Source organism: Motacilla alba, chromosome 12 (assembly GCF_015832195.1).
Source record: "Motacilla alba alba isolate MOTALB_02 chromosome 12, Motacilla_alba_V1.0_pri, whole genome shotgun sequence".
Classification (NCBI taxonomy): Eukaryota; Metazoa; Chordata; class Aves; order Passeriformes; family Motacillidae; genus Motacilla; species Motacilla alba.
In genome coordinates this window covers 10294136-10437026 of record NC_052027.1, presented here as the reverse complement: position 1 = coordinate 10437026, position 142891 = coordinate 10294136, and the positions used below count along the sequence as shown (strand labels likewise).

The 142891-nt window shown below is 46.8% G+C and overlaps 2 protein-coding genes and 1 long non-coding RNA gene across 7 annotated transcripts; 1 reads left to right on the top strand and 2 right to left on the bottom strand.

The window, feature by feature from the left end:
* Nucleotides 1–29576: 29576 nt before the first annotated feature.
* On the top strand, nt 29577–59937 carry CHST13 (carbohydrate sulfotransferase 13). Of its 2 annotated transcripts, XM_038149474.1 has the most exons (4): nt 29577–30069; nt 54368–54444; nt 57559–57600; nt 57743–59937. In XM_038149474.1, exons 1-4 carry the CDS (start codon nt 29976–29978, stop codon nt 58586–58588), a joined length of 1059 nt encoding a protein of 352 aa, XP_038005402.1. In that variant the 5' UTR covers nt 29577–29975; the 3' UTR covers nt 58589–59937. The 2 variants fall into 2 exon arrangements, with proteins under 2 accessions (XP_038005402.1, XP_038005401.1); XM_038149473.1 differs by lacking the exon at nt 57559–57600 and having other exon boundaries at nt 29896–30069.
* Nucleotides 59938–66217: 6280 nt separating this feature from the next.
* SLC41A3 (solute carrier family 41 member 3) lies at nt 66218–93203 on the bottom strand. 4 transcript variants are annotated; one of them, XM_038149297.1, is made up of 11 exons: nt 93030–93203; nt 90826–91142; nt 80434–80541; nt 79555–79626; nt 78608–78752; nt 76390–76536; nt 73636–73780; nt 72661–72740; nt 70537–70671; nt 69610–69758; nt 66218–67116 (listed from the first exon to the last, which is right to left on the bottom strand). In XM_038149297.1, exons 2-11 carry the CDS (start codon nt 91114–91116, stop codon nt 66931–66933), a joined length of 1458 nt encoding a protein of 485 aa, XP_038005225.1. In that variant the 5' UTR covers nt 91117–91142; nt 93030–93203; the 3' UTR covers nt 66218–66930. The 4 variants fall into 4 exon arrangements, with proteins under 4 accessions (XP_038005225.1, XP_038005224.1, XP_038005226.1 ...); XM_038149296.1 differs by lacking the exon at nt 93030–93203 and adding an exon at nt 92190–92319; XM_038149298.1 differs by lacking the exons at nt 90826–91142; nt 93030–93203 and adding exons at nt 86093–86535; nt 86896–88657.
* A 3678-nt stretch (nt 93204–96881) lies between these two features.
* LOC119706224 lies at nt 96882–110549 on the bottom strand. The gene is made up of 4 exons (XR_005258448.1): nt 110501–110549; nt 98747–98869; nt 97715–97771; nt 96882–96978 (listed from the first exon to the last, which is right to left on the bottom strand). It is a non-coding gene; the product is annotated as an uncharacterized LOC119706224 (long non-coding RNA).
* Between the last annotated feature and the right edge of the window lie 32342 nt (nt 110550–142891).

Sequence of the window (142891 nt, the reverse complement as noted above, 5' to 3'; positions counted from 1 at the left end):
TGGGTTTGAATATAATGCAAAACTTGTTCATTTACATTGAGGTAAATTTAGATCAAACCCACAGAAGTCCTCTAGCAGGGTTGTTAGGAGTTTATTCTGCTGTAATTGTGAGCAGAGACATCTCCAGTCTCTGGACAAGCTGTGAGAAACTCAGCCTGAGCTTCATCACATCCAGGAGTCACAGCAGTACTTGGCAGCTTGCAGGAGCTTTCAGTTCTAGGTTGATAAGCACATAATTGTGATTCAATTAAACTCAGAACAACACTGCATTGATACCCACAAAGAAATTTTTTCCTTCCCTAAGCTGCTTCCAGGTTTGGAGCAGTCAGTGCACATCCCTGTTTAGGAGCACACAGTCAAAGGTGCATTCAGATGTTTAGAAAATTCCATAACTGCCCAGAAACAGCTACTCTGAGACAGCATGGCTATTAATTTATCAAGCATATTTATCCACTCTGAATGGATGAAAGTGCTCATCTTGTAGTTTATAGACTTGCATCCTCTGGATGTGCTCCTCAAACCACTCTGCAGGTAAAGGTGTGTGTTAGCACATGTTGTTAAGTACCATGTTCTACATAACAATGGACTTGGGCTCTTCCCCAGAGGAAGAACTTGACCCTCACCTGGCTACAACCTCCTCCCAGGGACTTGTAGGAGCCATACCATCCCCTTTGAGCCTCCTTTTCTCCAGGCTAAACACCCCCAGCTAGTCCCAAGGAGACTTGTGCTCCAGCCCCTTCCCCAGCTCCCTTGCCCCTCTCTGGACATGCTCCAGCACCTCAATGTCTTTGTGTAGTGAGGGCCCCAAAACTGAGCCCAGGATTTGAGCTGTGGCCTCAGCAGTGCCCAGTACAGGGGGACAAGCACTGCCCTGCTCCTGCTGGCCACACTATTGCTGACACAGCCAGGATGCCACCGGCCTTCTTGGCCACCTGGACACACCGGGCTCATGTTCAGCTACTGCCACCCAGCACCCCCAGGTCCTTTGCCACCAGGCAGCTTTCCAGCCACTCTCTCCCAAGACTGTAGTGCTGCATGGGGTTAATACATAAATATATTGCTGGTTACAACTCATAACCTGCTGATAATTTACACAACACTTTTGCTTGCCATAATTAGGTCCTATTAAAAATTACTCATGCCATAGAAACTGTATTTTCCTTCACTCCTCCCATTTTTCTAGTGAAGAAGAGAATGAACATCCCACGTGCAGTTTTCTGTGCCATGACACTAGTCCTGATTTTGCTGCTGGTGCTATCAAAGCAGGTCAGTCTCCCTCAGCTTTGAGAGCCTAATCTTTGGGAAGACTGAGTAAAAGCACTCCTCTAAGTCAGGTACGGTCCTTCCTTCTCAGTGCACTGATAATTATAATTGCTACCATCTTCCTTCTTTGTGAGGACTGTGAATCCAGTTGGGATCTGGAGAGCCATCTCTGACAATATCAGATGTTCTCAGAACTCTTAATCGAAGGCAGCCCATGAAAGCACCCTGGGGAGTGCTTTATTCTCTGTGTTTAAAAGGACATGAAAGTACAATAGTTCTCTTTATATGGGTACAAAGCAGCCAATTGATCTTGTCAGTTTAATAAATAATACAATTGCTTCCATCAGACACTGTTAATAGACTCCTGTCTGGACTAATGTTGTACAGAATTGTACAAGTACGGAAATGTTATCTTCCTCGGTCTGCCTTGGATTAACCATCTCCCCTTTTGTCACCTAGAGGCAAAGCTTCCAGCAGTAGCTCCTGGAGGGCATCAGATCCCCTGATCTTCATCTCTTACTTCATTTTAATGTGTGTTCTTGGAAGAGATGAGCTGATTTCCTGATGCATCTGTTGTCTGACTTCTTCCTAACATTTGTATGGATTCAAAGAGACTTGAAAATGTAATATATGCAGCAGGTTTAAGGGGCTTCTTTTTGTTTATTTTTAAGCCATTCACTGTCTATGGGGTCCCAAGATGCAAAATTTGGATCCTGCTCTTCAAACACTGCAAAGGTGCAGGGAAGCTGGGGTGCAGCTTCACACGTGCGGCATTATGAACACAAGGACCAGGCATCAGCAGAATTGATACAAGGCTTTGGTTCACGAAGCTCACAGCTCAGGGCTTTGGGATGCTTCTTCTTCAGTGTCAGCATAACCAGCTCATGCCCTTCTATAGACGCCCCACTCAGCATTTTAAGCAGGCCCTGAGTTTTGCATTATCAGCACTGCTTTTTAGGTGAGCTTTAGGTGGAACACACACACCAGTGTTCACCAAGAAAGTGCTGGTAGCATTAGCAAAGGTAGCTTTGAAACTTCTCATTGACTTTAAACTTTTTACTGACTTATTTATTTTTCCTCTGCCATGACAGAAAGTGGTTCTGGATTTTGCAGCTCAGGGATGTGCTGAACAGGGGAAAAAGGGAAAGTATTTGTCAGAGAGAATAGGTTTTCAGGGGGTTCAGGATGTTTTGCTTTGAAGATAGTTAATTTTACAGCAGTTATGGATGTTACATTTTTACATCTTTCTGCCAATTACGTACCTAAATATATGCTTATAGATGCATAGAAGGTTTGCAAATATAAAACTATAAAAATATAGGTATGGTTTATATAAATATGTACATGTGTATATGCATGAATTTAGTGTTTGCCTGTCAGAGCCCCCACAGGTGTTTTCCCCAGATGATGATGACAGTGTTTTCTCCTCATGCCTCCCATAGAGTATCAAAAGAGATATTGTAGTGAGTAAAACAATGGCTGATCCCCTTCTGTGTGTTTGCAAGGAAAATAGTTCTGGTTTTAATGCTGGAATCAGTTGTTCAGTTGTTAATAACATTTTGTTTCTCTATAATAACCTCAGCGAATAATGCAGTGACCAATGAGTAAAAACCCCTGCTGCTGACCAGGTGTTTAGAGTCCCTCTGCCTTGGTTTTCCCTGCTGTAAAATGTAGAGCAGCAGTGCCAGAGCTCAAAGGGGCATTAGGAGGATAAATACATGATTTACATTGAGCTGTGCACATATTTCAGGTGCTGGGACAATATATGAAGGCAAGGGATTTGTAGCTAAGCAGAAAGATATTCAGGATGAGCAATGAGGTCCTACAGCATGAGGAGAAGTCAACACACCTGGAATTCTTATGGATCAGTGGGAAAAGTAATTTCTGGGAATTGAATGCTTCATCCCAAAAGTCTTTTCCTCTGGATCCCTGTGGGATCAAGTCTGTGCTTCCATCAGTATTGCTTTTGAATTGTTGCACTGCTTGCAGAGAAAACACATTGCTGCCCTCCTATGTAAAGATGGATTCAAATGTTTTTTACTTTAAATTCAAAACCTATACAAAATTTAGATTCCTTGGCAAATTTTAGATATAAATTCAGAAAAAAAAAAAGAAAACTAGTTCCTCAAATAATAAAATACTCATGTTGAAAATCAGGTTTTTATACCCACATCCATTTTGAACTGAGGTTACTGTGTTTGAAGGGTGAGACCAAATTATGCTTCTAAAGTCACAATTGGTATTTGAAAGGCAGCTCTGTACCCTCCTTTGAGTGCTATTGATGCTTTCAGCTGGGGCATGAAAGACCTAGAACTCTGATCTCTGGTTTTGGCAAGTCAAGTCATTCAATTCAATTTCAGAGCTGTGCAGCTGTGAAGCTTTACAGTTTTTGATGTTTAAAAAGGTAGGGATTATTTCTGTTCTCTGTGATTTCTGAGAACTGCTGCTTCTGTTAGCAAAGCCAGGAAGAAACCTGTCTGTCTGATGTGCATGGACTGTAAACTGATACCTGGCAAACACCTGAGCAGATATTACACATCTGGCTGGCATCTCTGAGATCAAAGCGCTCCCTGATGCTCTGCTGCCCTTTGAACAGCACTTAATTGGCCATGAGACCACATTATAGGACCTGGGACTGAGCTTTGCCTCCTCGGGTCACCGGATGAATCCAGTTTAGGTCTGCAGGACAGTGGTTGGTGTTCCCAGCCTCCTTTCTAGCAGGGACAGGGCCGAGTGCCCTGGCTCCCTCACCTGCAGGCCCTGCTCTCCCTTGTGGGGCTCTGCGCTTCAGCTGAGACACGTCAGCACGGACTGCTGGCTGGGGACACCCCTGGTGCCCTCTGCAGAGATTTCAGGCAGGCTTGGCTGGCCTTCCCGAGCTTACAAGGCCTGTCCCAAACGCCTCAGAGCCCCATGCCCTGGGGAGCAGAGAGGAGCTCACAGAGAGGAGCAGATGCAGCAGGGCCGAGGTCGAACCACGAGTCTGTGGCAGAGAGGCAGCACTTGGTGATGGCTCCTGCTGCTCACCCTGCTCATGCCCTTTTAATGCATGGTCTCACCCCCTGATGGGGACCCCCAAACTCAGTTGTCAGAGCCCCAGGACCCTGGTGTGGGCCTGAGGGAGGCCAGCGCTTCCCCCTCTGCCCACCATGACCCCTTGGCCCAACCCCACAGCCCCTGCTGAAGCCAGCAGCCCCCACTGACCCAGACAGTGATAATGGATGGGTGGCTGTTTCCCCAGTCACAATCAACTTGTTCTGCCCCTCAGGGCCCCTCAGCCAGCCCCAGCTGTGGGGAATGGCCTCTGGTCCCATCCCGTGCCATGTAGGAGGTCCCAGGGACTTGTGCTTGGCTGTGTCAGCAGTTGTGGCTCTCTGTCTGGGATGCTCTAAAGAGTTAAAACCTGCTTTTGTGCAGAAACTTTATTTTGCGCAATCCATCTCTTTCCTCTTTGGTTTTTGGGGAGGCAGGGAAGGGCAGTGGGAAATGCCTTTCCTCTGGGATTGAGCAGAGCATTGGCCCTGTTGTTTCCACTCTCCTAGAGAAAAAGGATCTGGCACTGTAGAGAGGGGCACACCAGGTGTCCTGAGTGGGCCAAAGAGGGTGTCTGCACTCCAACCCCACATGATGGACTTATCAGCTAACTCGAGTGTGGTGTGTGGTGTGTGCACTATGAGTGAGCAGCTGCCTGTGGCTTGTGACAAGGACACTGAGCACAGTGACTATATGGCTCAAAAAGGGTCCTTCAGAGACAAATCTGGGATCCAGGTCTCTCCCATGACGATTTCCCAGGCAGGACAGATCTGCATGGGTGCAGGGCAGGGAGGTAAGGACGGTCAGAGCAGCCTGAGCTGGTGGCGGGTGTCAGGATGCTGACAGCACCTCCTCACTCCGGGGGGGAGTGTGGGACACAGGCAGATGTGCACTGGGGAAAGGAGACATCAAAGTCATGCTGCAGGATGTTCCCTCTGAGCAGGGGACTCTACCAGGGCTCGATTCAGCTGTGTGCAGCACTCCTGCTGTCTGCAGCCAAGTCCAAAGGCACTGAGGATACCAGTACCTTGCAAGATTAAGCTCTTTCATTCCAATCTCTTCAGCTACAAAGCATGTTGTTTTATCTAATGCTTGTCCCTGTCTGTTTTAGGCTGTGGTGCCTGCTGAGAAAAGGTATGCATAATGAAATGATTAAATCATGCGTTTTCAAATAATCAAAGTCATGCTGTTTCAGCTATGCAGAAATCCTGTTCCTCTTATGAGACATCTAGCCAGATTCAGAATTTGTTTTGGATTTTACATTTCTTAGAAGGACTCAGAATGAAAAAGAGCATCTGTTTAAGGCCAGTTCTTCATTCCTGTATGCCCAGGGCCAGAGATGATGACATTCATATTCTTCTTGTGTCGCTGCAGAAAGAAAATAACTTTGCAGTCTGATTTTATGCTCTAAAGAAAATCATTCACACTGTGACAGCACTTCAAAATATTTCAATCCTTATTCTGTATATGCTGCTGGCTATGACTGCAGTGCAGAATAAGAACGCTTCACTGAATCAGTACTTATGGGAAGGAGTAAAGTTTCCAAATCACTCCTTTCCATCTTAATTTTGTAACTAATCCCTCATCCCTGCTGTATCTCCAGTTTGAGAGGTCTCCCCTGTAACTCTGCACAGCTCCCAGCTCTGGCATCCCTGACACAGTTGGTTGCTCAACACTGCTTGAATATTGTGCAGGGTAAGGGCAGAAGGTGCGGTGTGGGCTGCTGCATATGGAAGCACCTCCTGCCTGTGGGGAATCTCCCAGGGAAATGTGCCCTGGGGTGGGTGGTGAAGGAAGTGACTCAGAAAGACACTTATGGTGCAAGTACAGTGCATCCTACCCATCCACCAAGGTAAGGTTTCTTCTAAAAGGGATGCTGTTCAGGCTTTTTTTACCCAAAATAAAACTTTGTGTGCTTGTTTGATTGGTGATCATCTGTGTTCCCATGTTGTACTGTTCAGGTCACTTAGAGGAGTACATGAGAAAGCAGCTGAAAACAAACAGGAAAGTTGTTATCAAGGAGGACATTGACTTGCCGAGGCCATGAAAGTGACTGAACTGATGGACATTATTATAATTGTTTAAATGAGAAAAAAATATTTACAGATGAGAGGGCACAGCACATATAAAGCAGCTGCATTATAAGACTCGCTTATAGGTTAATTTTTGCAGGTCCTAAATAGAGTCTCAGGGAAAAGAGAAGTGAACAAGCCCCTCCCTACCCCAGTGTGCCACATTTATGAAATTGAGTAACAACAGCAGTCTCCCTAAGAAAGCAAAGATATTTAATCAAAAAGCAAAATATCAGATGTACACTTCTAACAGAGAAATAGTGGTTTTTTTAGGCCAAGGAGAAGAGTTTAATTTTGACAAAATAATTGTTAAGAAATCATCTGCTTTACCATAATGAAAACTGCCGCCACCTGTCTTGATTTTATTACAGAAGTGTTGTTCCCAAAGATGCTAGATCCACATGTGCAATTCTCCATCTAAAAATCACAGACCAAATTACTCCTGCAGTTTCAGAGAGCCCCAATGAAAGAGCCAATGGTTTTATGGCTGCACTACTGGGATGCCACCCTTGCTCTGCAGCTCACATGATGGGGACAACATGGTGATAAGACAGAAGGCATTACTCCAGCAGAAAGTGTTAATTGGGGACAACGGAAATGCCAGAGTAGCTATATGCAGACAGCAGATGGAGATGGAAAAAAAAGGAAATAATCAAATTGTGCATTAAGACAGATCTTGCTTAGATGCCTGTTTACATTTGCACTCATCTTGTGAGATGAATTTGCTATTTTCCTCTAGATATAGATTTCATCAGATGACAAAATTTTAGAACTCCCAGCTTAGCAGCAGTGCAGAACAAACTCAGAATTTGAAAAGGGCAATTTCTTATCCCTGAAAGAACAAAGCTGGATGGTTATGGTTCCCTTCAGCTTTAAAATGCTGCTGCAGAGCAGAGCCTGGCACTATTCTCTTTTGCTCTGTGGTGCTCTCTGGGACAGGACACGATGCTGCCATGGAGAAACCCACCTGGACAGAAGAGTCTGGCATATTCAGATATTCACAGACCTTCATGTGGAGCTCAAAGCTTTTCCCACCTGGGAGCTAATGTCAACAGTGTCCATATTCAGCCTTTCCTCTGCAGAGTTCTGCCTCATCCTCTGGGCTGTTTTACATCCTACTTGAACATAAAACTCCAACCAGCAGCCAAGAGAAGAGCTGTGTGTGGGTTTTAGAGTCTTCAGTGACTTCTATTTGAAAAATGTCTGTTACTAAATGGTGTAAAGCCTTTAGAAGTCAAGAGTAGAACAACTTTTTGTCAAAAACAAATTATACCAGTCCATATTGATTTTTCTTGTCAGAGCAATTCCCAGATCAAATGTGCTCTTTCTACAAGTCAAAGGGTGATATTTCTAACTGCAGTCACTCCAAACTCTGAAGAGCTAAACCCCAAGTTTTTCTTTCTGTGCTCCATCATTGCTGTAAATAAAAACTTTACAGTGAAGACTCACCTTACCATTTTGTTGCTGATCCATAAAGCTTACTTTCAAAACAAGGGAAAAGCTTCCCAGCTCCATAAACTGGGCATGGCTGTGAAGAGCAATTGCACATAAAAGACCCAGTTGTGTGCAGCTTTTATGCTCTCGAGCACCCCAAATGCTCTGATGCATCCTGCCCCTGCTCCCACTGTGTGACCTGCATGCTCAGCTTCCAGAGGACAGGAGTGCCTGGAGTCTGTGTTCTTCTCACCAAGCTCCCTCTGCTTGAGTCTGACACAACAGGGACAAGAAAGAGCAGAGTGGAGCAAGACGTGAAAATGCCCAAGCTCCTGGCATCAGATGAGATTGGTACCTCCATTCCTTGTGTTTAGATTTAACTCTCCTCCTCCTCCTTCTCCTTGAGGTTTGCCAAGGAGATTCTGCTTCTGCCAAGTGATCAGTGATGCTGATGTTTGACATCTGCTGGCAGAGCTGACAGCAGCAATATCTTCAGTTCTCCACAGAGGTGCTGGTTGAGAGCAGGGACCCCCACACAAAACTGCAGTTGTGTCGCCCCAAGTAAGATTACACAGCCAAGATGATGGATTTTAGGATATTAATAAATCAACATTTATTCATGAGTGAACTCTGGGAGGATCCTTAAAATCTATTTCACTAACAACAATAAAATTGGAATTTCAAAAAACAAAATATGTCAAATACCAAAGGGACATCCTATTGAAGGAGAGGAAATCAAGTTGATTTGACTCCAGAGACAAAACCTGAATACTTTGAATATTTCTCTCTGTACAACTGATACAATGACTTTTGTTTTTCCAAACAAAAACTACACTTCCATCTTGTTTTCTTTTTTAAAAGTAAGTATCAGTCCAATATATTTGTCATGAAAGTGGAGTGAATGGTGCTGGCTTTCATTCTTGGACTCTCCTGAGGAAACAAACTTATCAACAAAGAGGTGACGGTGATCAGATCCAGACCAACACAGCTCTCATAACTTATAACAAACATTGTTTGAACCTGTGTCAGAGCCCAGCCCATTTTTCTGTCTGACCTTCTGTCCAGCCCTGTCCCAAAGTGCTGGCACAGAGCTCTGAGGTCCCCAGGCTGCCATCAACAGCAGGGTTGTTGATCAACCTCAAGTGTCCAGGCCTCAGAATAGAATCATCCTGAAGCCCTTCACGGGCAATGAAAGCCCTTTTGAGCAATCCCTCTGTAAAAAGTACACTTAGCTGCTCTGTGGGCTTTTTTGGTGCATGGCACAGGCCTTTTTTGTCACCCCAAGGATCCCTCCTTCAGTCTTCTCCTGTTCCAGACATCCCAGCCTTTCTGCACCTACACTTCTCCTTTGGTCTTCTTCCTTCCCTGCCAGAACTGGCAGGGCTTGCATCCTTTTTTTCATTATTATTATTATCAACCTGAGAGATGTCCTAAATTCAGGGTTAAAGCTGAATACCAGACATTTTACATCTGCAGGAGAAAGGGCACTGCACGGTTATTTCCCATCTCCATTAAGTCTGTGGTGCCCTTTCCATTCAAACACAGCTCTCAATCTTTCTCAAACAATTTATCTCTCATTCTTTTCTCCTATAACCTCCCACAGCAAGGTCCCCAAAGTTATCTAATAAACATAGATGTTATGGCATCCTCCCACAATAATTCTAAATATCATGCAGGAAACATTGCCTAATAAATGATATAATTACTGCGAAGAAGGAAACCAGCACTCCTGAAAATTCACTGTGAGTTGTTTTTTATCTCGTTGTAGAAATTGTTTCCATTTCTTTTCTGGAGTGTGCTTTTTTGTCCTGCTTTGCTTTTCAAGCTCTTCTTTTGCCTCAATGCTTGTGATCACGTGCAAGAAATGTATATCTCCAGGCACAGAAATAAAAAGTGCAGTCATTCTGAACTGGCACGGGAATGCAGGTCCACCCAGTTAATTTTTTTCCATTGTACTGGGTGGAGTGGCTCTGCAGAACCACTCATATACACACCCTTTCTTTTTTGGTATTGTTAATTATTTTAAACTGCTGTTCAGGTTGGTAGCATAGCTTATTACTGTAGAAAATGGGCAGTTTCTCTCCTTCTGCGGTGAGTTATGAAAAGCTTTTTAGCTTGATTTATTCTGAATTCTGCCATGTCTTGCTGATTTATCTATTATGCTCTAAAATAAGGCCAATTAAGCCCAGCAGTTAAGCCAGACAAAGACATGCATTTCCCTACCCAAAAGGTACTTCTGAAACAAAAAGACACTGCTTTAAGCCAGTAAATGGTATCTTTTGCTTTGAACTAAGGACAGCACCATAGGATTATCACTGACTCTGTTGTCATGGGCACCTCACATTATTACTCCACTTTGCTTTGTTACCACATTCAGTCAAAGCAGCGACACACAAAGGAGAAGGCAGTGCTGTCAAGTGCTCCTAGGATGGGATTGCTGAACGCTGTATTTTAATAATCTGACTTGTTCACAGAGCCGAGCCAGCCCCAGCCAATGCAGGAGCTGTTGTTGGCCAACCAAAACACAGCTGTTGTAGCTCATTTTGAAGTCTACCAGCCTTTCTGCTGTCCCCTTTCAGAAATTAAGCTTAATCTTCTGTATGTGAGGCTTATGCCACCTTATTCAGGAAGGGTTTCACTGACACCCTTGGCGTTTCTTTCCTCTTCACCTCATCCTTTGTGGTTCTGGCAGGGAAGAAGATTTAACAGAAACATACCCAGGCAAAAAGCAAAACAGTGTGAATACTGTGTGGTTCTGCCTCACAGCCAGCCCGTGGCTGTGCAAGGGCCCAGGGAAACACAAGGTTTTGGGAAAAGTCTTTTGGAATGTTCTCCATACTGGGGGAAGCCAACCCTCTGGTATGACTTAAACCAGTGGGCACATGTCCAAAACAGAAGCTGTGTTTTAAGCTGAGTTTTTTAGGGGTTTTTTTTTTAGCTTTCCCTGAAACCCGAGTGAAATTAAAGTGTGGGAGGGGAGGCAGTTGTCAAATCTGTGTGGATCAAAATTTCATAAAATCTTAAGTGATTATCAGCAAAACAAAACAGCTGAGCCTCCCCAGCCGGCCGGCATCTCCCCATGGCCTCACTGTGCTGTGCAAAACCAAATCAGAGCTATAAGTAACTCTGCTCCACTGCCAAGGGCTCATCACATTGGTTTATCCAGAAGGGCTTGCACCAAAGATAGCCTCAGGCATGTGGGTTACATTTCAGGTCTACTTTTAGAAGAGGGAAGCTGATTGTTGGTCTTCAGGCCTATGATTGTTGTAAAAGCCTAGATTTGAGCTTTTTTTACTGCCTGGTGTCACAGTGCTCCTCTAATGACCACTGGTTGTTGCCACAGTTGAATAAGTTTCCCAGATTAACCGGCAAAAAGGGAAACCCTCCACCCTTGGTTCTTTTTTTCATTTTATAATTATCTGCTGTTTCTCCACACTTGCTCTTTTATCCTTTTGCTTTGCTCCTTCCTGGATGTGCCCAGTGCCTTGCAATTAAAACGAAGCTGCTCTGTGGAGTTCACAATCTAAGATCACATGCTGCCAACCCCTGCTCATTAGAGCAATCCCACTGGAGAGAATAAGGCTGTTTCACACCAGGCCTGCTTGCTCGGTGTAGTTAAGTTCTGACCCTGAGTTACATGTTTTAAAACATCAGCAAAACGTTCTCTGACTCACTGTTAATAGTATAGCTGTTAATAGGGTGAATCTCTAAAAAATATATCCAAATATTTTTATATAATAATCAGAAAACTTTCATTCCCAAAGGGAAGGAACAGTTGCACTTTCAACATCACTTGTGTTTTGGCCTGGAGGTGTCCTACATGCTGTGCCAAAAAGTAATAATTAAAGGGACACAGTCAACATAAAACTAAGTTTATTGAAATTCCTAACCTGTGCTCCTTGGCAATGCAGTAGACTGTTCAGACTGAAGAGTTTTTTAATATAAGTTTGTTTTGCACCACTCAGGCTCTTTGTTCTTTCTGCAGTGCTCAGTTTTAAGTATAAAATCTGTTTTTTCTGGTTTCGCTTCTAGTTTGTGTTCGATCACTCAGTGTTTCTGTGCTGTATGTGTTCTGAATTTAAAAGACATCTGCTTCACTTCAGCTGGATCCCCTACTGTCAGTCTTTGCTTCCTCCTGTTATGTGCATGTTAAAATATCACTGGCATGAATATGCAAGGAAACTAAATGCAAAGCCAGCACCACAAATAATTGCTGATCCTTTTAAAGTGTCCAAGCCTCTCATGAGGTCTTTGATGCGGAGGCTGTTAAGCAAGACAAAAATTTTGACTGCTCTCTTTGCAAGCAACAAGAGTGAGCATCTGCAATTACTTTGTGAAAGCAACCACTGGTGAGAATTACAAATCAATACAATGCAATGTGCTGGGTGTGTTTTATTTTAATGAAACCCTGCTTTGACACCGTGTTTGGAGCTTCTCAGCTGCCCTGTTCTTCCCTGGCATCCAAGCAGGGTGATAAAGGAGTGAGCCACCTCCTCCCCAGCTGGGGTCATGTGGCAGATGCTACAAGAGACCCCACAAATTTTGCTGATTTCTTTTTTTGGTGGGGTTTTGGATGGTGTTGCAAGTAACTCACTGTAAATCACAATTCACTCGGTTCCCAAGGGTTTGCAAGTAAAATTGCAAGAGAATCAAATTAAAAGAAAAGAAAGAAGTATAAAAATGCCTAGCTCTGTGTCCGCAGGCGGGCGTGAGGCTGCTGCCTGTGTCAGAAGCAGCTGTGCCAAGCAGACAAACCCCAGCCAGATGTTGGCACCCTGCCCTGCCCAGGGAGTCTTGGATGGACAGTGGGGAGTCAATTCCCACCCCTGGGTTTGAGTGTAGGATCTCTGTCCCCCGTGCCAGGCTCAGGGCATTGCTCATGCAGCCCCATGGCTCCTGGCCAGGAGCCACCTGCATCTGGCCAGCAAAAAAACGAGCCAGAGGAATTTCTGTCCATCTGCACCCACGGCCTGCTCCTGCTCAGGGTGCAGTTGGAGGTTAAAGATAAACCAGTCTTGCTTCTAGGAACACTGCCCTGAGCAAGGGCCTGAGCAAGCCTGTCTGGTCCAGAAGATTTGGTGTTCTCAAGATGAAAAAAGCAAAAAAAAACAACCCCAAAAGAACAAGCACCTTTACGTCAAAGCTGTGTCATTATTCCCCCACTTACAGGGCTCAGAACAAAAGGGTCTGCTGGTCTTACAGGGACAGTGACAGCCCAAAGGCTGTGCAACAGCCTGCTCTGCCAGTGACTTTTTCTAACATGTCCAGAGAAGGGGAAAAAGCTGAAGACAAAAATTCTATCAGAAGGTGCAAGGGATAGGTTTGAGAAATCCATCGGCTGCCCACCAGATTGCTCAGGCTGGAAGGGAGGATCTGGATACCATATTAATCTCTGCCAAGGAGAGCCAGCCCTTCCTCTGCAGCAGCAGCAGCACTGAGGAGATGGCCCAAACAAGAGACTCTGCACATTTCCAAAGATCCAAGAGAGCACTGGGAAATAAAGACTATAAATATTTAGGTTGTGTGAATGCTCAGACAGGTCAAAAAGCCAAGGGGAAGACGAGAGGGGCTCCTGGCAGAGCAGCACTGCTGAGGAGAATCCCTCTTCCTCCCAGGGACTGGGGGCTTTGCTCTAGCTGTGCTGCTTCTCTTTGGAATTTCATTTCATTCAAATCTCTTTCAGTCTTGATTTGTAATTCTTCATGAAAACCGGTTGTTGTTTTTACTTCAAGGGCTCAGTGGCCACTTGGCTTCTCTCCAGCAGATGCTCCCCATGCACAGCCAGGGCTGTGTGCTCCTCTGTATTGCAGCTTTTATTTCTGTATTCCCTGCCCTGAATGCAATGAAGAGAGGTTTGTGTTCACAGCCCCGTGGTGGGGTGACAGGGGGAGCCTGCAGAGCCCCCAGGGTTCAAGGGTGAATTCAGACAGAATCAGAGCCACGTGCAGGGGCTGCTCCCGCAGCAGTGGGGCCTCTGTGGGTGTGAGCAGCCTTGGCAGTGCCACGGGCACAGCTGCTGGGGCTCAGCCCCTCCGCAGGCACAAGGCACTCCCTGGGACAGGCTCCTGCTGCTCCTGGGGCTGGGCACTGCAGAGCACACTCTGCTCTTGGCTGCTCTTGGAAGAGCAGCAAAACCTTCTGCAGAGAGAGGTTGCCTTTGCACTGGTAGTGACATTATTCCTTCTGTCCTTCTGCAGCATCCTGAGCAGGTTTGGGTATAAACACCCAGGCTGAAGAGCCTGGCCTTGATCTGCACCCAGCCTGGCCCCCTGCTGCAGTGGGCATCCTGGAGAAAGGGTGTCTTTTGGGCTTAAAGTGCTCCCAGGATGGGGAGAAAGCTCAGTGCAGCCTTCAAAATGCTCCAGCTCTCCTGGTGAAGGTGTGGCCCCCAGGGAGAAATGCCTCATCTGCTGAAATCCAGCCAATTTCTCAGCCACATTGCATTAGGGATGCCCAAATCCTATCCACAGAGGCTGGCCGGTGTGCTGCAGTGGGGAACTAAGTCCCTGTGAGAGCTTGTTTGGACTGAACTGTGCATGTGCCCAAGGGAGAACCTGCTGAAAGGATAAAAACCCAGGCTATGTCTCTGTGCTGGTGTTTGGCTGCACTGATAATATAATAACTCCTGGGGCAAGCTGGAGCAAAGTGACAGCTTTACCCCTTACTATGGAAGTGAACTGAAAGTGAACTTATACTCTGACTGTGAAAGTAAAAGAACTTGAAAGGAACAAAGAAAACATTGGAATAGTTGTTAAAGGTGTCTTGCAGGAGATAAATTGGCAGGAGTGAAGCTGACTTAACATTAACACCCAGAACGAATAGGAGGCTGTAAGTTAACCTTGAGGGATCATTAACTTCCATCTCCTTTCAACCTATGGAAAATTATTTTCCTCCCATTCTCTTATTTTTTGGCCCCTTTGAAGGTGATCAAATGCAACTCTACTTTTCAGTTCAGCAAAACCTTTTAATCCTGCCTGTGCATGAAACACTTCATACCGTAGTGTGGCACTTGACAGTAAATTAAATAAACTCTTCTTTATACTCCTGAACTGTGAGAGACCCTCAATAAATAAAACAAATCTGCAAATAAAGAGAATTTAGTAGAAGGTTGAATGTTTTCCATTCCCCTCAGAGACGTGGAGATCAGCATTACCCTTACGTGCCTGTGTACCTGTGTAAGTTCAGTCAGACACCTGATTTCTGTGTGCCTCTTTCTCTTCTTTTGCTTCAGAGTAACACCTGCTGTCTTCTCAAAACAACCAGGGACAACAAGAGCAGCCTGCTTGGCTGCTCCAGGCAGTCTTGCAGCCCTTCCCATACTTGCTTTGTGCTGCAGGACGACTCCTCACCCTCTCCAGGCTCTTTTGCAGGTCAGCAGAAGAGCAAGAAAACCCCTTCATGTCCATGATACGCACAGGGGATGGGAATCAGAATCAGCCAAGAGCCACCAGTTTCTGTGTAAGGCCTGGTGAATAACAGATATTCCTGAGAAATCCATGGGCTGCCCCTGAGTATTGCCCAAGCTGGAAGAGTATCTGGATGCCATGGTGGCCACTGCCAGGGGAGCCAGCCTTTCCTCTGCAGTGGCAGCAGCAAGGAGATTACCCAAACAGGCACAGTGGACACTTTCAAATACCCAAGAGAGCTTTGGGAAATAAATACCAAGACTTTATGTGGTGTGAATGCTCGGCCAGGTCAAAAGCCAAGGGGAAGTGCCCTGCAAGAGCCAGGCTGGCCTGCCCAATGTGGCTGACAGCCCCAGGCTCTGTACCCCAGGGATTGATGAGCTCCAGGGAACAATCCCCGTGGATGATTTTTGCTGCTGGCTGGTTTCAGCTGTACATCCTTGGATGTGGCTCCTCTGAGCTGGCTGGCATTGAGCCTGGCCCAAGGCACTGGGACATTGATGGTTGCTCATGAGGCTGGGAGAGGCTCCTGGCAGAGCAGCACTGCTGGGGAGAAGAGAGCTTGTTTGGACTGAACTGTGCATGTGCCCAAGGGAGAACCTGCTGAAATGATAAAAACCCAGGCTATGTCTCTGTGCTGGTGTTTGGCTGCACTGATAATAAACAATTCCTGGGGCAAGCTGGAGCAAAGTGACAGCTTTACCCCTTACTATGGAAGTGAACTGAAAGTGAACTTATACTCTGACTGTGAAAGTAAAAGAACTTGAACAAAGAAAACATTGGATTAATACTGAAAGGTCAGCAAAACAGCCAGAAAACCCCTCCAGATCCCTGATACTCACATGATGTGGGTGTTCAGTACAAGCCAAGAGCCCTTTCCTTTTTATGGCAGCATTCCAGCTTGTGGCATGGGGATTTCCCCATGGTTCCATTTTGGGGGGGATCCTCTGTCACAACATGGGCTGTTTTTGTACCATGTGTTTGAAACCTTTTGTCTTCCTGCAGCAGTTGGCCACCGGTGCCCTGGCAGTGCAGGACAGGCAAGTATCACCTGACAACACTTAACTGTCTCAAGAAGTGTTACCTGCTCTTCCTCAGACACCTTCAGCACTGAGCACATGGCTTGCTGCACCACCAGCCTTCACAGAGGCTGGAGAGGGAGGGTGGTGTGTAACAAACCTGGATGTCCCTCAGAGAAACTCCTTTAGATGTACATTAGGAAGGATTAACTTTTTTTGGGGTAAACTACTATGAAATCAAGTCACCTCAGTTCTGTTTTGCTCTGCCATTGACTTGTTCTTCCATCACAGGCAAGTCACTTCATCTTGATACAAGGATTGTGGGAACATATATCCAGGGGAAGTCTGTCCCATGCTCTTCTGGTAATGGCTGTGTTCATTTTCTATTTTGTCCATGTTCAGTTGATCTGGAGATACACCTTTAAAGTGTAGAAGAGGGTAGTGTGGATTAGAAGTCCTTGCTAAAGATCCAAACATGCAATAGATAGTTTAAAATTGTAGTGAAGGTGTAATTGGTTAAAGAGTGAGTTAAATGGAAAGGAACCTGGCTGGTAGGGCAATAGAGCTCCATGTTGTCCCCCCATCAACCCACAGAAACGATTATGGGGCTCCTACAATGATTTCAAGATTCACTCTCTTGGCTGCCCACTTTTTGCCACAAAGAGCTATAAATGTGTCATGTTCCCCATGGCATTAACTTGTCTGGCAACACAGCCTCTTTGAGCCAAGTATTTCTATAGTGGCACCACACAAACAGTGCTGCAGCTTGTTGTGAATCATTGAGCATCCCCTCTCCAGAGCAGAAATGTGGGGGGGAAACTGCTGACACCCCTGGGCCTGTGGACTTTCCTTCTGCCTGTGCCAGCTGTGGGAAGTTCTGCAGAGGGTGTGAGCAGAGCTCTGCATTCCCCAGCTGCTTCCCATTGCTTTTACACAGGACACATGCAGGGTGGTAAACTGGGAACAGGGCTTGTCTTTGGGTGGGGCTTTTGAGGACTACTTAATGAGACACTTGTGCTCTTTTGCCTGTCTTTTTGATGTGCTTTAGTACACTTCTGATCCCAAAGGGTATTGCCCAGCAAACATTCATCCTAGCGAGTCTTTGGGGTTCTTTGTGTTTGAACTTACTGTGAAAATTCACCTGTCTTGCTTAGGTAATAGCAAAAATACTCCCCTAGAATCTGGTTGAAGGATTTATATTCAAGGCCCAGGATGCTGTCATCGTACTGATCTTTTCTTATGCAACTCTCAGTCCAGCTCACAGACTGGTGCACCCACTGTGTGCTCCTTCTACACTTCTTACCATCACGTCCCTCTTCATCCTCACTCTCCTACACAGCTCGGTCCATATCTTATACAAACCATGCCCCCATTTTCACCCCCAAGCTTCTACTGTAGAGAAGACACAGCAACTGTGGCCCTGGGGCCAGCAGTGTCCCCTGTTGTTGCCATTCCTAGCCTCTCTCTTGGAATGGATAATAAAATGCTTCTCATTTCATCTTTAGTAGGCTTTCCAAAAGGCTTTGGAAAATATGATCTCTATCTGAGGGGGACTCAAAATTCACAGGCTCAGTTAACTGCATGGACTAGAAACCACATGGAGGGCTTTTTAACATTTTTTTTGATCCATGAAAATTTAAATTCAGCAACTAATGTTTTCTCTGCAAGAAAGGGTGAAATTACCACCTCTTAATTCCAAGGAAAAAGCTGCTTTCCCTGATTTCCTTACAATGCTTTAGGTGTTAGTGATTAAAAGTGTCAGCCTTCATTTCTGTCTTTGCAATATTGAATTGTGTGCATGTGGCAAGTAATGCAGGTACACCACCTATTGCTAAAATGAACCAGCACTTCCAGCAACAATAATTCATTTCAGCTGCCATTGTTTTGCCAAATTGCAACTATTTGGGCTGAAACTTCCTAAGCAGAGAATATCTGCTGCATACTGATTAATTTGCTTTAAATATCAGCAAAAATATTTAAATTGTTCTTTGGCCAAGGTGAAAGAGATGCAATATTGGACGTTGCTCTTACTACTTTGGTTATGGTGGAGGTTTTCATCCCTTCCATCAAAGAAATTCTACCACCCACATTTGTTGTACTCTAAGCTTGTCATTTCTTGGATGGGATTTCTGGTGTCAGGCAGGATTGTCCTGAGAGCCTCTATGAAACAAATGGTAAAATCACAGCCCATTTCACTGCCTCCTGTTACAGTCTGTCTCCTGGAACTCTCGCTTTCCCTGCTCCTGTCCTCAATCCCACCATCCAAGCTGAGTAGCTTTCTGCTGTCCCCTCTTTCAATCAAATACACTTGGAGTTTCAGGCCTCCTTCCCCTTGCTCCTTACAAACCTCTCCCAGTGCTCAGATGTACATTTTTGCCCTCCCTGAAGTCAGCAAATAGGCTGATTTTAGTTGATTACATGAGTCTCGACAATGTGAACATTTCCCACTTGATATAGCCTCTCTGCACTTTCTGTGTCTGAAGAGGGTATGGACACTGAACATCTGGGAAATGCTTGTGTTACGTGAGTTTCTTCTGGTTTCTTTGATAGTTTATTGATTTTACAGCCAATATTCTTATGGGCAGGTGGGTGGAAGAGGTTTTTTGGACAAGGAGAAAACCAGATACCTGAAGCTAGTTAAGAAAAAGAGTCCTCCCCCTCCTGCTCCCATTTAGTTAATATGATATTTACTTAATATCACTTAGTATGATTTAAAGTTGGCAAGAAAGACTTGCTGCAGGAAAACAGAAATATTCACATCTGTCACTGTAACTAAGGGGGACTTTCTCTGAGCACAGCCCAGAAAGTCAGGTGCATTTATTTTCATTGCTGCTGGATCTCTCACCAAAAGCATTTGGTTCCCCAGCAGGATTTCCTGCTCTGGCTTCCATGAGATTAATTGTTTCAAAAGCTGGAGTGGATGGAAAGTTGTGATGGCTAAGTCCATACAGAGCTAGCACTAATTCTCCATGCAGGAAAAGCTGATATTTTGAGCAATGCCATGTGGTTCTGTGCAGTGTAATATTTCATTCAGCTGTTACATATTTTTTACTTTATTCACCCATTATTTAACATATTAAGGAAGGACATGAAGAGGTTCCATGCTGCTGTTGATTGATACCTTTGCCTTTATAGTCTTCTCATAGCAATTTTTAAAGTTTCATTGCCACTCTCACAAACAGCAACATGCAGCCACAGATCAGCCTTCTTTGAACTCAGGGCAGGTGTTTGAGGCATTGCAAACAAAAGGAGGAGATTTTGCTTTGTGTCACTCTCCGCTACTCCTAACAATGGTCACAAAGAGTGGGATCCAGGATTAAGTTTCCCTCTGCAGTCCTGACTGATTGAAGAATATATTTGAGAGACTTTAGATGAGAATGGTTTCCTTTTCTCAGCTTCTGCATTATTCAATGAAGATTTCATTGGAAAACAGCTAGTTAAATACATCCCTCCTTCAGCTGAAGCTGTAGCAACCCCATTGCTATAAACTCCTGTGTGCCCAGACAGGGGCTCACGAGATCCATGGAGTCATGCCCACTTTGTCAAGCTCTGGACATCCTGAGAAGAGACTCTGGAAACATAGCGTTTGCCTTGACTGCATGCTTGGCTGGTTTAACACCATGAGCCTCTGCTGGGCTCTGCAGGAATAGTTTGGCTGGCTACAAACCAAAGACCAGAGAAAGTACAGCTACAGGAGCAGAATAGAAGACAGCAGTCGTGGTTTAACCCAGCGGGCAGTGAAACACCACACAGCTGCCTGACAGACTCTCAGACACACACACACACGACTGGGAGAGAACTGGGGACAAAAAGTACAGCATAGCAGTAAAGTCATATATACTGCCCTGCAATGTGGATGGTAACTGTCAGACTAGCAGACCTTTACTACATTTTTTTCCCCTAATTCCTAATCTTTTCCTACCATGGAGCCAGAGTTTACAGTCTGGGCCAGCCCTATTTCTAGATAATGTTTAACCATGATTCCCTCTCACTGATTATCTTACAGCTCAGTTTCAGCTGCTTTGCTGGGCAGCATGAAGCATTTCCACATGGTCTGTGGATATCATTGAAACGTGACCTGAGCCTGGTGCTTTCAGCCCAGAGGGATTTGACCCCGCTTCAGCAGCAGGCTGAGGCACAGCAGCAGCCCCTGGCTCTCCCCAGCCCCGTGGCGCACTGAGGAGCTCTGCACAGGGAGCCTCAGCCTGCACACTCCATGCAAGCTTGGATAAGATCCATGTTGCAGTACAGTAAGGATCCACAGTTCATTCAGAGCATGTCCCTCTCTGCCACCCCTGCAATTTGAGCAGTGAATTTTTAATCCCTCACTAATTACTAGGTATTCCTTGCCTCGCTTTGATCAAACCAGGAGGTTGGGGGTGGCTGTAGTCCCCCATCCTGCATTTGGGAGAGCCCTCTGGAGGACTGCAGGACAAAATTGTTGGCCAGGGGCATCTCAGGGCATAAGCCACAGAGAGGCTGACTGAGGCACTTTGTTCAAGCTCCTTCACTCCATTAGCTCCAGGATGCCAAATGGAAATAGAGCAAGCTTCAGTGCAGTTCTCTTTGCTTCAGGTTTTAAACACTGCAACCTATGCCTGAGCTACCTTGTACTGTGTCCAGCTGGTGCTTTCTGGACATGCCCTCATTGAAAGAGATAATTGTGTTTTGTTTAAATTAATTTCTGAAGTTTAAAAGCCCATTTATATCTGCCCAGTTCACTGAATTGAACCTCTGCACAGTAGCATATTCAGTTTCTGCTGTAACCTGCTACTGCTGCTTTTAGCTGTAGCTGTAACCACAAAATAGAAGCCAAAAAAAAAAATAAAAAAACACACCAACACTCTACTCACTTCACTTTTTTCCTTCTTTTTTTTTTTTTTTTTTCCCCAATGACACTGGCTGCACTGTTCATTGGAAAGAGGATTTGGGCAAGGCATATGACTGTGCTGTCTTCCTCAGCTGAGACAGGAACTGGAATTCTCTCTGGCTTTGCTAAAATCACTCTATTGCTGAGAACATCTGTGGAAATGAAGTAGCTTTTACTCTTCTCCTCTCACTGATGGCAAACTGCAGAGCAGGTCAGGCTCGTGGGTGTTTGTGTGGATTATTTTCATGACACTGAAAAGGGTAGAGCCTGTCTCACTGCAACCAGATGGAAATACATCAACCTCTTTAAATAGTACATTATTTAGCTGCCATCAATGTATAGATTTGATAGCAGCCAGACTGTCCAACACTGTCAGCAGTAGCACCACAGCAAGCCAGGTGCTCTGAGAGGAGGTCTGGCCGTGCCCTGGGCAGTGCAGAGCAGCAATAACTCAGGCAGCCACACTCTACCTGCTTGGATGCTGGAACCTCCTCCAGGGTGGCTCAAAGATGGGGACAGGCTGCACCTGAGAGCTGGGACTCACAGCTTGAGTTTCTGGAAGCCCATGACACACAAGCTCATCCTGAATCATCCTTCCTTGGCCAATCTCTGCAAGAAGAGCCCAAGGCATCCCTGAAAACCTTTGATCTGAGGGGCTTGGCCTGCAATCTGCAGGGCTCCTTGAGCTGTTTCTCCTGAATTGATTGTGGTAGTAATAAAAGCTCCAGCTGCAAATCCCTGTTCCCTTCTCTCTGTGGACCCTGGGATGAGGTGCTTGTTTGGAATATTTCTTTAGCAAAGAGAGCAGCCAGCTGGCTTGGCTTTCCTTGCAGTGCCTCAGAGACTTGGAATGGGCTTTCTCCACACCACACTGAGCTGATTTGGTGCCTCTCCAGGACTGAACTTCTTGCACAAGACACCTCTGGATATAGTTTCTGGGGAAGGCAGACACCATGCTTCCTTGATAGAGCTCCTAGACATTATGGGTCAGTGGCTGTCTGATTTTAGCAGTGCTGGAATTTTCTAATGCAGATGTAATTCAAATAGAGCACCCAGAGGGTTGGAGAAAAGCCCTTATTATTTTTAGTCTAAATAAAAATAGTATCTCAGGCTTCCTAGAATAGTGAAAACACAGAGTATCATGAACAAGAGCTGGACTAAGAATATTTATATGCCTTTTCAGCCAGGGTTTCCATGAAATAGAAGCTGTTTGAATTGGACTTGACCAGCCCTGTCATGCTCAGACATATGCAATTACTTCTCTATGCTTAAAATTGCAGTAACAAACCTGAGTTTGACTTTGTGGCAGTATGTACTCATTAATGGTATTTAGTTGATGATGACGATTATTTTAACTGCACCTCCTTCAGTAAACAAGAAGATCTGTTTTTAGTCATGAGGGAATGTATCAGCAGTACTAAAGGGATTTAGGAACCTACAACCTCAGCCAGACATGGTCAGTGAGGACAGTACCTAAATCACACAGGTTTCTTTGAAAATGTCATTCCATACTGTTATCTTTGTTCATTTTTCTCTTTCCCCAGGGCCAGCCTGCTTCATTCTAGAGAGAGTCAGCAATGTCAGTATTTCAGGATGGTCTGGTTATGCTGTCAGGACATGGAGTGCTGAGGGGAGAAAGGACAGACCTGCTCAAGCTTCCCTGATGTGAGAGGGACAAGAATAAATGGGACCTCTGTCCCTGCCTATAACACAGGGTTTTAAGGAGAAAGAGAAGTTTTTCAGCATGTTCATTCTGTGGTTGAGGAGATTTCTATAGTGCTGTTCTGAGCACTGATGGCAATTTACACTTGCTATTTACAGTGTGGGTTTTTCCCCTTCCCTTTGCAGCCAGTTCAGATGGATGTGTGCATTGTAGCAGCAATGTGAGTGCTAGCAGTGCCCCACCAGTCTGGGAAGATGCTTCCCTTGGCCACAAGCATTTATCCCCACAAAACACTCCCTCACTCCACTCTCAGAGATAAACCTGCCTTTGCTCAAACCTGGGGAGTAACAGAATGCAACACCCCAGGTCACAATCTCATGCTCAATGCTGCTGTGCTCAGAAAGGGGATCTCTAAATGAGGTTCTAAAACTAAGGTCTCTCTCATGCTGTTTCTTGGCTGTGGCTGGTTGGATGCAGAAGATCCCAAGAGCAGATTCTTTGGTCCCAGGATTCTGGTCATGAACAGTCAATGTAAATCAATAGAAGTCCAGGAAACAGAACTTTCCAGAGAGATTTTTGAGAAGTCTGTGCTTATGTGCTTTCAAACAAACAAAGCCCAGTTTAGAATAATCTGGTTTATACCTTTTGTGAAAGCATAAAAGCATGCTGGTAATCAATTTCTTTCTATCAAATTCATGTATTCTGGACATGGTCCCTCAGCTGGGATACAAATGAATACAGTCTCTGAGCAAATGCTTAGAGCAGCCAAAGATCTGGCCTTTCCATTACAGGCTTCAATCTAACAATCCTGGGTTCCAAATCCATCACAAAGGCACTGTGTCTGCGTGGGCAAGCTCTGTCTTTTGCTTCCCCACCACCAGCTTCAGACAAATGGTTGAAACGGTCAAATTGCCCTGAAATCTGGAGGGGTTTCTTGGTGGCATCTCCAAGCCTCTCCTTCCCCATTTTGGGAATATTTTGAATGAAAACTGTGTCTCCAAGGAGAGAATTTCTTGCTCTGACATGCTGGAACTGTGGTAGCAAGGTCAGCATGTGGGGGTGCAGATGTTGTGCCCATCTCACCTGGCTCTGCTGAGGAGGTCCAAGAGTGCCTGAATGCAGACAGAGGCTTAACAGAGCTGCCAACACTGGATTCCCAAAGACCCTAACCAGGTCATGGTGAATTTCTGTGAGGTTTAGGGCTACCCAGTAATGCAGACCCTGCAGGGTGTTCCCCCAGATGAGCAGTCAAATGAAACATTTCTTTGCAGAAAACTGGCCATGACCTGGTTTTAACCCCAACATTGGGCAGTAGTGCAGCTCTCATAATCCCCCCAGGGATTTAAATACTGCTGTGTCACACTGTGAGGTGAAGCAGCAAAGCACAGGATGCAGTCAGGATTTTCCATTGATTCAAAAATTACAGGCTTGAGCCCTTGAGAGACCATCCTGCCCTGAGGAATTTGAGTATATAACTATAGGGATATTTGTACTTTTTTTCCCCAAGACAGGATTTGGTGTTATTTGTTGAGATTTTCAGTAAAAGGTATGAACATGATAGAAGATATTTTTATGAAATAGTGAATACTCAGTGACCACAAGTACTGAGAAACCTGCAAGAGAAGGTAATTTGGGTCCTATAAAAAGTCTGACCATGTACCTGGTCTGAACTGGGTGTTTGTGAGCCAGGCAAAATTCTATGGGTCTTGTTTCAGGAGTTTTTACCCTTTATTTCAGAGCCCTTGTGATGTGGCAGACACAGCTCTTCTTTGGAGGGAGCAACAGCTTAGGAATGAGAGGGAAGACTCCAGAGGACACTTGAAATGCATGGATTTTTGTGCATTCTTGAAAGGCTCTAATTCCTCATTCCCAGCCACCATAATCAGGCTGTAAGAACAGGCACTGAATGTGAGAGTCCCTGCTCTGTGCAAAGCCTCACTCACAGGAGATCTGTGTGACACAGCAGAAGAATTCCTTCCCTCCATCTCCTCCGAGCTGGGTTCCCCTGCAAGCCAGAGCAGCTGTGCATTGAGGTGCTGTGCTCTGCCCCACAATGGGCACAACCCTGGTGGGGTTTTGCTGCAGAGATTTACTGGGTTTCCTTGGGATACAAGGTCCTTGGCTGGTCCCCATCTCAGCCATCACCTTCTCTTTGTACAACCCTGACCACAGCTGGTACAGAGGTGCAGGGCAGAGCCAACCAATTGCTTTGGGCAGCAGGGAGAAAAGCTGTGGCTTTCTTCTCTGGGTGTGCAAGAAACAGCAGAGCAGGAGGCAAACCCTGACCATCCTCCTCATGGGAGGCTTGGCAGGTTTGCTGTCGAGGGAACTCCACCACTCCCATTGTTGTGCCAAGGTCAGTTGTCTTTCCAGTGTGTGTCTGTAAATCACATCCCTTCCTCAGGAGAGCCCCTCAATCAGACATCAGCAGAAAGCAAGCTCCCGGCTGGGAAGAGTATACAAACTAATGAAATATAAATGCCTGGTACAAAAGACAGTACAGTCCCTAGCTGACATCACTGAATAAAAAGTTTGATGAGAGTTTCCATTCTACCAACAGCATTTCCAGTAGATGCAGGCAGAGGGCTGTGCTTAGAACCTGTAATTTGGTTTGCTTCCATCACCACTGGTGCTTTTAAAGGAAAAAAAGCTGCTTCTTTTTCTTTATTTTATTTTTAAATTGTGGCAGAAAGAAAGTTAAAGGAATGTTTCCTTGAAATACATTTTGACAGAGGCCAGCATGTTGAAATGAGAAGAGACAGCCCTGGTTTTAGTTCCTTGGTCTTTAGGACGATTTCTGAGGAGCTCAGGAGGTAATTGTAAAAGAGTCCCTAGGAAGTCATTAGCTTTTTCTTTTTTATGTGGTGAGGGGGTAACAGAAAGGTTGAGAAGCTGCGGAATTTAGCCAGGTTACAATACTGACTACTCAGAATCAGGTGCTATGTACACTATTCTAACCCTTAGTACTTTTCTTCTGATGAGGCATAAGAACCTGATTAACTTTAGGCAATGTACACTCTCATACCCACCACACCAGTGGAATTCCTCAGGGTGTGGAATGTCTTTGGGATTGGCTGCTTTTGTTTCCCTACCTGGTCCTTCTGAGACCAAGGAGATTTCTCAAGGCATCAGTGCTATTTTTTATGAACAAGTGGCAAAATCTGGCTGCAGATTTTAAAAAGATGCACAAAGCAGATTGTTATATTCTATGTAAATAGTAATCCTCCAGTTACCTCTCTAGAGGTATTTTATGTCATTTTTACCTTTTATCCAACCTGTGTCTTTTGTATACTGACCTTGCCAATATTTAGTCCTGCACTCAATGGTGAACAGTCCACCCCAGCATGACTCTCTGCTGCTGTGAAGCAAGGCTCTTGTATATCAGCGCAAAGTGAGCATAAACAATAGTGCATTTATGAAATAATATTTGAAAAGTCACATTCTGCAGGTACAAAGGGCTATAGGAAATTATGGAGAATCAATGCACTGCTTGAGAAAGCAAGTTTTCCAGCTTGGTGCTCTTGGCAGCAGTGACTTTTCCTTTTAATACAAAAAAGTGACAGAACCAGGCACTCTGCTTATCTTTCAGGACAAAATGTCATGAGTCCCTCTTTTGATAAGGATGGCTCAGATAAGGTATCAGGAAAAATTTTAGAGAGTTTGTAAATCTGGAAAGGATTGCTTGGCAAGAGCTTTGGTGTCCATCCTGGGGAAACTTGCAGAACAAGCTCAAGCAGGGAAAGACTGAGGCTGTGCAAGGTCCCTCTCAGCCATCATGTTACAGTGATGCCATAAAATTTAAAACACAGCATTGACTATCAGGATACACAGAGGTTCATGGAAACCCCAGAGGCAGGGGGATGTCTAACGCAGTTCTTAGGAAACAGAGAGGAGATGACCCAGGGTCACCCCTGGAGCGTCTCCCAGTTACTGAGGAAAGCCTGTGCTGCACCAGTGTCACTCCCCACACCTCTGCCCAAGCCTTCACTCGGTGACACCCGGGGCAGTGGCAGCACTGCCAGTGCACCAGGGTCACAGGCAGATGGGAGTGTCACTGGCGGGAGGCCAGGGAAAAATGCCTCTGCAGATCCAGGATTAAACAACTGGGTGCAAAGTCAAAATATCCTCTAGAAAGGCTTTTTCACAGTGTCTGGACAACGGGGCCTCAGGGAGGAGTACAACAGATTCTTCAGTTTCCAGCAGAAACTAGACGCTTTTTAATTTCTATTCAACGTGGTCATCAGACCAAAGCTCGGGGTTAATCTCACTCAGTGGCACCAAGGTCCTGGGAAAAAGCAAAGCATGTGGCAGAAACCTGCTGAGAAGACAGTAACGAGCACTGCTAATGAGCAGGGAGGGAATCAAGCATGCACTGCATCAAAGGCACAGCATCATTCTGCAGGCAAACAGCACTTCCTCTTCACCTACAAGCCAGCTGCAGTTCAGACCCTGGCAGTAATAAATAATTTCCCTCTACAGCATGTTTTTAGCACCTTTAGCACCTTCATTATTTTTGGTTACCAGTAGTGTTTTAATAGTCATAAACAGCTACAGCCATGCTCTGAACCCCACAGTGGGAGGCACTGTGGAGACAGGGAACAGGGGGGCCTTTCCACAAGGAGTTCACAGCCTGTCAGAGAAGGTGCCATTGCCATTCTACAGCAAATACTCATTTCTCAGTTCTTCCAACTGACCTGGCAAAGCAACAGATTAAGACACCAGGCATCAGTGCTTGCTACATTTATTTCACGTGTGCTGCTGAGCAGTTGAATTTTCATGTGTGCTCTGCGCACCTGCTGTTCTCCAGCCGCCAGTGGGGCCTGGGGAGGGAGAGAAGGGCTTCTCCAAAGCAGACTGAATCTGATGATTTCATTAAAAATAGGCTTGGGATCATAATCTGAGACTCTGACAGCTTCATCTTGTGCCCTTCTATATATCTGCAGTGATCTTCTCAAAAAAGCACTGGTCACTGTTGTCTGCTTTAATGGGTTGGGGCTGCTCTTTTCAGAATGGTGGGGCTGCAGGGGAAGGGGGATGGCAGAGAGAGCAGCATGTGTGGCCAGGGAGGTCTGTCACTCACTCAGGAACAGGCAACAGCAAAGGCCTGACCTCCCAGCAGCTGGTGCCATTGCCAGCGGTCAGCTCTTATCAAAATATACCTCTGTCCCCTGGAAAATGGGTTTGTCCTTCTAAAAGGGGTTTTCTCCTGCTGAAAGGGGTTTGTCCTTTTAAAAAGGGAGCATTTGCAGCTGAGTCCTCATAGGAATCCTATGACATGCTCATGATGTGCTTCCAGTTTTAGCCCCGTGGATCTGAACAGCATGTTCACTTCAGGCTGCTGAGGACCAGCCTCACATATGTGATGTGCTCACAGATGGCCTTGGCCCTGCCCCCGGGGGTGAAATACAGACAGCAGGCAGCAGGACTCAACAGGTCCTGCTCAGTGCATGAGTTTCTACTGGGATGCTTTACTGCATTTTCTTTAATGGGCATTTCCAACTATGGGTGAAGTTTGCTTATTTCTGCTGTTTTTATTCCTCCTGCTGAATCTAGGGAAGCTGGGCTAAAGGGATGATTATTTTCCCTAGCTCCTCTGGGAGCCTTGGGCTAGATTTTCTGGTGTTTCAGTACTGGAAGATGCAAATAATGAAAAATTCACCAACAGTCCTGAGTACACATTCCAGCTCCTGAAAAGCTACTCCAACGGGGTTCCCGCTTCACAGGCTGGATGTGTCTTCAGTCATTGAACTCTCTCTGGCCCTAAGGACAGCAGTACCAGACATCCCTTTTGCTGCCTCTGAGGTCTACCAGCCCATCTTTACATGTGAAGGAAACCCCAAGTCTCCACACTCATCAAGGGACCAAAATTACTGCACCATTTGCAACAGAGAGCAGGCTGCCTGTGCCCAGCCATTGGCACCAGCAGCGCTCCCCGAGCACTGTCTCTTGCTCCCTGGAGCTTGGAGTCCCAGTCCCTCCCTGCAGGGATCAAACGGGTACAGGGCTCTGCTGCTGAGGGTCCTTCCAGCTGGTTACTGCTCCCACTGGGGTGCCCTTACAAGGAGGGGTGTTAGGGTCCCAGTTGTGGTCTCATTTCTGTTGCCCCTCTCTAGACCATCCAGCAAGGACATCAAAGAGCTGTTTAATTCTATGGGCATAGCCCAACACAGCCTGCAAGATGCTGTGTGTGTTCTTATTTCATTCCAGCTTCCTCCACTACAGTGAGATTCTCCTCCTGGTTTCCTCTGCCCTAAATGAGGGCAGAATGAAGCCCAGCATGTGCGCATACCCAGACTTTCTTTGCCATTCCCTGTGGCTCCTCCTTGAGCTGTCCTCTTTCTCTTAAAACTAAGTGTGCTGGGGCTGAAGAGAAGCAGTGAATGGGTGCTGTCAGTAGAATCCAGCTCTCGGTCTGGCTAATTTGGCAGGTGGCCTTTGAGTAGATCTCGAGTGTTTTACAGAGCTGGGTGAAAAGCATTGCTGCTATTTCAAAACTGGGGCAACAAAAGCTCTGGGCTGGTTCTGCCTGTGATTGCGGAGCCTGGGGGATAAAGGATGCAGTAAGAGAACTTTGTGCTCTCACTTTCCAAAAGCATGCCGAGAATCATAGAAAATTGTGTCCTCCTTCTACAGAAATTTATTGCTTGAGGTGGAATTAGTCAGAATCATTATTGCTTTCAGTAAAAGACTGCAGGGCCGGGGATAGCCAAAAGAATATTAAAAAAAAAAAAAAAAAAAAAAAAAAAAAAGGTGTATTTTAAGGCCACGTGTATTTTAAGGCCACAGAACTTCGTGATGCTTCCGAAGTACAGACCGTGCCGAGGAAAGTCATCGGGAAACTCCCGACCCTGCCACCACATCAGCGACTCCCTTTTCCCCTCGGGGAGTCCTAGAGCCGAGACGGGAGCCGGGCAGGGAAGTGCGCACTCCCGAGCGGCGGCAGGGCGCGGACACGGCCCCGGCGGAGGAAACCCCCCCGGCCCCCGCCCCCGCGCCGGGGCTGCCCGGCCCGAGCCGCCGCGGGGCTCTCGGGGGGCGAAGTTCCCGTGGCGGCGGCCGAGCCGCCCCGTGTCACTTCCTGCGGGCGGGCGCGGGGGCCGCGGGCGCGGGGCGGGGCGGCGGCGGCGCCCGGCGGGGCTCGGCGGGGCTCGGCGGGGCTCGGCGGGCCGGGCCGGGGCCGCGGGCGCTGCGCTGCGCCGCCAGCCGCCGCCGAGGATGCGGCGGAGCCGGGCGCCGCGGCTGGCGCTGGCCGCCGGCCTCGGCTCGCTCCTGCTCGTCCTCTTCTACTTCCAGAGCAGCCTCAGCCCAGGTGGGTCCGCGGGCGCCGCGCTCCAGGAGGGTCCCCCGGCGGTCGCGGTCGCGGTCGCGGGCGGGCGGAGAGGGGAGCGGGGCACGGCGGGCAGCCCCTTCCCGGCTCCTGGAGCCCCTCGGGTGTCGGCCGGTCCCCGGCGAGCTGAAGTTGTGTCCGCCGCTGAAGTCGCCGGCGGCTCCCATCGCTCGGCTGAGCCCGTCCAACTTCGCCGCGGCGTGAGCGGCGCTCCCGTCCCGGCGCCGCCGCTCCGCGGTGACACCCGGGTCTCCTTCCCAAAGGCGCCTTCTCTCGGCTCGCTGTCCTGCTCGCTGTCCCTGCGGGGCATGAAGGGGTGAGCTTCGTGCGGTCACGGAGCTGGAGCAGCTTCGTGCAGCCCTCCCGAGGCTGACCGGGGCCGGGACCGGAGACGGGAGCTGCTCCGTCCCGCAAGTGCCCATTCATACCCGCGGTCACTAAAGTTCCTGGGAGACTGTTTGAATGGCTCAAGGGACTTCTCGTGTGTGTGCTATTAGAAATTTCTCACAAGTTGGGAAAGAATTCTGAACTAAAATCTGAACCGTTTTGTACTGGGGGTGTAATTTATTTTCGTGCCTTTTCTGCTCCTTTGGCGAAATTAGTTCCTCTTTCCTACGCGATGGTTTTGGGTAATTCCTGCCGTTTTAGCAATGTACTAATGTTTTCTGAATACAGCAGCAATCCATCAATGGGGCCTTTAGAGTTACATCTTAAAATTCAGAAGACTGACTTGACTAAAACGTTAATGGAATTTATCAGAGTAGACTAAATGAAATGTGACTTTTATAGGAGCTGCTCCATCACTTTAATGTGTTTTTTTCCTAAAAATAAAAAAGGCATAACTTGTTGGCTGAGTAAGATTGAAAAGGAGTTGGGTTTCGAGCAAACATTTGTTATTTCTAGACCAGCATGTGAAGCTTGTCAGATGAATTCGGAAATCCCAGAAGCCCATAATCAGTATTGTATTCCTTAGTAACTTTTTGTTTTCTTAAGGAAATGATTTATGCATCTTATTTTATTATTGGGACTGCTCAGTAAAAAAAAAGTGCGGCACTGAATCAGCTTTAATCTCCAGGGGTGCTAATGAAGAGATGATTGTGTTTTACACTGGATATGCTTTCTAGCATCTGACTGGAAAACATGTCTCTTTTCAGGGCTCTGGTTTTCAAAAAAGAGATTCCGCTGGTTTGAGTCAGCAGAACTTTCTGTGCTTAGTTGACTTTAATTCCTTACCCGATCTCAACCCAGTTTCGCACAGAGTTCCCGTGAGGTCAGAGCAAACCAGGTGATGGTAATGGTGGTGGTGTCTCACGAGGCACTGAAGGGAATTTGGGTCTGGAATGCTGATGCAATGCCCTGCAAATCTATTCTTTCACGTGGGGCAAGTGTGGGTTTTGAAAGTTCCCATAGATGCTGATAGGTCTGAGGCAGGGATCTCCAACTGCTGGAACCAAGTAATGTTTGTCACCCCGTGCGAACCCATTTGTGAGGATGTGGATGCCCTCTGCAGATTTGCCCCTTTAGGTTCAGTAAAGAGGTGAGTTAAAGCAATATTCGTGTTCTCTAACACCAGCTTATTTTCTAGCCACACAGTTGTCTCCCTGGATCCAGCCTTCATTTTTGTGCCATTTCTTTCCCTTATTATTTTTCAGTTTACAGTTTTTCCTTTCCTCTTCAGATCAGTGAGAAACACTAGCAGAGGAAAGGTCATTACCATATACAGAAAAGAAGCAAGCTAAAGATTGCTTCATCTTTCATTCCAAAGGAAAACAAAGTGAGGCCAATTGCTTGAATTTTAGAAGTTATAAGTTACAATAACAGGTAAACAATTTGCAAATGAAAATGTCATCTTTAAAGTGATGTCTGCCTGGGGGTTATTTGGAGTTCTAGTTGTCTGGTGTCATTTGCTTTTTATGTAATAATGAAGAAAAATGCTAGGAAAAAAAGAAGCAGTGCTATGAGTTTCCCCCAGGAGCAGTCAGATCCTTTCTCCATCGTTAGCAGGATTGAGCAGGTTGCCTTCCCTGGGCCACCCACAGTCCATTACATGGAACATGCTGAATTAATCCTTGCTAATGGCACACAGAGACCAAACCTTCCTGTGACCAGGACAAAGAATGGGAAGAATGATGATACAACCAGAAACCTTTAAGATTGAGAGTGCTCAGGGCTCACTCAGCTCAGGGAGCAGGAATTAACCACTCTGGTTGCATTGCCCACTTACAGCTCCATCTGGACAGTTGTGCACGGAGTGGTTTGTGCTGAGCTCTGTGGCTGGGCTGGAATAAGGCTTTCTTGTTCTGCCTCAGGAACACCCACACACCAGCCTGTGCTGAAATAACTCTGCTCCTAAATGCCGCTGAGTTGGTTATTTTGGTGGTGGGCTGAATTAGTCTGCACTGCAGGCAGTGGCAGAATTCCCTGTTGTACCTCCTGGAGGCAGGAATGGGCTCAGTGTGTTTGCCAGAGGGGTGGGAAGGTCTTGGTGCTCCACAGGGAGGTAGGCTTGTGTGCTTGAGTGTGCCCTGATTTCGTGGCCCTGGTGGTTTTTGTTGCCCTTCCTTCCTGCTGGCTGTCCTGGTGAGCAGACACAGGGTCTGTAGGCCCAGCACTGCCCTGGCCCTGGGGTGGAGCTCTGCCATGGACTGTCCCCTTGCTTCAGTGGTGACCTGTCTGTCCTGTTGGCCATCAGCTGTGGCTCCAGGCTCATGGGTACATTGCCAAGGGGAGGACTCTGCATTGCAGGAAGGTGTTGAGGTGGTGCTGAGCATACTGGCCCCTGGACCTTCCACACCATGCCACAGTGGGTAGTTCTGGGGTTTACCTGGAGCAGTCACCTTTCAGCACCTCCTGCACCTGGGCTGGTGGTGTGGGCAAGTGTGCTCAGCTCCCAGGCAAGCCTCAGGCCATCTCAGCTGGGCTCAGGGGGTGATGAGGGCCACCAGGAGTCCTTGGCTGTACTGGTGTCACCCCACAGCCATCCAGGAGATCCTGTCTGGCCTCAGCATGATTATCATCCCTTGGCTGAGTTGGTGTTCCTCTGCTGTTCCCGGCAGGAGCAGCGCACCGTTAGCCGTGCTGACTTGTGCACGCTGTACGTTTTCTGCATGGAGGTGAGAATACACAGCAGGGCTCCCAGGCTGGTATTTCATCTCACTCTGCTGGCAGCACATCTAGGCTGGCACAGCAGGAGATACTGGAGGCTGCCATTCCTTGTCTGCATCAGAGCTTTGGTCACTGCTGTTCTCAGGGGGACCACACTGATTTTAGCAACAGTGGTGGAGGTGGGATGACTCTGGTAGGGATGAAGGGGAAGGGAAGGGGGAACATGTGAGGGAGGTAGAGGGAGGTGAATGGCAGGTCCTAAGGCCTTGTGTTCATCTGGTCTGAGGTTTCTGCAGGGCAGTACTGTAGGGCCACCCCAATGGTTGTCTTTAGGGCAACTGTGAGTAGGCAAACTGTACTGACATTTCGAGAGCTGGCAGATTTTCTCCAATAAGAAAGAGGGAAAAGCTCTCAATCTCAAAGTGCTCCTTTATTTCTGCTCTGATTCTGTCCATTTGCAGCATCCAGCTGTTGTTTCTTAGGTCTTTTTAGCAGCACTTGCTCAATGCTGGCTTCTGCACTCCCCATATTGTTTCACAGCCTGCTGTCAGCACGAGCTGTTGGACCTCTCGGGGCCTTGCAGGTGAGATGTACTCAGCCTTTGGTCTGACTCTTTCGCATCGAGAGATGCCAGAAGTGCCAGGGTTGTGATCCTATTCCAGAAAGCTTTCCAAGTGAGAACACAGCAAGAGCCCTCTCTCCATCCTTATCTGCTCCTGTATCACCCAGTTGTATCTCCTCTGAGCTCTGATAGAGCAAAGCCTTCTCCAACCCCTTCACCAGCCTGAGAGAGAAGGGTTGGGGTGCTGCAGGAGGATGAGCAGCGGTGCCAGAAGCCACATCAACACACGTAGCAGATATCACAGGTAGGAAACTGCCTCACCATCTCTGTGTTTGTTAGCCCTCTGATGTGCCAAGGTGGGTATGGAAGACACCACTGCCACGACTCCCCACCAGATCTCAGGTGGTTTCAATTGCTCAGCCCAACACCCCTCAGGACCAGCAGATCTTGGAGAAACTCTTGCTTCTCATTGTCCCAAATTTATTGATCTCAGTCAGCTCCATCTCTATGCCTAAAGATTGGTCCCTTTAGAGGGATACAAATTACTACAGAGATTGTGGAGTTGATAAGTGATTTGACCTGCAGAGCACTAGTCCCTGAACCTACAACTGCACCTAGACCTGGCGTGAATGGAGATAAATACACACTTAAATATTAGCAGACCTTTGGAAACCAGGAATTTTTTTCTTGTTTCAGAACAGGAAAGAGCCTATTTTAGTCCTGAGTTCCTCCCCATTGTTTAAAGGTATTTGGAGGCTGAAATTCAGCCGCTGCCTTGGGACGTGCGAGGTGTTTGGCCAGCGAATGCTCTGAGTCTGGGTCGTGCCTGCAGCTGGCTGACACATGTCCTCAGCCTTCCAGATAGCAAGGGAGATGCTGCTTTTACCCTGGCTAAGGCTGCAAGCACAGGCAGGGATGACAAATCAAGCTACCCTCAGATGGTGTAGATTCTTTTCTTTTCTCTTTTCTTTTCTTTTCTTTTCTTTTCTTTTCTTTTCTTTTCTTTTCTTTTCTTTTCTTTTCTTTTCTTTTCTTTTCTTTTCTTTTCTTTTCTTTTCTTTTCTTTTCTTTTCTTTTCCTTTCCTTTCTTTTCCTTTCTTTTCTTTTCTTCTTTTCTCTCTTCTCTTCTCTTCTCTTCTCTTCTCTTCTCTTCTCTTCTCTTCTCTTCTAATTTATTTTCTTTCATTTCATTTCATTTCATTTCATTTCATTTCATTTCATTTCATTTCATTTCATTTCATTTTGTTTTGTTTCATTTCGTTTCATAATTTCATTTCTTCATGGGGCAGTTGGGCATTTGCCCAGCTCATTTTCCCTGTCATAGTATCGTGATGCCCAAGATGCAGCCCCTTCCTTTTAGGGAGCCAGTGCTTGAAGTGCAGTAACAATTGTCAGCCGAGATGTTGGCAAACACAGGCTGGATGCCCTCAGATCTGCTGGTTTTGGAAAAGACATGAAGCACTCCATCCGTGACCTGTCGGGGTAGAAGAATCCATGCAGTCCAGTGCTGAGAGCAGGACAGTAATGAGGCCCATCTGCTCCTGAGGGCCAGGCTTTTCATGAGGAATGCTTTCTCTAGTCCTTCTTGGCTTTATACAGTTTCCTGAGAATCTCTGATACATGCAAGAGGTTTTGGAGGGGAAAGGAGTGGGCTTAGCACACCCAGAGTTAACTCTGTCCCTGCAGGAGAAATTCGTGTCCTGCTGGCTCTGCTGGCTGCATCCAGCCTCTCCTGGCCCCACATTCCTCTGGCTTCTCAGCCTGGCTGTTTGTCTGGCAGCACCATGCACCTGCATTTTGTCCCCACACACAGAACTCCAATGTGCTGCAGTAAGAGCTCCACGAGAACAGCACCGGGAGGGCTTTGCCTGTGTTGGAGCAGGGTGGGGAGGTCCAAGGCTGGGAGATGAGTGCTGGTGCAGTGGTCAGGGCTCTCCTGAGGGTGTTGGGATTTTTGATGTCCTTGGTTCCTGCAAGCATCTGAACAGAGAGCTTGACAAACCCTCCATCTTAATTCCAGTGCAAACACAGCTGTCTTTCCCAAGACTCTAAATCAGAAGCCAAAAGAAACTACAAAGGCATTAGGCACTTAACTCCCAGTACTGCCCCTTAGAGCAGAGTACCCAAAGAAGAGCTTAACTCCCCAAATACTTCTGAGGGGCCAAGGGGGGATGTTTCACTCTGAGCCTTTGAGGCACAGCTGGGCAAAAGCCCAAAACCTTCCTTGTTCAAAGGCGGTTAAGGACTACTAGCAGTCAGCCAAGGGGAAACACCTCGCTGAGAGGCTCTGGTGGCCTGAAAGTCCTGGTTTAAGACCATTATGCCTTGGTCCTGCCTGCATGGCACAGTTTGCACTGAGAGTGAAAACAGGGACAAATGGCCTTACACTAGGAGCTGGAGATACTTTTTTCTCCCAGTAAAATTTGTCATGGATGGAGGGGAGTGACTGATGTCAATGGGGAGTTGAACCCCACATTCCCAGGCTCTGCTGCCCAGTTTAGACCAGTCTGTTCTCTCCCATATGTATCTCTACCTGCAGAGCTTGCAGTGCTGTCAGCTGGGACACCCTGTCTCTGTCTCCTGCCTGGATCTGCAGCTGTGGGACAGGTCTGTATTCAACCATAAGCTCTCTGAAATTTCCCCACTGATTCACATAAATATTTTAATTTTTCCCTTTTGATTTTTCCTGTTTTCAAATTGAACTCCCCTCTTGGCAGTAAAATCCTCCCAGCAAGGCTGGATGGTTGGAAACATTGCTAAGTGCCCCCTGTATATGCTGCTGCCCTATGAGGTTGTCCCCCATCCCTGTTGCTCATTTCCAGATGCTGGGATCCTTGCTTCATGGGTGGCTGTTGTGATTTATTCCAGCTATGCCAGTTTTTGCTGTTGCAGGTTTGTACCCCATGTCATTCTAGTAAATTACCCAATAAAGTCAGTTGTAGAGTTCTGATAAATCAGGTTCAACTCCCAAATGTTTCTTCTTGCTCAGTTCTCCATTTTCCAATTGCCTGTGGCTTCCACTGGGAAGCCAAAATTTCAGTCTAAGTCAAAGGCCTTCATGGGCAAAAGTGAGAAGAGTTTCTCTGTATCCACAGGAGCTGGGTGGCCACTGCCTGGGTGAAGCCCTCCTGCATGTCCTTCACAGGAGAACACCCAGTGTAGGAGATGGCACTGGCCAGGGGGCTGTTTTGTTTCTGTTGCAGTTTAGTGAGCTGGGCAGCAGAGGTGATGCTTCATTCACTGTGTTGGAAGGAGAGCATGATGCTCTGAGGGACACCCAGTGTGTCCCTCCTGGGGACAGGGAAGGGAAGGGGAGCCAGAGGACGCAGTGTGAGACATGGCTCTGTGTGCCTTGGATCCTGTACACCAATGACACCAGCATTGCCACTGCCAGACTCGAGCTGTCAGGAGCTGGGGTGTGCTGGCTGCTCCCCACGGGGGCTGCAGCAGCAGCAGCCAGGCACTGGCACCTCTGCAGGAGGCAGCAGGGAAGGTTCCAGCAGCCAGCAGTGCCAGTTCTCCTCTGCAGGGAGCTGAGCAAGCCCAGGACACCCAGTAGCCAGAGGAACCTGCAGTGGCCAACAGCCTGAGCTGTCACCTCAGCACTTCACAGCCCACAAATCTCTGCTCCCCTCTTGGTGGGCTGAATCTGTCAGAGCTCTGAGTGTGTTTTCAGTCTGAGCCCCTCAGACAGGACAGTGATTGCAAAAAGCAAACACACAATCACTGCCCTGTGCACACACACTCCCCTGCCATTGGCAGATTGGTCTCTGCATCAGCCCCACGCTTGCTGTGACTCGCCCTGGGCAGCTGCCTAAAATATGGATTTTCAGTCTGAAAAGCTGATGAAAGGCTGTGTGAGGGCACCACATGGGATCAGAGCCACAGTCATGCCAATGGAGCTCCATCTTGGACCTGGTGCTGTCCTTCTGACCTGCCACTTGTTGATGTGGGGACATCTTTATGCTGGCTTCTGCTGGACAGGGAGAGGGCAAGTGGGAGGGAAGCTGAGCTCTCTTCCAGCATTTCTTTTAAATGCTATTGAGCAAATTTCATTTTTTCCCAGACCTGTTGTGGCAGCCCTTACTGGGATGTCTGGGGTCTGTAGGCCTTTTGAAGGTCCCTGCCTTATAACCTTTTCCACCTCCCACCTCTGGAAGTCTCAGAGGCAAAGATCCGCCTCAGGTTTGTTTCTAGACTTGGTGATCCTTGCCTCAGAGATCCTTGCACAAGTCCACTCCCTTTAGCTTGCTGGCACTGAACACACTGAGCTTCAGGGCATGGAGGTGTCCAGCCTTGAACCAGGCAGTGGGGAATTCCTGCAGCCTGTTGGAGGAGCAGGCTGCCTGCTCTGCCTGCTCCTGTTTTCCCACAGTGCTCCTGAGCTCTTAATATTTGGATGAGCTTTGACTAAATAAATAGTTGTAAATTTATGGGCAGGCAGACTGATGGGAATTTGGCTGGGAAGAGCTTGGAGTTGGTCTTTCCTGGAAGAAGGAAGCGGGGTTTCTCCTCTCTGATTAGGACCTGTAGCAGCTCCACCACCCTTGGGTTCAGCAGCTACATCTTCAGCTGAGGTGGCTCGTCACTGTTTACCAGTGCAGGAAAGCCTGGCCACATGAGCCACATCCTCTGGCAGCTCTGCTGAGAGGAGAATCACCGTTGGGTGTTGGAAATGGTCGAGAACCTGGTTTTGAGGGTGTGAGTGTGTGTGGGTTCCGTGTCTGCTGATTTTTCTGTCCCGGATGAACATGCTGTCCTGTGCCACCTCAGGTCCTTCCCTGTGCTGTGATGAGAGCTTCCTGACCTACAGTGGGGCTCTCCAAGCACCAGCCATCCCTAGCCCTGGTGACAGCACTGGCCGGGCTCTTTGTGGTCCTGCTTGCCTCCCTGTCTATTGGCATGTCCCACCTCCCCTTCACCTTACCAGTGATCCCTGATACATTGGAGCAAGGAATGGCAAAGTGTTCGGTGCTCCCAGCAGTGCTGCAGCCCTGGTCACTGAACCCTCGGCATGGTGTCACACTGTGAAGCTGTTTTGGCAGCTGTGAGATGCTGCAAACCAGTGCCCCGGGCTTGTGTGTGGTGGTGTGAGTCTGTTACAGGGCTGTGCACACAAACCGTGCTGAGCACAGGAGTGAGACCTGCTGTCCTGAGGAAGCACCTGATTCTGATGAGACCCGGCTTTTTCACAATTGGACTTAATTTTCATAGACTCCCTCAGAGCAGCATCCAACTGGACTTGAAGCTGTTTTCTCCCCAGAGAATGTCTCTGAAGGTGTTGCTGCCTCTGCAGTGGCTTGAGTGTCAGACGAGGAAGCCTCTAGCCTGGCCATGGCAGATGGGCAGGTGCTGGCGTCTCTACCCATGGTACTCGTGCAAGGAGATGTGCCATCAAAGTTTTGGATCTTCACAGCAGTGCACAGCGCCCGTGGGTCCCTTCCCATCAGCTTGTCACCTGTGGTACAGAGGCATGCTGAGGCCATGAGTCCTGGGCTCCAGTCACAACGTGCTCACAGCTTTTCCTTCTCCATGTAAATGCCGCTTGATTTATAGCCCTCCATCTCCTGGCTGCTTTCCCAGCTCTTCCAGGGAGGGAGCAGCAGCAGGTTGGAGCCATCCCTTGCAGTGCTCTCTCCCCCTGTGAGTTTGCAGCCTCGTTGCTAATGTGGAACCCAACCCAAGCCTGCTCTCTGGCCAGTTGTTGCTTCACTGACCTCGCAGGAAGATGGGTAATATCGACGGGAGGTTCAAAGGTGATGTTTGTTTGGAGCTGCCGAGCGTGGCTGTCCCTGGGGCTGCCTTGCCTGTTCTAGAGGGCTTTCTTCAAAGCAGGGGCCTGAGAAATCAGCACAAACTAGTTGGAGGTCGGAAGCTCCTCAGCAGCTCCCCACCCCCATTTGTACTGTGTTGCCCTGCAGACTGGGGCTCTGCCTGCCACGGGAGCGTCTCTGCACAGACAGATTTCTGTCCCGTGGCAGGGGAAGGCAGCGAGTTCAGTCCTGCACATATCTACAGAGCCAGGCCCTTCCTTTTGGCAAGGGTGCAGGGGTAGCATATTCACAGCTGGGTGTCTTCCAAGTTTTCTCCTGGCAGTATCAGGGAGATTGATTTCCCTTTAGCTTAATAGGATCAGCAGACACAGGCATTATGAGACCCAAACAAGGCTGAATTGATGCTGGTGGAGTTTTGCATCAGTAGCCCACAGCTGCTGCTGCTGCGTGGTGGAGACACAAGCCTCCAAGTTCTCTTCTTCCTGAGATCCCCATCAGAGGTTGCTCACTCCCTGTGAAAAGGAAAGGGATGTCCCCAGAGCCAGCAGCCACTCTCAGGAAGGGTTAGATCCAGCAGCCACTCAGACAGCAGCTACCAGTGATGCTGGATCTGTTGTGCCTCAGAGCTGTGATGGCACTAGAGGTATTTGTGTCCTCTGCTGAGCATGCTGGCTGGGGAGACAGGGCTCTTTGGTGGCCTCAGGCAGTGGTCATTACTAAATGCAGCAGAGAGGCCGTGTGGTGGGACCGTATGTGCTGGAGATGGTTCTCAGAGATGGTTCTCCCAAGTGTCCAGCAGGCTGTAATTCACTCCTCTCCTCCTCTGTGAGCTCATGCATCTCTTTAACTCTTTGTAAAGCCTCTTGCTGTTTATCTTGAGACAGATCCTCACCAGCTAATGACCTGTGCCATTTAGAAAGGCAGGACACAGCCCCTCAGCTGGCTCTGCTGGGAGCAGAGGGATGAGAGCCATGAAGCAAAGCCAGGGAGGGATGGCTGTGTGTGAGGTGCTGCCCTGGGAAGAGTTTGCTGAGTGGGCATTTTTTCTCAGACCAGCTCGTTGAGGCTTTCATCAATCCCAGATGCACAGAGCTGAGAAGATGGCTCGAGACACGTTCAGCTGGCAAGCTGAGCCATCTGACACTGTTGTACCTGTGCAGGTGGCCTGTGTGCAGAGGGCACAAACAGCATCTGCCCAGAGCTGAGTGCAGGCAGGTTTGGAGCAAGCCCAGCCTGGTCCCCTGCACGCTGGCCTGCCGTGGCCCCAGCAGCTGAGCAGGAGGCAGCGGGCTGGTGCAGATGGTCTCTGGGCTTGGCAGCTCGTGGTGCTGGGTGAGCAGCTGTGGGCTGCCCGAGCCTGCCCAGAGAAGGGGGACCTGCAGGGGTAGGGACACCACACCAGAGGGGATTTAGGGAGAGCTGGATCTCTGGTGCAGCCTTGCCCAGGGAAAATCAGCCCCTGTCCATCCTGACAAAGGGCTGTTTGCTGGTGCAAGCCCTTCTTGTGCAGTTCCTTTGGGCAGCAGGCTGCAAAGGAGGAGTTTATTGACAAGGAATGGAAATGCTGGCAGTTCAGGCTTGAATTATAAATGCAAGCAGCCGACTGGGGCCAGGAGAATGACAGGCGTAATGGGGAAGAGAAATTGCTCTTGGAAGGCTTCTAGCTTGGCTTATAGGAGGAATGAACCATTTGGAAACAGAAGATTGCATGGTACTTACACACAAATACTTTATTTGCTCACAGAGGCCGTGTTCCTGCTGGATATTGTTAATTTTCTGTTTCCTATAAAGATCTTAATTGCAGTCCTTGTGACAGTAGAGACCTAGGAACCCTGCCCCAGCAAAATACATCCCAGCTAAATACATCCCAAAATATTCAGCTAATATGCCTGTGATCTTTCTATAAAACCTTCCTGGCATCTGCCTCAGGCTGGTACCAGGTGACCAGAGCCTCCTGCTGCTGAGGAGACATGAAGGTTTAGGAAGAACTGAATGGGGCAGCGTGTCCAGAGCAGCTGCCATTGGCTCTGTTCCTAATATGATCCCCACAGACAATGCTGGGGCATTTGGCAAGCTCGTTGAAGCAGCTGGATTCCTTCTTTCCCTCTCTGCCTGATTTATTGTGGGCTAACCCTATAACTGTCACCATTTTCCATCACTTGATTAGAGTTTCTCTGGTTGATCCTTGACTCAACTTGACTAAATGGGAATAAAAGGGCCTTTCTTGTAGAACAGAGCCTGAGCCATCCCCACCTCTGGGGAGGAGGGAGCCACACAGCCAAGGCCCAGCTGTGCCAGCCCCTGAGCCTGGGTATGGCTGGTGGCACTGTGATAGTCCAAGAGGTGCCATCAGTGAGAAAGGAAGAAAAATTATCTTTAGAAACATAAAGGCAAAGTAAGCTGTGCAAGAAAGTGGGAGCCAAAAGAGGAAGGAGCTTTCATGAAGCTTTACAGAAAACAAGGAGGCTCTTCTTGTAATTTTAATATCTTCCTAATGGCAATGGCAATAACTTCTTCCTAAGTAAACTTTCCAGGATCTTGAACATCAAGAGTAATGCACAAGTGGTTTTAAAGCATGTCCAGAAGCCAGATCTCTGAATCACAGTCACTTCTGGAATGAGTGGCAGCCAGTCGCTGCACTGGCTTGGGTACAGCCAGCACTTCCTTAACAGTAGGCATCTGGCTGAAGCCTGGACAGACCAGGGATTTCAGATTTCAGAGGTCTCTTCCAGGCAGCTAAAAGCTGAGCGGCCTCCTGTTAGGGAAAAAAAAAAAAAAAAGGAAAGGCAGAAAAGTAAAGTTAGAAAGATAGTTATTTTCCTGCCCAATGTGTGTGACATGCTGTAGAAATCTAAACTAGTGCAGAATGTTCTGACCCCATCTCACGTCAGGAGTTTAATGTTCTTTTTGTAGCAGCTTAAAAAAACATCCATCAGACGACACCCCCTCAAACCCCAGAGCCACCTCTGTGGCTGCTGCCTGAGCTTTGTGTACAGCAGATGGGAGGCAGAGACAGAGCTGGCTGCAAACCCCTCAGTGCTGGGTCGTCCCTCAGCCTGGCTTAGCTGCAGAGTGCTGAGTGTGCACGGCAAATGTGAAGCTCTCTGGGCTGGGTTTGTCAGCCAGGCACGAGGAGCAAAACACACACAAGTCTATTGTCTCTTCTGCCAGGCAAATGCCCCTCCAGAGGGCACTGATGGAGGCTGCATGCAGGGTCACACTGGTTCTGCTCATCTGGGAGTTTTTGCATGCCTTGAGCAGTGAAAAGTCAGCTGCAAGCTTTCCAGTTTCTGCTAAACCTGTAAGAGCATTAATAGAAATGGACAGTGGAGATTATACTGTCAGCAGTGCTTGCTGTGTTTCTTTGGAGCACTTTCAGCAGAGATCTCTCTTTTTTAGTGGTTTGGAGCAAAACCCAAGTAGTCTGAACACTGGACCGCTGCCTCTGTCCCTCCCTCCCATCCCACATCCCACGTGGTGCTGAGAGGGACACTCAGGCTGTGGTGTGGCAGGGGCTGATCTCACCCAGAAAGCCAGAGTCCTGTCTCCAGCCAAGAACTGTGCCAAAGGCACAGCAGATCCGGGGGAGTGGGAATGGAGAAATTGCCCCTTGGAGAGGTATTTTCTGGATGTTCTCAGCAGAGGAAGGAGTGGTGATGTGAAATAAGCTTTAGTTATCACGTTTGGCAGTGCCAGCCCCATGTGTGACCTGCCAGAAGGCTCTGTGCAGGTGAGACTCCTGGCAAGGAGCATGGCTGGGATGTGTTCAAGCTAAAGGAGAAGATCCTGGCCTTTGGTGGCAAGGGGGACAGCCGTGAGGAGCCCGTGGCTGGGAGGGGTCAGGTCAGCTGCAGCATCCGCTCAGGAGGCGTCTGCGCCCTTCTTGGCACTGGGACACTGCCTGTCCCACAAAGGTTGCCACAGCACTTGAGAGGCTGGGCTGAGGCATTTTCTGATGAAAGTCAATGTGTCTGTCTTGAACTGGATCCAGATGGAGAAACCTGAGGTCTGGTGGCACCTTATGCTGCTGGCTCCTGCCCCGTGTTTGCTGTCTGTGGATTTATTGCATCTGGCATGAGTCACTGAGTGTGGAAATGGTTGTGGGTAGGTGACAGTCATGAGCCTGGGTCACTGCAACCCCAGACTGAGGAAGCAGGGAGCATCCATCTGCCTCTTGTAGAAACCATGTGAGTTTTTTGTTTAATTTAATGTGCCTGAGGCTTCTGTGCTGTCCCTATGCCTGTCAGCCCTCAGATTTCTGTGTGAGAGTCTGTGCTGTGGGCAATCTGCACTGTGTGGCTGGGACAATGCCCCAATATCAGACAGAGAGGTGATGCAGCTCTGCTGCCTCTCCATCCCCCACTGCAGCATGCCAGAGGCATTCCAGTCCCATGAGCCCCGTTTACAGGGATGCTGCCTGCAGATGACTGTGCACAGATATCAGGGATCTTGGGCACAAGTGGAGGCAGGTGTGCTTGGATTTTGGGTCCCGCTTCAGTTCCCTGAGGCCGTGTGTTTCCACCCTCAGACATTCACCACAACCACTGCTGCTTCTGGCAGGCCTGGCTGTTCTGTGTGTCTGGAATGAGAGCAGGACGTGTGCTCATCCCTCTGCGTGGCTCTTCCCATGCATCACTTTCCAGAGAGAATAGCTCAGAACCTTCTTCCACGCCCTCATTAACGCTCCTGAAGGCAGCACACCCCTTGTCCCTCTCTTGCCTGTGGGCTGCTGCCTTCCAGCCAGCAGCCACATCCCTGGAGGAGAGAATGACTTTTCCTGCTGAAGGCAGTGCAGTCCATTGAGTTATCCCATGTAAAACAGTGACTCACTGTCCCCTCTTTGGAGAGTGTTTCTTGGCTGGAGGAAGGCTGTTGTCAGTGCCAGGGAGCCTGGCTGCCATTACCACCCAGTTGTGCCACACAGCCTGGCACTCTAGAGAAGCTGCAAGGGGGGCATTGCTGAAAACAAGGGTATTCTTTTTAGGGGATGACACCTCCTTTCCAAAGGAAGCAGTCTTGAACATCTTGCCTATGTAAACCTTTGGTTATGGTGAGGTCCAGGGATCCCTAATACCTTCACATCTGTGTGTGTGTGTGTGTGTGTGTGTGTGTGTGTGTGTGTAGGAACTGTGTGGTTTGGGGTGGAAAATGCTGCAGAAGGGTTTGTCCCAGGGGATGGTAGCTGTGGAGCATATACATTTGGTGGAAGGAGGTTGGAAAATGCCTCCTCAGTTCAGTGCCTGTGGAGCTTCCTCTGAGGGCTGTGGCTGGGAAGAGGGTACTGGGGTGCTTCAGCAGCAGAGACATGGGATGAAAATGAGTCCTGGGGATGGGGTGCCCCATCACCCTTCAGGAGCCATCTGTGACTGCTTGGAGTTGGCCTTAAGTAGCCTCCCAGGAAAACAAGAGAGTCATTTGTGCAAAAGAGGAGATTTCTGGGGAGGAAGGTCTGTGTGATAGAGACTGGTAGGATCCCTCCATTGGCTCCACAGGAATGTGATGTATTATAGCCAGGTACTGGAGAAGAGGAAGAGGATGGACCATTGTGCAGCCTTCATCCCTCTGCTGCACCCTACCCCTCATCTTGCCCTGAAATGGTACTTTATTATTGTGGCTAAAACATCATTTCTGTGTGACCCCCAGTGCCTGTGGAGATGCAAAACCACCCTCTCCCATATGCAAACACGAGAGGGTTCACCCATCGGGGCTGATGGGAGAGCAGATTTGTCATCCCCTGCTGCAGCTCAGTGCATGTGGGCTGTTCTCTGTGCAAACCACTCATGCACACGTCCTGTCTTGCCCTGCTCAGGTTGGCCCTGAGCTGCTTTCCTTGTGGTTTTTCCCTTAGTGTTGTGGGTAACCTCCTCCCAGTGTGTCTCTTATTTCCAAGTGCTGGGTGTGAGGGGAGGTGGGGGGGGTTTAATTACTTGGTTTGGCTGTTTCAAGAGGACTGGGGGGGATGGGAGAAAATGTGCAGCTCTGGGAAAAAAAGCCTGAGCTAAGCTTTCAAGCACCCCTGTGTTGCTGGGACTCAGTTCTGTCTGATCCAACCAAGTTCAAGTCACTTGGTTTAATTTCTGCTAAATTAAATATCATTAAGTCAGGAGCCACCAAATGGAGCCCCTTTGCCATGGGGATGACCAGGCTGACAACACCCAGGCACTGGCTATGCTTCAAAATAGAATTGTATAGCCCAAAACCAAGCTACTGGAGGCAATTTCTGAGCCTGAGAGTTAGGGTGCAGTGCTGGTGAAGGACACTTACCCAGTGGTTTCAGAGGGACACCTGAGCTTCCTGGTGCCATGCCAGTGCCTGAGGCTTGTGGCTCAACTGGTGACATGGAGGAATGAATCACAAGATGGCTTTGCAGGGCACAGGGATGTGCCTGCCTGCTGATCTGCTCAGGGAGGCAGAATCACAGAGGTCCTGCCCTTCTGATACACTACATTAGCCTGGCTGGCTTATCTGGGAAGGATCTGATCCAGGACCCCTGCAGGGTGCAACCATCCTGGCCCTTGGCTCTGCTCTGATGTCTGAAAATGCTCTGGAGCAAGCATGGGGAAGCTTCTGCTGCTCCCCAGGATGCTCCAGATTGTCAGTCTGCTGTAGGGAACAGGAGGGGAGCTGGCAGGGGAAGGTCTGATGGATAATTATTCCTGTTCCCTAGCAAGTGAGCTGAGACAAACATCTCCAACAGACTCCCCACTGCCTGTACCTCAGCAGAGAGACATGCAGGGCAGCCAGCTCTTCCCAAGGCTTGGCCCACACAGCCAAGGACTCTCAGGAATAGCTTGGGTTATACATTGCTGGCTTGTTCATCAGCAAGGAGAACACTGGAGGAGGCCAGTGGTGGTCTGCCTGTGCCCACCCTGTGTGGGGCTGTGTTAGGTGGCAGCCTGTTACCTGTGTCAGTGCTGAGCCTCTGCAAGGGGACCCCGTCATGAGGCAGAGCAGGCTGAACAAGGCATAACTGGGGAGAAAAGCACCATGGAAAGAAAAGCAGTGGTGGGAAGGGCCACAGAGGCATTTCCTGAGCTACAGAGGATGTTGGTCTGGAACAAGAAATGTATGTTTGTATTGTAAATATCAGAATTGCAGAGTTTGCGAGTTGATGCCAGCTCCCCTCCATCACTCCTGCTCACCACTCGCTGGCACAGCCCCAGGAGGAGCAAAAGAGGTCAAGTTTGCTCCATGGGGATCTGTTCACTGCCACCTGGAAGCTGTGCAAGGTGTGGGCTGTCATGGGTTGATACCTGAGCTCTCCTCTGCTTGGGGAGCTGTGCTGTGCCTGGGAGGAACCCAGGGAAAAGACCAGAAATCATCTCTTCTGGTTGTTCTCCAAAGGGCTGGTTGCTTTTTGCCATTGCTTGTGCTTGTTGAATATTGCTGTGACATGTTCTCTCTGCCCAAAATTCTTTCTTGTGCATGTGCTCTGCTGCCACTGACGTGCCAGAATGGGGCATGGATGCTGCCCACTCCCTCTGGGTGTTCTGGGTGCAGACACCTGGATGAGCCCAGCCACTTACACCTTACACTTGCAGCTCCCCAGCAGAGGTGGTTGTGTCTGAATTCACAAAGATGAAGGGTGCATTTAAGCAAATCAATTGTGTGGCTCTATTAGATTTCTTTTCCTAAACTTTTTAATTAAGCTTCTCTTGTCTATATCCTTGACTTTCTAGATGCAGTAAAAATGAGCAGTCACAAGAATCTAAGGAGATTTGATTGCCTCTTTGAAGCCAAAAATTTGATTCTCTTTTGGAGCCAAAAAATTCCCATTCCCAAATCAAAGCCTTTCAGTAAGAATTAAAATAAGAATAATTCCCAAAGGTCCTCCCTTAGCTCTGTGAAGACCAGAAATGCCACAAAGTTCTTCACAGCCAGGAATATGATGTGGGAAAGCAAACAGTCGCTTATTTGGTCATCTTGTCCATCAAAGAGAGGTCACTGCCTTCCACAACATTAGGGCAGTAAGTGAGTCTGGTGTTCTCTGTGACATTCTGGTGTTGGATTCTCACATCGCTGTAGTTTTGAAAAATATCTGTCTTTTTAAAAAATCCAAAACAACAAACAACAATCAGTCTTTGTGTTTAGGCAGAAATTAAGGAAATGCATTCTCCACCAATTGGAGCCCAAACATAAAAAAACAGAGCTTCCTAGAATTAAACTGTTTTCTGGAGACAGCACTGTTTGACCCTATAGTTCTGATCCTCCCAGGCAGGGCTCTCACATGGACCACTGAACACTGCCCAGGGTTCAGCTGGTGCTTCCATGTGGGATTTCTTGGCCTCCATGTCCTGGACCATCCTCATGCAGTCTTTGTGTCTAGCTGCATGTCTCAGTCTTTGCTATCAAACCAGGAGGGAAGACTGAGCTCTGACTGTAATAACTGTCTGGATCCATCACTGTTGCTGCCAAGCTCTATTCTCTTTTTCTCTCTCTATTTTTTTTTTTTTTTTTTTGCTTGGCTGTTAAAATCGAAAATTGAACAGATTCAGCAGCCAGTGGTACAGCTAGGGTTTGGCTTTGACTAGCACAGTCACAGTATCCTCTCAGAAATTCTATGGCAAGATCCTTCTGGGTGCATTATTTCAGTAGTGAGGATCCTGTCTTTGTGGTCAGGGGTGAGTGAGCTGAGGTGCTGAGGCTGAAGCATTCACTCATTGCCTCTGGCATGTCCTGGAGAGGAGTCAGCAAGATCTGGAGAAGCTCATTGCTGTGCCCACAAAGAGATCCAGGTCCTAATTTCTGGCTCTTCCAGTGATGACTAAAACCACGTGCTAATCTCTGTACACTGTAGAGCTCTGGGCATTGTTAACCCCTCTGGTAATACAGTTATTTGTATCCCTCTCTACACTCTTCCTTCTCCCATGAATGCAGTTTAGCTGCACACATGCCATGTGTGCAAGCAGACAGCTCCTGTCCCCAGTCCTTTTTCCTTTGTTCAAGTCAGAATCCATCGAAAATATCACCTTCAATTTCAGAACTTTTTTCTGTGGTGTGGGAGAGAGCATTCCCTTCCAAGAGGGGATTCAGTTCTCCCCTGAGAACTGACTCTTCCTACAGAACAAAAAAGCACCTCTCCCACTGCCCTGCTGGCATTTGCAGGCTGTAATTTACACTGATCATTTCAGGCACCACAATTATTTTTTTCTCTTTTTTTAGGTTTTGCACAGACACAACAGGAAGCAAGGCTGGGGCTGTGAGACGGCAGCGGGGAGGCAGTGGTGGGGTCAGGATAAGCTCCTCAGGGCCTCTGGGGTGCCTGCTCGTGTGCAAGTACATGTGCTGTCTCTTCACTTCCCTGGTCTGGAGACCACTGATCTTCTCCAGGTGTTAGCCCTCTCCAGTGTTTCATACTGGAGACCACATGTGGAGTTTTTGACTTCTTGGGGCCTCAAGGTCCAGCCTGGAAAATATCTGAAGGCTTCATCCTCAAGCCCAGAATGAGTTGGGATTCCTCCTGTTGCATCCCAGCCACCCACTCCCACTGAGCTGGGGTTTCCAAAGCTCTTCCAGTCTGGCACCTGGGCAAGTGGGAGTGATGATGTCCTGCATGTGGAACCCCTGCCATCCTCTCTGCTGGCCTGTTCCCAGGGGTGATGGCATCCCAGCTCTGCTCATACACACATCCAGCCCCTGCAGCTCAGCCAGTCCTGCTCACCTGGCAGCCCTTCTCAGCACCTCTGCCTTGGTCCAGGAGAGCAGAGCTGTCAGTGCTGCAGGTGAGCGTCACCAGTGCTATGGATAATAGCATATGGATAATGTGATTTTTTTTGCTGTATTTGGCTGTATTTTTTTTTGCTGTATTTGCTCACCTGATTTGTTTCAGGGCTTCACTTGCCTTTTTTTTATGGCTGTCACACTGGCAGCTGATGTTCCAGAACTAATGCATCTGGGACCTCCTGCCACTGCTAGCAGCAAAGTAGCAGAAACTGCTGAATTCCAACATTGTGAAATTAAATCCTATTAAGTTTCCACTCCCCTCATACAGGACGAACTTCAGTTTCCCTGTTGGTGTTTGTCTTTCCCTGCCACAGCAGCCTTTCTCAAGTCTTTGTCCATCATCAGTATCTTTCTGCTTTTATGTCAACTCCTCAATGTATTAATCCCAAAGCTGACCTGGGAGGTATTTTTCTAGAAATCTGCCTTCTGCTCAGTATTTCTCATTTAAGTGCCACCTGTTTTCTTGTTGCTTGTGACCTTTACAGTTCACCTTCTAAATTTCATCCTCTCTGACTGAAGAGGATGAAATCCTTGTTTCCTGTGGCGTGTTGTCTCTCATGCACTGTGTTGTATCTGGGAGAGGATCTGCCACATAGGCTTGATCTACAGAAACAGCTTATTGTATTTACAGACAAGTTTGCATGGGTATGAGCTGTGCCTGGTTAGTGCCATGTTGATTTTCATTCTAAGTTATTTATTATCCAGTTGCGCCCACATGTTTTAATTGCTTTCTTTTCTTCAGACTGTTTTCTAAAGCCTGGATAATGCTGATGTCAGCCTAGCAGGCTTGTTGCTGCCTGAATCTTGTCTCCAGGCCAAACTCTTCGATTCACACACTGGATTTGCTGTTGTGGTTGCAGAGAACCTCCCTCCCTTTTTAAGGGTCTGTGCAGCCAAAACAGCATATTCTTTCACTTCTGCTTCCAGAAGTCTGGAATAGGCATGATCCAGTCTTTCCCTCACCTCACACATGTCTGGCTGTCTTTGCAATCAGCTAGTACACCTAAATATTCACAGCTTTAAAATCTATTCCCTTTTCCAAGGACAGCTGGCAAGACATTGAAGCCCCAGATCCTGCTGTGGTGTTGATGTCACACTGCAAGAGAGTAGCTTCAGCTGTGGTGGGACAGCACTGAAATCTGGGGTACAGGAGGAAAGAAAGGAGGAAGTATGGTATCTTTTTAAGCTCCAAAAGAAAGTTTGAAAGCCCTTGTAGCACAAGAGACTCAAAAATGTGCCTGAGCTTCCTTTCAGGCTCTTCTTTCTCAGTGATTTCTGGTCAGTGTCATAGAGGCATAGAGGTTGGGGTCTCCTGCTCCACATCACTCCTATGCCCTTGCCTCACTGTTTGAAGATTTAAAGGACAAATGTGATACTTCCTTCTGCCTGTGTCAGTGAAAACCACTTCAGATCTGGATCATGGACGTGCACTGTGTTAATACTTCTCACCCAAACAGTGATCCTGCAGCTGCCAAGGGTTGGTGTTTTTTCTTTCCCCTTTAGAAAGTTGATATGCCTTGGCTAAGTGATGTCCCTGCTTTCAGATGCAATTGTTGCAATGCTAAATTTCCAAGGATTACCACTGCATGTGGTGGAATCCTGGAACCTCAGTAACAAGCTATAAAGCCAGGAGAAAATCCAAGATGCGAAGATCTTGGCAGCTGCTCCACGATGGAATATCCTGCTGTACTCAGGGCTATGGTGCCAAAATGCAACACAAACCATTAACTGACTCACATGATACTCCCTCCTCAACAGTGCCATTTATTTCAGTATTTCTTGGCCTTCCCAAACTGTTTGGGAGTACCAGGGACATTCCAGAGATTGGTAAACCAGTGGTACAGGGAATGGCATGCCTGACTCGCTCTCAGTGTGAATGAGTGGAATAGGAGGGATGTGTAAATTCCAGCCAGCATCTGGCAACAGGGAGGGCTGGGACAGGAGTTTGTGAGCAGTGATGCTGCAGCTGCTGGGGCTGGTGAGCAGGGGGTGGCCACAGCTTGGGGTCGTGGAGCAGGGCTGCATTGGGTGTCAAAAGCTGATCTTAGTGGGGTGGACTCCATTAAATCACTGTCTCCAGTCTGCTGCTGGCTCAAGCGGGTTGCAGCAGCCCAGATGTTTTGGGGATGCTTTGGGCACTGACAGCCTGGACTTGTCTCTGTTCCCACACCTGCAGCTGCTCTGACCCAGCCTTGTGGAGAATGGACACTCCACCCCATGGGACACAGCTGATGCTGCCCTCCTCATGCTGCATCTGCCCCGGGGCTTAACCCTGGCTCCAAAGCCACCATCCTGGCCCAGGTGGGATCCCAGCTAGCTGCTTTTCTCCCCAGGATGCCGTGTGTAGTGTGAGCAGACAGTTTCTGAGCGGGGAGACTTCCTGCAGTGGAGCCCTGTAAAAATCCAAAACCTGCTGCCGGGCCAGGCCTTGCTCTGGACGGTTTGGCAGTGCCTGGGCAGGATGGTGTCACCCCTTTGGAGCTCACATGCTCAGGATGCAGCCAGTGCCGAGTGCCGGTGTCTTCCTCTGCCAGCTCAGCACTCCCAGCCTCCTCCAGCTGCACGGGAGCAGCCTGGCAGGGAATTTTTTTCGTTTTTTTTAAATCTCTTCTTCTTTTTTTCTGGAACACTACAGCAAGAGCATAGCAGGGATCCCAGGGGTTTTGCTGCTATCCAGAGAAGGAGAAGTCTCCTTGTTCTCTGCCAGATTTTGCTCTGGGGAAGGGCTGGAGGAAATCTATTCTGCAATGTTTCTTCTGGGGCTGTTGGCAAGAGCCCTACGAAGTGCAGCAGCCACTGGCCAGGCTGGTCCCTCTGAAAAAAAGAGGACTGAATAGGTCAGAGCATGGCTGTGACCTGCCTGACCTCTGCTCTCTCCCCTCTTTGCTGCAGATTTGCCTTTTGTTGAGCCCAGAGAGCCTCCTGCCAAGCCAGCGCTCCTCCAGGGCCGTGACCTGACGCTGCAACAGGCACTGAAGCCTTTCCCTAGGATGTTTCCACGCTGCCCTGTGCAGCACCAGCACGAGCTATTTGCATTTCTAACAGCCTTAAGTCAGCCTGAACCACCCGGGGTTTGCTTCTGTCCCCATGAGAAAGGTTCTGGCTGATGCACGTGTTAATCTCAAAAACAAACGCCTCCACATTGTTTTTACTAAATATAGGAGCAGTGTCTGCTGCAAGGCAGCCCTCAGCAGCGTCACAGTCCTACATCCAACAGGAGTTTATCAGCCCCAGCCAAAGGGGAAAGGGGCTCAAGTTCAGTGCTCTCTGTTTGCAGATGTGAGCTGCTGTGAGTGGAGTTTTCAAGGTCGATCTCATTCCATGTCATTTGCTGAGAGCTGAGCCTGGAAATGTGAACCGGGGCTCCTCTGGGATGAGCATCTCAGCACAGCACTGTACGTTGGATTTTCTGCTTATCTCCCACTGGTACAGATGCTATTTCACCCTCCTGTGGGGTAACTGATACAGAGGATTGAGGAAGAAACTGTACCTCCTCATTGAGTCACATCTTGATCAATGCAGCGCTGCAGGAAGTGTCATTTCCCACGGACGCGCAAGCGTACAGGCACTGCTGATGAAATTTGTGAGGTCAGGCAGTCATTTCCTCCTAATTACAGCTCCAGGAATGAATAATGTTCAGCTGAGACCCTGGTGACTTTGTGCTTTGGTGCAGTTTTCATTTAAGCAAAATACAAGCATGTCAAAATGAACACAGGATCTGGATTTTCCCTTCTGGTTATTTTGGTTGTACAGATGCCATCTGGGACTTGTGTAACAAATGTGGGGCTGGTTGGTGACGGTCAGTGAATGAAAAGATCCGGAGCCCCAAACTGTCATGCAAAAAGCTTCTGTTGGAAACCTTCACGTTGCCAGAAATGTCTTGTGGCAGATGCTTTTTCCAGGAACTTGGAGGACTGGAAGAGCCTCCCAGGCCACAGTCTCCTGAACAATGTGTCCTATCTTCCCCTTCAGAAAAAAACATAATTCTCCATTTTAAAACTCATGGTGTGATTCCTTCTGTGGAAGCCAGCACCAGGGCTACACAATGCCCATGGTTACAAACCTTATCATGTGGAAACTGTCATGGCATCCTCTGCCAATGGAGAGAGTCAGAGCCAAGCAGCAGAGGGTGGGTGAGTGGTGGGAGAGCTGCTTGGAAGTGTTGCTGCAAGTGAGAGCCTGTGCCCCTGCCATGGCTGGCTCCATGTGTTGGGTTTGGGATATCCAGGCCACATGGTTCTGCCCCCACTCTGCTGGAAACAGATCCCTGAGAGGACCTCAGAGGCTGAGCTGAAGCAGATGCTTCCTAGCCTGGAAGGTGGTTGCACCCTAAATAATTTATGAGCACAAGAGCTTGAGCAGCTGTCACTGATTGGGTTTCTGGTGCCACACTTATGGCTGGCCACATCCAGCCTTGGGTTTGGTGCTGCTGCAAATGGACCTCCAAAATGAAACACCTGATCTGCAGGGCAGGGAGGGGGCAAGGACTGCCTGGGTGGCTGTCTTCAGCTTCAAACACCAGAGGAGATGCTGCTGGTTTAGAAGGGATGACAAAAAATATAAATAGCAAATGAGAGCTTCAGTTGATTTACTGGTCAGACAAAGCACCTGACCAGTTTGTGTGCTCCTGTTCATGTCTCTGGGCCTGGAAGTGCAAACTCTGAGCCTGTGGGGGCTCAGCACAGAGCTGCCACTGTTGGATCTGCCCGTCATGTCTGTCGAGCACAGAAGCTATCTCACCCCTCACAGGGCTGTGGCAATGCTGGCAGGGTCCCGTCTCCTCTGGGTCATTCCCTCAAACATGCAGCCTGGAAAAAGTGACGTTTCCTAAAAGCACGTGGATCAAACTTTTCCTAGTTGTTTTTGACATTGTAATTGTTACTTTTATTTATGGAGTTTTATTTGATACAAAATAGATCTGGACCTTTTGAATTCTAACTGCAGATTTTGTTACAGAGTAAGGGGGAGGGAAGAGCATTGCTTGAGCACCACTTCCAGAGCAAAATGGGTTTGTCTCTTCTTGGGAGAGGTTGTCTTATCCCAGCTTGGGCATCTCAAGAGAAGGTGAGGGAAGCAGACCCTTCCAACCCCTCTGATTTTCTCACTCCTTTTTCAGCCTCTGAAGATATGAGATCCACCTGGCAAGGCAAGGCTGGTCGCAGCCCACTCCAGGCCCTGTATGAGAGTGACCAGGTAAGGGGACAGGGACATAGAGGTGGTGGGGTGAAGATCGAGTGGAGCACTGAGTGCTGACCCTTCCTTCCACTCCTTTGGTGTGTGGGGCACTGTGCCAGGTCCAGCCATCCCCAGGGTCCTTGCAGCTGAACCTCTGGCTGTGTCTAAAAGACAAGACCACACTGCTTGGGGGAGTAACTTGATAAACACTGCTTATGGCCCTTGCTGGGACTTGGGTAAACATTTTAATTACCAGTGGGCTCAGCCATAGCTGGGCAAACCTGGGAGACTTTGCCATCTGAACATTTCAAAGCCAACTCTGTGCCATCATAGCCGGGCAAGAGCTTCATTGCTGCCCTTCCTGAGCTAATAATTGACAGATGTTTCTGTGTTAGCTGCTATATATACATGCACACACACAGGAATCTGCACATACATATGTTTACATAGATATAGCTGGACTCAGCCATGGGGGATTTGTAATCCTGGAAGATCTCAGGCCTCTCCATCACTCTGAGCTGTGCCAGCTACACCTGCTGAGAAATGAGCAGACAGGCACAGCCTGGGCAAAGGATCATTCCCCTCCAGGTGGGCTTAGTGGGTCCCTCCCTGTGCAGGAATCAAGGAAAGTATCCTGCTTGCCCCTCACAGTGGGGCTTGTGGTCGGAGCTGTAAAAAGTCTTTGTTTCTTTCTGCTGCATTTCCCCCTGGCCAGGCAGTTTCCCCGTCATTCAGCCCCACTTCCCTTTGCAGAGGGATCTTCACCCACAACTTCCCTGCAGGAAGCCCTGTGGGAAACCACCCTCCAACGGGTGCTGTGCCACGTGCCCCAGCCACCAAGTGTGCCCTGCATCTCCCGGTGTCCCTGGGGCTGTCATCTGCTGCAGCCCCCCAGAGCAGAGGGCAGTGCTGGTGGCCCCTCAGTGGGCTGCCATGCCTGCTGCCTCCCCAGTGCCCGTGGGCAGTGCCCCATGCAGCCAGAGTCAGCTCGTGCCATAGGTGTTGCTTTGTGCCAAGGTTGATGCTCTTATGTCTGTAAGCAGCCAAAGTACATTTGTTCTCTGAAAGATGGCAAATATGGACTCCCTTGGCCGTGATGCCAGCAAACCCTGATGCTGCTGGAATGTCGTGGTGCTATTTCCTTAAAAGTGATACTTAATTTCCCTGGCTTTTAAAGAGAAGGAAATGAAGGGAGCAATTTTGCTCTGAAATAACTGCAAGACATGCATTTATTCCAGTGGGCGGCTGCTGAAAAGTAGTCACATTTATTTGTTGCCATGCCTGCAGACAGTGTCTGTCTGTCTGTCTCTCTGGTCCAATAACTTTGAATTATGCAAGTGCAGGGAAAAACACCTGAAAAAAAAATCACATTATTAAAATGCCTCTTTTTCTAAGCCCTTGCAAAAAAGGTTTTCCAATTCTAAAAGCTGACGGGGAAGCTCCAAACAAAAGAAATGTCTACTGAAAGGTTTGGCTGCGTTGCAAGGCAGCATGAGAATACTTCTTCAGCTGTGGTTATCACCTCCCTAGGTGCTGTATTTTCTTTGTAGCCTAGTAGCCAACAATGTTGGAGTCACACCTTGCTGGCAGTTAGCATCTGTTCACCTGAATTTCCTTCGTTTTGGCATTTTCCCTTATCATGTCCCTGTTGGAAGGAGTAAGGATGAGATGCTTTCTCCTGTCCCTGCCTCACATTATTACCCATACAGATTCCTGGAGAAAGTGGTCACTTAGGTGAACTGGACAAGGTTCTTTCTTTTGTGGAAACAAGGTCCAAAAGAGTCTGAGTGTGGTTCATCCCTTGCAGAAGGAGCTGTTTGCCCAGATGTTAGTGTCTCTCTGAAGATGACAGGTCTGCTGGATCACCCACAGGATGGACAAATTGTCTTAGTATCCCAGCTCCTGGCAGGATTTTTACAAGCCCTTACAGCTGTCCCTCCAAACAGCTCAGGAAGCAGTGAGCCTGGCCAAGGGTGTCCTTTAGCATGCCAGGGCAGTGGCAGCTCTCAGCAGCCATGTGGGCAGCAAGGCCTGCCCTTGCCCTTCATCTGGAGCTTACCACGTCTGTGCAACTGCAGAGCTGTTTGCTGTGGCACCCTCTGACCCTGGCAGGGCTGTCTTTACAATCCCAGTGGGAGCCACCCACCAATCCCAGTTGGGAGGTGGTGGTCACTGCATGGCATTAGAGCCACAGCCCTGCAGGGTCAGGGCCACTCCAGGTTAGCGGGTGCTTGGTGCTGCTGTTCCCAGATGTGGCTGTTGGATGTTCCCAGCAATGAGGAACACGAAATTTCCGAACCCTTGTGAGCAAAACAGGGACACAGTGGGCAGGCGGAGGAGGGGACCTTCCCCTTCTGACTTCCTGGAAATGGTTTCCTTCCCCAGATGTTCTAATGACATTTTGGGATTTCTGACAAAAACCATGACAGGAGAGGTCACATCCGCAGATCTGCAAGGGGGTTTTAGCTGGGTCAGGGGTTGAGAGACTCTGGGCTTCTGGTAAGCCAGTGCAGCAGCTGCCAGCTCTTGATGTGAGGGTCAGAAGGGTTGAAGGACCATGTGTTGGTTCCTTGTCCCTGCAGCCAAAGGAAACTGTGACCAGAGCAAGTCCCTCAGGAGAAGGAACCCAAAGCCCTCAGGAAGGGCCCCAGCACTACCTACTCAGCCCTTTGCTCCTCTCCATCATACCTGCCACCCCACCTCATCTCCAGCTCCCCTCCTGCTCACCAGTGTTTGATCATCAGCATTAGAGACCATTTCCATTTGCCTTTCCTTGGCAGAACATCCAGTCCATTTCCATCCAGCATGCCTAAATGTCCTGCCATGCTTCTGCCCTTGGCTGGGTGTTCACAGCAAGCACATGTGTGGGTGTCAGTGTGGGGCAGCAATGCCCATTGCAGCAGGAGGTGTGCAGGGCCCTGTGCCAGCAAACAGGCTGTGCTTTCTGCCCCTGGGGCCATGCATCCCCCCAGACTGGTGTGAGGGACAGCACATTAGCCCAGTGTGTGTGTCTGCTTTCAAAAAAATGCTCTGTTATTGACCCTCTCTGCACCACCCCTTCTTCCCTCACCCCCTTCGATTTTTCTCCTCATCCAGCTCCTCATCACATTTTGTCCTTTCTTTTGATGCCAGCCTGTCCAAGGATTAAGTGCACCAAATCAAGATGTGTTCAAAGTGAGTGCTGTCTCCCAAACCCCACATGGGTGACCCCAGTAAAGGGAAGGCAGTGGGGACAATTGTGAGCCAAGTGTTGTGTGTAGGCCACAGTCAGCTTGGGCAAGCTGGTGACCATCTCTGTTGGGTTTTTCCTCCCCAGTTTGAGCAGTCGTCCCTGCAGGCAGTTCACCAGCAGAGGCGGGAGATGTTGAGCAACATCTGCAGCCGTTACACGCGCAAGCGGCGTCTCCTGCGGCCGGACGACTTGCGGCACTTGGTGGTGGACGACGCGCACGGGCTGCTCTACTGCTACGTGCCCAAAGTGGCCTGCACTAACTGGAAACGGGTGATGATGGTCCTGACGGGGCAAGGCAAGTACCAGGACCCTCTGGAGATCCCAGCCCACGAGGCCCACGTGCCCTCCAACCTGCGCACCCTGTCCGAGTACAGCGTTCCCGAGATCAACTCCCGCCTGCGCAGCTACCTCAAGTTCGTCTTCGTGCGCGAGCCCTTCGAGCGCCTGGTCTCGGCCTACCGCAACAAGTTCACGCTCAGCTACAACACGGCCTTCCACAAGCGCTACGGCACCAAGATCATCCGGCGGCACCGGCAGGAGCCCAGCGACCGCGCCCTGGAGCGCGGCGACGACGTGCGCTTCGAGGAGTTCGTGTACTACCTGCTGGATCCACGCACGCAGCAGGAGGAGCCTTTCAACGAGCACTGGGAGCGGGTGCACTCGCTCTGCCACCCCTGCATCATCCACTACGACGTGGTGGGCAAGTACGAGACCTTGGCCGAAGATGCCAACTACATCCTGCAGCTGGTGGGGGCCGACACCAGCGTCAAGTTCCCGGCTTCGTCCAAGACCACCAGGACGACGGATGACATGACAGCCCAGTTCTTCCAGGACATTAGCCCCTTCTACCAAAGGAGACTCTTTAATTTATACAAAATGGACTACTTGCTATTCAATTACTCCATCCCCTCGTACCTCCGCATCCGGTGAGGCGGGGGCTGCGGGGGAAGAGGTGAGGGAGAGCTGGATAACTCTCACCTTGCCACAATTCCTCTCCTCCTGCCTTGAGCTCATCTCTTGGTTGACTTCTTCCCTGTGCCCTGTTGTTAGGGTCTGCTCCACCTCCTGATGCCTTGTTCATGCATGCTCTGGAGAAAGAACACTTCTCAATACACTGGGGCTAGAGCTTTTCCTTCCCTTTCCCTCCCAGCCTTCAATATCTACAGGGAATGGTGGTGGGACTGGACACTTCTTGCCTTGGTTGGGGACTTTCTTGTAACTAAGAGACTCCTCTGTAGATCCAAATCTTGTGAAGGCTCCTTTTTCGGGCAGGATCCCTTCAAGTCTTTCTCCTCCTTACTGGACTGTTTGGGGGCAGACATGGAGTCTCAGGGGTCAGAGTGGAGTGTATCAGAGACTTGCATAGAACCAGAAATAAAGCAATAATTTAATGTAACTTTTTTCCTTTTATTTAAAAGTGCTCCCACCTTTTCTTTTTGTCTTGTTCTCCTCTGTCCTTCGTGCCATCCCCTACTGAGGGGGATATAACACAGAGGTGTGTTACTCTGACCACAGTTTTATCCCTGGAGGGATTTTTTGTTCCTCTCCTTCCACGTGTTCTCAGTTGAGGTGCAAAATACTCCAAAGATAGAGAGGAAAGGCTTGCAGCAGGTCCTCAGTGCTTTCCCCTGAAGTACCACAGCAGAGTGCCTGTGTGTGCGTGTCTCTGGATTTCTGGTCAAATCCATTAAATCCAGACCCCACACCTCCCATTTTTGAAAGCAGGTGACAGCAGTTGTGAAGCCATACAGACAGTGTGGGTGCAGGTGTCTGCTCTGATGAAACCATCCCCGGTGTCCTGCCCTGGCCCTGCTGGTTAGGCAGGGCCCTGCTGGCAGTGCTGGCTTCTCTTCCCCTGGCAGCATGGGCTGCTCCTGTGTGCAGCCCCTTTATGAAAGCTATAAAGTGTTTGGGGGAACACTGGGCTGGGATGTGGGAGATTGCTGTGGTAATGGAGAAGTAATGTTGGACTGGGAGGCCAGAAAAGTCTGAGTGTGTATGTTTGTGTGTATGTGTGTGTGTGTGAGAGAGAGAGAGAGAGAGAAAAAAAATTGACGATAAAAACAGGGAGAGAGACACCTAGAGGGAAACAGTCTTTTTCCTGGTTGCCTTTGGATAATCATTCCTTGAAGAAAAAACAGAAGGGAGTGAAACACAAAAGAAAATGACAAACCGAGCCCTAGGATTTTAAATTAAAGGCAGTCCATATTTCTGTCTTTCCTCTTTTCTGTTTGGCTTTGGCTTGCTGGCTGCCTTTGTAAATAAACACACTGGTAATAGATGCTGTAGAGTGTGTCTGCTGGCTTGGCTGCAAACACTTGACTTATTAGTGCAATACAATGGGAGGTTTTATAAAACCACAGTGCTCTCAGTATCTGGAAAAAAAAATGGTGTTTCCATCTAACAACTTTCAGCTGTTATATCTTAACCTTTTTCCTCTCTGCCTCTGACTGGCATCTATATGCTGACACTCCCTCCGTGCTTGGTCCATTCGAGATTGGCTTTAGCAAAGCAATGAAAAAGAAAAGTAAATGAAGCAGCTGGTGATCCTGGCAGTGTGACTGATTCTCCCAATCTGCACTGGAGAACTTGAAGAAATGTCCTTTCTCATGCTATCTTGGTATCACCCTGTCTAGTTGAAACACAAAGCACAAAAACAGATTATATGATGCAACAAATTTCATCTGCAGCATTCAGGCTTGGAGTGCCTTCCTCCTGCTTTCTCAGGAGTCTTGTGCTCCCTGCTTTGAGCTGCCTCTGCTTGGAAAAATCATTGTTCAAATCACTGCAAGATCTTTTCATCGCTTTTGGTCATGAATCATAATTTGAGGTCAGATGCAGGGTCATTAATGGATGGATTTTTGGATGGTTTTTTGTTTTTATTTTTCCTAAATACTGTTCCCTGCCAGTACCTCTAAAGAGCTGAAGGCACAGTGAGTGGCAAGGACAGAAACACTCACTCCCAGCTGTGCTGTCTGTGGGAGTTTAGACAATATCTGGCTGGCTGGGAGCTGCTTTGGGCTTTCTTTGGTGTGAAAGTGAGGGAACAGAAGCCTCTAGGCTTTGTTCTTCAGCCAGGTGGTTTCTAATCTTTCCTGCAACAGTGGCAGTGGGGAGCTGGTCCCAGCTGTGAATGGCTGTTTGACTGGCAGCCTGTCCTGGCATCCCCATCAGACCTGACCCCAGAGCCCACTGACCAAATCAACAGCCCAGCCACACACCAATGGACCAAATGCAGCCCTGCAGCCTTGGCCGTGAGCTTCTGAAAGCAGGACCCTGTAAAGGTGTGGTTTGGGTCATTTAGAAATTGGACCTTTAGAAATACCCACCTTTGGACTGTTTCTGTGAAATCCCAACTGACAACATCCACAATCAAATCTATTTAGGTCATACCCTTGGCTTCCTCTCTGCCTAAACCCAAAGCTTTCCAAAGGAAAACCTAACCATGCAAACAGAAAAGGGGCACTTTGTATTTCTGAAGCAAACACTTTCAGCCTGAGCTGGAGATTTTTGGGACAGAAATCACTCAAACTGTGCCAAAGCCGGATTGCTGGGACCGGGATGCCCCGGGGCCAACTCTGAAATCAGCATGCTGTGGGACGAGGGTCGGGATGCTGCAGGGCCGGGATGCTGTGGGGAAGGGAGGCTGCAGGGTCGGGATGCTGCGGGACAAGGACCAGGATGCTGGATAACCGGGATGCTGCGGGGTCGGGATGCTGTGGGGCCGGGATGCTACGGGGTGGGGATGCTGCAGGGCCGGGATGCTGTGGTGGGGATGCTGTGGTGGGGATGCTGTGGGGTCAGGATGCTGCGGGGTCGGGATGCTGACGGATCAGGATGCTGTAGAGCCGGGATGTTGAGGGGTCAGGATGCTGCGGGGCCGGGATGCTGAGGGGTCAGGATGCTGCGGGGCCGGGATGCTGCGGGGCCGGGATGCCTTGGGGCCGGGGCCGGCAGCCGCCGCCCTCGCCGCAGGCACGGTCCGACCCTTCCCGGTCCGAGTGAAAGCGCCGGAGGACGGGAGCAGGACGGAGCGAGGAGGACCCCGTGTGACCGGTGATCCCAACTACAGGCGGTGTAATTCCCTGTACGGGCGCTGGGATCAATTTCTCTGAGGGCTCCTGGTTGGTTGGGCTTTTGAAACTGTTTCAGTGCGTTCCTTTTTCCTTTTAGAGGAGAAAGGATCAAGGAGGCCTGGGCCATCTCTAAAGTGTAGCTGGATTTGGTTTTCTCCTCAGCTTGGAAGTGGGAATGTAGCAGTGGCAGATGTGCAGTCAGGGCACGACCTGCAAGGGATGCCTGGGGCAGGGCATCCCCCCCTCGGCCCTGTCTGAGAAGGCCTCTCTGAGCAGGGAATGTGAGCAGAAGAAGAGAGGACCATGGTGGTAATGTCCCCCCAGCCCCCTGAAAGGTTCCCTTCCTGGCCTCGGGCTGCAGAGCTTGGGGACAAGAGACTCTAAATGAGTCAGGTTGGTCCTGGAGACTGGCCCAAGGCTTGGGAGCTACTGGGGAGCTCTCAGAGCACCAGGGACACAAGAAACATGAACAGGCTCACTTTGATACGTTCATGTGTGCACAAATATACAATGAAAATAATGGTTATATTAAAACATGTAACAGAATTACTGCTGGGTCAATCTACATATTATATATTGATTACATTTGTATGTGGTTATAATACTTAATGGACATTTGGCTTATGTTTGTCTACATATGTGTGTCTGTACACCATCCCATTTATTATATACATACTCATATACTCCCCAGCACAAAAGGGAGAGCACCTTCCCTTGCTGCACTGTTGAGCTTTGCCACAGCCCAGATGGCTCAGGAGTTAATGAAGAGCCAGCCCCTTCCTCCCAGTGCCTCCAGCAGCTGCAGCCCTGTGAGAGTGCTGAGCACGCTGCCTGTGCTGTGCGTTTGCTGTGCTGTGGAGCTCCTGGCCCCATCCCTCATGGCCCATGTGAAGCTGTTGAGTTTCTCCTTCCAGTGGAACAAAATGGAGCTTCAGTGATCAAGAGGTTTCCTTCCAGACTTTCCTGTGCACCATAGATTGGGTTGTTTACCAGCTGGAGGATTAAATAGACTGTGATTGAAACGAAAAAAAAAAAAAAGTGTGTTCAAGTATGTCTTGGAAGCAGTGTCTCCCTTGAAGGAGGCTTTTCAGACTTACTGTGTTTGCTGGCTGGCACTTTGCTTGTCCCTGGTAAGGAAGCTCCATCTCAGAGAGTTTCTGGAAAATTACTGTGTTAGGATGGAGGCAGTGAGTGGAAGCAGTGGGGGTAGAAAAAGAAATTATTTGACTCTCCCTGAAAACAAAGCCCTGTTCCCATCTTCATCTACAGACAGTGACAGCCCCTTCTTTGCCTGCAAAGAAAAACCCTCATGCACCCAGGAATGGGGGAACCCCTGACTGACCTTCCTCCCTGGTTCATCTGGGATCTCCCCAAGGTCTCAGCAGCCACCCCAGCAGCACCCCCAACACCTGTGGTGCTCCAGGGTAGGCACCCACCCCCTCCCAAACTCCAGTGCTCTTCCTCAGCCCCATCCCACAACACTGACACGAACCTGAGATTTTATTGGGGCACAGCTAGTGGCTGATGTCAGGAGTGAGCCTACCTGCTCTGCTAATACAGTGGGAAATAAAACCATGGAACACTAAAAAAAAAAATCTATTGTTTCACTGCCCACTACCGGAGTCTAGATCAGCTGGCTGATGGCTGCACAGGGTTCAAAACCAGCCAATCTCATTCTCTGCCAACACTCCACATTTTCCTTTATTCCCTCTAAAGATTACAGCAAGGTAAGCCTTCCACAAGCATCCCACAGCACTGGATGGGTTTCTCAGGACCAGCACTGAGCCCAAAGGGGCAGGTCAGCAGCCACAGACTAAAGAGCACCACAAAAGAAGCTCTCTTCTTCCACCTCCTCCTTTTTTTTAATGCTATTGCTTATTTGGGAGCTAAATACAAGGAGGACTAAATACAAATAAAAGTCACTGTCAGCTGAAACTGAGGTGCTGGTGTCTCCGGCAGGGTGGGTGCAGCCCAGTGACAAGCTGGGCACAGCAATGACACAGACACAGCAGCAGAAAAGCCAGGCTGGCAGTGATTTCCCTGCTGGGTTAGACAGAAATCCCTGTGAAATGTCCCCACCCTGTCTGGGCTCTGCTACCCACACAAGTCTGCTCTGAAACTGAAATCTGTGGAGGAAAAGGGCGTCAAACAACCCCATAACCAAATCTCCTCCCTGGCCAAATTGCTCCAACACAGCACCACAGGGAGCATAAAACCAGGTAGGGCCTGCTGTGATGTACTGAAAATTCTTAGAAACTGAGGGGCCTGCAGGTATTTAAGCATCAAATTTCTGCTTTTAGGGGAGGGAAGGGGAAGGATGCCTGGACAACTCAGGGGCTTCTGGCCCTGCTGGGATGGCTGGGGCAGCTGGTGCCAGGGGACAGAGCAGTGCTGCCCACTCACTGGGAGGGCTGGGGGTGCTTTCTTAGAGGAGCAAGTTCAGATAGAGTCACAGGAATGCTGATCCAAGCTGTGCTCCAGGGTTGCATATCAGCTTTGTTAGCAAAGACCCTTTCTCATTTGCACAGACAAGAAAAAAAAGAGGAAAGAGTAAACAGGCTGAGCAGCCAAATAACTAGCCTCTCACTGCCCTCAAAAAAAAAAAAAAAGAAAAAAGAAAAAAATCCCCTTTTATTGAAACCATTTCCTTTGGTTATATCATTTCTCTTGAGGCTGGAAGCAATTTTAAGTCTTAAGTGCATTCCCTGCATTAAGTCCAAAGGCACAAGGCTGAAGCTTGGCTGCCCACCAAGGGGTGCCCTGGAGAGCAGCACATCTTGCTGTGCCCTCTGTCATTTCCCCACACCACCTCTGAGCCCCAGAGCCTCCTGCAGGGGGGCAACCCCCAAGCCCAGCACAGGCAAGGGGCAGCATGGGTCAGCTTGGCACAGCTGAGTCCCACAAGTAGGACACAGATGGCATCCATTCCGTGTTCCCATCCCTGTCCTCTGTCAACAGTGACAACCAGATTAGGCTGAGTTCTGCCCAGAAATACCCCAGTGAAGGGTCATGCCAGTGCCAGGGCTTTGCTGCAAGCACACAGCAGAGAAGCACCTGTGCATTGGGCCCTGGGATTTGATGCTGGAAGAGTGTGACCGAAGTCCCTTGCACCAGTCACTGGCTCCAGGCTAGGTCTTTTGCAGGATTAGAGGAAGCAGGGCCAAATCTGTGTTAATAAGAGAAAAGCAGAAGGAGTTTCACATGTTCAGGATCCTGTTGAGGGCTGGGGTGTCCCCAGCAGCCTGCCTTTAGCACCAATCTTCCCTGATTCAGAAGACCAGCACAAGCACCAAGCTCCAGAGAGAACCTCTCTGAGGTGGTGGGGACGATGCAGCAAGGAGGAGGAAACATGGTGTTGAGGCACGAGGAGTTACTTGCCAGGGCTGCTCAAGCCAGTGCCAAATTTGAGCTATTAAATCTATACAAAGTGAAGCACTAAGCTGAAGTTATTAAAATATATATGTATTAAAATATATATGTACACATCCTCCAAGGTGCCCCTCAAACTGGGACTGGCAGCCAGATGCTTTGCTTTCCCCACCGCCTGCAGCAGGGGATAAAGCAGTGACACCCAAGGCAGGGCAGTGTGTGCTGAAACCTCCCTGCCAGGGAGCTGCTGTGCACAGCCCCTCCAGCTCAGCAGCACCAGGCAATTTGTCCTTCAGGACAAAACAAGGAAGAGGAAACCTAGGGAAAGGGGAGGCTACAGCTCTTTTTTTTTTCAGGGAGTGCTTTTCCCCATGCCTAGGAGCCCAGAGCTGCTCAGCTTTCACTGTTAGGGACCTTCAGCCATGTGTGGAAGCCATGCAGGGGCTTCAGCTCTGCAGTGGCTCTGGGACACCAGAGCAAAACTGGGAGCAATGAAACACCCAAGGCCAGCAGGCACTCAACACAGCTGAGGTTCAAGTGTTTTAGAGCTGGCCAGGTCCTTGAATAAGGCATCATGGGGGACTTGACCTCCCCTTTTCCCTTCTCCAACAAAGAGGCAGATAATTAATAAAGGTGAGGCCTAGTGACATTTTTCAAAGTTTGATCCATCTCCTCAGCTCCTGACTCTTCAGCATCTTATTATTTGGAGACTCTAGTGCTTCTTGAATTTCAGTGAGAACTGGCTGCTCCCAGCCCCAAGAGCCTCCCTGACATATCCTTGGTAGCACCAGACTGCCACCCTGGAGCAAGAGCCTGAGGAGTCACTGGCCACAGCCTTGTGCCTGATTGTCACCCAAACCAACAGAGGCAGGTCCTGGACTCATTCCAGAGCAGTTGTTAATGAGTGGATGATGACTGTGGGAGAGGCTTTAATTCTAACCTGAAACATGTGGACATTCTTTGTTAGGAAACACTGATTTTTCTGAAACCCTATTAAAATTGTGTTGTCCAACCCTGACTGGATGAGAAAAAAACAAGAAGTTCTACCTGACAAGTTAGAACTAAAAACAGGCAGAGTCGTGGCAAGAAAAAAGCAACCTACAAATCCACAGCATTACTCTTTTTTTTTTTTTTTACCCACTTTATTTATGTGTGCGTTTCTATAAACATTTTAACTACTGGACATTTCATAAACCGTAAAAACAAACCTTCCTGCCCCCAAAACGCAATCTAACCAGCTTTCTGGTCAGACACCAGCGATGCTGTCAGGGCAGGTAGGTGGTATCCCTAGGTAACCTCCCACTGGGCATGAGCCAGCAGCTCATTGCCTCAGATCCTGAGCCTCTGACCTGGTTGCTCTGCTACTCCAGGAGCAGGAGAGAAGTGGGGTGAATAAAGAATTTCCCTTGGTAGAAAGTCAGAGTCTGATGGAGGGGCTGCAACATCCACTTGCAGGATCAGACGCAGTGAGCTCGGCAGGCTTTGGAGCAGCCTCGGGGCTGTCTCAGTGCTGGGGATTGAGACCACGGCCCAAATGCTCCTTCCTTCCTTCCTCCCCAGTGGCCCAAATGCTCCTTGTTGCCCTGTTTGCCAGGTGCAGGTGTGAGCAGGGGGTGCTCCTTAAACCCGCTTTGCTCCCTTGCAAGGGCAGGAGTTTGTGGGTGCTGATTCCTCGGGGCTGTAAGGCACGGTGGGGAGGGCAGGTGGGTGGCAGGGTGGCAGGGGAGGCCCAGCCCAGCCAGGTGAGCCAGCACGGAGTGCCAGGCAACCCCGTGGCCCGCAGGGAAGCACCGTGTCACACGAGGGATGAGAGCAGCACGGGGACTCTCAGTTGCCCAGGTTCATGTCTGTGCCATGGATGAGCCAGACCAGGCGGAAACAGATGGCCAGGAATCCAGTGCCCAGGAGGTCCCCCAGGGCAGTGAGGTAGGGGATGGAGAAATTGTCTGGGTCCAGAGCCTTCCTCCACATCAGGCGCACAATCAGGTCAGCCACGTAGAGCAGGATCCCCACCTGGGACAGGCAAGAGAGGAGGGCAGAGAGAAGGTAACAGACAAACCCTGGGCTCAGAGCCAAAGTGACGTGGCCGTGGCCAGGGAGACAGAGCTAGAGAGATCACTGAGCATTCACACCTTCCCCAGAGAGCTGAGATTCCTCACTGGGATGGGATGGCATGGCATGGCATGGCATGGCATGGCATGGCATGGCATGGCATGGCATGGCATGGCATGGCATGGCATGGCATGGCATGGCATGGCATGGCATGGCATGGCATGGGTGTAGCTGGCTCCTACCCTAAGGCATCACATAACCCACAGTGCCACAGCCCTCTGCTGCCAGCCACAAGTGCAGAAACCCTGCCTGAACTGCTCACCAGCACTGCCTGCCCAAACCAGAGCCTGGCCACACCAAAAGCATCTCCCAAAGGTACAGCTCCTACTCCTGTGCCCTGAATGGGAGTGCTCCCACCCACTCCACCAGATGAAGGGTTTCTGTGAATATGCAGGCAACCCCAAAGGACAAGTTCATAGCCAGACTCTTTTCTCTTCATCCTTTTTTCCATTAGTAATTCAGATCATGTCTACTTTGTTTTTCCTAAAAGTCTCAGTGGACAACTGGAGTTTGAGGCAGTTTTTACATCAAAGCTATCCCAAGCAGAACTGACATGAACAAAAAAATCTTTTTTTTTCATCTCAACAGTTTAAAAATCTTTGTTGTGATTTCTTTTCATTCTTATTACATTCCCAATTCTGATAAACAGATGGCAGAAAAAAATACTTCGGTTAAAGATTAAAGACTGTCTAGTTAATTGAATTAAGACGGGAGAGAGAATTTGCACCCCACATCTGTGGTCCCTCCATGGGAGACCACAGCACATCAGGAAGCAAAGCCTGAGGCAGCATTTCTAAAGGTGAAAACTGCAAGCTGGGTTGGGAGAAAGGGAGGAGAAGAGATGGGGGAAGTAAATTAAATAACAGAATCACAGAAACTAAAGCTGGCTGGAAACTCGAGAGTTTTACATAGATCATTTGTCTTCCTCAATTCAGGATCAAATACATCCACATCTTTCCTGATGGAAATTTTGTTTAACTTGTGCTAAACAACCCTCACAGTTGGAGGTGCCACACTCTATGCAATCAGCCCCATAGCTTTTTTCCCCCCATTTTTGTTTTTTCCCAAGGCCTAATATAAATCTGCCTTTTTCCATTTGAAATCCATGATTTCATGTTTCCTCCCCTAATGACCACATAGCAAATGTTATTCTGTCCCTTCCTACAGAAATCTGGCAGTTTAAAGGCTGTTAACCAGACTTTTCCCAAGTCTCTCTACTTCGGACTAGTTAACCCCAGACCATTCCATCACTCCTCTGAGGTCATGTTTTCTGGGCCTCTGATCTTGGGCTTCCTCCAACTGACCCAAACTTTCCCCCAAACCCTCTTTCTTTCTGTCTTTCTTTATAAAGTATAACAGAGGGGGGGAAAGGGCCAGGCTGAGTGTACCCTCCTCCACTGGCCTCCATGGGAATCTCTTGGGATCAGTGGTGTTGCTGGGATGCTGCTCTTTATGCTGTCATTTATTCTTGTATTTCCATGCTTGGCTTTGGTTGAGGAGTTACCTCAATGCATAAAGAGAAGAACAAATATTTTCCTTTAAACTGTGGCTGTGCTTCTGGGCTTAGGGCTGTGCACAGGTCGAGAAAAACTGATTGTTTACACACACAAGGAATTCACCCTCAGACACAAGGCTGCTTGTAAGGCAAAGTGAGAGTCAGCCACCTCATCATGCAAATCAATGAATCACTCATTTAAAAGGGCAAGTGAAGTCAGAGCCTCTGTGAGTTCAGGCAACAGCCACATGCATTTCTGAGTGAGAAAAATAAACTTTACAGGGCAGGAAAAGCAGTAAAAGGGAACAAGCAGAACAAATCAGATTATCTGCCCATTGCCTATCAGGAACTTTTACTTTTGAAGATGAACTGCTCAGGGCCTGGGCTTTCCCTTTGTCTTTTGCCCACATGGCCCTGCCCAGAGGGATTCCTTAGGTCTTCACCATAAAATGTGACAGTGGTCTCCAAAATGGGTGGGGAAACCTGCTGGCTGCAGTTCACTGCTTCTCACCTTTCTGGGGTGAGTAGTGGAAGCCTGGAAATACTTGGAGCTTAGAGACTCAAGGAATGAACATTTTAAAGCAAGGTACTTCTTGCTAAGTGTGTTTTTGCACACTTACTGCAGCTCAGTGGATGTTGAGAACTTTTTCCTCCTCTCACACCTGATCCCTCACTCACCCTAAAGCACAGTTGTGCTCACGTGAGAAACTAGAGCCTGGCAATTTGGGTGAAGAATTACTGGAGCTACAGAATGTACATGAGTCTTGGCAGAAGCACACCTGAAATTACAGGAAACAGAGGCTGCTGCTGAATGTTTTACTGTGACTCCTTTTTAACCTGGAGAAGGCTGGTTTTATGTTATCTGATAGATTCCTTTCGGATGAGAGTTTGGGGTTTACCTGCAGCAAAGCAGCAGCCAGATAGAACATCACAAAGGTGAAGGACAGGGATGTGTGGCCTCCCTGCAGCAGGTGGATGGTGTAGAGGAACACGAGGTGCCCTGGGATCACCAGGAGGAACAGGACCCGGGCTGACTTGGAATTCACCCCTGCAGAGCAGAGACAGAAGCAGGGGTAACAGCAGCTGGGGAGGCTGAGGGGAGGACAGGACACTGCAGATTTTAATGCATGAACCTGGGGCTGCCCCCTCCCACCAAGCTCATTGCTAATGCCTTCTCTAGATCACACAAACGTAGGATCAGCCCAGCGGCTTTGTCTAGCACTGAAACTGCATGCCAAAGGCTTTGTGCTCCCTGCTGATCCACTCTGATTCTTGCAAACACTCCTCTCAGCTGCTCCCTGCCTCCCACAACTTCTGCTCTGCCTCACTGCAACAGATTTTCCCAGTTTATAGCTTGATCTAGCACTAACTCTCAACCTAACAGGGAAAATCAAGAGGAACTCTATAAAGACAACAGACCCAAAATTGAGTTTTGCTGATTCTCAAGTATTTCCAGTGCTGAAGATGGAGGAATTGCTGATTTTCAGCAAGATTATGGTCTGTTCACTGCTCTGTCCACAGGTGATGGCTGTAGGCTGGCCATTAAAACGACTTTCTGTTAGATCAAATCTAAGATTCTTCTTCAATTACTTTCTTTAGTGCTCCCTGAAGGCCACTTTCTTTGCATGCCAGTGATCAAATATGCCTTAAGCCTTTTTTTCATGCTGCCCACTGCAAGGATGCTTCCTCTCCGATCTGAGTATTCTCTGAGGAAGGGGAAAGTTCTGCCTTTGAAACCCAGCTAGTCCTTCACCAGCCAGGCTTGGGAAAGGAACTATCTGTGATGACAGGCCTTGAGACACGGACACCAAGGGTTCAGGGTCTACCTGATGAGAAGAATGTGGTGCATGGGTTGGGCCAGTTCTGCCTCATCTTGTACGGCAAAACTCCAGGCATGCTCCAGAAGTGCAGGAATGTAGAAATTCGGCTAGCTTGGATGGCCACCAGATTCCCTCCAACACCTGTGAGGACAAAACACAGAAAACCTGTAAACCACCTTCACCACAGCAGGAAACATCAGTCCAAAACCCAGCGTAAGGTGAGTCAATGTGCATTCACTGAGAGCGGCAGTGAGAGAAAGAGAAAACCTGATCCCTGCATCCCTAGGGGTGCTGCACTATTCACTTTGCAGGAACAGCTCCTAAAAATCAGGAAGGCTCCAGTAATTGTGTTCTTCTGACTGCTGGCTGAAAACATTTTCCCTTTCTCCCCAGCACTGGATGTGGCCTCTGAAGACAATGTAACTGCACCTGGTTGGACACAGCCTGTGAGCAACACCTGGGGAAAGCAGTGCACATGCTGCTCATGGCCACTTCTTGGACTTACTCAGAGAACCATTATTGTTTGAAAGACAACAAAACATCACAGAGAGTGATTATATGTCTGTCTGAAGGTACCTAACACACTTTTTAAATGAGAAAGAATCTTTAGAATGAATTAGAACCCAAAAATGTTAGCTAATTAAAGTAAATTAATTCATTCCAGACTGATTAATTGCAGCAAACATAAAAAAGCAGCTACAGAGGGATAATGATCTGTGAAGCAAACTTCCACCACCCTAAGTATTTTCAGGGTGGAAATGCCACAGAAAAGAAAATGGTGAGCCAGATGCTACAGACTTCTCATGCCTTCCCTTCCTTGGAGAAGAAGTCATCATTAACTGTGAGATTCAGATGGGAATCAAAGTGAAAATACTCAGGTTGTCTCACTGTAGCTGAAGATGGGACCTGAGCCATGCGCTGCCACGCTTTGCACAGGCAGAGGGAAGAGCTGCCTGTGCAGAGACACAGAGCACTGCACCCCTCTGCCAGCAGCTCTGCCAAACGGGGCACCTGTCCCCACAGAGCCAGCTCTGGGGCTGTCATTGCTCAGCTAAATGGCTGCTGACTTTCCCAAGCAGGCTCCTTGGGTAACCATGCTGGAAAGGGTTTGTCAGCAAGGTGGTTGTCCTTATGCAGATCCAGGAAGGTGGCAGCTGGGTGACACCCTCTAGCACTGCAACAGGACACCACGAGGGTGGCACAAGGCCCTAGGAACCTGGGTTTCCCTTGGAATGGGCCTGTCCTACAAGAATGTTATAATAGCAGAAAAATAGGCTAGTGGATCTTCAGTGATACCAGGATGCCCAGCAGTTTGTGCTGATAGGTGTGTGTATAAAAGTACTGTGAATATAAATATAAATATAAATATAAATATAAATATAAATATCTATAAATATATACACAAAATATGTTGAGATATATATATAAAAATCTAATTATATCCAATCCATGCATATAATCTTTATATATATAAAGATATATATTTATCTCATATAAATATAAATACAAATATAAATATAAATATACACACAAAATATATTGCGATATATATATAAAAATCCAATTATATCCAATCCATGCATATAATCTTTATATATATATATAAAGATATATATATTTATTTCATGCATTAATATAATATACTATAATATAATTTAATATACACACAGAATATGTTGAGATATATATAAATCAAATTATATCCAATCCATGCTTATAATCTCTCAGATACACACACATGTATAATTTAATTATATTAAAAGTTATCAACATTCTTTATAAGGGATAATTGAACTGCACAAATCACTGAGTGGACGGAAGGAAACAAGGGAAAATGGATTTATTGTGACATCCCCATAGGTCTGATTTTATGAAAAGTGTCAACATAGCTCTCAGAGATGCTGTTAACCTTTTTTTGCACAGCTCTGTCCTCACTGCTATTTTGCTCCAGAGACACTTCAAAACATAAGCAGGAACGTGATGGGGACCAGTAGCTTCACTTCCACTCATGATGTGAGCAGGGAATTGAACACTTGATCTCTATTTAGGGGCAATGGTGGATGCCAGAAGCCTTGGGAGGAAGGGGAGGTATAAAAGAAAGCATGCATAGAACCCCCATGCCCAACCTACCATTAATCACAGGTGTGAAAACTGCCATGCCTTCAAAGTTTGGGTCAGTTACAGTTTTGTCCAGGATGAGCCCACCAATGCTGTTAAGAAAAGGACAGTAAATGAGGTTGGACCAATCTTTACCCAGGGCAATTCCTACACTGAAAATAGCACACTGCCATGGGTTCCTGCATCTTCCCCATTGCCAGGGCTGGGCTGTTCACCATGCCCTCCTTTTATAGCTCAGCTTCCACCTACAGAAAGCCTTACAGATTTTGTTAATGGCATAATGAGTTCAGAAGGACCTCCTTGCCCACCCCAAGCAAAACTGGTAGTAGTTAGGAAAGCATTATCATCCTCCCACAAAGTTTTGTTACACTTCTCTACTAGACTTAGCAGGTTTTAAAAATTCTTTTCCAGATCTCAGCTGAAAGATGTAGCACAGGAAGAAGGAACTACCTGGCTTTACATTTACCAGTATTTTCTCTTTACAGCTGGATAAGAATGAGGTTGAAGCCTGACAGTTTGTGATGATCAAAGCCTGACAATTTGTGATGATCATCATCTGTGCTTTCCGTTTCCTGGCTTTCACCCATGTGGTGCCTGGATGTGTGAGTGAGACTTAGAATGATTTGCTTTTCCCAGTCCTATGGGGGCTCCTTATCAGCTGTCTCGCAAATAAGAGAGACAGACTGAAACCCTTTGGCACAGTTTGTATCTCCTTTATGCAGGACTGAGAAGGACCAGAGGCAATTTTTAAAAAATAAATTGAGAATCTTCTCTGGCAAAAGGATATTCTGCAGAAGGAGAAGGTGCTGCACCAGGTGGCACACAGTACTTCAAACTTTACAGACTCAGAAGAGACTGTTGGAGAGACACCAATGGCTGAGAAGACCCTGCTGCTGTCCCTGCCAGTGTCACCTTTGGTGTCCCAATAAGGGAGCCCAGGGTGTCTCTGCAGTGTGCACACAGGGCTGGGAGCCGTGCCTCGCTTACCTGCTGATGCTCATGGCAACAATGACCGGCTGCCACCCAGACTTCAGGACTTCAGCCAGGGAAGGACTTTGCTTGGCAATAGCAACCCAGAGAGGGATCATGACAATGAACACAGCACAGATCAGAGGAGAAAGGTACTTCACATCTGGCAAGGAAAAGAAATTTTGAATTAAATACCCGCAGCTTCACTGGTTGCCAAAATTGTAATGCACAAAGATGGGAAGAAGTGCAGCAGGACTCTTGCTCCAACTGAGTTATGTTAGAGGAAAAAATCACATGAAGCATGATAGTCCCCACAAAACCATCTCATTCCACCACAGAAATCCATAATTAATGCCTGAAATTCACTGCTAGAGGATGCTGTTTGCAAACCAGCAGGATTCAAAGCAAGTTCTAGTTGAAGACGAACAATTCTCCAATTCCGTCTCCAACTAAGAAAGACAAAAAGTTGCAAAATTTCTGGCTTCAGGGTACAAATCAAACAGCAGGGCAAGGGGGAAACTCCTGTGTGGAAGCTGTATCCCACTCAGGGCAGACACCTCATACCTTCACTTAAAACAAGAGGACAGAAGTACTTTAGGAGGCAAGCTAGCAGAATTGCTGAGCAGCTGGTCTGCTCTATAGGAACAAATGTTCTCTGGCATATATAAGCCAGTTCAAATCTGGGGTTTCTTTTGTGCTAGCTTGCATGTGTTTCCATTAGGTGCTTTTTCCATTCAGCAGAGGCATAGCCTTGGAGTGATCTTTAGAAGCAAAGAAATTAAAAAATAAGTGGATGTGCAGCACTAAAAGAAAATAAACATGACTCAGAAGCATGAGAAACACCTTCGAGCAATGGGGCTGATGCCAACCCTTTTGATACAAAAATGCTTCTTCAACAAAGCTCTCCATCTGGTCTCTGAGCTGGGGCCAAAGGCAGTGGGATGTAACGCTGGCTTTGCAGGTAATCTGGGAGATGAAGCAGCTCAAAGTGTGCATTTTTAAAAACACCATTGCCAAGGCCTTGGGCTACCTGGATGAGACAGCACTGACGTGATGGCATCTTCTGGGAGTGAAAGGCTCTGACACAAAGAGGTGCAACTCTTCCTGAGAGGCTTCAGTGGGACTGAAATGCAACTCCTCCTGGGAGTCAAGGGTTTTGTCAGTGCACTTTACCCTCTGGAGTCATCCAGGACAGGTGGGTTGTATGACAGACTCAGCTGCTGAACTGGGTCTCTTACCCACACCACATGTTGTTTTGAGCAATTAATTCCTTCTTAAATAATGCAGGCACAGAGCACTGGAGTTGATCAAACCTTACCAGAGCCCACAGAAAGGCTCCTGGCAGGATGAATGGTCTTCAGGCTCCACATTCCAGTTCTGCTGCATTCTCTCACAGGCAGCCCATAAGCAAGCTGAAACCCTTTGGCACAGTTTGTATCTCCTTTATGCAGGACTGAGAAGGACCAGAGGCAATTTTTAAAAAAAAATTGAGAATCTTCTCTGGCAAGGGGATATTCTGCAGAAGGAGAAGGTGCTGCACCAGGTGGCACACAGTACTTCAAACTTTACAGGCTCATCAGTATTTCTGAAGGATACATACACATTTTGGTAGGCCCAGAAGTTTTTAGACTGTGACCTGCACCTTATTACACACTGGGCAGGGAAATGGATTTGTTCAAGCACCATCAGCAGTGCCATCCTTCTACCTGCTTCACTTCATGCTCCCAATGACTTGGTGTCTGTGTGCTGACTATTTTCCATCTCAAGAGGCTCTTTAAACCACTCTGGCAACCCCAGAAATGCTCTCTGGTCACAGCCATAGAGGTTATCATGTTGTTCTGCCCTGTGCTCCCTGGGAGATATTATCTGAGACACAGCAACTGAAAGATAGATTAGCTTTACAGAGGCAGGTGCAAAGGCATCATGGAAAAATCCTATTTAAAAAAAGCACCTTTGAAGCTCAAAGAGGACAGGATGGAAGAAATTCATAGGCCTCTCCCTGCAGTGTGGGCTCCTTCACTCCCTCACTTGTGCTTGCACATGGAATGAGTTATGCAAACTGAGAACAGCTGCCTCACTGCTTCTGCTCAGTCTGAAGCAACAGTTTGGGTTTCAAATGGAATTGAGTTTGCTGGATCTTTTTATTTTCCCGTTTCTGTTCTAGCTTAGGCTCACAGTAAATGGCCTAACACTTTAAAAGCAACAGACATATATCACCAATGTTTTGAACTTCTGAGGGTCATCAGATGCCCAAGCCTTTGGCAACCAGCAGCACAGCCAACCTCAGACCACAGCTCCTACTCAGAGTCCTGCAGGCACAAAACACTGCAGACTACTTCCCTCCAACTGAATATCTTGTTCATCCATGACTCTCCATGTGAGAGAATACAAGAATATTTTACCAGTGCCAAAACCCTGAAATTGCCTTGTGAAGAAGGCGCTGCTGTTACCCATGCACAGGAAGTAGTTTTGCCTGGCTAGTGACAGATCGAGGAACAGAGTCAGTGTCACATATGTCAGCCTCCTGTTCCAAAGCTGCACAATACATGTTGGTCATTTCTTTGACAAATCCCAGTTGTGTTTACTAGGCTCTGCCTTCCAGTTTGTTACTAAAAGACAGTCTGGAAAAAACCTCTTTGGTCATTTTTCTACCCCAGTGGCATGAGAGCCTCCATTCTGAATCATGCCAGAATTGCTGAGGCAGCCTGCAGTAATTTCCCAAGGATTTGTGAGCTCCCTGGCTGAGCTGCAGTTCCCTGCTGAACACTGTACCTATGTATTTGAAGAGTGTGCTGCTGATTCCTGCGAGGAGGGAAAGGGTTATCAAATCTCCCAGGCTCGCTGCTATGGGTGTGGCGACGTTGTCTGGATTGATCCCAACTTTCCTTGCTCCAATGATCACACCAATCATCACCAGACCTAGAGAAGACACAGAGCAGGCATCAGAGAGTGCATTTGGCTGTGTTTTACCCCAGAGCTGCTGTTGTGGTTCCAGAGGGACCAGAGAAGGGGGTCTAAGAGAAGCAAGAAGCACGTTACCCACAACAGCACCATGCAGCTGGAAACTGGACCCCCCCAGGAATTTGTCCTTTTGTTTTCACCAACCTGAAGTGCACGACTCTGTCCTTATAAACTGCACCAAGGGCCCAGAGGCACACAAGCAAATTCCAGGGATCAAAGCAGATACCAGCAGGCAGCCCAAATGTAGAAGCTCCCCTCCTGAGCAGCCTAATCTTTGCTGCCTTGAAGCAGGACCAGGCACGAAGCACACTCATAGATAAGCACACAGCAGGCATGCAGCAGCCTCTTGGTGCCATCCCCTCCTCTGGATTCCACAGCACAAAGATATTTTCCATATTAGACTGAAATTTCTCAAAGTTTGAATCACCAAGGAGCTGTGAGCTTCCTTACAGTAGCCTGCATTAGCCTTTCAGCCCAGCCATCAGACTGAGCCCTCATGTCCCAGAGCCCTTGGGGCTGCTTTAATTTGCACTGGGTGGATATTGATGCTGTGAGCAGCTCCTGAGGCAAGGGGTTATGGTGGTGGCCCACATCTATTCCTTTGTCCTCTGCGGTGCCCCTGGAATATTGAGCTGCTTTTCAGCATTGCTGGGGACAAGAGAGGTTTTGCTCGCCCAAGTAAATTTAGGAACACAAACCCCAAACCGTGGTGACCATGTGGGAATCCCTCAGCTATCAGATCTCTCACAGGCCTGTGGAAGAAGCACCTGGAATAAGCCCTGGCCAGGCTCCACTGCTGACTAGCAAAGGCAGCCTTGAGACAGGACATAAGACATCACTTCAAAGTCCTTCTGTGGCTGACAGGCTGCACCAAAGGAAGCCCAAGAAATGGTGATTCCCTCTAGCTCACAACCTCTCTGTGCCTGTCTACACAGCCCCTCCAAAGCTGAGCACGCACAGGAGCATCAGTTCTACCCCAAGAAATGCTACATATGCATCTTCCCTGATACAGCATCCCTAACACAAAACACATCCTCACAGAACATGACCTTTCCACAGCAGCCCTCCCAGACACCCACACTCCCCTCCCCTCACTACAGTTCATGCTGCTTCCCTCCCTGGCCATAAAAGCAGCGGCTTCCCCTCGTGCACACCCACACACAGGCTGCCTGTGACATGTCCAGGGAAAAATCTGGTGTCAAACCTGAGACAGTGCAGCAGCAAAGCCTCTCTGTAGCACACCAAGCAGGGAGATTGTAGGGAAGAGTAATGAAAGCTGAGCTGCTGGTTTTTAACAACTGCCTCATCCCACGTTTTTCATCAAAGGCATCTGCAGTCAGCCTTTGACTCCAGCTTCAGGATATGCAGTTGTTCTAACTTGTCCCTTTCATTTAGAAAACTTGCAGTATCCTTCGTGCCAGCTGCTCTATTCAGGGTATCATGCTGCCCTCCTATGGCAGACCTACAAACTGGAGCTCTTCAGGCCACTCAGAACAGCTCCTACTGCCCAGACCATCACATTCCTCTGGAAGAGGAAGAGCCAGGGGAGAGGACTGCCTGTTCCCAGCTCACAGCAGGCTACTGTGTGAGCCACAGCTCTGCTCAGGGTGTGGGGTGACCCAAGTCCATCTTGAGCGTGATCTGGATTTGTCTGCTAACAGACCCTCCACTCCCTGGTGACATTATTTCACCCTCCCCTGGGAAAGGGACAGTGTAGATGGCTCGTGTGACACCTCAGAGACACGGAGTGGGGGGTGTTTGTACAGCCATGCACAGCTTGGGGTATTTTTCATGTGTCAGGTGAAGAACATTTTGATTGCTGCTTGTGGATGCTGAGAGCAACAGATCATGGGGGAAGAGAAGCAAAGGCAGGATGCAGAGAGGATGAAAGCAGCAGACACAGCTCCCTGCATCCCACCTCCCTCTGCCAGACCAGAGGGATGCCAGCTGGGCCTCCTGGTGGAACAGGGACAGTTCATTCCCCTCCCTGAGTGCTGCATGTTTGACCAGAGGAAGCAGAACCACTCACCAAGGGAGAGTGCAGCTATGAAGGCCGTGGTCACACTGCTGGCACACAGCACAGCAGCCTGGCTCAGCTCCACAGAGCCCTTGGAGATGGCTCCCAGGATCACAGCAGCCACAGCAGCCAGGAGTCCCACCACAGTGGCCTGGACCTGGGGACCAAAGGACAGCTGGTGAGCACTGACCCACATCTGCTCCCGGCAGCCCTGGCTGCACACCACTGCAGCACTGCCACAGCTTGCAGGGCAAAGCCTGGCACAGATGCTGATTGAGTATTTAAACAGCATCCCTGCAAGGCTCCACTAGATCAAAAAAGAAATCCTGACAAAGTTTGCAGAAAATCTCTGGGGGCCTGCAAAGGGCAGATATCACTTCAGCAAAGGACACCGAGTCCACCAGCAGAGGAATAGCCCTGGTCAAGACAAAAACGGGCTCCCCATCAGCTCTGCACTCCTGGGAGGCTTGGAGCTGTGCAGGGAGATAAGGAAAGCACACAGACACATGCTGCCAGCCCTGAGGTATTGCCATGTGCAAACTCCAGGCTGGCTCCTGGATTTTAACAAGCAGGAGAATTGCCTTTACAAGAGGCAATTTCTCCCATCTCTCCCCTCCTGCCCAAGGCTGATTCCCACACAGTGCCAGGAAATGACAGGCTTTATCCAGGGGCTGCTGTGAAACAGGGATTGTGCCACAGCTCCTGCTGCAAAAGGAGTTTTATTGGTTCAGTTTGTCCACAAAGGCAACGAATGTCCAGATGTGTTTTACAGCTAAACTACAAGCTCTGGGGCCACACAGAGCTTTACTAGAGGTCAAGTCCTGGCTCTGCCTGGCTGTGTTGAGGATACCTGCCCCAAATCACCAGCTCTGCATTCAGCACTGCTGGAACAGATGCTGCTGGTCTGCAACATAGCAAGAGAAAAGGGACTTTTGCATGTCCCAGCTGAAGTGACTCACCTGGATAAGGGCTAAATTGCAGGTGGCCATTTTCCACTGCTTCTGGGCATCATCCATCTGTCCAGTGTTAGCCTAGGAGTCAAGAGAGGTACCCTGAAAAGCTGTTCCTGTGGTACAGGTGGCTGCTGAAGGCAGTTTCACCTGCTCCCTGGGGGAAAGGGGCTGTCAGAGAGAGGCAAATGCAGGTCACCATCACCCAGCCTTCCCTGCACTTCCTTCTTGACACCTTTCCACCCGCCCAGTGTCCCAGGGGCATCAGAGGCTCACACTGGAGGTGCACAGGTGTTGCAGGGCACCCAGCTAAAAGTGAAGTGGGCATATCCACCACAGCCCACACAGACAAAAAGCTGAACATTTTTTGTCCCTTGTTCCCCCTAAATTGCTCTGGTAAGTTACAATTTCTCCTGAGGCATAATAAAATAAAATAGACCAAAGTGAACAAAATTGCTTAGGGAGATAGAAGAGATCAAATACAGAGCAGCAAAAGCTGCTGCAGGTTCCAAGAAGCCTCAGTCTGCTCCCCCCAAGGTAGGATTGCTGGGAAGCCCTCAAGGATCAATACCCACAGAAAAGCAATCCAGCACTGAAGCTGACAGCTGTGGAGCCCTGGCTTTGTCTCCTTCATGTGTCACAGGGCCCCAAATATCAGCAAGTGGCCACCCAGGGATTAATTCACCTTCGAAGTGCAGATGGAAATTCTCTGTTCCAGTTACAAAATGAGGGCAAACACATTATTTTAATGCTCACACCCCACTAGTTTCTAGTTAGCAGAAAAGGGCATCTCTCATACACAGCGTGATTATATAAATGAAGAATCTCCTGATGTCTCCTACTAATCACCCCCCTCCCAACACTCCCCACCAGCTTGTTAGCACTCACAGCAGTGGAGAGCCTGGATGCCAGTGTCATCTCCAGATTCCCCTTCAGGCCAACCAAGGCAGGAACCAGGATAAACACTTCTGTAATTGTCCGGAACACATCCCAGTGCTGGAAGGAAACAAAGGCACTGACCTCAGCTTGTGGTGCTGCCCAGTCCTGTGCTGCTGCACCCCAGGGCAGCAGGTTCTTGTCTCACCACCTCCAGGTGTCCTGTGCTTGTCTCACCACCTCCAGGTGTCCAGATGCTGCCCTGATGCATTTTATGTTTTGCATTTTGGGAGGGAAGGAAGGAATTTTCAGCTTGCAGTATTCTTTCTCATCTCATGCACAACAAAGCACTGCCCTAATGAGGAAGGATCTTCCTTTCTGGAGGCAACAGAAGATTTTGGAAACCCACAAATTAAAACCTGCCTTTAGCATCAGCCAAGACCAATGTTAAAAGCAATTAAGGTTCACAAGCCAAATTAAATAGAGCATGTTCTCCATCCTTTGCACTGAAACTAGAAACAGGAACCTATACTGCTATCCAAACTCATAAGAACAAAATCAAAGATCTGGGAAATGATCTCACAAGAACTTGTGTCTGTCTTTTCTTACCAAACTTCAAGTCAAGCATCTAAGACTGGTGGGGGGAGGGAACGAGATTTTTGCATCTCTTCTCCACAGGCAGTTCCTAAATCTTTCTGTTACCAAGCACATTCTTGGTACAGCTGGAAATAGGTTTTGAATTAAGATATCTCACAAGCCAAACTGCTGGGCCAATATCTTGACTGTTGTTGCTCCTCTGCAGCTGAACTGTACAAAGCTGTTGAACCAGCTGCAACACCACAGACAATGTGAAAAGATAAGAAACTTTGTTGACTGGCATGTCTTCTCTAATTTTTGTACCATACAGTGCCTTGGAATAGAATTCATCCCTCCTCTGTGCATTCAAGGGTGTTGGCAAAGCCCTGCTGTAGGCAGAGAGGTTTAAATCAGGATGAAATCACAGAACGGGGCATGAAGGAAGAGTAACGAGCCCAACATCTAAGAGCAGAATACAAGGAAAAAAGTGTGGCTGCAATGAGTCAGATCAAAGGTCCATCTAACCCATCCTTAGCTCTGCCAATAATCCAATTTGGGCGCATGAAACAAGAATCTACAAAAATGACAAGTAAATGGGATAAATCTCCTGTGCAATTTCCAGACTCTGACTGTCTGCCACAGGCTACTGAGCTGGTGGGGGTTTTCTGCACACTTCCCAGTGTTGAAAGGCTTTCTCCTTCAGGTCCTCATCCAAACTCCCCCCTCCAAGCCATGTGCCATCCTGTGACACAGATTTCCATAGTTTAGCTGCACATCACAAGAAGGATCAATTTGTTCTTTCCAACTTGCCACTGACTAGTACCCATGGTGGTCCTGAATTCTGGCACTAGAGGACAAAACAAACCAGCACATTCCTACCCACCTTTTTCACATCCACAGGGATTCTGTAAACCTGAATATCCAGGTGGTTGGACAGACTCAACAAATGGTGACACATTCAGCTGCCAGCCTGTTAGGAAATATATCCAGGCTGCAACAATAAACACCTGTATCCAGGTGTTTTTCTTGGGCTGTGCCATGGGAAGCTGTGGGAAGGTGGTGGTGTCTGCTGGGAAGACCTCACAGCTTCCTTCTCAGTCAGGATGAATGAAATTGGGCTGAGCCAGTCCTGAGCATGTGGTGCAAGGCACCTCAGAAGTGCAGATAACAGGCAAAACATTATTATCAATATAAAAAAGGCACTTTTCCTGGGAGGGGTGGAAACAGGCACGTTTCAAAATGTTCAAGGTATGTTACTGTTGCATAAACAACCCACAATACAAAAATTCTCCCCTTATTTGACACACTACAGTTTTGTTTAAATTTGTTAACGTGGAACTTAAATACCTAGCTGAGAAAAGCTAGGGGTGGACATCTCTTTTAAAGATTCATATCCCCCTCTCTCCTCTCTCTTCAATTAAGAATAAAGATCCAAACACATCTTTGACACCTTCAAAAGAAAGAGGAGAAAACACAGACTTCACAGTCACAATGTTAAACTCCCAATCATTTAGAGCACACAGGCATGCAGAAATTCATACTTAAGACCTTGCATATTTTGCACATAAAAAGACATAAATAGAAAGCAACAGAAGAACTTAACTGTTTGTATTTTCTGTGCATGCCACCTTTGAGAAATATGACTTTGGTACATCCAGGTAAGCTCCAATCCTTGTGACATAATAGATTTTGCAGGTCTCAAGCCATCAGAATAGAAGTTTCAGCATATGAGGTATGATTTTTGAGACTCTGCCTTACATATAATTACACCTGAAAGCTCTGAACAATTAATAATCACACAACTGTACTAATAAAAAAAAAAGCTGACTTAATTGCCTCTATTTGAGTCTCATTAGTGACTCACTAAGAGCCTAAAGAAAGATTCTTAATGATTTATACCACAACAGCCAGGACTCCATTGTGATAGTGACTGCAAAAATACAGAATAAACAGATGATGCCAGTGCCATCAAGTTGCAGGACTGTCAGCTGGAGGAGGGGCTGAGTGGGGCAGTTTGGAGCCATGCAGGCAAGGGACTATCTGAATGAAGACACCTGGACAAAGCCTAGGAAATGCCTCTGTCCTTTGAGAGGAAAACTGGCCTAGAAAGAACAAAAACATTCCATGCAGCATTGCAAACCCAGACAGGCAGACACAGAGCCAGAAAGAGACTCTTCCCCACTTCACATGTTCATAATGGAGTTTCAGCCCTAAAACTCAGCTCTGAAGAAGCCTGGTTAATAATTCCATGTTCTACCCATAGCACTGGATCTGCTCGTGGGGTCCCTCAGAGGAAGAGAGGCTATCATGGATGCACTGAGCCAGCCCCCAGCCTCAGTGCAGCCCTGCTGCAGCTCCCCACACTGTCCTCACAGACCCAATCTGTCCCGTTACCTCCCCAGGACATCCATCTCCCATGGGAGCAGCTCAGGAGCCTCAGAGGTTTTCCATTGCTCTGAACAAGTCAACAGAAAGATCAAAATATCCTAGAGTACAAAATGCAAGCCAATTCAAAATCCTTTTCAAAGCTAATCATCTCACGGGCTTTTGTCAACAAAGGACAGAGATATCTTATATTTGTGACTTTTATTTGGACTGTGTCCCACTCCAGTGGCATGGAAAGGGAAAATGAAAAGGAAGCTTTCCTTCTAAATTCTCTGGTTTGAAATCTGATCAGCCAACTTCAATGATTCTTCACCTTACTGTAAAAAAGTGGGCCAAGCACTGGCAGGGCCCTGCAAGGTCTCCAGCAGTGCCAGCCAGCTCAGAATCCAGATGGACCAGCAGCCAAGGACCACTGGAACAGAGGCAGAAATGTCCAAAAGGAAAAAACCTGTGCCTTGCCATCAGCCCTGCAGAGAGACTGCATCCCCTGCACACACAGGGAGAGAAAATGGCAAACATCTTCTTTGGGCATCCTTTTCCTACAGCATGGGAGACCCAGGTCTGAGCCTTAGAGTCAGCTGGGCTAGATAAATCTCTTCTGTTGATTTTTCTCTTAAACAATAATATGAACAGTTCTTGGTCTCATCCCAGAGCAGTTCAGAATCTGCTAAAATCCTGTGAAGTTTGATAGGATATAAAGGAGCAATTCACGCTTTGCTCTCTTTACAGCAATACGAGCCCTGCAAAAGAGCATCAGCTGGACTCACAACACAGAACCAAGTTATTTCAAGATATTTTGTATGTAATAAAAGAAGGGCAGCATGATTAAACTCAGTATTATCTATGCTCTAGATACCATCCTTAAGCTTGCCCATATATCTCCCTGTCCAAGACAGACAGAGTTTCCTAAGAATGTTTTGCAGTCACTAGGGTAAAACATTCCTTAGCCAGAGGAACCACTAGAAAATGGGCAAACCACAGACTCCTGGACTTGAAAAACCTGTAGTTTCAGAATGTGAGCCCTCATGCCTGGCAATATGAGTCTTATGGTACCTGGCCTCAAGCAAACAAACAGTCAGGTTTTAGTTGGACAGGGCTGTGAGTTTCTATCTCTCACACTTGCAGGAAGTTGAAAATAAACAGCTCAAAGACAAAGAAGCACAGAAGAATATCCCAAACCTTTAAAGGCTAAGATCTCTGCATTTTCCCAGCTGCTGGTTTTGTTTTTATCTGTGGGGTTGTTGATACCATGGCAGCTCACCTCACTAACATCTCTCCTGTGCCATTTGTGACTCTCAATGCACTGGGCTCCCTCCTCTGAGAGCTGCACCTATGGACTGACCATTTCTATTTCAACATACTTCACCAAAATATACACTTCCTGTGGTCGTGGTTTACACCTGACCCCGTTTCTATGAGTCAAGTGAGCAAATACACAAACTAGATTGCACATTGTTATTTAAAGGACAGGTGCAAGGTATGCATACATGGCCTGTGTTTCCCATCAGTTTGGATACAGTTACATTTCTGAACACAGCTCAGTTCTTAGCAAGTGAATGGATTTCTTCAAGACAAAGACCTATTGACTCCAAGGTACAGAGTGGGTATGTGCTATGTCTTTCTCCTTCTTTGAGACAAATGCTAACTATCAACATAACATCTTGGGTAGTTTGAGAACTTCTGTAATGCTGCAGGACAGGTCTGTGCCTAAGCACAGCACAAGGTGGAGATGACAAACACAGCCCAGAAAGAGCCTGTGCCACTTCAGTTAACCCTTCTTCGATATTCCTTTTGCTCCCTTTAGCTCAATTTCTCTGCCTTTGTTTCTTCCATTGCAAGAAAAAAACAAGCAAGGTATTGTCTTTCCAAACATTCAAGTATCCATATTTAGCTCCTCCTGTGGTATTAATGCCAGAGAATCCAATGTACTCCAGTGAGCTCAGAGTGGAGGATATATCCTTGGGAAACTCTGCCAGCCTTTTGATTTGTAAATCCACCAGCATGAGATGACCAAATGAGATCAAATTTTGTATTTCTATTTGTGCCACCAGTACAAAGGAAAGAGGGATGGGATAGATCCTGCTTGGGGGCACAATGGTGTAAGTGCTGCAGCACTCCCTGGCAGTCAGGGGAAGTTACTCTCAATTTATACCCACCTCAGGAACTGCCCAAGAAGCACTCAGTTTGTAGGCAAGGCTAATCATTTTATGGTGGCATGCCTCTCATCACAGTATCTAAATGCTTTTTAGACCAAAGATTATATTAGGTTGTTTGCAAAGAACTGAAAGCATGAACTCGCCTCTAAGTAAGACAGGTAGTTAATAAGAACCTGACCTAGATCTCCTTATCAGCAATTTTTGAAGGAAAGAAATGATATCATGCAACAGGGGAATATGCTGCAGCCTGATCCAGTTGCTTCACAGGAGTCTTTACCAAAGTGTTCAGCTCCACACAGAAAAGGGAGCACTCAGTCTAACACACCCAGAGCAGTGCTAGGCAGCCATCTGACAACCAGTGTCCCACACCACAAGGAACCCAGCTACTGATCTAAAGGAGATGGATGGTGTCCCTGCAGCACAGAAAAAGCCTACAGCCATACTGCTGACTGGCTGCTAGGACCACACTCATTAAAACCAAACAAGCTCAAGCGCTCAAGGTCAGAGCCTTAGCCCACCCTCTCACTACAGGTTGCCTGATCACAGGTACCTACTTGAACAACATCCATCAAGAGGCCAGCAGCTACCATTCCCAAGCCAGCCAGGAGGAAGGGCACAAAAATCTGAGAGGCAATGGAGAATGATGTCTCTGGGAGAAATCCACTGGCTGACCTGGTCAACTTGCAGGTGAAACCTCTCAGCTTCTTGCCATGGAAGCACAGTTCCAGCTGTAACTGGGTGACCACCATGGTCACACACTGTTACCCCATGCTCAGCAGGAAAATGGAGGGAGATCAGGACATGACACAGATCCTCTTTGTAGCTCTCTCCAAAGTCAGAAGGAATGTTTTTCCTCAAACTACGGCAACGATGCCAAATTCCTTTAGTTTCTTCTCCTCCTAGGAGCACGTCCAGACGATTGCAGCAAGGGTATCCTCCAAAACTGGTTCAGCTGGGTTGAGCCCAGGTGGCAGCAAACTCGATGGACACAATTTCTCTGATTTATATCCAGGGGGGAATTAAAAAAGAGAAGAGAAGATTGTAGAGATGCTTGTGGACGAATAGAAACGAGCCCACACCCCATTCAGCTCCCACCGCTTCGGTAAAAAACCAGTAAGACCTGCTCAGGCTACAGCACTGAAAGAGTAACAAGTCATACAAGAATCCCTCAGCGTGCTCAAACACACTGGTGTCCTTTCTGCTCGGGTTACATTTCTCGTCAGAGCGCGGCGCGCGTTTGATTCGACGGTTTAATGTGTAAGCCTGCTGCCAACCAGCCCAGCTCCCTCGCTCCCACCACAAGCACCGCTGAACTTTCCTCACTGTCCCGAGGCCGAGGAGGTGGGCAGTTACCAACCACGATCCATTCTGCGCTTCTCCAAGGTGAAGAAAGGTCAAGCAGAGCAGGAGGCTACGTTTCTCTCAGCTGACGGCGTTACGCAGGTCCTGTGCCCAGGCAGGTGACACAGCTGAGCCGGCTGGTGACACAAGATCTGCCCTTCTAGACCCCGGCCCGTGACACAAGATCTGCCCTTCTAGACCCCGGCCCCTCGTGTCCGCTCCATGGTCTCCGTGGGACACAACAATCAGGCTGTGCCAGCTGTACCTCTGAATGACTGGCTCTCCGGGGGGAAAAAAAGTTCAGAGAACCAGCCAATAAGCTTCAAAAGCGAGCACCCTTATCTGCTGTCATCACTTCAACTTTCTGCTAGTTTGCAAAGGCCGAGATAAGAGTCCTAGCCGGAGCTCATTTAAGGTAGCTCCATAATCTCTTTGCACGACAGGCAAGGGAGGGAAAGGGCACGCTGTGAGCTGGTCACCCTTCCTGTTCTAAAGTGATACACACTGCTCCTGCATGCTCCTGGGAAGTACTGTCTTTGAGAGAGGGGGTCTCGTCCCAGAGCTTCACGGTTAAGGAGCCTATACAAGGTCAAAAATCAGAGCTGCACCATGGCTACATATGGCCAAAAAAATTTGCATTCTGCTCCGTAAATGCTTCAGCTCAAAGTCAGGCATGTAGGGAAAAGAGTCATGGTATTATGCCTGGGCTCCTTTCTAATAATTATTATGGGAAAACTAATTGAATCAGAGGGTCAAAAAGCTTTAAAAACCACCTTTTAGGATGGATCGACTCCTTCCCTCACATTCCCGGCAGAGAGGAAAAGGCTAATGGCTTGTGGACTCTGTCCTTGTGACAGGGTCCCCAGCACTGCGGGGGAGTTGGAGAGAACATGACATGCTTGCAGCTAAATTGGGAACTGAGGAAGCTCTGGGGTGTTTCTTTGGTCTGAGCTCACACCAGCTGAGGTGACAGAGCAGATCTCCCTGGAAGCAAGGCTGAAAACAAACGGAAGCTGCAGAGGCTCTGTCCTTCGCTGCTTTCTAGGCTGTTATTTTGGTACAGCCCCCAAAATCTTCTCCACTCCCAGCTGCCTTGGTGTGCACTGTGTCTACGCCACCTAACAATGGTGCAGTTAGCTGAAAGCTAACAGGAGAGAACAGTTCAGCTAATCTAACTGGAGAAAAAGTCCCACAATATCTGGAAGAGCCAGGTTAATAAAAATCCTGTAACAGCCACACATAACCCAACCTCTTTATACCAGGGAAGAGAGAAATGACAATATGAAGGCCCAGTTCTAGTTAGTCATTCACAGAGGCTTCAAAGAAATAAAAGACAATTTCTGGACAAAATTTCTGGACAAAAAAATAGGTTTTCCAGTTCTAATAATGTGCCTACCTAGTCCCATACGTCACTGTGTCAGCTAACTGGATTAATGACAGGCAGAAGTATTAATGTAAAGGAAATATCAACGAGACTGAATGACTCAAATGACATTAAAAAACACAGCAGCAACACATCCTGTACTAAAGCATCAGCCTGACAGGGTTTATGAGTTTATCACGCTCTATCTCTCTCCTTCTAAGCAAGCATCATAAAAAGCCCTCAACCGATAAATCAGTGTGCAGACAGGTAATTGGTTCAGGTGACCCATGTGTGTACACTGGGCCATTTTATTATGCATTTAAGGAGCCTCTGATAAAGAGCCACACCATATTTATCAGCAGAGAGATGCATCACATTTTCCTGGCAAAGAAATATACCTTATTTGTCCAGAAAACATACATCAGGTTTGAGAAGAAAGACAGCATTGCTCAACAGTGGGAAAAAGATGGCAACCAGCTAGTGGAAAAACTAAAAAAAACCCAAACAGCTCATGGCTGTGCCACTCAAGAGGGCAAAACCTGGAGAGGTGCACTGCTGCCCTGCTCTGCACTCAGATACATCCCCATGTTGCCAGCTAGTCAATGTAGCACTGCCCTGGAGGAGTCAAAGCAGAAACAACCTCTTGGGTGAGTCCTGACCCTGATCTAGATCCTCCCTCCACTGGCACAGTACAAAAAACAGAACAGAAAGATGGCAAGTGTCTGAGAGCACAGTTTCATACCTACCTTGTCATCACTGCAAAGAAGAGACAGAAATGACAGAATGCTCTCACAGCGTGGCAGTGCTGGCAGCACCATTCCAACACCATGGGCTCACAGGAGAACCTGATGATGCTTTCCAGGGACTGCATGTCCCAGCTGCTCCAGCACTACCACTCCTGTCTCTGGGAGCTCTCTGTTACACCAAGCAGTGTATTTTTGTTTCTAACCTTGCTCTTCTCCTCCCCACTTTGGAAAAGGGCAGAGAAGAGAACTTTTGTGCTGAGCTGGAAGGCAGGCAGATGGAGAGTGCCTGGGGCCCAGGGACTCCCAGGCATCCACTATTGTCCCACAGAAAGAGCAGCAGCAGCCAGGCAAAGGCCAGGACTGGCTCAGGAAGGAAGGGCAGCAGCAAGTCCTTGCTGAGATGTGCTCAAGCAGTCCACGGTCATGCACAAACAGCCACTGTGCTCCTTGCCAAAAGCCACGTTTCCTATGAGATGTTGCATGGGTTGATTTCTCATTCTTTAAGCACTAATATGATGACTTTTAGTGAGCTCTGTATTTGCAAAAACAGAAAACAGACTTTTGCAGTTTCAGAGGAGAATGAGGTCTGTCTCACATTCTGTTCATATTAGTGGCTCAGTTCCTCCTAGGGCAAAAACTCCCAAGGAAGAAACATTGAAGGAAAAGTCCTCCTCCAACATCATAAACCCATCTGCAATCCATTTCACACTTTAATAACTCACAGTAGGAAGAAACATACATTTAATGTCAGACATCCATAGGAACAGGCAGCTCTGGAAAGTATAAAAAATAAAAATGGAAGTGGCTGCTCAGTGTTCAAGGCTCTTGGGAATAATGTCCAAGGAGACAAAAAGTAGTTTGACACTGGGTTCTGCATTTGCCTGGTGTTCTGTGATGTGACTAGACATTCTGCTGGGTATCAAGTACATGCTGAGGTCAGTTAAGGATACTGTGTCACTCCTAAGCCTTTACAGCTCTTCCAGCTCAGGGAGATCAGCCCTGGGTTAATGACAAAGGAACACAGCTCCACATTTGTGAAAGTTGTCAATGTAAGCACTGTAGCTTCTGTGCCCCTGTATCAGATAGGTCAGGGTAGTTTGACCTCACAGCTAGTTAGTCAAATAACAAGGTTAACAAAAAGGCATGCTGTTAGAGGAACCCAGAGTGCAAAGGCATAGCAGTTTATAATCAGCTTTAAACTGTCTAAAATTAGGTGCTGAGCATTGCCTTAAAGGTCTGTATTGCTGCACCGTAAGAGGAAAGGGCTCATCCTGATCCCCACAGAGTCAGAAATGGGACTTAAGGAACTCAAGTCTTCTGCTGTGAGGCCTTAGAAAAGGACATGGTGCACAGGCAGGGCTGAGCTGTTGTATGGAATGTTAACAGTGCTGGGCTGGCTGATGCCTCGGGCAAGGAAGCAGCGGGTGCAGGACCGTCCAGAGCTACGTCCACGAATGATGTCACCCCTGTGTCTGCTGCAGGAAAGCACTGTGCCACCTCAGGCTGCGCTCACCCACCCTCTTCCCAGGACCAAGGGGAGATCACTGCATATTCCTAATCACTAATCAATTAGGACTCCACATTCCCAATCAGCCTTCGTGTACTTTTTAGTACCATGTTCTCTTTTTTATCCAGAGGAGGAAAGGCACCAAAAAGCACCACCTGTCTCTTGGGAGCTGCACAGTACATAATAGTTGACTTTAAGGGACATGCTGGCATAGGAAACTGCTGCAAATCCTGCCTTACTATGCCATTCCCAGAGCAAATCTCATGCCTGTGAAGAAAAGTTGCCCACTTATCCCACAACAGGTATGTCAGATGAGTTTCTTTCCCTTACCTGAACATAATCCAAAACCATGCCTGCCAAGACCATGCCAAGCCCAGCTAGGAGGTATGGCAGGAGCACTTGTAGGCAAATTGAGATTGCTGACTCTTCCTGTGACTTTGCCATGGCTGCTTTCTCCTCAGGCAGCAGCTTCTGCTGTGCATGCAGAGAGCCATCCTCTGGCTCCTGGCTGCCAAGTCGGCTCTCTCTGTGTTTACCCTTGCTCCTTCCTTTGTGCCGGGATCGCTCTCCATTCCTGGACCTGCCCTCTTTCCTTCTCTGCCGAACTTCCTCACCTTTCATGGTGGCTTTCTTGAATCACAGTTTTTCTGAAAAACAAAGTCAGAAACAATGAGATAACAAAAAGAAGCATCAGGTAGAGAGACAGGAAATTCTTTGGTACTGTGTGCGCTCCATTAACCTGAAGGCAAACTACAACTTACTCCACAAACCCAAGATACTCTGCTGGCCCCAATACTCGTACTTAGTTTACCTTCAAATTTGTATAGTGTGGAACCAATCTCCCTTTCTGTAGCAGCATCTCTTCCTAGGCCTGTGCTCACACTGCAGTGCTTGCTGCGCATCCTGGCTGCTCCCTGAGAATGCCCAGAAGAACAGTGCTGCACATGGCCTGAACTCTTGACCCACCAGCTCTCACACTGGGAGTCACAAAGAACTTATGAGCCCAGCAGAATCCAACCCTTTTCAGGAGCTGACCCCTAGCCAAGAAATGGGAGCAGCTGACTTCCTTATATCCTAGCATCCCACAGCCCAGCAAAGGACTAGCATCCAGCTGTGTACTGTGCTTACTACCTAGCACAGCTGATCACCACTCCTCTATAACAAGACAATTCTTTGATCTTCATGCTAATCTGGATACTTTTCCTTCCTTTTGTGCCTTAGTTGACACACATGCACTACATGACTCATCTATCTACAGAGAAGTTGCCATGACCCCACAGCATCTTACAAGAAAAAATAAACATGCACAATTCTAACCAGTAGCACTTTTGCTGCCATCAAATCTCCTTTCTTGATGGAACTGTCACTCATACTGCCTGTCCCACCGCTGGTCCAGGCAGTGCCCCAAGTCTTTCACCCATCACCTCCTGCCAGCCCTCATCGGGATTAACCTCTGCCAGATGTTCCCTGATGCTCTCATTTCCAGGATGGAACACCCCGAGGTATCCCAGGTAGGACCAGCCCTCCTCTTGCCCCAACATCTGGAGAGCGGAGGAAACAGCTGGGAGGCCCCAACAACGGCCGGGGAGGGGAGGGAGGGGCGGGAGGGAGGAAAGATGGGCAGAAAGATGGACAAGACAAAGTCCCGCTCTGCGGGCGGAGGAAGCGCGGCCCCGTCCCTGCGCGGCGCTTACCGGCTCCGTGCGCTGCCCGGGCGCTGCCCGCGCCGGGGCTGTCCCCGCGGGCCCGGCCCGCTGCGGCCGCGGCAGCCTCCCGCCACATCAGGGCGCGGCGGCCGCGGGTTCGAGCCCGGCCCCCGCCCGCGGAGGCGGAGGCGGCGCTGTGAGTGGCAGCCGCCGGTCCTGCCCCGGCGCCGTGCCCGCACCGCCGCTGCCGCACGCCCCGCCACGCCGGCAGCGGCCCCGGGCCCCTCCCGGTACCCCCGGCCGCAGCGGGGACACTGCCAGCAAGGACGGGTGTGCTCGGGGGACAGCCCGGGCAAGGACGGGTGTGCTCGGGGGACAGCTCGGGGACACTGCCAGCAAGGACGGGTGTGCTCGGGGGACAGCCCCGGACGGCAGCGCCCTGGCCCGGAGCACTCCCGCTCTCCCCCATCCTCTCCCGGAGCGCGGGAGGGTGGTAGGGAAAGGGTGACAGCTTCCAGCGTGGGCAGCGTCAACAGGAGGCTGCAATTAAGCGCTGCGGAAGGACGTTTCCTCTGTTTGGGTTCGTCGGGGTGTTTTTTGTTGGGTTGGTTGGCGGGGTTTTTTTCCTCCTCGTTTTGGCATTTGCGAGAGCTCGTGTTGCGAGCTTCCTGTGCGAAAGCCTGCCTCCGCCACCGGCAGAGCTCAGCTCCCGTTGGTTCGGTTTTTCTCCCCCTCCCGTTCTGAATCAGCGTGTTAGAAATGTGATTTACAGCATCCATCACATTCAAGCACATAAATCTCATTAAGCACTGGAGTAACCATACTCATGCAAGTCTCCTGAATCATGCAGCTCAAATTTCCAGAACAATTGAGGATATTAAATCATACCTCAGTACCAGAGCAAACTTATATCCTGCTGAAGTCTCTCAGATGTCATGCTATGCTAAAGGGCTCTTACAGATAAAACGGTGCCCCTGGCTCAAAGCAGGGCACACCAAAAGGAGTTGGAGGTTTTTGCAAGTGGCAGTAACGAAACCCTGCAGCTGCTGCGTGTCGAGGGTGCACGGTGGCTGTCGAACGTCACTCTGTAAGGGCAAGGCTTTAAATTTCAGCTCACTTGGTGTAATTTTACGTCTTTACTTTGCAACTGATGCTTCCCTGAGAGTGGTCAGAAGACGGCCTCTTGGTGTGAGAAACAAGAGGGGAAGGAACGCGGTTTTAAAAAGTAACAGCGTTGCCGAGACAGTTTTAGACCTGTTAAGTGTAATCTCCTATCATTTTACCAATGAGCTTCAAAGTAAAATATCTACAGAGCAAGCACAAAGTCTCCCGGGGGAACTTGATTGACAAGGGCCCTCGGGTAAGGCTTCCAGCTCAGGAATGTAACTGTTCTGCAAGGATCTCACACCTGGGTCTGAGCTGCAGCCACAAGAAGAGCTCCCAGCCCTGCCCGACCCGCGTGGCCCATGTGCCAGGAGCTGATGTACCAGGCTGCAGCCCCTGGAGCATCCCCAGGGGTATATTTGAGTAGGCTGCCTTTCAGCAGCAGCACAAAGCTGCGCTTTCTCGGAAGTGCAGCAACGCTGTTTGGATAGATCCTGGCTTTGACGTAAGGGAGCAGTGGCTGGACCTAGATTGCAAACAGAGTTGCAGTGACGCTTTAGATAGGACAGCTCAGCTGCTCTTTGCAGCCTGGGAAATGCCTGTTGGCACAAAGCTGAGCAACCTCATGCTAAAATGCTTTTATCCCTCCCCGAGTTACAATCCACATGTGCTGCTTTCCTCTGCTCCCTCACAGAGGTGCAGGTAGCACCAGCAGTCGCAAGGTTAGGGCTCAATACACTCATTTCTGTTTCTCCCTGCAGTGCTTTTGAAAACTTTCCTTCAGCAGGAAAAAAAAAAGAATAAGATTGGTATTCCCTTTGTCATCTCCATGTTGCTTCACAACTGGACTTTCTCTCCAGCAATTTTTCCCTCAGCAGAGTGGAATTTTACAGCTTTCTTCAGTATTTTGTCTGAAGATATGATTTTTTTGTTTCCTCCCCAGTTTTCTCCTATAAAATGGCATTTCTTGGGTGACCAGGGACTACTGGTCATTTCTCAATTTCTCAAATATAAATCTTGATTTATGACTTCTGTTAGCCCTGGTCACAGACTTAGTTGGACTTCTGGGCCTTGCAAGATCCCATGTCACCAGTGGGGCTGTGTTAAGGCTGCTGGAGAGTCCTGCATGGTTCATCAGGCTGCATTCCCATCATGGGACATGCCTCTGCATCCCCTCCTGCTGCAGCTCAGGGATGCATAAAGAAATATGCATTCTCTAGCCTTTCTCCTCTGAGAGACAGTGTTAGCTAGCGTGGCTTAAAAGAATTCTTTGGAGTTATGTGCATGGACAGAAACAGGCAGTGCAAAACTGATACATGATCAATGCTTTTTACATTAAAAATCTGAGGGTTTAGAGGCAGAAAACAGCAGGAACTTCCTGGAGCTGGTAAAGGGGGAGAAGGAGACATCTCCTCTCTTTGGTTTTCTTTTATGTAAACGTTGAAGGAAAGTGAGCCTTACTGTCTGCTAGGCCAGGCCAAATAAATTCTAGTTAGTTGTGTTAATTTTGTTCTAATCTCCACCTCTTTCTCCTTCTGATAAAAAGTTCTGGAAAGTCCAGATGTTTTGTGTGCACCAGTGTTACTAAGAAAAATTAAAAGTGCCATCTCCTACCTTCTTTTTTTCATTGCCTCCCCTTGTTATAGGCACTCAACACTCAGTTGCCTTTGCCTTTGGGGCAGTTTTTTAGCCAGGCTACAATAACAGACTCTCCCTCAGGTTTCCTGTATGGAAACAACCCGGCAGAGAAGAGCACAAGCAGTGTGAAGACGTGGTGTTTGTAGTGGGACACTTCTGTGTTGAGTTGCAGCACAGCAGTCCTTTGTCAAACTATTCTTCAGAGGAATAAAACCAGCCTAAATCCCCTCGCTTCCCCAGCACTCTGATGAGAACCATCTGGGCAGGTTTTACCACCTACCAGCGTCCCAAGGGTGGCATTTATGTTGCTTTCTATTGCTTGAGGCCTTTCCACTCTCCGTGTGCCGTTAGATGGCAGCAACTGAATGCGAATGGGGCTCTGCAAGTCCTGTTTATCCCGTGGCTTGAGCAGGGATTTCAAGCTTTTCGCTTCTAGGTCAATGGTTCAAATCTGGCCCGGGTCAGGAGGGGCCAGAGATCTTTGTAATCCGACAGCTGCTCAGCTGGGAGAGCAGTTTGTGCATTTCTGCTTCTGATCTTGTGGAGGAGTGCCCTTCTCATCACTGGCACCAATTGGCACCAGTGCTTGACACACCAACAAAGAGGCAGAAGATGCTCCAAAGAGATGAATTCTCCTCCCTGAGCTCCGTATGATTGGACAAAGGGGAGCACTCATCCCTGTGCTGCCCTCGGTAATGATGCCAGAAGAATGTGCTGGCCCCATTCCTCCTCTAAGAGAGTAACTGCCCAGAATTATCTCATTCCGGGCAGGAGGGTGACAGTTGGGGTCTTTCAGCAGATAAAATTAATTTGTTATTAATTTGAGATATGATATTCAGACAGAGTAGTGATGGCGCAATGAAATCCTGTCAAACATGTTGTAATACCTATGTTATTTACAGCCTCTATAACTGCAGGGACAAACTCCATCCAGAACTGCCTTACAAGGTGACCTAATTTGGAAAAGAAAACAGATACAGAATTTTCTCACATTAAAGGACACCTCACTGTGACTTCTTCCCTTACAATTTTAAAGCCCTGTGAAGGACTGGAGCAACTGATACTCTCCAGAGAAACCCATGAGATAAGAACTGAGCCTAGCAAGCATGTGATTGTGATACAGTTCAAGCCTGTGTGTGTATCACTCAGCTTGTTCTATGAAGATTTGAGAAGCATGTCACTACGTAAATCCCTCTGGGCAGCTGGGCTCCCCTCCAACACACAGATTTCCCCTGCTGCTAATGAATCAGCCTCTTTTGCTAACTTACCTCCAAAGCTCGTTTACTTGGAAACCAAGGGAGCTTAGGGAACAGGGTTCTCTCCATGCATAACAATGACCTATTTGAGATACTTCTCCTCACGAGGTAACGGAGAAGGGGCAGCAAAAGAGTGCTTCTACCCAAAAGGCATTTGCTGGAATCAGTCCTAAACAATGCCAGCCATTTCCATTTTGAGAGCTGACATTTCATGGTGCCAGTGCCACCACACGACAGAAAATGCCAGCGTGAGCCAGGGATGGGATCCAGCTGTTTTATTTTAAGGACACGCATCCAGGCCTGCTGCACATGTGGGTATTATTGTCCAAACAGCTCCCTTCCCAAGGAAACTGGTGACCCAGAATGGAAATGCTGCACTGCACTCCCAGAGCAGCATGGCAGAGGGGCCAAGGCATGTTTCGCACATCTGGGTATGTTTACATCCCTGGGCTCTCTCAAGTATCATGAGCCGTACAGTAGGGAAAACACAGAAATGCATTAGGGAATCTGTCCTTCCTCACCAAGCTCCATGCTGAATTAGCAACACAGCTTACAGGACTGCAGGAAAGAGGCACCTGGTAGCCCCACAGGAAATGCTTGGAAACAGGAAATGTTTCATGTGCCATCTTGCCTCCGAGATGTGGGCTACTGCCCAAGCTTGGGGAGAATTCGAGCACTTTGTGATTTTCCCACAGTTAGTGCCCTGAAGCAAAACGGGAGGAAACAGATTATAATGTATTTATTTTGTATTTTATTGAACCCAAACCTCACCAATCTGATTACAAGGCTCAAATCCCAGACTGGAGCTCTGTGGTTTCAGCATATCCATGGCTGATATCCTGCAAGGCAAGAGAGGATTGTCCTGTGTGACTCAAAGCACACAACATGTCTTCAGATTAGCTCCTGGTTGAAGTGGAACATTTCTGTTAGAAATTCTGTTTGAATGTCTTTATGAGGCTTAATTTTACCCATTTCAGCTCTTAGCCCCTGAAAGTAGTTACATCTTTATGAATATATAAGCTGATTTCCAAGCTGCCCTTTCCCTTCTTGTCATTCTCCTTGAGTCCCTCACATTAGGACAGATTAACTTCCACTCCCTTGTGTGGGTCTCCCCAAAACTTCCCACTTAACCAACTTTCCCAATAGTGTGCAAAACAACAGAGCACAGTATTGGCCAGCAGTGCTGAATCCAGAGAGAACCAAATTATCTGCCCTATGGCATCACACTTTTTTTGCCAAACCAGTGACCATTTTAGCCCTGCTAGACCTTTAAGGACTGGCACATTGGCCCGTGGATTTTCATACCTGAAGTGCTGGTTGTTTGGAGCAGGAGGCTGTCAGTGTGTTACAGTGTCACTGCAGCCCATCAGTAATAGATCTCTGCCTGTAACCCATCAGCCTAGCTGGATTAGTTTAAAGGGACCCGTTTTTTCCTAAATAAATGTTCTCTGGTGTTAATTACCCAGTTATTTTCATTCATGAGTCACCTCTGAGCTCTTCCATTATTTTGACTAATAACGCTGTCACAAGCAGTGACACACAGCACAGCCTTTTTTCCATTCTCCTGGAACATACCTGTGCTTTGCTGCCTCTGCAGGGTACATTTCTCACCACCACCAACAGCTCAGGCTACTGAGTAAGAGGGAGAGAAAAAAAATAAAATCAGTGTTTTCACAGAATCACAGAATGGTTTGAGTTGGAAGGAATTATTAAGATGATCTATTTCCAACCCCCTTGCCATGGGCAGAGTTTTTTTCTAGTTACCAACAGGCAGTTACTCAGTCTGCTTCATCTCCCAAGTTTACTCATGACTACATCAAATATGCTCTGTTCAGCTAATGCTATTTTTAGTATTGAAAAGGGAGTCATCTTCCTGACCCCTGAAAATTCAGTAAGATATCATGATGAATAATTATTCTTAGTCATCTCAGCATGTTTAATTTAGCAAAACTGCACCTTTGCTAAGAAACAAGATGGCTGTATTTATGCTAAGCCCTACAATTAATTCCCTGTAGTTCTCAGCAGAGTGTGAGGGAAAAGCTGTGCTCAGTATTTCTCAGTTTCCTAGTTTGCAGTGATCACTTCAAGGTACCTTGCAGAACCATTCAAGAATACATACACTTGCAGTGCCCTGGTATAGGACACAGCCTCATCATAGGTTTTTTAGGTGCTTGAGTGTGATGGAGGTGGCAGTAGGAAATCTTTCTGCTGGGATGTGGCAGCTCCAAATGTAGGTAACGAGCATAATTTCTTCCATTCAGTTCTGCCTGGAACTGATGCCTCAAAGTGAGCCAGTGATCCTTCTACTTTTTTTTTTTTTTTTAATAGCTCTTAAAATAAACCATCTTTCAAAACCACTCAGTTTTGCAGAAACTTGGATACTATTGAATGTTTTTGGAACTGTGTCACTGCCCCCAAGGAAGATGAACAAAGCAACCTTTCCCTAAAGACAAATCCCTCTTGCTTAAGAGGAATTAAATATAGACACTTATTCCTTAGGGCACAGCTGTACTGAAATGAATATTATTAAGTGACTTAAAAATTATCATTTTGAAATGTTGTTCTGGTTTGTTAGGATATTTCCTCAGGAAACAGTTTCATTCTTACCTTTTGCTGATCTGTGTTGTGAATTGTTGCCTTTGATTTCTTAGCTGTTTGCTGCTGCAGATAGCAACAAACTTTCCTCTCTGAACGCTTTCCAAAAAAGCTGAAGCTTTCTTGAGAAAGGATCTGGGAAGACCAAACAACATTGTTTAGCAAAACAAAATATGCACTCGAAGTGTCCCAAGGATCACTGTAAGAAATGGCCTCAAGCTTGGCAGTCTTAGCAGAAAACTCAGGGCTTAAAGAGTAATATGAAGTCTGAGCATGGACACATTCATTACCAAAAATAAACTATTTTTTAAAAAAGCATAGTTATAGGATTTCAGGAACACCTTTTCAAAGGAATTGTCTAACAGGGCAGGTGCATTTTGTGTTCCCTGTCTCAAGACTTGCACATAGTTATCATGCAAATGTATTTTAATCCCCAGACATCTCAATGCAAAGCTTCCATAGGACAGCGTTTAGACCTTTTGGAAACCATGGGAGGCACCAAGGTCTGGGCACACACCTCTGACAACACCCTCAAGACTGTGCTCTTTACTCAGCCAGCCCTTGGTCACCCGGGGGCCCAGTGTCCTACCACTGCCATGGAACAGACTCTCACAAATGTCACAGATCACCTCCTAAGAGCAGGATCTCCTGTGGGTTGGGTGGCAGGGAAGACATTTCAGCAGCATGGAAATAAGAGAGTCATATTTCCTCCAAGGATCCTTCAGCAATTTACGAGCTTCCTCAGGAAGATTTATTTGTTAAGTAGTGTTCTGAAAAGTTGATAAATGTTACATAAACGTCCCAATGCTGCTGTTATTAGGCACAAAGAGGCAGATTATGGAACCCAGACTCAGCCCCCTTCAAAGTGCAAATACTGAGGGGATCTCCCATCAGTTACCATGCACTCACACGGTGCTTCCCTGGCTGTAGGCCTGCACACCTGCCAGCTCTTGCTCATGGTATCATTTATTTGTGCCAGTACTAGTCTAACAAAGTCTCCTCACTGAAAACCAACAGCAACAACTTTTGCAGCACTTTCAGTTCTGTTTCAGTCATGACTTTTCTCCTTTTTCTCCCAAACACCAAGCAAAGTGCCCAGTTTCTTTGCCCCATCACTGTGTCCTCCACAGGCAGGAGAAAGGGATGTTGCTCATCCTTAGCCCCTGCAGCCCTGTTCAGTGCCTGTCACCCACAGGCAGAGAGAAATGATGGGGAAAACTTGTGTCCCTGCTCTGCTGCTGGGCTGCAGCATGTCAGCCTGCTCATGCATTTAGTAGGTTTGCAGCTGCCTGTTACTCAGCTCCACAGCAGAGGCTCATCAGGCTCACTGGGGCTGTGCCAAGCTCTACTGAAAAAAACAAAACAAACAAAAAACCCAACAAAAACAAACAAATAAACAAAAAAAAACCCCAAAACCAACAAGGGAAAAGGTATTTATTTATAACTGTCAGCTAATTAACCCAGGTAGATTTAGGTTTGGGGACTTGTTTGGTTCTATTTGAGCATTAGCTACTATACTCATCATATTTCCACAGAGTGGAGTTCCATAGCATAATTGTTTACTGCTTAGAGAGGGAATAGTTTATTCTCAACCTGTCAGAAGATCCAGACTTAGAATTTCACTGTCAACAGGGAAGGAAGACAGTAATTTTCAAGGTTTTTCTGAGTTCTTATTTTGTACTTGAAAAAGAGAATTGGTGTTTGAATACACTTGATGCTTTGTGCTGCAGCCATCGGTACCACATGAGCCTCTGTCCTGTGATCTTGCAGTAAGGTCACTTCTGCCTTTTGAGGCCAAATTCCAGGGCATGTTCCCACCTAAACAGCAAGTTCAGAAACTGCATAAGATCTTCTGGGGGGATGCCCACTTCAAAGGAAGTGTGAGCATGTATTTCTCCGTACCTCCATGCAGTGAGGTGATGCAGTAGCTGCAGTGCCCATGTGCAGAAAACAGCTGGGTGCAGGCAGACACTCACCCACAGAGGCTTCTGGAGCTGCCCTGCCAACACCTCACAGCTCTCTGCAATCAGTCTCCTGCCACCATGGCACAAAGGCAAAATACACTTGAGAAAGGCTGTCAAACATGGGTGCAAACTGAAGGAAAGAAGTTCCTTACACAGATATTCTCTGAGTTCCAGCACGATTGCATTCTTCAAATTTGCATCACCATTTCTTCTTCAAAGGTATGCAGTGCATGATCCCTCTACCCTGCTGTGAGCTGCTGTGCCAGGCTGTGAAAAAAGCACTGCTGTAACATTCAGTCCCAGACATGGGTACATTCCAGGAGCAGGAGACACTATTTCTGTGCCTTTCATTCTACCCTGTCCAGCTGAGCTTGTTTTGAAACTGACTTTCTATTTGTGAGAGACTTTGGAGATACTTGGCTACAGCATACACATAGATCTCCCTTTCCAACTTAGGCTGCATTTCTCTTGTGGTGCATGAAGGAGACACAAGGAGCTCTAATTAACTCACACAAAGCTGCAGAGGTATCTGGAGAAGATCGAGTAGAAAAAGACTCTGTAACCTCTAGACTGTATCACATTCCATTATTTTCTAACCTCTTCTCCCTAATAATGAGGAACATCTTTCCAGACTCACACTCTAACCTGGAGTGTTCATATACCTCACCATGCAGAGAGATCTCATCCTGATATGGCAAGCCCAGGTACTCTGTAAAAATAGCTTAGAATTCTGATTACAAGCATGTGTACGTAATCACCAGAGACAAACATAATTCTAAGAAATCTTGGGGTTTTTTCCTTTCATTTGCAGCCTAGGCAAAGGGAAAAGGCCTCGTGTTCTTGCTTGCACGCCACAACTCATTTGGTGTAGAGAAATTCTCAGTTCCTGAATGCAAGAAGTGCATGGTCAGAGAGGGGCCTGCCCATGGGTGGACAACCCACATGCTGCCTCCAGGTCTCATGCCAGCATGCTGAGAGTAGCCATCACATGCCTTGGCTTCTCAAGAACCTGTACCTATGATATTACTCAATCCCACACCCTCCTGGCCATAGGGAGAACCATTGCTTGCCTTTATCAGCAGTGAGAGTTTTCTATTAAATGCAGAGCCCTTCTGAAACAATGAGCAGCCATAGCACATGATACATGCTAAGTAGCTCTTCAATCTGTTTACCAAAAGCTTTGTTATGATTCTGAAGGGTACTGGCAGTGCTGGGCACTTCAGAGGCAGCACAGCCCAGCTGTTGAAAAAGCAGCTTTGGAGGAGGCAAAGCAAAACTTGCATCTGTATGTGCTGCTAGTTTAAGCACCATTTTAGTCTCCTGTTCTCAGTCTTCTCATGCATGCTACCAGGATAATTACAGTTAACAACTGAGCACAGTCTGTGGTAAAGCTTTCTTAAACATTTGGGTGATAAAAGCCGCCAACAACATTTATGGATTTTCATTTCATTAGCAGTTAGCTTCTGCCACAAATAGGACCCAAAGCAGCTTTGATATCTTAAGACGAGATCTATTTATGTCTCTGTGTGCTAAGCAAAAAACCAGAGTCCTTGAAATGACAGACAAACAGGTTTCTCTGTGTGGAGAGCCAAGCTGCTAAGGAGAGCCAATCTGCTGAGCACCATGTGTCTAATGGTGCACTCTGTGCCTCAGGAGACAGACACTGGTGAATGGACACTGCCTTGCCCTGCCTGGAAGCTCTGACCTGGCAGCAAAGTGGTTTGGAGTAATGGGAGCCATAAGTATGTGAGCCCTGAGCTTCCCATATTTGTGGAGTGTGTGGAGCCTGTGGCAGCACTGTCAGTAGTACATTACACCCTGTGACCTGCCCTGTAATAATAAGCCTGAATGGATGGTGACATTAAGTACCAGGGGTAAATGTTTTGCAGTGTGCACTCCAGGATGAAGGTAATAATTTAATGAGCTTTTGAAGAATTTGCACCCTTCCATCAAACTCTGCCTGGGAATGAGCTTTAAAACAACTTCCTTCCCATCCATAGCACCAAGGGACTATCACTCTAGCTGAACAAATACCACCACAAGTACCAGGGAGAGTCTTGTGTACAGGTGCGCAAAGGACCTTGCTGAAGCTCTCCGTACTTTTCAAATTGCTCTATAATTAAATATTAATGAACTTGAACTGGAAGAGCCCTCAAAGTCACTTGCAGTTTTTCCAAGGAAAGCGACTTAAAAAAAGGTAAATGTTCCAACCTTCCACAAACAGAACACTTCCTAAAATATCTCTTTAACACTATAGACAGTCACTTTCTTCTCACTCTCAGAATCTAGTTATGTCTGCAGATGTACTGCAACCTCCCTTCTCCTCCCTTGTCCACTTAAACATTCCTTTGGGATATTTTGCTTTATTTGGTTGTTCATTAATACACTAGTTTAATTACCTATGTTGAAATGCTAGCAAGCACCCACAAAGACATGGTAAATTTGGCTTCAGCTTGGGAAGAGCTTTCAGACTACTGAGATAATGAAGCATTGGGCCAGCATGTCTCCAGTAATTGACATCTTTACAGGCATAAGCATCTATGTACAGGTAGCTGCAGCAGAGGATGGATGAGAAGGCTTTTACAGTTTCCTTCCCACTCCTCAGTTTGTTAATGATCCATGATAAACATCAACTACCCACTTTCTGAAAGTAATGAAGTATAAGCAACTGGAGGTACATACTTTGGTATTTTATAAATTGCAATTAAATGTGTGTCTCATTCTCAGACACTCAACTGAGTTGCTCTGGTTTACTCAGCTACTGCACATCAGCTGAGCTACATAAATCTTTGCTTTTCACAGATAAGGGGGGAAATGTAAGCTGTGAGCACTGTTAACCCAGATGAGTAATGCCTAAACCCCCTGACTGAATATGTCAAAATTGAAACAGGCTGGATCATACCCATTAAACACTAGGAAAGCTAGAGAGCCAGGGAGCAACTCATCAAATCCATCTTAAACACATCTCTTCAGATGGGACCCAGTAAAAGTGCTCATTGTTCTCTGCTGGCTACAGAAGGAATCTGCCTTTAACACTGAATTTTAAAGTAAACAGACAACATGAGTCTTGGAAGAAATCTTCAGCAGTAAACAAAGCCTAGTAACACTGCCCACCTCTCTGCTTGTACATGGATGTGCTGGTTTTGCTTAAACAAGGACAAGGAGGAAGGCTTTTTGCTCAGACTACAGTGAACACGAGATCCAAGTGGCTTCAGGGGTCATGCCTGTAGACTGAGGTGGATTTCTTCTCATCTGGTTAACTACTCTTTTGGCAGAGCTGCTTATCTCAGCCCTGCAGCTATGCAGGAAGGTTTGCATTGCAGGAACACTGTGAGAGCCTCTCAAGGGAAACCTGCCCAACATTTTCCCACATTACAGCCTTAATCTTCAAAGTTCATGCTAAGTGCCTCAGCTCACTGCATCTTTGCACATGGCAATGGATTCTGTGCAGGGAGACACTGGAATATAAGTGTCTAGCATTCCTTTCCTGATGCTGACGATGTGATCCTTTTAGAGCAAGGAAAAAGTAAAGCCCATGATAAGATATACTGATATGGCTTGGTAGAGATTCCCAGAGTAAAATATAGATCACTTACTCTTCCTTGCCACACAGCTGTTTTGCTTGCCAGTATCTGCCCAATATCCTGCCCTGTCCCAGGCAGCAGAAAAGTTCACTGTCTACCTCTGCCTACTGACAATCCATCCTCTGCACAAGTAGTACAGACACTCCCATATAACATGTTCATTTTTCAGTGTGTTACTTCTCCTCTACCTGTGCCCAAAGAAATGAATCCTCAAGCTCAAAACTCATCAGAAGATTAAAGCCTTTGGAAATGGAGAGAAAAGTTGGAAAGGGGTGGAGTAATGTGGCTCAGGGCTGCAGAGAGCAGGCTGGGTGTCAGAGCCCTGTGATACGGTCACAGCCAGCAGTGTCACATGGCAGGGACACACTAAGCAGTGTCACACAGCAGGCACACACTGAGAATTGTCACACAGCAGGCACACACTGAGCAGTGTCACTGGGCAGGCACACCCCGAGCAGTGTCACACAGCAGGCGCACACTGAGCAGTGTCACACAGCAGGCACACACCGAGCAGTGTCACACAGCAGGCGCACACTGAGCAGTGTCACTGGGCAGGCACACCCCGAGCAGTGTCACACAGCAGGCGCACACTGAGCAGTGTCACACAGCAGGCACACACTGAGCAGTGTCACACAGCAGGCACACCCCGAGCAGTGTCACACAGCAGGCACACACCGAGGGTTGTCACACAGCAGGCACACCCCGAGCAGTGTTACACACCAGGCACACAGTGAACAGTGTCACACACCAGGCACACACTGAGCAGTGTCACACAGCAGGCACACGCCAAGGGTTGTCACACAGCAGGCACACACTGAGCAGTGTCACACAGCAGGCACACCCTGAGAATTGTCATACACCAGGCACACACCAAGGGTTGTCACATACGAGGCACACACCAAGGGTTGTAACACAGCAGGCACACACTGAGGGTTGTCACTGTACAGGCACACACTGAGCAGTGTCACACAGCAGGCACACACCAAGCAGTGTCACACAGCAGGCACACACTGAGCAGTGTCACACACCAGGCACACCCTGAGAATTGTCACACACCAGGCACACACCAAGGGTTGTCACATACCAGGCACACACCAAGGGTTGTAACACAGCAGGCACACAGCCACCCCAGGGCAGCAGCTGCTGCACAGCTGGTGCAGGGCTGGCTCTGGCTCCCTGCACTCCCAAGCACAGCCACCCAGTGTGTTTTGGCATGTGTGTGGCTGACAGCCACTCGGGTTTGGCCACAGTGCAAGTGCAGAAGGAACAGAGGTGGTTGCAAGAAGCAGCTCTTTTTTCTTTCCACCTCCAAGCTCTGTGTATTGACACAAAGAATAAACTCATCACCTTAAGACAAGGGTCTTCTTCAGATGGAGAAACCTGACCTGTCCCTGAGGAGGACGAGGTTGTCAGATTAGATTGGCTACAACCAGCTATAGACAACACTGGTTCTGGCAGAGGTCCTCATAACACATTCCCATTAAGGACTTCCAGCCTCATCTCACTCATTTCCCAATGAGTGAAAGCCTGCTGTCAGGGACATTGATGGCTAAAGGGATAAATGTCCTTCAGAGCATAAAATCCACTACATGCTTCCTGAAACGATGGGCTAACCTGCTGAACCATTTGCAGTGAGAACATCTAATAATGGAGTTGTGTATCCCAGAGAGGCGGAAGATGGGGCACAAGATCATAACATTTTCCCCAATGGCTGAGAACAAGACACTTAAGACAACATTGTTGATTAGCTGACTTCTACCTAAGTCATTAGGAGAGAGTACAAACTGAGGAACACTGAAGTATCCAGTTTATGGTACGATCAAGTTGTAAATGCAATCATGGCTTGAAATTCACAAGCTGGCACTCCTGTATCCAAATCTAGCCACTGCCAAAACCCCACCAGTTCAAGTGAGGCCAGAGACTGACCCCAGGTTGGTCACACCTGGGGTTTTCTGCCATGATAAAGATTTGCTAACCTTGGAACTCAGTTGTGGGTCACCTTCCTAACACCACCCCTGTTTGGGGTGGCTGGAGCTGGAGTTACAGTTCTGGCCCTTGTCCATGGAACTGAAAGCCAGAATTATGATAATGACAACAAAAATATTCAGCACTTCATCCTCAAAGGGTGGGGTGGATGGTTCAGTCAGCGTCTAGCTAATCAATGGCACAATATCAACCATGCCATCAATTATTCATACAACATCTTTGCAAGCTAAAATATCTTGTGGAGTTGATAGGTATATTTAGATATATTTTTTTCTCTAGAGCTTCTCCTATTTCTAGATTCCCCAAACCATAGTAGTAGCAATAATGTTTTTTAAAGGATGTTATGATCTAGAGGCAAGCTGGAGGGCAGGTGTGAATGGATACTCCTAAAGTGATCATTTTTACTTTGAGCATGGCTTTCTGAGCAGCTCCTGTGTGTCTTTTTACCCTCCTGCTGAGGGATTTGGCTGGAAACATCCTCATCAGCTGCCCTGCCTCCTTGATGGTTGGAGGCATTTCCTTGGTGACCAGAAAGTGGCACAGAGGATTAATTGAACGTGGACTCTTTAAAGCACTGGCACAGTCCCAGTAAATGAGTGACCAGAAAAGCCCCTCCACTGAGCAGCCTGAGAGGAAGGATCATTTTGGAAACAACCAGACTGGGAACAGAGGCCCAGGTTTTTTAAGAAAGAAACTTCTTGTCCAGAGGATCAAAGTAGGTTCATAAAGAAACACAGAATGAGTGTCTCAGAGTGCCAGAGATGCCTGGAGAAGATGTTTCCTTTTCTTCTTGGCACAGGAAGGGGAATTTTGCTCAACCCATATCACACTACTTTTATTAAGGAGCTGATCTTGCTATGTGCTAAAAGCTTGGGCTTTCACACTCATCAGTGACTGGAGGTCACCCAGTATTTTGCAGAAACATATTCCGTGGCAGGCTCAGGCTCTGAAGTCTTCGATGTCCAGTCCTTTCTTTGCTATTAAACATGTCACATATCTGTTTAAAAAAGGACCAAGCTCACTCCAGGGCACAGCACCCTTAGGATTTTTCTCAGTGCAGAGAGCTGTGCTATGTGTTTACTGTTCAGTGCATTCCTGTGGATCACACACACGCTGTGAGCTGAAAAACCTGCAGCCCACGGGGATCCAGGGGGGATGCAGAGATCCACCCCCAGCCCAAGGGGATCCACGGGGGATGCAGAGATCCAGCACATGGGGATCCAAGGGGATGGAGAAACCTACCTGCAGCCCGGGGGGATCCATGGGGGATGCAGAGATCCACCTGCAGCCCTTGGGGGAGGTGCCCATGCTGGACCAGGTGGATGCCTGGAAGAGGCTGTGATCCAGTGGGAGACCCAGTGGAGAGAGGGGGCCCTGCTTCCAGGCTGGAGCAGCCTGACCTTGGAGGACTGCACCCCATGGGAGGAGAGACCCATGCCACAGCAGTTTTGGAAGGGCTGTGTGCCTGTGGGGGGAATTCACGTTGCAGCAGGTGTGGTAGTACTGCTGCTGGTGAGATTGGAACCATGCTGGGGAAGTTCACTGAGAATTGTCTCCGTGGGAGGGACCCCACAGTCTCACAGGGGAAAATCTCCTCTCCCTGTGTAGTGGAAGAAAACCTCAGTGATGAACTGACCAAAACCCCCACCCTCTGTCTTCCTGTCCTGTCAGTGGGAAGAAGGGATGAAAATCTAGACTTGAAGCTGGAGTCATACACAGACATTTCTAAACACAGAAAGTCATGCTGGCCATCCCCACACCAGGAAAACCACCTGCCTGGGGAGCTCATTTAACCCTGGAAGCCTCCTGTAGGGCTCCAAAACATTTTCAAATGTTGTGAAATGAAAAACTGAATGAAAATCCTGAATGCTTATTGCTTAGGTTGCAACACAACTCCAGCCCAGCTCTAGGAAGGTCATGCTTTGCCTGCTCTACAGGGATATTTCAGAGATGTTTCTCTGGAGGCTCAGACACTAAGAAGCATGAAATAAGACACTTGAAAGTGGCAACTCAATTCCATCTTCATCAGTAACAGGGAATTAACTGCTAATGGCTAATAGCTGACTGTAATTACATATTAAGTACAATAATGAATGAAGATGAGAAACATGAAGTCTTCCTATGCAAAATCATCCAAATTACACAGTCCTTTCTGTTTTCCAAATAGTCAGCCAGCAGCCTCATGAAAAAGGCTTGTAATAAAAGAGATTTCTATTGTTTCTACAGATATCCCAGGAAAAGCAGCATGGTTTCCCCAGAAGTCCAGGGCTGCATCTTAAGCCTAATTTACCTTCTTGCATCTGAATCAGCAGCCTGGGCCAATAGCTGGGACAACGTGTCATATAACAGTATAAACCTGAAGTTTTACCTGATGCTGAAGTTGATTGACAAACAAGAAATTTCTTGTTCTGTGGATATCGCCAGAGTAAAAGCATCTCTCTTTCGGAGAGATGCTCCTTCTGCTGTCTCCAGAGAGCTTCATGTGCCACTGAGAATAACCAACCTGTTTATTTCCTGATCTATTCACCATCTCTTCTCAGAGGTTGCTCTGGCAGGATGGCACCTTTCTGTAGATGTGGGAGCACAGGCTGGATATACCCCTTTTCTGGAGAGATTCAGAGGCCTGGTAACAGCAAAGAGGATTTTGGGTACCACTAAATGCCACTGTGCAATTTGGGAACCTCTTCTCTGCAGGGACAGCAATGAGCTCTTGGCAGCTCTTCCACCACTGGTTGCCTAATAGCAAAACATAACATTAATCAGAATATTTCCCATGCTTTTTTTCCATGACACCACTGTGGCCCAAAGCACAGTCTCCTCCACGCTCTCTAGGAACAGTTAGAAAATAACCCAATTGGTTAAAACAGGCTGGTGTTCAGAGAGGGTGGTAAGAAAGGAATTGGATGGGTTGTTCCTGAATTCCCAGGGGAGTTTGGGAACTAGTTTGAGTGGTAGCACCAAAAAAAGAGAAGCTCAGGATGTGGAGAGAAAGACAAGAACAAAGCCTGTGACTGTGTCCAGTAAGTAGCTGCAGCTTGACAACTCTCATTAGTGCCACTGAAGGGGAAAGAAAACCCCTGTGCACTCACACCAGTTTCTTCTTGTTGACATGGTTTTCACGTCCCACGAGCTCCCTGGCTCACTCCAGGGGCTGCCTCACATCATTGCCCGCAGACTTGCTTGAGCCTGTATCAGACATATTCCCTCTCTGCATCCTCCTTCCACACCCACTCCTCCCTTTACTTTCCTGCCACCTCTCTGCCGCCCTTTTTTGCAGCACCATCTGTCCAGAATGGATTTGTCTGTTTTTCCTCAAACCAAGCTCTTCTTGAGAAGCAAGTACACAATTTGGGCGAGTCCAAAATCAAAAACCAGGCTCATGATGAGAGAAGACACATCTTTCTGACTGCTCTCACTCAGAGCTCCCACCTGGCAAACGTTTTCAACTCACTGCAGATGATTGTTTCATCTGCTGGGTATGCACCTCATGTTTCTTCTGCTGGATAAGCCTTTCACTCCACAAGCCAGTTCTTCCCCAGGTGTCTTTCACGTGGGGTCTTCCATGCCAGGTGACAAACTGCCACCTTTGTGTCAGATACTGGCAGCAGTTCAGAGAGAACAAGCTTGGAAGCAGCAGGTTGGAAGGAAAAGAGCGGGAAAAGCTTTGGGATTGAAGGGGACTTGTTTGAATCCCTCCATCAAACTTCAGATGCCTTCAGTGATGAAAAGGGAAATTACCCACAAATGATAAATATTCTGCATGCCAGAACTACAGCCAGTGAAAGTCAGCACTGCTCCACTGCCATGTGGGTGACTTCAAACACAGACCATCCCTCACCCTCCCCTGGGGAAAGTCCTGCAAAGTGCAGATCCACAGGCACACAGAACCCCTCTATCCTAGATGCAGAGCAAAATAGAACCCAACTGAAATAAATCAATGTATGGCTCCAATGCAGTGAAAATTTGCACCAACTTTTAACTTGCATTAAGAAATATATGTTCTATAAAATAAATCTCAAGAAAGGGATTTTCAGAAACCAAAATCAAGCCAAGTTACAGCCAGCTTCTCAACTCCCTCAACACTCTTCCTTAGGTAGCTTTCCAATTAGCATCAATGAAAGTTTTGCCTGAGTAGTGACAAAGTAAAAATAGAATTATCAGGATTTGACCCAGAGCCTTTAATACACAGAAATAGACAGACCCACACACTAACACACACAGAGAGGCCAAACCTGAGGAGTGATAATGAGCTTTGATTTTTCATCAGCCACAAAAATATCAGCTATGCCACCAGTACATTCCACAATAGGGCAATATCTATATTTGATCCCTGCAGTGGTTTCACACTGCACATTACATAAGCCAGTCATTCCCCATACAGTAATGGAAACAGAGCATTTGCCATGGTTTATTTTTTGCATCAGGCATTCTTTGCCAGGTACTCATGGGAAGCAAGATGGCAGGGGAGGCACTAAATTTCCCCTGTGCTGACTCCAGGGAGGCCATGGACAAGCAGTGCAGGAGTTTCACTCTTTTTTTGGAACTCTTGCAGGAGCTTCTGGCTCATCTTGCCCCCTTTGCATACTTAGAATGTGTCATGTGGTACGAGAGTGTATTTGCTGACAGAACAAATTTGGCCCCAGTGCCCAGAAAAGACTGGTCTCTGCAGTGAGCCCCTCCTTCTACCTGTGTGCAAGGGATTCAAGCAATCCTTGGGGTGAGATCACCCTTCCCACAAGTGCCATATTTTCCTGTGATCTCTGCTAGAACAGATTCTCTGCTCCACCCTGTGGAGAATGAGCTCAAAGATAGGTTGACCCTTCACTAAGTCCTAGGCTGTGGGGTAAATTTCTGTGCAGAGTGAAATGAAAATTCAATGTTACTAAAAGGGACTGACTATTTAATATTGACCCCAGCATTAACTACACAAAATAGCCACTTGGTAACCTTTTCTGAGTCCGGCCACCACCACACTCACAGTACATAAACATATGACTCTAAAAGACAACTTGGATCCTGAGTGAAGATGCTGCTGCAAACTTGACTTCAGCCCTGGGTTTAGACCCACTACAGATGTGGGATCATCTAGCAACATTGCTTGTACTCTAATTTTTTTTTTTTTTTTTGAATCTGCATGCTTCAGGGTAAGATTTGGACAGATTATTTCCTGCTGTTAGACATTCTTAGAGGGTGAAAGCTGAACTATCAAGAACTTCACAGAGTTGTTCTTTGAGTCTTTTGGAAACAGGCTGGAACAAAACAAGCTGCCTAAGCCACGTCTCCCATACCAAAGTAGGATCACTCAAGCCTGAAATAAAAACCATTCTTGTAATATCTGAGCAAGACAATCCATGCACCAGGCACTGAATATCCTGAACCCCAGTGGCATCACTGAGGAGCTGGGAGCTCTCAGCCTTTGACAGGCTGGGCCCTAAGCTAGTGCTTACACAGAACATCTTTCCCTGTGTCTCACCCCAGCTTGCACAGAGCTCAGAGCCTTGCAGAAGGCTTGGCAGGCAGGGGACATCATGCTCCACAGTTTGCAAGCCGTGCCCAGTGCTGCCCAGGCACATTGCTAACATCTGACTGCAACAAGGTCAGGGAAAGAGCTGGGGTGGGAGAGCTTGGAACATGCCCCCCCATGAGCTAGAAAGGCCTGGGAACAGCTTGAAGGTTTTATTGGCAGGGATCAGAAGATAGCAGTGCACTTCAAATCTGCCTTTTCTCTATAAACCATGTAAGCTCTTTTTCTTGGTGCCTAATTGCTTACAAACTGTGAAGGGACACAGGCGCTGGAGTTTTATCATGTCTTTTGCTTCCAGCAAACAGGCACGATTATTTTTGCATCCTTGCTGGAAAGAACAGAGCAGACTGTACTCCAGGACTTTGTCACCTCAGGACATATGATCACCATTCGTGTGTGTCACCCTCAGACTTACGCCAGCCTGTTAGCAGAGCTGGAATAGTAAAGGCAGCAAGAGACAAGTTGCATTTCCACAACCCTCCAGCTGTCAAGAGGAGCAGAGACTGACAGAAATAAGCTGCATAGGGGAGACAGGCCAAACCAGAAATAATCCATCATGTGCCACAGTTCCCAGATTCCTCAGGATCCTTTCCGAGGAATCTGATGTCAGGCATTGGGCATGTCAGCACGCCTTGCACTTTGGTGATTTTCCATCTGTAGCTGCTGTTTCTGATATTATACAAAGGGTTACCACTGACATGGAACACTTCAGGAACAGCTGGAGGAGCAGTGGCCAACCCTCCTTTGCATACGGAGAGTCTTGCACAGCCAACAGCCACAAGACACATTCTGCAAGGCTGGGAATATCTCAGAAGGCAAGGATAGCTGCTCCACTGGGGTCTCAGTGCTCTGGTGTGTGCTGGCACCAGGCTGAACATGCTGTCAATAGCAGACTCAGCTATAGCGAACCCCTCCTGGCTGACGTGCAGAGAGATCTGAAGTCACAGAGAAGTCCCCAGAGCCCTGCAGACCCCCACTGGTGGTTATGTGACACAGTCAGCGCGTGAGGAGCTGTACTTAGGAGGCTGCTGTGGCTCCCGAGCCACTCAACCCTCTTGAGAAAGACCAAGGCATTAATGAGGGGAGTCAAGTAAACAGCCAGAGAGAGGCAGATTTGCAGTTCTTAGTCCAAGTGGAACATCTGGGCTATTTTTGAGGGGAGAGTAGCTTGGAGTATTCAATATCTGGCTTGACCAGCAAAACAGACCCCAGAAAAAGCAAAAGCAAAAGAGAACAAGGATGTTACAAAAACTGCTCACAGATTTCCCTGTTACAACTTTCTGAAGAGTCATTTAAGATAGGGCACCCCTATTTTTACCTTCCTCCCTCCTAGAAGATTCTTCTGTTAAAAATTTTTGGAAGCAATAGAAGTCCAAAGCCCACACAGGCTCCTTCACCATCAGACAGCACAGACATCATTTCTTTTCTGCCCCAGACCTGGCCATCATTCTCCTCTTGCTCATTCCCTCTAAGGCAGATGCCAAATTCCTGCAGATCTTCCATGGGACCAAACTCTGCTGCCAGCCAGTTCTGGCCAGTCATAGAAAGGGAGCAGGAATCCAGAGCATGGCCCTGCCCTGGGGACGCTAGTCAGGAAAACAATCCCACAGAAACTGAAGTTTGGATCACCCTGGCTGCTCACATGCATGTTTCACCATCACTCCTCCACTTGATCTTCATCTCCATTCCTATCTATTCACAACCATGTTAGGCATCTCAACAAGTATGAGGACAAAAGAAGGCAGTTAAAAAAGAGGTAAACTGGTATAATTAAGATTATTTTGGAAAACAGAATGCCCTCAGGAAATAAGAGTACTCATGACTATGCAGTTTCATCTCATTTCTCTTTGTTGTGGGGCTACTGTCACTACAATCATTAGAAAATACGGAAAGAAGCAACTCATGTTCAGAAGTAAAACACCCAAGGTCATCTGGATAGACACTGAACAATGCACTGAACAAGAAATTAAAAGGTATTCAAGAAATGCCTACCAAGAGAAAGAAGAAACACAGTCACATTTCTTAGCCTCATGTCCCAGCAGCTGAACTTTCTGTCCCCTTCTGTCATTTAATCCCAGCTTTTCCCAAGTCATCAGATGGCTTCAAAGGAAACTCTTCACCAGAGTGTCCTGCACAGCCCTCCTGTCTCAAATTTAACACCTCTTGAGCTACTGCCTTTCATACCATTAAAAGAGCCTTATGGGTATATTTTAGGCACTAAGTGATCATTTGCAGCATTTACTGCAACAAGCTCACTGCTTCCTTTCTTGCCGTTATCAGGGGAGTTTTGGTATTTATTTTAAAAACTTCCTGTTTTGATTTTAATTGGCTTTTTTTGCCCACTCCCTCAATGGTATTTTGTGTTCTTCCACGAGGTCATGCTGCCTTGCATGCCTCTCTTCTCGTTCAGTTGTTGCAACTGAGCTGTTGCAATCTACCCAGCTAGACTGAATGGACAGATTCCTGCACAGGGCTCTCCTCAAGATGTTCTCAGCCCTCTCCCTGCCCAAGTGCACTCCCTGCTCACACAAAGAGAATTAGGTCATTGGTTGCAAGTGTACACAACAAATGCTGCAGCAACAGATGTTGTGGAACTCTGGGCTGCTCAGTGACGCAGTTTACCATGACCCAGTTTTGAGTCTGTACCACTGGTGTTCCAAAATGTAGGAGCTTGACTTAAAAAAAGAAAAATTCACATTCATTCCATAGAAAGCTCTGTGGATGGTTCTATGGCTGAAGTGCTCGTACAGCTGAAGAGAAAAAAAAAGACATTTGTGCAAAATAAGATGCAGAGCTGCAGCTGCCAGCATTGTCCAAGACATGATGTTAATGTTTGCCACGTGAGGGTTGAGCAGAGCTTCAGCACATGCTGCACTACAGCAAAAATCCACATTTAACTCAAGCCTGGGGTAGCCAAGTATGGCAATGGGGATCATCACTGGTTTGTAGAGCTCAGTTCTGCCACAGTGTGCTGGTTTTGGCTAGGATAGGGTTAATTTTCCTCACAGTAGCTGGTATGGGGCTGTGTTTTGGATTTGTGCTGAAAACTGTGTGGATAATACAGGGATGTTTCATTAATGAGCAGAGTTTGCACACGAGTCAAGTCCTTTTCCCTCTCACCCCACTCCACCAGAAAGTCAGCTGGGGGTACACAGCAGTGTGGGAGGGGACAGCTGGGACAGCTGACCCCAGGTGACCCAAGGGATGTCCCACATCACGAGACATCGTGCTCTACTCACAGAACTCAAGGAAGAAAAAGGGACAGCGGACACTGTGAGTGATGGTGCTTGTCTTCCCCAGTGACCATCGCACACATGACGGAGCCTTGCTTTCCTGGGGCTGGCTGAACATCTGCCTGCCCATGGGAAGGGTGAATGAATGCCTTATTCTGCTTTGGTTTTGTGCACAGCTTTTGGCTTACTTACTAAATCACCTTTATCTCCGTTCATGAGTTTTCTCACTTTAACTCTTCCAATTCTCTCCCCCATCCCTACTCAATAGCACTGCCATGAGATGCCAGAGCTGGACAGTTCAACCCTCCATATCTTCTGCTCTTCATTATCTCATGTACTATCAGCCAGAAGGGTTGGTCACAGAAACATAACCTTAAATCTTTATTAAAAATAAAGAAAAACACACTATCCTATCTAGAGGAGTTTTTGGAAACAATCCCTTCACTTAATCAGGAAACAACACCCTCTGAAGTCAACAGCACAACATATTGCCACTAATTCCCAGCTCAGGCAAAGGAGCTGAGGTTTGTATTTCTAATCAGCATCACCACCAATGTTTGATTTTTCAGTGACTCACTTGGACCCAGCAGGGAATCCCAGAGGAGAACCCAAGAATGGAGATCCCGTAGCATCAGCATCCTTTTTTTCAAGTAACTTCATCTCACTTGCTTCCATCCAAACCTTTCCCCCTTTCAACAAAACTTTTCACTGGTCCAATTCTAGCTCCAAAGCCTTTCTCTTTCTCTTATGGGGCCCTTGTGAAAGTCTTGGACTCACCAGCACTGGGAATTAGACTGTACATGGCTGTCCCAGCACAGAACAGAGAGAACATGATGTAATTTCCATTTTTCTCCCGTTTGTGCTCTTTCAAAGCCCCAAACTACTTATGGTTTCCACGCCACGTATTCTTCTGTCCGTTGCCATGGTGCAGCCACTGGTTTGTCATTAATATTGTGGGTAACTTCAGATCCTTGACCTCAGGGCTTTCAGAGCTTTTCATGGTGTATTTTCCTCTTGATTGAATTGCTCTGCATTCCCAAGCACAGCTAAAACAAAAATAAAACACTGCTGCTTTTGAATGGTGAAAATTCATTTCACAAAGACAGGCTAGCAAAGGCTGGAAGCCCATTGAAGAACAGCAGATTAAAAGGAAAACAGCCATTCTCTGCAGACATAGCAACTGTGGCACAGATTTAAATTTACCTACAGCATCTGAGTCATGCAATGGTCCCCAGGGCCCATGCACGAATTCAATATCTGGTGCAGTTCCAATCCTAATAATATGCCACCCCACTGGAGAGGACCTCAAATCATTCCAGAAATTCTCATCCATGAAGTTTCACGACAGTTTTAAGAGTTGCTTGTTCCCACTTCACAAACTGAAAGACTGAGGTATAGGAACAGAAAGCTGAATGAAGGGGTAGCTCCTGGCTTCCCGTGCATTTGCCCTGCCTTGATCTGTGTTCTTGCTTAGGGCAATTTGCACACCCAGGGATACCTCACTGCAGACCTGTGCAAATGATTTTGTGCCTGTAAATTTTGCCCAGTTGGATTATTATTTAGACAGCAATTAGTAAGTCAAGTGCTGTCTGTCATTCTCTGTATTCAAGACTTGAATTTGATGAGAGCAGAATTTAATCTCAAGTATTCTTTAATGCTAGTGATAATTCTCACTTCAGAAAGCAGTCCTTTGCTAAAGTCTCTGAGCAATCAGCAAGTTTACGTACACTATACTGAGTCTGTAGTATCCCTGATCAACAGAAGTATGATTTTTTTTTCCAGCTTTAAGAATATAGCCATTAACAAGAAGAAGGTATTAATTGTCATATGAACAGGAAATTGCCAAAGCTAAATTGTTCTTCAAATGAAGAGATTTTTAAAACTGCACGTACTTAAAAGTGGTGCTTTCACACAAGCTCTGTCTGTTAAATGGGATCCCAGAAACATGGATTTGCATTTAAAAGCCCTAAGCCATCACATTTCTGAAGGTCCAACCCTCCTGCCCAGCCTGACAGTAGTTTTTTTTGGTGAGGGGCCCTTCAGGATATAAAATCCCAAGGGAACAGCAGCATTAGCATTTTCCTTTATTTCCTGGGGCTATTATTTGTTTAAAGGAAAAAATGCATCTATTACCTGCTTGGGGAAGATGCTTCAGAGGATGCAAAAAACCCATCTGAATTTACAGGCAGTGCAATACTGCATGTGCCAGCCAGGCAGTTTCATGCACTTCAAAATGCCTAATAACAGGGCTGGGAGTGACACTAAGCCCTTGATCATATCAGAACCCATACAAACACCTGTCAGGAAAAATAAAGAGCAGCAAATGGACAGTAAGACACAAAGCCTGAAGGGATTTCTGGAAATGCTGAAGGAACAAAGAACAAGCAAAGAAGAGAAGGACAAGTAACACAAAGTTACATCCATGCTCCTCAGATTTGGGGTCTGGTTGAACTCATGTTGCCACTGAAGCAATTTTAGGACCACTCTCACTTCAAGAGTGTCTCCTCTAGCCCCCTTCCTGGGCAGGACAGCTCTGTCCCAGACACAGAGCAGAGCCACACCATAAGTGCTTGGGGACAAAGCCCTCCCCTGCCACCAAGAGGTCCCTCTTGCCAGAGCTGGGAGTGAAGCCAATCCCACCGTTTCTTCCCAGCAGAATAAGGAGTCCCTTTAGGATTTGCTCAGTCAAGAGGACACTCCAGCTGGCTCCTCTCCCTCAGCAGCCTGCACTCCTGTGTATCCATCCTGCCAGGCCAGCCACAGCAGAGCCACTCTCACTAGTGCAGGAGGGTGAGTTGGCTGTGAGATCCCACAGGCAGCCCATTTCAAAGCCTTTCATTGGGAAGGCCAGGCACATTCCACTTCAGACAAAAACCCTGCCTAACAAACAGCCTTGTTCCTCAGATCCTTGGCTGAAATAAGAAACAAACAAAAAAAAAATTAAAAAAAAAGGAAAAATAGGAAAAGGGAAAAAAGGGAAAAGAAAAACAAAAGGCATGAAATCCCAGATCTCCTCAGGGAAAAGTGTCTGTGTGAGTCAGTGTGCCTGTACCTGACATTTGTTCTTATAAAACCAATTTTGAAAAAGTTTTGTAAAAAAAATCTTATGTTGAGGATTTATAGAAGCACAGTAGAAATGCTGAGAAATGCCAGATATCCCTTGCAGGACTAAATCCTCTGAGATGCTGAACATTATCACCTGCTTCTGAATAAGGCAATTTAAACCCTTAAACCCCTGGATCATAATTTAGTTTTCCTCATATTATCAGCCCCATGCTCACAATCAAGATGCTCACTTTGGAATCAGGTACCAGCCTACTGCTTCCCATTATCAGAAGAGGGTTTTTTTGTTTGTGGGGATTTTTAAACACATTTATGAATAAATTAATGCTGTAAGTGGAACCTCTGTCTATATATTGCAAAAATCCACATCTGTTCCCACAGAGTGAACCATGCAGGATTAGCCTAATAAATTCTGTTGTGAATTAGATTCATAGCATCTTACTGCATCTAGGAAGAGAAAAATACAGGGTACCTGCTGAAATAGAGCTGCCTGGCCTTTCCCAGGCCCAAATCCATCCATCCATCCATCCATCCATCCATCCATCCATCCATCCATCCATCCATCCATCCCAGAGCAGAACGAGTCCTGCCATGAAGCAGAAAGAAACATTACAAAATAATTTCTATATTGTATGCTTTGCCACCTTCTCTACTTCAGAGGGGGTCAGAATTCAGTGTGGACATAGAACTGCACCTCCTTGTCACAGAGGAAAGGGATTAAAGAGCCTCAAAAAATAATTTTTCAGTTAAACACATTTCATTAGACAAAATTTCTCCCACGTGGAGAACAGGATGCTGGAATGGAAATAGCTTAACCCATTTTATAAATTGGCATGAATCAAGGTAAACAGCAGGTGTTAAACAGGCTCCAGTCATGCTGTTTGCGTGCTTCACTTACTCTATCATGATATTATTTCATCACTGTTGATTAACTAATTTTGTTAGCATCTAGAGTCATCATTTATCAGGGCCTTGAGGTCTCCAATTATTTCTTTGCCAAAGTTATGACCTACTTATACATCATCCAATTACCTAACAGTGACAATAAAAATCACACCTTGTAGTTAAACTGCAAGAGTGAAAGCCAGGAAATGGAAATTTTGCCCCAGCTCTGTTACTCACTTGCTGTTTGTGGCCAGCTCAGACCACAGTTTCTTCATATCCACTAATCTGGGAATTCCTGTTTTGGACAATCAAGATCTCTATCAATAGAAAATGTAGACACTCAGCAAATCAATCTCTCATTGCCTCCAAGTGAGGTCCCAAACGCAGTAGAGAGTCCTACAATTCAACTCTGTAATGATTCTTTAACCATTTAATCAGATAGAACAAGCTTCATGCACCAGCTGATTCCTACCTGATGTTCCCCCCAAAAGATGCCTGGAACAGCTGCAGTGCAGATCCCTCTCTCCTGATGCAGCATCCCATGCATTAACTGCACTGTAGCACCCACCCAGCTTCATTTTTCCCATGAAGACAAAACAAGGGCTCATATCTTTGCTTGGGGTTGGGCCACTGAGGCCAGAGGAGCTGCAAGAACATCCCCAGGTGCATCTGTGGGGTAAGGACACGCACAGCGTGCTGCCTCCTGGAACGGGGGGAAAGAGCTCTCAGAACAGGGGCAGTGTGAGTGTCTGCCTCACCCAGGCTGTGACAGATCTGAGGAAACACATTTCAGTTCATTTATGGGAGAAGTGCTGCACAGCTCTCCGTTCTTGTGCTGTTCTCTCATGTAGCACAGCAAGTTTTCAGCGCTTGTTTCCAGCCCCGCAGGCTGGTTAAAAGGAAACACTGTTCCTCCAAAGACGGAATGTGCTCTGGGCAGCTGAGCTAAAAGCCGAGCTTCGTGCTGAAGCTGGAACAAGGTGAATCCTTTACACCATGGCACCTACTCATGCTGCAATGTGCAAGCATGAAAAATGAAACCAGCTGAGTTCTGCACAAAGCTTTTGTGTGTGTCTGTGTCTGATGTGCTCTGTGAATCTTTTGTCACAGCTCAAAGTGCTGTCCCCAGAGAGGGGCAATTTTTTCCTTTCCCTCAACTGTGTTTTATGGTTTTATTCTAATTTTACAACCAGTCTGTGACAGCTGGTCACACAGTGTGTCTGGGTTGAATAAAGCCCAGGGACCCTTTGCCAAACTTCTACGCAATGTGCTGAGCTTAATGAAATGTGTCAGCTCCTCTGTGAATCGTGCATTCATGGAACTGAATGAATCAGAGTTTTCAAGGAAAACTTTAGGGATACATAACTGCACACAGCAAATTCGGGGTGGGGGGGGGTGGAGAGAGGAGAGAAATCCCACAGAAACACTTAGCAGCTCTACTAATAGCCAAATAGATCCTGATAGCTGGAATTTAATCAACCTGTTTGAATAAAGATTTAAAAGTACCAGCCGCTGCTGAGGCCTCAGGGGAGACCAAGTGTGGATCAGTGGCTGAGTTAAAATGCTGTGTCCCAGTGGTGGAGGTTATAGTGCAGCTCTGCCACACACATCCAGCACAATCCCAGGAAAGTCACATAATTCTGAGGCCTTTCTCTCCCTTTCCTATGACAGGAACAAAAGTGCTCCATTCTGGCTCGGGTTTCTTCTCTGATCTTTTGAGGTTTTCAGCCCAGCAGGACCCTGACCACTCCTGACACACAACCCTGTCTAGTCAGTACTTGAAGCAATTTTCATATTTGGGAGAGGACAGACATCTGAGAGGTGCAAGGTACTCAAAGCAAAGTGCATAATGCAAACTGGATTGTACTCTGGGGAACACAAAAATTGATAATTTTGACAGAACAAGAGGACTTCAAAAGGATTAAGATTTTCCTGCATCATGTCAATATGTGAAAGTCATGGTTGCATTGCATTTGTCATCCTTGTAGTTTCTTGCTAGAAATCAGTCTATCAGTAAAAAAAATTAATGTCTTGATTCTCTGTTAGAAAGAAAAGGAAACAGGAATTCTCAGCATCCCTGAAAATCATGCATAGTCTGGGAATTTTTCTGACCTAAGGGATTCACAGGGGAAATAGGTAAACTGTCACTGTTACCTGCTGTAAAAGAGTTGCTCAGTTTTCCTTTCCCTCAATGTTTTCAGTTAATTGTCAGCTAAACTGTCCCAAAACCAGACCTAGTTGTGTCATACCAACCACTCTGCTGCAGAGTGGGGAGATCTGTAGAAGGCACCTGATGTCCATGGCTGGGCCCTGCTGCAGCTTGCTGTCAAAGTCAGTCTGACATTTCTGGATCAGACAAGAAGTTATCTGACCTTGACACCAAGGAAAACAAAAAACTCACTTGCACAAACAATGTTAAACAGGAGGACAGATGTCAAAACGTGTGTGTCCTTTCGGGTAGCGTTAAAAGTCAAAGACAGGACTTCTGGGTGTGTTAACCCTGCTTTCAAAGCTTTTCACCTCTCACCAGCACCTTTTACCTTAGAAGTGCTTTACTAAAGAATTTAGCATTAAAATATCCTTTTAGATATTCTATTTTACATTAAGGGAAACAGAAGATTAAATGTCTCCTGCAAACTTTACACTTGTGCTGGAATCAGATATAAACCCGAGCTATCTTTGCTCCACTCCTTGGCTTTAGCCCAAGGCCATATTTTTTCACCTCTTAAAACAAGTCCTGCAGACATGTGCTCAAGAGAAACTTCCTCTGCAAACAAGAGCCCTCGGGCTGTAATCATAGCTCTGAACTCTGCCAGCCGGCCACATGAACTAACAATGAACAAAAAAAATAAGAATCCACAGCCTTTTGAGAAGACACTCTCAAAAGTGGCCCTGTTCCCACCACGCTGTCTCCAGCCACCTTCTTTTTGCACCTGAATCCACTGCACCATCTTCCTTGTCCCTGAACTCTCCTTCTCCTTCCACATCTGTTGCCTGCAAATCTTCCTGTCACCACCTCCTTTTTTAAATGCCAAGATCTGGATTGCATCCCCATTCCTTCAGACCTTGGTCACTCCTGGCCATGGGGAAGAGCAAACTCCACTTCTCCCATGGAGCCTCCCCCGTTGCCCATGGCACTGACCTTACCAGGTGCAGTGTGTAATTTTCCACCCCCTTGCCCTACATGGAAAGGTGAGATGAGAGCCAGTCCCACCCCAGCAGAGCCTTGGAGAGCGCATCAGGAATTTGAGATCCCGCATGCAACAGGTTGGAGTCTGGTACAGTGCTGCTGGGAGCACCCACAGCCCTCTGATTCCACCAGTAAGGCTTTGAGACAAGACAAGTCTTGCCTGTAATGTATTGCCTACATCCCATTGGATCTGGGATCCAGTTCAAAATAATCCTTTTGGATTTTCTGCTTCTCTCTCTTTCACTGCTTCCTCTATTCCCTAATGGTCTCCATCATGACACAAATGCACTGCTGGTGCAAGACCTTTCTGTTGTATAGAAAGCCACAGGGTCTTCCTCTTCTGCCCTGGGGATGAGTTTGTGAATACTTAAATATATTCCAAGTATTTTTAACCAAACCTTTGTGCAATTACTAATATCTATTCTCACTATCCTGCACGTCATTCTGGAGATGGTTTGGGAGTGCATGATTCTAGGCCATGGCAGCATGCTCTGTGTTGAGCCTAATGAAAGCAGGGTTTACCCAAGAGGAAGGATTAATTTAAGTGTCCTGTGTCTCAGCTATAGCAATACTTTAAATTCATATGTTTGTAGACAAGCCAACCTGTTCAATTCTAATGACCTGTGCAAGAAATACATTTTTCAAACAAATTCTCAGTAGGATACTTTTCTTTAGCATCTCTGGCAAGCAGGATCTGAGGTGATTTAGTTATGAATCCTATAACTTGCTCTGGAAGTGCCCTTAATAATGGTTAGGCTCTGAGTTTGTAAAAGTGTTTTTAATTACTAAAAGAAGAAAAAAAAGAAGTCAAAGCTTAGCCAGCTGCCAGAGCTTCCAGAGGACTGCCTACATTCACAAATCTTGTAATCTTTTTATGTTCATTATGAGGACACTACAGGAAAAAAAAAGGGGGCAATCAGATTTTGGCCAACAAATTAAATGCTTATTCAAAGATTAATTCACATCATCTGTACTCCATTAGATGTTCTCCTCTGCCAGGGAATATAACACAATATTTTCAGGGGGAATAGTTGCTGCTATTGCCAAGAGCTTGCAGTTTGCTGGCTCTTGCAGCACTGACATGGGAGTCACTGGGCTATGGGCACAGCTAGAGAAGATAGTGGAGCAATATTCACTACGAAACATATGGACCAAATCTGCTTCGTTCTGGTGTTAAAAGGTACTGATTATGACCCTGAGAAGCAGCCAAGTGACAAGGGGGAAGCAAACCCATAAACCAATAAAAGTTTATCTTTCCTTGTATCATGAATGAACAATTTGTTGCAGCTGGGTTTGGGGTGCCCCTCCCCCAGTTATAAATACATCAAGATTTCATTTGAAAATCACAATATATGGCTGAGGGGAGTGGGACTTAATTTCAGTGTGTCTACCCTGAAACCTCCTAAGAGGGCAAACCTTCCAAGAATAAAGGCAAAACACTGTTAAAGGCAGATTCCCTGAATAATAAATTAAAATCCAGCTTTCCTAATCAATTTGTGACTCTTTTCAGAACACACAGTGCCACAATGCAGTTCTCCTATCCTGCCTGTTTATACATTTGCTAAACATGAAGATTTTACCTTTTGTTTCCCAACAGCAAAGGCCAGCTCTGCAGTGCTTACTGCTGGCTAGATGTTAGGTGGGTTCCTGTACAACAGTGAAATTGATGAGAGCCAATATGCAGTGCAGAATTGCCTGTGTTAGCCCATAGGAAATCATAAATACTTAACTTTTGCCCCTCAGGGAGTTGCTGCTACTGGATTTAAATAGCCAGAAAGACAATTACACAAGGCAAAGCTGTTTGCACATTTTACTGGATTTGGTTTCTGATCCCTTTTCTAGGCAAACCTTCTAGAGCCACAATAGCAATAATTGTCCCCAAATAGTCCTTAATTATAAAAAAAAAAAAAAAGAATTTTCACTATTTTTTTATTGTTTTGTATCCAGGGTTCCTAATATAGTGAACAGAGAGGTGAGACTTCTGAGTAAAAACTGGCATCTAAATAGCAGAGATGGCTCTGCAAAAGCAAACACAGAGATTACATCCAGGAGCAGAGGCAGATAATTCCAGTCACTGAACTGATCTTGAGAATTCAACTGATGATATGGAGGCTGACTCATACTACACCTCTGATTTAGGTAGGCAGTTCTTGTTTGTGGAACACTTTGTTCTTTCCAGATGTTCTATTGCATCTGTGTGGTTGAAAGAGATAAATTTACAGCTATTACAAAATTTGCCTGCAGGCTTTTTTTTTTTTTACTCTGCAGTATTTACAATAAACAAGCCACCATGAAATCTAGATGCCACAGTACCACATAATGTACCCCCTCATTTGATTTGTCTGAGGCTCAAATCAAAAACAAATTCTGCCCTTCTATTGGCTTGCCTGGGTACTGGAAAGGACCCTGCTTGCATTTGGCTCCCTGCGTTAGACAGATGCTAAGACGTGGCCATTTCAAATGGCTTAAGAGCAGAACTAAGTAATAGAAAGTTGTTTTTTTCCTGTAAAAGCCATACAAGATCTGAGGTACCTAGCCCAGCTTTTGGATACAAAAGTATATCTAATTCCCAAAACAGTTCTGTGTAAACTGTTACTTTCTGCCTGATCCATGAAGATTTAATCTCTGCTCTCCACTAGAACACTCACTGCCTGTTTCTCCCACTGGCCTCTCAGGCATAAGGTAAATGCAACTGCTCTGTTTAATGAGCTGCTATTATTCTTATTATGATGCTCAATAAAAATTAGGATTTATTTTCCTGAGCTCTTTCCTTCAGGAAATGTCAGCCAAACATAACCCTGCAAAAGCAAACACCATGTTTGCCTTGGCTTCTTGGACATGCCATGTTCCCAGAACGAGGGCAGAAGAAAATATTGAGGCCTAGGCACATTGCCTGGCTTGCAAATTGGGCACTGACTGAAGCTGGTTTGCAGATTCTGGAAGCCAAACCTGCATTCTGGGCTTTGCCAAGTCTGGTGCTTTTCTTCCACTCTCCCAAGCCCGTGGTAGCCACATATAGATGTATTTGGGAAAAGTTTGAGTGCACTTAAGGTGTTATGCTAATATCCTCTGTTATGTCCTGCTGCAATACCTGCATTGAATAACATCTTGTAAAGGTTTTACAGACACCAGCGTTTCTGGATTAATTACCAAGCAAAAGCCAACCATTTTCCTGTTTTACTATACATTAATATCACCAATCAGCAAAGTCTAGTTGTCAATCAGCACCAAAAACAGGGTCTTGAGCCAGGTTTCTGAAAAACTGTTTGGACACCCTGCTCTCTGGTTTTGGCCCATGTACTGTTAGAAAGAGGATACCCTTATTTCTTCAAATTTCATTGATGGAATGGGTTCATACTTATAAAAAATTACTCCAACTTAAATTGTGATTTTATTTTCTGCATTAAAAATTCCAGAACATAATTCCTCCTCTTGTCACTGTATTTTGACATGAATACAACTCCTCCACAATCAGTGGAGCCAGACCAAACTGGGGTGCTAAAACAGGCTTTTAGGAAACTCTCTTTTTTCTAAGTTCATCTCTAACCAGTTTCTACTCTCACTAAGAGGACAAGACTGAACTACAAAATTTTTCCATTCCATGATGTTTATTATCAAAAATCTCACAATCCAAGTGTGGATTCTTTGAGATTGAGCTAAACCCCCACACAAACCAAGCTAACCACAAACAGGGCATGAAGGTAAGCCAGGTCTCCCTATCCCAAGGTCTTCAGCCGTGAATGCAGCCTCAAAAGAAGGATGAGTTTAAGAATTGTGTCCCCAACCAGCTTTCTCAAGGGACAAAACAACTTTGAAATTCGATCCTCAGATAAATAAATTTGGCTCAGATTTCAGTCATATCTGTCTGAACTACTACAAATGCAGGAGCTGTCAATATAGGGGTACAGTTGCTATTTTCAGGATATACAAGCATAACTTGCTAATCCTTCTTTTTATGGATGTTTATCCCCATCTTGATTGGAGTAGAAAAGTTGAAATGGATGTGATAGCAAAATGGATAGAATTTCACACCCTTTTCCAAGGGTCTCTGTTAGTCTTGCCCCCATTAGTCTCTGCTCTGTGGCCCACCACTAGAGTCCATCCTCCAAGGTGGTGTCTGCAGAATATTTCAGTAATTTACACTGCCTTTACAGATGCTGAGATACAGATTTCCTGAATGCCACATGAACTTGTGCACTTCAAAAAATCAAAATCAGGTCAGGGTGTCAAGCTCTTACTTGGTGCTTTCTGAGTCTATGTCCTGACATCTCTGCACATCTCAGTGTTAGACCAGAGAGCTTTCAGCAGAATTACTCCTTCCTAACAGGAGAAATCTCCAGTGCAGTGATATCAGAGTGCATTTCCCATATGCCACATCTAAATGCAGAAATTTTCATTGGCACAGCATTGATCTGAAACATGCTAAACCTTTGGAAGGAAAATAAAGAGAGAGAAAGAGAGAAAAAAGAGGGGAAAACAACCTCATCCCTCTAACAAGTTACCTTATGGACAACCAGCTTCCAGGATCCTGGCAGAGTGGGACCTCTTCTAGGGGAGAGAAGGGGATGCTGAGATGTGCACATGAAATGCAGTTCATCACATGGCAGTGCTGTTTATCATTTATATTCTACTCCTGTATGGTTAGTAAAACCCACAGACTCTAAAGCTGCACTTTATCAGCATGTTTCTGTTCCTGCACGTGACCATCATCAAAGAGCTCTGCTAGCAGCTAAAACAATGAACAAGAAAAAACTTCCAATAATCCTAGACTCTGTAGTTTTTCTTTAAGCAGCTTTGACAGGACTTGTTGAACAGACAAGAGAGCCCTGAAACTTTCAAGATAAAAGCAGAAATACAAGCAAAACTGTCAAACTTCATTTGAGTTAACACCTCCAATAAATATTGTGACCAGAAACGCTTTTCCAGAACTGCAGGCATGAGACTAAATACATAACTAAAAGACATTGCTCCTGGACTGTAATCCTAGCTCTGCCACTGGCTTTTTCAGTGATTTCATTTGGGGTATTTATCCCCTGGTTTCCCTACTGGCAAATGAGCATGAGGATACTGAACTTCCTGGGTGAGGCTGAGGTAGGTGTTTGTGTTCTGACATCTATTCCCAAGGCAAGTACCATACTTGTGTAAAATAATCAATATGTTACCCACATGGTAATTCCTGTCTCCATTTGGTTAGTGCCAGCAATTCTGCTGTTTATTTTAATTGAGAAACTTCATACTCCTTTTTCCACGAGTGCCCAAACTATTCTAGACCTCGTGGGAAGCTGCTTCTAATAAATGCCTAAAAATCCATCTCATTCTTGGTTTAAATCCTTAAATCAAGCAATTCTGCCACCCTAAAACATGATGATGATGAGGCAAGCTCATGAGCTGACACCTCCTCCTGCTGTGCCAAAACCAGCTGTGATTGCACTGCAATGAAATCGTGAGCAGGAGGTGTCTGAAGCAGCACTCTCCACACATGTGTGTGCCCGGGGGTTTCTATACAAAACCATCGGGACAAAGCAGCCTCAGTCAGGGTAAGCTGAGAGCAAGTTTGAGACAAACCAGAGGAAAAAGTTTTCTACACAATGCCAGCTGTGGAGCTTGTGAGCACATGAGCTCAAAATGGGATTAAACACTTTCACAGGGTCACAGGCTATTAAAATCACCAGCTCAGAAACGGGCTAACCTGCCAGTCAGTGTTCTGTCAGGGGATAGACCACTGAGCACATGCCTTGCTCCCTGATCCCTTCCTTCCAGCCCTCGTCACCAGCCACTTCCAGAGAGAACATCAGATTAGACAAACCTGTGCTCTCACCCAGTAGCATACCCTTACATATTTAGGTAAGCTAGTAAGAATTGGTTTTTGGTAAAAGATTATTCCTTCTGGCACAATACCATAGGATATTTCTTCTAGCTGAGTGGCACCTCTCAGCAAGCTTAGTACCCCTGCATGCTGTTTCTTGTCCTTGCTGATACATTTTATTTAGCATGGACATTATAGGGAGCAGGACATTTGTTCAGTCATATTTACTGAATGCTCAAGACAACTCTGTGTAAATATTAGACCCTAAGGTGAGCTGTCAGAGAGCCCCTGTGGAGCAAACACATCCATGCCCAACCTCCAGCCCCCTCCATCCATCACCCCAGGTTAGCTGATATGATAAACAACGTAAATAGAAACGACTTGTTCTGAGCAATAGCTGTTAAACCAATAAACATCCAAAACTTTGGAGAAAAAACACTGCTTTTCGTCATTTATCAAACAAGACTCTGCATCTATTTTTTTTCACCCTCTTCTTAAACAAGTTCAGTTTGTAAAGATTGAAGGAAAACAAGACGTCCTTTCAAATCCCTCCTTTGGATCAAACCTCATTGGGTTTTGATGTCAATGGTGCATAGAAGGCTGACCACTGCCAGCACAAGTATTTGGCAGCCGGGCTGTTACATAATACAATCCTGTCTTTCACAGGAGAGAGATCTCTGTGCTTCTCAATGTGCTAAAATTTAACCCACTGCTTTGCTCCATCCAGCCAAAACAACCTTGTACATTTTTCCATAGCACTAAACGATGGCTATTAAAAAAAAAAAAAAAAAGGAAAGCTTCTGCTTGAAAAATGAAATGCTCAGGAATACTAAAACCACATATAGGTATTTATTTAAGGAAGTAGACATTTCCCTTTCCCCACCTCTGACCGAAATCTGCTCTGAGAAGAGAGATGTTTATCCCAAAAAGCAAGAAGCGTATTTAAAATACTTGTACACCTACTGCAAGAAATATACCAACAAAAATAAAAGAAGTGTGTTACTCTCAAACTGTGTCACTGCCTCATGTAAATGTTTGGATTCAGAACTCTGGAAACATAAAATGTTTTCCAAGGCTGTTTACAGTAAGTTTGAGTTTTCAGCTCCCATGAGTAGGAAGAAAATGTCTAACTTCAACTTTTTTTCCAGAATAGTTTTTTAGCTGTTCCTGTGTACCCTGTGATGCTAACAAAAAACAGTATCAGCTTTGAGTGGTGTAAATCAGGGGCACTTTTAGTCCCATTCGTAGTTTCTGCCAACAAACTGACATGGCAATTTACAGTGCCAAATGCTGACAGGTGATATTCCCACTGAACCCAAGTTTTAAAAAACAAATTATCTTTTCTAAGCCCCAGTATAAAACAGCCCATATAATATCACCCAGCCATCCCTGGACCAGCACCAATATCTTGTGTTCAGCTCATGAACACCCTCCAGCAACAGAGATATTAGCAAATCTGGGAAGGATAAATCCCAGTTATGGGATTTACTGGAATTGGAAGAAAGGCCTTCAGGATTTGCTCCATAGAGAATGAAATGGAAAGAACCCAGGAGGCCCAGATTTTCACAGTCAGTTTACAGTCACCAATAAAGATTACCCAATGGGACTCTCTCAAGGAGAGGGAGAAATACTTTGGGGCTACAAATCCATACTCAAGCACAGAGTTAAGGGGAATTATTGAGCAGAGCAGAGGGAAGAGGTGTGTACCCCACACTGAAGACATGAAGTGTGATGTGACCAGCCATATTTCCACTCCAGGGGTTGTGCCAGGCAGACAAAATCCTTCTCTTGGAAGCCCTGGTGCCAGCTGCTGCTGGAAGAAGAGTTTAGAGTCATTGGCATTCCTTTATGGAGTGTGGACACAGGTAGCCACAGACATCCAACACACACCACATATTGTATAATGTCTATAATTGATGGTGTCCCCTGTCCTGGGCTCCTACAACAGCAATGAGTGATCCTGAAGAAGGGAAGATGTCCACTAAGGCATTTAAGAAAACTTTTATCCATTAGCCCCTCTGGTAGTAAAGTCAATATAGGATTTATTATACGGATCTATATAGTCTGAATTGTCCACTGAAGAAGGTTCTCCAACCACTGAGAGCAGAAACCTCAGAGAAACCAGGGAGAGCTGAGTCCCAGGAGCTGAGCTCTGCTCTGGGAGCACACCAGCCCAAATGCCCCAGCTTGGAAGCTGGACAAGCAAAGCCCCATCTCCCAGTGGAGAGTGGCCCAGCTGGCCTGTGTCACAGGAACATTCCCATTCAGACATTGTCCTACCACGGTGTCCAGCAAAATCCTCCTCAGCACAACCTGGAGATCATCTCTTGGTGCTCCTCCAAACCCCAGCTGAGCCCAGTATGTTTTTAATTCAGCTGTGTGTTTCATGAGTGGCCATTTTATTGTACTCAGGGAGGAGCACAAGAGGGGAGGAAGTAGGTGGGAAGTGTTATTTATTTAGCTTTAGGGAAATTTAGTTTACTTAGGATTTTATCTTTTGTTTCCCTGAATCAGGAATCAATTAGCCCACATTACTCTCTTTGTTTAGATGTTGTGTGTTATGCTTTGCTGGTCGGGAAGAGGCTTAGAGCAATAAACAAACACTTGTCACAGTGCCTTGGAGCGTGATGGAAAACCTGGAGATACAAACCAGCCAAACAGAGAGACAGATCAGCCCCAGGCTGGTGAACGGGCATCACAAACCTCCAAACCCCTCAATCCTGCCCTCTCACAGCCCACAGTCTCCTCCAGAGAGGCCCAGGTGACATATCCTCCTCAGGGCACGTTCCCTCAATGCTCCCCTCTCACAGCCCACAGTCCCCTCCAGCAAGGTCCCAGGTGACAGATCCTCCTCAGGGCACGTTCCTAAGGCCTCGTGCTGGGGAGGCTGCCAGTGCAGGATTTGGGGAGAGGGCTGAGTCCCTCTCAGCTCCGGGAAACCAGCAGCCCCCGTGAGCCCCAAGCCTGGCCCTTCCTCCAGCCTGCCCAGTCCCTTGGAGGGATGATACAGCAAAAAGCTGGCTCCCACCAAGCACTGCTACAGCCAGAGAGCTCAGAGGTTTCTCTTGGCTCGCTGGCTGGCTTGTGTAACCAGGGTGAGGTGGTGTGGGGAGCACGAAGGACGAGAGGCCAGATCTGCAGTGCTGTGGGGATGGAGGGGAGCTTAGCTGAGCTTTACTGGGTGTGAGAGACATAATTAACAGCTTGGAGTCCCCATGGCCGTGCACGGACAAGAGCTGGGTTATGCAGGAACAGTGACTATACTGAGAGAGCTGTGGAACACCTCTGTGGGCAAGGGTGTAAGGAAGCCTTGAACCAGCAGCTCCTGTGCAGGTTCCATTCCTCTTCCTGCTTCACTCAAAAACAGCACATTTCTTCCCCATCGTCAACATTTTCTTTTGGTTTAAATTTCAACTCATTGCATAGACCCCCACTGGGGAATTATTAACATTTTGAATAACCACAATTTTAATGCCATGTGTATGTGATTCCCTGATATTCACAGGCAAGAACAAAATTGCTTTGATTTTTTAGCAAGTAGGCATTTAAGTAGATCGATAGAGAAAGGCAGCGCTTACTCAGAAAAAGGACACTGCTCTCTTATGACATGACTGTTCTAGAAACAACACTGCCTGCCAGAATTTGCCACATTCCTGCTGAAATCAGGATATTTATTGTCCTTTGATTATTACCAGTTTGCTTCATGCTCTCTCTTTGCAAATGACAGGTACTGAATAGTAATTTTATGAGAGCCCCTCTGTGCAAATAATACAGCAGAAACATAATTGCTTGTCATTCATGCTTGGATATTATTAAACTTCCATCATCAAACAGAATAAGTCTTTATGACTGCACATCTAAATGGGGAACTATTTCAACTTCTCACAATATTTTATCATGCAAACACTACAGGCTACCTGCATCACTCAAGATTAAAGCATGCTGAAGTGTATTCAAAAGCTCTGGTGCCTAAATCACTCAAAATCACTTGATGAAGTATTTTAAATCTCACTGAAGTCTAACCTCTCTCAAACCTCCCTTTTTTCCTTCCTAATATCACATTACACACTACTTCAGCCTACTGACATGTTAGGCCTGAATGTAAAGTCATATCAAGAACAGCTCTGATCAACTTACAAACATCTATGACCACATAAGAGGGTTATTTGCATGTACAATATTGTTTGTTGGCTGAACTTACCAACTTCTAGAAACTTTGGGCCACCAACAGAGTCCCCACTTACCCATAAAACATAAAATATGGCTTTGGACTATGTAAAAAAACCACATGACACCTTTGGTATTCACATTCCAATTTGACTTCCTTGCCCTTGCCTGCAACCACACAAGAGGTTAAACTCAAGACATTAATTTAAACCCTCTGTCTTCCCTATGATTTGGGAAGAGCTGAGCAATGCAACCCACAGGCACGTTAGCTGAGCATGAGGGTACCATGTAAGCAATCATGCTCTTATTACTACGTGGTACTTATTTGTTTTCCAGATAAACAAGCACACAGAAATGACCAGACAAGAGCATTTTTAAACTACAGTTCCATTAAATCATCCAAACACTGCAGAAGCACTTTAACTAACCACTGATTCGTTCTTTGCATCCTTGAATTTGGACTCCTTTTCTAGACATGTCCCCTTATAATGATTAGATATGCCATTCTTCTTTGCAGATAGGATGTTCAACTGTTCAATTTATCAAATAAAGATAAATTCATATCCCAGAAAGTCTAACCAGGGACAGCCTTTTGGCTTTAGCAGCTCCCTAAGAAGTTAGAAACCAGGCTTCCAGCTGGCCCACAGGCACCGTAATTTATGAGCCACTAGTTACATGTATCTCAGGTCAAGGAAAGCCCTGCAAAATCATCCTCCTCTTATTATTTTCTCTAATGAAACTGTCTGATTTAGTCCTAGTTTTGTGGGGAGAAAAAAAAAATCACATCTAAATAAAGGTTAGTAATCAGGGCTTTAGGCTGGAAGCAGATTTGACCCCCACACCAACAGATATTTCTGCAGAAATTTTCAGTGAAAGGGCTGGTAGAACATTCAGCTTGACCAATGTGTGAGGGATCAAAGCAAGATCATTGGGGCTTAAGTGATTTGTCACTAGAACTCAAGTAGGAAGCTCAGTTTCTTTGAGCTTAACAGCCTCTAGAGACTGAGCAAAATCTCTGCACTGCTCACTCAGCACATGGAAATGCTCCCCAGTGCCCTGCACTGGGCACTGAATGGGTGCCAGGGCTCAGTCCCTCTTGCCCACACAGAGAATCGCCTGAGAGAAAAAAAAGTGTCTCAATAGCTCATGAGTGCTTAAATAAACTCAAAATTAAATAAACAGTTTATCAGGTTGGGACATTTTGTGCTACAACAGACATTTTTTTAATTTATTTTCTTTAAAGCTTCATTTGGCAGAGCAGCTTTTTCCCCAACACAGCCCAGGCACCCTGGGTTACTTCAGAGATGATGTAAACAAGCCAAGTTTTTCAGATTTGCAAATTAGCTACTGCACACGTACATGTAGGATTTGCAGAACAATTTCCCAACACGTACATTTGTACCAAGAGCCTTAATGTCCCAGTGGTGCAGAGTGATTTATATCTGAGGCGTGTGTGCCTGATTCATGCTGCCCGCCCAACGAGGCTGTGGCATACACCATAGATCAATTCTCAGGCTTGTTTTCTTTTCATTTTCTCTATTAAAAAAATTAAAGAAAATTAATCAGGGAATAACGAAATGAAATTTGCCAGCCTCGCAGATTTTTCACAGTGATTTGAATAAATCAAAACACTGTTATAAAAGGGCCAAGACCAAGAATAACTATTGCATTAGACAACATTGCTCTGAATCTGAAGCAACTAACAGAATAGCCTTGGATCTTGACTCTTTCCTTTGAATACTAGCTATACAGGAGCAGCTTCAAGTAATTAGCTCAAGCAGGGAATTGTCTTCCTGAAAATATGTTAAACACTAACTTTTTAATGTAACAGCTGGGTATTTACAGCTTTATGAAAACACCACAGTGAGCCACACTGTCTCTGGCCGTTGCATGGGACAGGCACAGCTGGAAAAGGAAGACACAAGGAGGTGGCAGCATTGAGCATCTTGTTCCAAATCTAAAGATGATCACGATTCTTCTGCTGAGGAATGTTAAAGCAAGAGCTCTGCCTACACGGGATGTTCAAAATCAACTCGTGCACGTACAAACGAGAATTGCATGTTCTATTCAAGGGGATGCCAGATTTAAATACTCCTGGGATGCCAGATTTAAATACTCCTGAGTTTGGGGAAAGTTTGGATGAAAAATCACATGGCTCAGGTCCACTTCTCACTGCAGCCAAGTGCCCAGTCCTGATCTCACTGAAAACAATGGCAAAACTCCTGGAGAACAATCCAGGTCAGAGCTAGCCAACTGTCTATCATTTTTCTCACTACGTAAGCTCTTATTTTTACTATTATACCTGACTTGACTCTCCAAGTTGTGGGTTTTTTCCCACCCTGATCTCACTTGAGTGATGTCAGACAGGGAGGAAGGGAGACAAATACAGAAATTTGGTAAATGACAAAGCTGGAACCAGCACATCCAAGAAACAAATATAATAAGTAGAGTCAGTGCCAAGGCTGGATACAGCAGCTGAGGAAAAATGGGAAATGTAAAACTTTCTTGGCAAAGGCACATGGATTCATCCAGCTGAAAGAAGCACATTCCGGCCCACACCATTGTAAGCAAGAATCGATGTCTCCCTTGAGAAAATACAGATGTTTGTAATTTTTTTGATTTTTTTGACTGCTCAAATGAAAATAACCTTGTTTTCTTGAAAAATTCCTCTAGGAGTTGGTATTGCAAATGTTACTTCTGTACAAACTGTAAACTGCTGATTCAAACCAAACACACAATTACATACAGGACAGTTTTGAAATGCATTCTAATAATAAAATGTACTTGAAGATTGACTGATGTTAATAAATCAAAAATTCATTCAGGCTAGATAAGATGCAATTAATAATAAGAATAATAAAGGGACTGTAATCAGAGCTTTTCCTTGTCTGCAAGTGTTGTCCTCCACTTCATCATCTATTTCAGAATTTTGTTGCAGAAATTATACTCATGAATACTGAAAAAATATTTAATTCTCTTATTTTAATTGAGCTGATACTTCAGTAATTTAATTGTCTTTTAATCAGATATTGCTGATTTACAGGAGTGCAAGTGGTTGAAGAGTACAGTCATCACATTCTTAGAGAGGCTTACTGAATTTGGCACCAAGTCCTGGCAACTCTCATGATTTCGGCCAGAGAAATACTTTAACTGAAAAGGCCCAATTCTCCTCTGCTCTATTTACATAAAGCATATGGTAACTGTTGACTTCAGCCCTTCTGATTTTCACATCTTCTTGGGGATATGGACAGCTGTGTGCTGGGAAAATACTTCAATGTTCAGATGAAAAAGCTTCAGTGCTCAAACACATTTTATTACACAAGTTTTCAGTTTTCACATTTAATCTTTCTCTACATTAACCAGAAGCCTGATTTGATTGTTCTTCTCTTTTTTCCTTTCTGGCTTACAAGTGCTGTAGCTTCAGTCAGCCTCCTGGCTGGAAGTCAGCCTTTTGCTTTTGTCTAGCTCTAGGGAAGATGATGAATTGGGAGAATTTAAAATACTTTGTCACAGAAGGGCCCAAGAGTCACCACTCAATCTGTCAAGCTCAGAACTGAACCCCAAGGCAGTTGCTGGGGACAAGTGTCAAATCTGCTGTCAATCTGCAGGAAACCCTCCTGGCTTTGTTGAACACTGGCAATTCACAACAGCAAAAATCCAGCCCAGTATTTCAAAAATGTCCATCATTAACCTAGAACCCTTAGAGAAGAGTTAACCTCTGAGTCCCTGGAGATGAAAGACACCTTCTACAGATCAGAGCACAACCATCAAGGATAACAACATTTCCCTTCCTGTATGGGATCATCACCCAACACTGAAAGCACACACTCTTCTACAAAGAGATTCTAGTCCTTTCTTTTAAGGGCCCCTTAGCAGCATAAAGTGTCAGAGAATTATCCAGGTAGCTTATAAAAGTTTTGTGTAATCTTCTTTAGATATTCCATGTTCTCTTTTACTTGCAGAAAGCAGCTTCTTAACAACAGCAAGACAGGAGGACGCAGGTGAGCAGAGGTGGTTTTTTTACACCTTTCATTATCTGCCTCAAGCAGGTTTCATTGTTTAATCTTTTCAACCTGAACGGTTCTCTGACAAGTCCTCAGTGACCTCTTTGGTAAACAATTCTGGTTTTTAATTGATCACAGAGTTAAAAGCTTTTCAAAATTTCTCACTTAAATCTACCTGTGTTTAATTTCACAGTGTAAGTCTTTGCATACTTCACCTCTGTCTCTCTCAGACATCATCTTCTCCTGGCTTTAGTTTCTTTCCACTCTCAGTTATTCATGTCTCAGTTTTCCTCCTAAGCCTTGTAGGGTATTAAAATTGGCAATTTAGATGCACTGTAAAAAGAAGAACACTTCTTCCTGCTAGGAGGACACATGGTTTATTGTTTTCTAAGCTCTGCTGTGTCAGCTCCTCCAACCAGCAATTATAAAATTGAAGCCGCCAAGGTTGGTAAAAGTCACTTTCTTATTAGCATCTAATTATCTACCACTAGATTTGGGTCCAGCCTTCAGTGCCATTGAACACATATGATATTGGCTAGGACAAGCAGAAAATTATGATTTCATTTTTAAGGAGTCTTGTGAATAGAAATGGAAAAAGAGTTGGATAACACAAGGAAAGCAATTAAAAACCTAATGCAAAGTTTTTGTATTGCCAGAACCCATCCCCTCCAATTCCTTTCACTCCACACATCATCCATTATGTGTAACAGACTCAATTTCCATGCATGCTGCAATGTCCCACTGGTATAAACCCTCTGAACTGAGAGTGCTCTAGAGTGTGGAGATACATCCACTCTTTTCTTTGTCTGTAAAAGTGCAATCAGTGAGTTTCAGACTGTTTTCCTAACAACATCTCCCAAAATACCACCCTGACCTGACATAACAGATGTCTGTTCTCTCTGAGGAAGACAGACAGCTCACACAACAGGTAACTGATCTGTGTGATTCCCTGGCAATGCAAGAAGGCACAATGGAAATAATTTACTTGGGAAAGATCCATTCAAGGTTACTGATTAGACTATCCACAAAAGGCTCGTGTCTCAGGGAAAATAGCTGTGTGTTAAAAGATTGCCTTGGGCAGAATATCATGTGTGTTTGTCCTGTTCCTGATCTTCCCTGAGTATGCACTTGGACACCATTAGGGATGGGGTATTAAGCTGGAGGCCCTTTGGCATGTTCTCAGCACAGTTATTTTTATGACTTTTAAAATTAGGACGATGTACTTAAGTATATCAAGTGCTGAGACAGCATACAGAAAACTGCAAACACACTGGTTTGTACCAAGGATCTGCATGAGAACAGGCATGGGAGGTCCTTCCTGGTTCCAGTTTTCTCCCGACCCCACAGAGCAGTGGTTTCCAAATAGGACAAATGGGACTACCTGGATATCATCACATAAGGGAACAACTCCAAATCCAGTGCAAAAATGTAGCAGTTTCATTTACCTCTGGCATGTTTACCCAACCGAGGCTAGGAAACCCTAAGAAACCAGAATGGCAGAACAGGGCCCCTCTGCACAAACAGCTGACAAGCTTTGTTAGTAGCTTGAATTGGATGTACTTTCCCCTGGTTTTCCTCCACTGAGGAGAATCAGAAAGCAGGCAAAAAATGAAAGCTTCACAGAGTCTGTCCCAGCACACTGCCCATCTGTGTTCATGCTCTCATTTTCCTTAAGGGCCATTTCTGTCCCTTACATGCAGCAGCACCCCACGTTGTTAATAGCTCTGTCACCTTAGTTCACCAGGAAAAGAGGGACTAACCCCAAATCCTTTGAAGTTGATTAAAAGTCTTGTAAAGGGACTTTGAACAAAGTCCTTAGCCACCTTCAATCAGCTCTTATTGACTGGTCCACCAGCATGGTGGACCACTGGGGAGCTTTTCTTCATGGATTTAAGACCTTCAGATCATAACTCAAGAGTTAAAATTAAGCAATAAAAACCTACTATTCAAGTAGATAGTGAACTACCATAGAATCATGGAATGGTTTGGGTTGGAAAGGACCTCACAGATCATCTAATTCCTACCCTCCTGACATGGGCAGGGATGTCTTTCTCTAGATCAAGTTGCTCAGGGCCCCATCCAACCTGGCTTTGAACACTTGCAGGGATTGGGCATCCACAGATTCTCTGGGCAACCTGTGCCAGTGCTTCACTGCCCTTTCAGGAATGAATTTCTTCCTAACACCTAAGCTCAACTTGCCCTCTTTCAGTTTAAACCATTTCCCCTTGTACTGTCATTATCTACCTATATAACAAAAGTCTCTCTCCCTCCTTTTTATAAGCTTCTTTAAGGTACTGAAAAACCACAGTGAGGTATCCTTGGAGTCTTCTCCAGGCTGAATGAGCCCAGCTGTCTCAGCTTGTTTACACAGGAGAGGTGACCAAGCCCTCTGAGCACCTTTGTGGGCCCTTCTGGACCTGCTCTATGAGGTCCATGAGGTTCATGTCCTCCTCATGTTGTGGGTCTCAGAGCTGGACACTCCAGGTAGGGGTAGAGGGGCAGAATCACCTCCCTCTCCCTGCTGGTCACACTGCTCCTGAGGCAGCCCAGGATGCTCTTGGTCCTCTGGGCTGCAAGTGCACCGTGGTAATTGGTAAATTAGGCTGTGTTGCTTGAAAGGTCACTGCAGAGTTCTTAAAGCTGTGCTTTAATAACTTGGATAAATTCACATGAAACAATGCTTTCTCAGTGCATATTTAGAACTTAGTAATTTAAAAAACAAGGTTGTTCTCTGTTATAAGTAATAACTAGTGACTGTTAGGACCATTTTTTTCCTATCACCAATAGATTCAAGACGTGCAGTTTGGATCCAATTCCAAACAATCCCCAAATTCAGGGAGCTTGGATCTAAGATTTGATTTCAATTCAACCCCTTCTTTTTTATTTCCTTATGTTTTGGCCTATCTTTAAGCATTACTAGGGCCAGAATAACTATTTCCAGGATCCCATTCAAAAGGAAGCCCTCAAGCTGCTAAGAAAGGGGTTTGCCATTAAATTACATCCTCATCTTCCAATTTTACTGCTGAATAAAATCTGGACAGCTGTTAGCAGCTTTTTCAGAGTCTTGATTTGTAGAGTTACAAACTGAACAACATGTAGCTTGTACATGACTGTTATATCTGAATGCTTGTCAGACACGGTTCTTATTCAACACTGTTAGCCATCAAAAACTAGAGACAGATCTTCCTTCCTCAGCATAAGGAATTGTTTTGCTTTTCTGAATTTGTTGCATCAAAAAAACCTGGCTAGCAATTGCAGAAACTTAACTCTCCAAGGATGGTGAAAATCATCTGCTTATTACTTTAATTATCAGAAAGTTTTGGATGGAAATGCCTGGAGTCCACTGTCCACATTTCACCCTGACAAAGACAAATCTGGCAGATGATCCAGCACCAAGAACAAAAGAGTAGGAAATTATTTAAGAACATGCTAAATGTGGAAGATAATCCTTTGAAACTGCAAAGGAGCCTCTGATTAAGTGATCATTCGGAATATTTGTGATTGATCCAGAATAGAAGAGATGGAAAAAAAGCCAATTCATTTGGGACTTGGAGCTGAACTGAACCCAGAGTAGGGAACTGTCCTCATCCTGAGGGTGCCTTTGCAAGGCTGGAGCTGTGAGGGCAAAGGGGAATAGGAAAGCCAAATATATAAAAGTTCCACTTTTCAAAGAGAAACAGGGAATTTAATCTTACTGTTTTATTGCCTCTAGTTTATATCCTTGCTCCTCTGGATTAAGGTCTCACAACCACTGACCAGTACAACTACCCAGGGGTTCATAGTACTCACATGCCACAATAACCCACCGAGAGCAGTATGTAGGTGTCTTGGAGCTGAACTTAAAACTGTTTCAAGACCTTGATTTTAGAAAAGTCTTCGATCATATCCTGGGGTTCACAGGGGAGGGATGAAGCCTTCCCTTCCTCTCCACTCTTGGATGAGTTACACCTTTGCTCTCCATTTCCTCTCTTTCAGGTGACAGGGACAGCAACTTTTAAAGCAAGGAGCACTGTAAGTGATAATCTGGAATCTCCATCCCAGTTCCAGGAGCTGGGGTAGGATGCATAAAATCCTTAGGAACACCAGGAACCAGACATTCATGCAAACACAGCAACACATACTACACCATCTCATTTAAAGAACTGTTCACACTTCTTTGCAAACAATTTAGGCATCTTATTAAATGAATTCAATTTGTTGCTAAGTTCTGAATAAACTGCAAGTAACTGAAGACTCTCAGAAATCTCAGTTGGAAATAAAACCTAATTTCTGTCCCTAACTTATTTTCCTACTTCAGTAATAACCAAACCAGGGTTAAAAATGACATTTTCCCTAAAGGATTAAGAAATTCATTTTTTTCAGTGAGGAAATAAATAAAAAATCCATAATTTCAGAATTTAATTGGCTGGTGTCTCCCCATGACAAAGTAGAAACACATTCATGACATGACATGCATTTATCTTTAAACCACTCACTTACAGTCAGTGCCATGGAATATGGATCTCATTGAGCAGGGTGGAAAACAACCCAAGTATCTTTTGGAAAGAATAATTTTGTTACAATTACAGATTTTCAAAAAGCCCTGAAATCTGATGATTTCCGAGCAACAGGGCACTAAAGCGTTTCCCTCCAGGGAACTAGCTTTTGTTTAGGGACATTCCAGGAAAACAGTCTGGACAGATCTATTTTGTTGGCTGTAGCTTTTTTGCAGGCTTGGTTCTGAATGCCATTAATTAACTGAAGAGGCCCCAAAAGAGAGCCTATTCCACATGAAAGCAGCAGCAAACCAGAAGACTCTGAACTCCATGATGGAATTGCTTTTCTATCCTGTTCTGTTTTGCACCTTCCACATCCACCAAATTTCACTGCTGTACAGGACAAGAGATCTTTCCTAAATTAAATCAAACCTTTCATTTTGCTCTATTTTTTGCTTCCTACTCAACCACCTCGCTGTTGGCTTTGATAACCACATCCATCATAGGAGCTTCCTTCTACTCGCAGCACTTGTTTCTCAGAGCTTGTCTGCAAGGGAAAGCAAACAGTGCCTCAGACCAATTTTAGACCCAAATGACCCTTCCAGAGAACATGCCAAACTTTCTGCACCTCACTATTGAAAAGGGCCCTGGAGGCTGCAGCATCATTTCTTGCTTTTCAGTTTAACCAAACCAAAATACCAGGACTAAAGCTAAGAAGTTTCTTCTTTGCAGCCATTTAACCTAGTTACTGTACACAAGGTGCTGATGCTGCTTATCTCTTCTATAGTTTTACATTTCCTTCCCTATTTCTTTGGAACTCCAAGCACACAGCAGTCAGTCACCAACTCACAGATGCAGACTACCAGTTCAAAGGGGGCGCCCCAGAAACAAAAGCAAAAACTCCAACAACCAAAAAATGATTACCAGTCCTGTCAGTCACAACCCTTTCAAAATACAAGTATCTTACTTCAAAATATGTTAGTGAGCTGATGCTAACTCATCATTTGCTGATTTATGGGCTGCATCTGCTCCAGCAGAGCAACAGGAAGTTTGCAAACACCAGTGTGCATCAGATTCTGCTTTCCCCAGGCTGTGTTTCGTTTCACATGGTTTCTCTTTGACTGGGCAGCACAATGGGCTCTCTGTACAGCCAATGCACTCCGATTTTCTGGAAATTGCCATGTCTCCAAGAATTTGGGGGGGGGGGGGGGGGGGGGGGGGGGAAGAGCAACAGCTGAAATCCAGATGACTTGAGTATTTTGCTAACAAAGAAAGATTGTTGGAGGCCAAATGAGACTGATCCTTCCTAGAAAGAGCTCTGAACAAATAAGTACTGCATGGTTAAGTGCTAGATTAGGACTCAAATGAGGATTTCTGCATAGATCGTAAATCAAACCTCGCAGTGGAAGGAGTTCATAGAAAAGCAAAGCAGATGTGCAATCTCGCCTAAATGTTCTGTTATTTTCCTTCTAAGATAAGGAGTCTCTGGTTTAAGGGGTAGACTGAAATTTGGAGTTATCCTTAAGATCTTGCCAGATTTATGAAAGGCAGTGAACAGGAAAACGAGGGATAACATCTTAGATTCACCCCTTTCTATTGGCTGCAGCCACTTCTTAGTCATAGTCTGCAGCCCCACCCTCCACTTGCTCTGGGAAGCCCAGATGAATTCCACCAGGGCACATTCGCCTGAATTTCATGCATCTAACACCAATATCAACCCTGGATGCACAGCCACGTGAGAGGGGTGCATGTGTGACCTGGAACAGATTGAAACCCACACATGAGTGCTCCACAGCAGAGGCACATGCCTGGTGTTAGAGGATGACGCAACAAGAGGCTGTGGCCCAAGGCTGCACCCAGGGAACATGCATTAGGCCTCACCCATAAGTACATTTCTTGCCAGTCTGGGCACAACAACTAAAGCTAAAAGAGCTCATCAGTCATCCTTTTTTCCCTAGGTAAGAGGAGCTTTGAGCCCAGGAGCAAGAGTTCCCAGTCTGCAGAAAACTATTCTGTTCCTTAGAGAACAGTATGTAAATAAAGGTTAAGGTGAAAGGGGAAATATATATGTATATATATATAAAAAAGGTTATGGATGTAAATATGTAAATATATATGTGGATATATGAGCTGTTTGCTTGAGGGTTTTTTAACAAGATTTAATTACACAAACCCAGCATCACAGTCTGTACATTAGACTTCAGTCTCCCAAATCCCAGGCCTCTGATGCAAAGTGAACATGAAATGTCCCTTAGCTCTAGCAGTCCCAAGTTTTC

What these genes read in the sequence shown, in the direction of transcription:
- CHST13 (XM_038149474.1), top strand. Translation starts at nt 29,976, where the DNA reads ATGCGGCGGAGCCGGGCGCCGCGGCTGGCGCTGGCCGCCGGCCTCGGC. An exon ending in CCAGAGCAGCCTCAGCCCAG is followed by an intron (nt 30,070 to 54,367) that starts GTGGGTCCGCGG and finishes CTCCTTTTTCAG; the next exon opens with CCTCTGAAGATATGAGATCC. An exon ending in CCCTGTATGAGAGTGACCAG is followed by an intron (nt 54,445 to 57,558) that starts GTAAGGGGACAG and finishes TTTTGATGCCAG; the next exon opens with CCTGTCCAAGGATTAAGTGC.
- SLC41A3 (XM_038149297.1), bottom strand. Translation starts at nt 91,116, where the DNA reads ATGAAAGGTGAGGAAGTTCGGCAGAGAAGGAAAGAGGGCAGGTCCAGG. An exon ending in CACACTCTTCAAATACATAG is followed by an intron (nt 73,781 to 76,389) that starts GTACAGTGTTCA and finishes TTTCCTTGCCAG; the next exon opens with ATGTGAAGTACCTTTCTCCT. An exon ending in CACCACATTCTTCTCATCAG is followed by an intron (nt 69,759 to 70,536) that starts GTAGACCCTGAA and finishes TCTGCTCTGCAG; the next exon opens with GGGTGAATTCCAAGTCAGCC.